Genomic DNA, 131198 nt, shown 5'->3' on the forward strand with positions numbered 1-131198 from the left:
ACAGAAACCATCATATACCAATAGTACATTGAAACAGAGAGCATGACATTCAGTAGTAGATGCTGCTTATGTATATGCCTTACAGCTCACCTAGAATCTCTGAGAGGGTGGGTGGGGGAAGAGGTCTTTGTTGGGTAAATCCCACAGCTGTCAGGGAACCTCTGATACTTTCTCCCCTCTCCGGTCATGTTGTGGTCAGTTTCTTCTGTCGTAGATGAGTGTCTCAGGGATGTGCATATGAGCCCATGCCTTTGGAATTTGGTCTTGGAAATCTTGAGATTTGGTTTCAGTTCTGTATTTGAAGCCTTCCTTTCTGACACTTCACTGGCCCTTTCCGTCCGTTGGATTGCTCCCTGTGGCCTTAGGATCATCTCTTCACTGCTGCCCTATGTCATCCTCTCCACCTCTGCCAGCACACAAGTGAAATCTGTCCAATGATTCCACAAAGAACAAAAGTGAAATGATGCCCAGGTGCCCCTAAAATTTGCGTGCAATTGCACACAATTTCTGAGGTGCAGAATATCTAACAGATGTGGTGTTCTTTCCTTCCTATACCGAAAACAGAACAAACATTGCATAGCTCTGCTGATGGTAACTCTGCACTGTTTACTTGTTAATTAAATGTTGTGTCTTTTCCCAAAAGAACCAAATAAATACCAAAAACAACCTTTTTGGGGGGGAAGGATTGAGGGGGTGAGAAAAGCAAATGGTGGGGAAGGGTTCCAAACTATTTTAGATTCCACCATTTCGATGGAAACATGAAATGCTGCTTTGAAATCCACAGACCTAAGGAGCTATGTTTACAAAGACAAATGCTTTTTACCTGATCAGGAAACTGGCTAATGGTGGGCATCCCAGGCTTAGTGAAGTTTTCCTCATTGCTAACAATCAAGTCAGGTAATGGGGGAGGGGGTGTGTCTTGAGGAGGAATGGAGGAAGAGGTTAACTTAATCTAGCCGTGTTTCTAAAATAGTTTCCCTTTCCTCTCTCCTTCCTTTAAATAAATAAGTAAGTGCAGAGTGGATAATCACTGATGTCCAAAACTGCTGGATTAGAAAAGGCAGCTTTCGTACTTTGCACATAAATAAGGTAACAGGAAGGTACAGCTAAAGCCCTCTTGCTGAAACACTGTCCCCCATGAGCAGACGTAATAATAAAAATAGTGGATGCGCGTATTGATGCTCTTTGCAAGTTACCTATGAGTGTTTTTTTTCTTATACTTGAAATAGCTTTCTTTATTAAAAACTATTTTAATTCTGGTTTCTTCCCCCAACCTCCCCCTCCCCCCGGATGGGCAGCAAAGAAAGCCGACAAGGGAGAATAGAGAGGAGGTGACACAATTCCTTTCATGCCCAGGTTTCATCTTAATTCCCATCCATACACCCTGGTGTTTGAATATCCTAGTGGTTTTCCATGGACACAGAAACTCAGCACTTCGAGGTGCTTTTGTATGGCAGGCTGCCCCCCTTCTCCTCCTCTTCTGTATTTTTATTTTACTTTTAGTATAGTGGTACTTAAAATCACTGGTTCACTTAAAAAACAATAAAATGTTTAAACTCTACTAATGTACAAATAAGCTGAAATGTTGCATTTTATGTGTATTTTTTGCCATAGCAGGTACTGTATTTCTCATGCTGGATTTCAAAAAAACAAACAAAAGGGTGATGTTTTATTGGAGTGTGACAAATTAAGAGTAATAAGGAATTAAGTCGTCGTCATTTCATTGAAACTGAGAGATGGTGTAATACATATATAAGTTTTCTGAAGGTTTTTTTGGGCTTTTAAACAGCTTTTTTGTTTTTATTTTATTTTATTTTTATGTTTTTTAAAGATATGATTGTATTATGTGCAACTCAGTTGCTTACATTATAACTACAAAATATTTTTGGGTTCCTGGAAAAAGAGACTAATAAATGTGTTTGGCTGCTAAGCATTTAATACTGTGGTATCTCGTTAAGTTATTCTGCCAACTGGCCATTCTGTCTTGTTGGGAGTGGGGGGCAGTTTTCTGTTCTCTACCTCCCTACCCCTACACAGGAGTTTACATCCCCCTGGCAAATCTACAGTTTATTTAGGAGAAAAAGGAAGCCTAATCTAGTTCCTCAGACTATAAAGGTCTCAGAACAGTCATGCAAACAAAATACAAAACTACGTATACTGTAGAAAAGATGTGCCTCTGAGTGACCAGCCCAGCCCAATGTGGGGTGCTTTCAGAGAAGCACAACAGCAGTTTCAGGGAGAAAACTAAAGACTCAGGACCAAATCATGTCTTTGCTCATGCAAATAGTCCCATTGAGTTCAGTGGGAATTACAAACAAAATTTGGCCCATGCAATAGAACCTCAGAGTTACAAACACCAGAGTTATGAACATATCTTTTGGAACTGGAAGTAGGCAATCGGGCAGCAGCCAAGATACACACACACACACACACACGCACAGCACAAATAGAGTCCTGTTAAATGTAAATTAACAGCAAAATAAAGGAAAATTTAAAAAAAAAAAAATTGACAAGGTAAGGAAACTGTCCTTGTTTCATTTAAATTAAGATAGTTAAAAGCAGCATTTTTCTTCTGCATAGCAAAGTTTCAAAGCTGTATTAAGTCCGTGTTCAGTTGTAACCTTTTGAAAGATCATACCATTTTATTTAGCGTTTCAAACATTTCAGAGTTACGAACAACCTCCATTTCCGAGATGCTCATGAGGTTCTACTGTAATTTATATTTCTTCTTTGAATGATTGCTCATGTGTATTCCACAATAGGTGTCGTGCTCGCCACGTGTACCGGTGCCGGAAGTTTTTCCCCTAGCAGTACCCGTAGGGGGGAGTGCCCCCCGCGACCCCTGAAGTGGTGCCTGCCTGGCACGGTATAACAGGAGCTGCACACTCCCCCCATCCTCAGTTCCTTCTTGCCGCCAGTGAAGGTGCGTCGGAACTGCTCTGCGCCAGCTTTGCTGCAGCTCGTCCCCAGAACTGTTGGTTTGTTCAGAATTAGTACCTGTAGTTAGTCAATGAGCCCGGGCCGGGCCATGCCCCGCACCCTGGAGTTTAAGTCGTGCGGCTCTTGCGGGCATTCTGTGCCAAGAAGTGACCCGCATGCAGACTGTGCTGCTTGGGATAAACCCATATCAGCGAAAGGTGCTAGATTTACAAGTCGTTTAAGCCTCGGACCAAAAGAAAAAGGGACATTAGGCTCCGGGCCATCCTGATGGAGTCAGTGCTGACCCCAACCCGGGCACGCCGCTCCGAACCGGTACCCGGCACTGTGCCGTCAGTACACGGCAACCCTCTGGTGCCATTGGCCAGTCAACACCACTCCCCGTCCACGAGGCACGCCAAGAGGGCAAGAAGACTCCCTCTTCTTAGCGGCACCGAGGGATGTCTGGGACAGAGGCTAGGCCCATGTCGGGCAGTCCTCGATCCCCACCGGGGCCCAGGCCTCCAACTCACGTAGGGCAGAATAGCCCGGCCCCTTCAGAACAGGCCTCTCCAGATGTTCGGATGCCATCCACGCCTGAAGCCCTCCAGGCGGCCGGGGACATTATGTCCACGCCGGTGCCCAGAGCACCGCCGATGTCAGTCCTGTGCTCCAGAGGCAAGCCGCTGCTGGGATCTCCACAGTCGCCTCCGGCCTGGTACCGGTCTCAGTCAAGGGAACGTTCCCAACGCCTATCACCGCCCAGCGATCACTCGGGGCGGAGTCCAGGTGGATCGCCCTTGACAGTAACCAGACTGTCTGACTTGGTTCCGTCCATCCGGGACTCGTGGCATCGCTCGTCCTCAAGGAGTGAATATTGGTGGGACCGCAGCAGGCATCGCCATCAGTCCTCGTCTCTGAGAGGGTACTTCAGTTAATCATGGCATGGTTGTCTCCGCCGTTCCCGCTTGGACTCCCACTCCAAGTCTCTGTCAAGACATCACAGCCCTAGGCATCAATCGCTGGTGTTTCGCCGTCGTGGGTCCGCCCATCGAGGCTGTTCGCGGAGCAGCTGTTACCGCCAGTACCGGTCCTCCATGTTGAGATCACGGTCCTGTGGCCATCGTAGATCCCTGCACTGCCGTTTCTCCCGGTCCAGAGACAGCAGCAGATATTACGCCAGCCCCGTCTCCATTCGTAGCCGTCCTTTGATGGGCCGGGCCAGGCCAGCCAACCCTAACAGCCAGCGCTGCCGGTGTCATAGCAGGTGCAGTGGCACTGAGCGTCGTGGCTGGCCCAATGGTACCGGTGGGCACCGTGGCCTCCGGCGCAGCCCCCAGTGGGAGCTCACTCTGTGGCTGGAGCTTCGGAGGCACCGTCGGCCTCTCTCTCCAGACCCTCGAGAAAGGGGACGGTGGGACGTGTGTCCTCGGCACTTGCCCAGAGTCCAACCAGGTGGTGGACCTTCCGGTACTGGCTGACACCCAGAGCATCACACCGGCCTCTTCGGCCCACCCCCCTCAATCCCGCAGGAGGACTTCAGGGCTCAACAAGAACTCTTAAAGAGTGTGGCAGCAAGCCTCCACCTCCAGGCAGAGGAGATGGAGGAGCCCTCAGACTCCCTGTTTAACGTGTTGTCCCCTTCGGCACCGGGTAAGGTGGTCTTGCCTCTCCATGAAGGGGTGGCTAAGATTTCAAATGTTGTGTGGCAACACTGGCCTTGTTGGCCCCCATCTCTGAAAAGGCTGAACGCAAGTACTTTGTACCCGCTAAGGGGCATGAGTACTTGTATACCCACCCAGAGCCCAACTCCCTGGGGGTCGAGTCAGTCAACCACAAGGAACGGCAGGGTCAGCCAGCCCTGACCCCAAAGAACACAGACTCAGAGACTGGACTCTTTCGGAAGGGAAGTTTATTCATCTTCGAGCTTCCAGCTACAAGTGGCAAACCATCAGGCTCTCCTGGGCCAGTATGAATTCAATTTGTGGGGCTCCCTGCCCAAGTTTGAGGACTCGTCCAGGAGTGCGATAGGAAGGAGTTCTAGGCACTAGTGGAGGAAGGGGCAGCTGCCGCTAGGGCGTCCCTGCAGGCAGCCTCGGATGTTGAGGACATGGCCGCATGATCAGTGGCCTCCGCGGCGTACATGAGACGGGCATCATAACTCCTGCTCTCTGGGCTGTCCAGCGAGGTGCAGTCTTCCATGCAGGATCTCCTGTTTGACGGGAAAGCTGTTTGCAGTGGAAACAGATACAAGGCTGCATGGCATGAAAGACTCCTGCATGACCCTCCAGACTCTGGGCCTCTATGTCCCGGCTCCAGCAAAACCTAAGGTCAAGCTGCAGCAGACTGCCGCCCAGACCGCCCTCCCGAAGTACAAGGCCATCCATAAGAAGCAGCAGGACTATAAGAGATGGCCTGCCCCGCAGCCTGGGTCCTCCAAAGCCAAGCAGGTTGGGAAAGGGCATTTTTGAAGGGATGCTCCGGGGCACCCCACCGGTCCTCATCAGGGATCCACCCCAATAAAGCTTCCCTTCTCCAACCGGTTGTGTGCTTTCCTCCTGGAATGGTTGCGACCAACCTCGGACCGATGGGTCCTCAACACCATCTCCGGGGCTATACCCTCCAGTTTACTTCCTCCCCGCCAAACCACTCCCCGTCCCCCTTGGGGTACCCCTCACACGAAGCTCTGCTCGTCTAGGAGCGATAGAGGCGGTGCCTGAGGAGTTCATGGGCAAGGGGTATTACTCCCATTATTTCCTTATCCTGGAGGCCAAAGGGGGGCTCAAGCCCATCTTGGACCTCTGACGTCTGAACCAGTATATGGTGAAGCTCAAGTTCTGCATGGTCTCCCTGGCCTCCATCATCCCCTCCCTGGATCCCGGGGACTGGTACGCTGCCCTCGATCTACAGGACGCATAATTCCACATCCACATATTTGAGGGGCACATCCTCTGTTTTGTGGTGGGACAGAATCATTACCAATTCACGGTCCTCCTGTTTGGTCTGTCCACTGCCCCGAGGGTGTTTACAAAATGCGTGTCGGTGGTAGCAGCCTACCTTACACGATGGGGGGTCCAGATATTTCCCTATCTGGACGATTGGCTTGTCAAGGGCACCTCCCGGTCACAGGTGAGGGATCATGTGGTGCTCCTCCTGTCCACATGCACTGCCTTGGGCCTGTTGGTAAACAACACCAAGTCCACATTAATCGTGGTCCAAGGCATAGAGTTTATTGGGGCGCTCCTGGACGCAGTGTCAGCCAGGGTCTCTATCCCACCAGACAGATTCGAGACCCTGAAATGTCTCATCGAGTCAGTCACAAGGTTCCCGGTGACAACAGCCAGGGTTTGCCTACAACTCTTGGGTCACATGTCAGCATGCACATACGTGGTCCATTACACCAGACTCAGGATGAGGTCCCTCCAGCTCTGGTTGGCCTCGAAGTTCTCCCAGGCCTTGGACCGGATGGACAAGGTCCTCACTGTGCCGGATTCTGTGATCACCTCCTTACGGTGGTGGTCCACCCCAAACAACATGCTCCAAGGGGTCCAGTTCAGGGACAGGGCCCCGTTGTTGGAGCTGGTGTCCGATGCGTCAGACCTGGGTTGGGGAACTTTTAGACCCAAGGTCCGTGGTCGGCTCAAGACCTGACCTTATATATAAATGTAAAGGAGCTCAGGGCGGTGCGGCTGGCGTGTATGGCCTTGTGCTCGCACCTGGAGGGCAAGGTAGTTGGGGTCCTCATGGACAACACAGCCTCATATTCTATTTCAACAAGCAAGGCGGGGCCTGATCCTCTGCCGCGAAGCTCTCGGGCTGTGGGACTTCTGTATAGCCCACAACATCCACCTGAAGGCCTTCCACCTACCGGGCGCCCAGAATGATAGGGCGGATCACTTGAGCAGGGACTTTTCCTCATAACACGAGTGGTCTCTCCACCCGGAAGTGGCCCACTGGCTCTTCCTAAGGTGGGGAACTCCCCAGGTGGACCGGTTCGCGACTTGGCAGAACTGGCAATGCCCCCGGTTCTGCTCCAGTGGGGGGCCTGGGGAGGGGCTCTATGTCCGATGCCTTTCTCCTGTCCTGATCAGGCCAGCTTCTCTACCCCTTTCCCTCATTCCCTCCAATCAGCAGGGTCCTGGAGAAGATAAAAGATAGACAAGGCCCGGGTCCTCCTGATTGCCCCGGCGTGGCCCAGGCAGCATTGGTACGGGACCCTCACGGGCCTGCTGGTAGTTCCGCCATGGCTGTTGCCGCTCTGCCCGGACCGGCTCTCTCAGGACCTGGCGGCTCTTCACCTCGGGGCATGGCTGCTCAGTGGTTAGGTGGAGAGGAAAGGACGTGCTCAGAGCAGGTTCAGTGCATCCTCCTCAAAAGTAGATGGCCCTCCACTTGCTGCACTTATTTGGCGAAGTGGTCCTGGTTTTCTTGGTGGGTGGTGGACCAGGGTGTCTCCCTGGTGACTGCCCCAATCCAGCTTATCCTTGATTACCTCCTCCACCTGAGGGCCCAGGCCTGGCGCCCTCGTCAGTCAAGGTGCACCTGGCAGCCATATTGGCCTTCCTTCCGCTGGTGCAAGGGCACACGGTATTTTCCCGTGCTATGGCTGGCTGGTTCCTTAAGGGTTTGGACCTTTTTTTTCTCCGTATTCTAGACCCCCCGGTCCCGCAGTGGGACCTAAACCTGGTGTTGGCTCATCTCATGGGGCCCCTGTTTGAACCACTGGTCATGTGCTCTTGGTCTCACCTCTCGTGGAAGGTGGCCTTCCTGGTTGCAATCACGTCGGCCAGGCGAGTCTCGGAGCTCAGGGCCCTGACCTCTGAGCCGCCGTACACGGTCTTTCATAAAGAGAAGGTCCAGCTCCGCCCACACCCCGCGTTCCTCCCAAAGGTGTTCTCCGACTACCACGTGGGTCAGGACATTTTTCTACGGGTCCTCTGCCCCAAGCCTCACATGTCCAGTGAGGAGTGCTGTCTCCACATGCTCAATGTGCGGCAGGTTCTGGCTTTCTACCTTGAGCGGACCAAGCCGTTCAGAAAGTCCTCGCAGCTGTTCATCGCCTCGGCTGAGCGTGTGAGGGACCAGCCGATTTCCACTCAGCGGCTCTCCAATTGAATCACTTTGTGCATCTGTTCCTGTTATGAGCTGGCGGGTGTCCCCCCGCCACCCATTGTGAGGGCACACTTGTCTTGGGCGCAGGCCTTGTCGGCTGCCTTCGTGGCCCACGTCCCCATCCAGGGCATTTGTAGGGCCACCACATGGTCTTCGGTTCACACATTCACCTCGCGCTATGCGATGGTCCCCCAAACCAGGGATTTCTCTGGGTTCGGCAGAGCTGTCCTCCGTCCTGGGAACTTGTGAACTCCTACCCACCTCCAGCAGATCTAGCTTGGAATCGCCTGTTGTGGAATACACATGAGCAATCACTCGAAGCAAAGACAGTTACCTCTTCCGTAACTGGTGTTCTTCGCGATGTGTCGCTCATGTCTGTTCCACACCCCGCCCTCCTTCCCCTCTGTCGGAGTTGTCTGGCAAGAAGGAACTTGGGGGGGGGGGGGGGGGAGCAGCTGCGTAGCCAGGTGGAGGTCACGGGGGGAGCGATCCAAAAGAAAGGCGCCACCTGCTGTGGTGCTTTTACTCCTCCAGGGGCTGGCCCTCGCTCGCCCTGGAGGTGCCGGCGGAGACCCGGAGCGCTGCCGGAGGAGGAAAAGCGCTGCAGCGGGTGGCGCCTTTCTTTTTTTGGATTGCTCCCTCCTGTTCCCTCAACAGGGGAAAATTTAAAAGGCGCCAAGACATTGACAAGGCGCCACTTGTGCTCAGGGGGGAAGCGGCTGCTCCCCCCCAGCTATGCCACTGGGGAGAGTGCAGCTCCCCATATACCTCGCCAGGCAGTATACCCCCCCACGGGTACTGCTAGGGGGAAAAACTTCCAGCACTGGTGCATGTGGTGAGCGTGCACACCTAGTGTGGAATAGACCTGAGCAGCACCTCTCGAAGAACGCCAGTGACGGAAAAGGTAGCTGTCTTTTTGCACTTTAAGCTGATAAAAATGGAATGTATGTTAAAAAAACAACCTGAGAGATTGTATAGAGATCCCTTTTGAAGGCCAATCCCTCTGTCTTGCTCTTTTGAAAGTGCTGCTGCATGTCAGCTTTCTGAGGCCTGTGTGTGTCTTTGCACCTTGCTTGCTGTCACAATACTAGGGTACATTGAGTTACTGCCGGGGGACTTCTGTGCCAACAAATTAAAAATTCTGGGCACAATATTTTAAAATTCAGCGTATTTTGTCAAAATAACACTATGTAATCACGCCAGTTTCAATTATGTTGGTAATTTATTACACAATACCTGTCAGTAAGTATGTAACAATACAGACACCAAATTTTCTCCCAGGAGTAGAGCATTAAAGAAACCGCTAAAGCAACCCAGTTCCTATTTCTCTGCCCCCTCCCCTACCCAGAGCCCAGCCCCAGGGCAATGCCCCCCCCATGAGCCCAGCCACTTGCAGCCTTCCCCCCCCCCCCCAGAGCCCAGCTGCGGGAGGGCCCCCAGAGTACAGCCACAGCCTCCCTGTCCCAGACACTCACACCCCTACCCCCAGAGTCAGTCACAGAGCACCCAGCCCAGACACTTGCACTCCCTCCCACACCAGAGCCCAGGGCTTCAGAGGGAAAAACAGCCTGATGCTGGCTCAGTGTGTGTGTGGAGTTTCCTGCACACCACCACCTTCCTTCAGGACATGCCAGGAACTACAGCTGCCCAGAACCCTTCAGCTTCATCTCCCTCCCATCCCCTAGCAGTGCCTTCTATTTGCTAGCTGGGCTCTTCCCGGTCTTCTGCAGCCCATTTCGGGGGGGAGGGGGAGGACAATTCTGCTCAGAACATTAATTTCTGCACAAATTCTGCATTGCACAATGGCACAGAATTCCCCCAGGAGTAATTCAGTGGAGGAGAGGGAAGAGGAGAATATGCTACCAGCAATTTAAAAGGAACAGGGAAAAGTGGGTAGAAGTATATGCACAATGACACCAAGCTGCTTTACTGAGTTTCTTCTATGGTATCCATTCTTTACTTTTGAGAACAGGGAGACTGCCAGTCCTTCTACTGTATTTTATGTGGTCTGCTGGGAAGAGAAGAACTCATTTGTTTTTAAATCAGGGCATCAGATATGCTGCCCCTCTACTCAGTCTGATACTGTCAAGGGTATTAAAGGAACATCAATTTAAACGTGACACTTCTGTATGAAAATTTGTAGTTGTCATTACAAATAACACCAAAGAATAATAGAGATTAGAAGGGAAGGAGGAGATTTTTCCTCATATTTTATGGGTTGTGCAGCATCTCTTGTGTAATCAGTTCAGTTTCCCCTGGCTTTTGGTATGTGTGTGGGGGGGTGTTTTTGGGCTAGATCAGTTACATATCAGTGGGGAGTGAAAAGCATTTTAGGTGATTTGTAAAACCACAAAAATTAGGAAGCTGCTTTTAAACTGTTTTTCAAAGAACTGATTGGATTTCTTGTGTCCCCTAGGGGGAATCTACCTGTTTAAAGTCTCCATAAAACTTAGTTTCTGGGAGGCAGATTTCTTCCATGAGCCTGTCTGCCAGGCTTCAGTACACTTCCCTTAGCTGTTGCTCTCGGATTTTTTAGACTGCTCCTAAGGGCAGGAATGATCTCATACTTTGGATGTAGACAGTGCCTAGTACAATGGGACCCAAATCTCAGTTAAGGCTTCAGGGTTGCTACCATAATACAAATATTTACATAACATGGGTAGGTCTCTCATCCTGGCAACAAACTGAGGGGCTTACACAAAGCACCTCACTGGCTGGTCAGCTTCTGGATATTGCAACCTCAGACTGTACCCTGGACATCTGCCATTGCTCCATGGACTCTTCTTGCTCCAATGCCATGACCACATCTGTTCCTAATAAAGACCTGCTGCCCAAGATCCTACAAACCCCAGCTGAGACCTCAGTTTATGCTCTCTAGGACTGCAGTAAGCCAGCAGGTCAGCCCCAGTGTTTGCTGCTTCTCATCAGTGTGATGCTGTGCTCCAGCACAGTGTGTTTGTCCTTACTTTGCAGCTGCAGGTTTCTAGATCCCCTCTGGGCTGAATTGCCAGTCCCTCCCGCTGGCATTTGGGGAGGGGAAGTTAAACTTATAAAAGTGGGAAGCCTAGTTGCATTTTCCCTCACCTTGAGTTCCCTTTTCCCACTGTGACAAATGTTCAAAATGTGCATTAAACAAATGTGCTATAACAGCTGTAGACTGTAGAGAAATTACTGTACTTATCTGAAGGTCAGGATTAATTCCCATGAGAAGTGATTTCATTTCCCAACTGCCATTTTGGAAAGGCTTGAGATTCAAATTCAAGCTGACTTGGGTTTTTAATACTTTTTAGAAATAGTGTTGTGAGTGCTCTCCTTGTCTGCAAGGCCCTTCCCACCTTTATGTCATCCATCTATGACAACAAAAATTAGAAGTGAAAAAAAATGTCTGCTGACCCAGTCGCTACGCTGACTAGTACAGTGCCCCTTCAGTCTCATTTTCTTTTCCTAAAGTTCTATACTCCTCCTCTTCTGCTAGTTCAGGCTCTCTCCTGTGCTGGAGGAGATCCATCTTCACTATGCCTGTTACTCTCGCACTCAAGGGAATCTCTCCATCCTGCTTAAAAACATAGCTCACAATCTACCCCTGTGTCACTGCTTCCTCTAACTAATAAATCAGTGGACAATCTAACTAGTAAATCAGTGGTCCCAAAAGATGTGTATTGCTGTTGATTTTTCATGCCTGTTTGCACATCCTCTCTCCCTGTGAGAATCCCATTGCTGTAACTGCTCTTGTATTGTGGAGAACTGTATGAAGACGTAACATTACATTGTAGTTTTATTCCATGGTGAGATTTCAAGTATTTGTCTCCATTTCTCACTTATTGATTTTATACTGTGTGACTCAAAGAGCAAAATAATTATTCCCAAGCAGCCATACAGAGTAGTATATCGTACAGTACACAGGGTTTTTTTTGCATAGAAGATACGAACTTTGTCTAGACTAGAGAATCATACCAAAATTTCTAGTTTAGTTCTACCAGTGTTAACATTGCTAGAAACCCATCTAGAGAGAAGCTGCTGTCAACTTTTTATAGTGTTATCTATAACTAAGCTTGGTAGGATTCAACTTAATTTGTTGTCAGGGATAAACATATGTTTCATTTAACACACATCAATAGCAGTTTGTGAGTACACCCTTCCTCTTGCAGCAATCCAGTGTCACCCAAATTTCTTCCAACCATGAAAAGGCAATAGATAAACAAAAAAAGCTGAAAACCTATAATTTCATGCAACTGATAAAACTGCTTTAAAAAAACAAAAATCAATACGGTTGCAATTACCCCCCCAAAAACCTTAGTAGATGTGTCTGTAACCTGGCTCAGAGCAGCTCTGATACTATAGGCTAGTGATTCTCAAACTTTTGTACTGGTTACCCCATTCACATAGCAAGCCTCTGCCTGTGACCCCTCCCTTATCAATTAAAAACACTTTTAAATAAATTTAACCCCATTATAAATGCTAGCAGCAAAGCGGGATTTGGGGTGGAGGCCGACAGCTTGTGATTCCCCCACATCATAACCTCATGACCCCCCGAGGGTTTGAGAACCCCTGCTTAGGCGGTTCAATACCCATGAATGCACTAAAGCTGAGTTATAAGAGCTGAATCCTTCAACTCACAGGGCTGGAGGGATGCATGTGAATGGCATTAAATGTTAAGATGTGATTGTTCGAGGTTGTCCACGTTAGCGTGCCTGGGCGTAAAGCGCCAGCTGGGGAAAGGGAGAACTGGTTCCCTGTCTAGTTTTCTAACATTGCTCCGGAAGCTCGAGGCCTTGGGCCATTTAGCTCAAGACGCATAAGCTGCAGCCACCCAGTGTGCACTGACTGGGTAAAGCGGAGGAACGGGCAGATCTAGCTCAGCAGCGAGGGGGTGCCCTGAAGCCCTCCGTGCTGAGCAGAGCAGCAGGGAGGAGGATGTGAGCGAGCAGTAATAGGAGACGAAGTGAGAGGACCTGGAAACTGGATTAACGCCGCCACTCCCCCCCCGCCCCCATGTAGACAAGCCGCAGCGGGGCCGGACCCCTCGGTGGTAGCTGCTCCCAGGCAGGCAGAGGAGCCGCTGCTGGGGGCGGGCAAAGCCCAGCAGGAGACTCCAGGGAAGGCTATAGGGAGCAGAGGCAGCCCACCTCGGAGCCGGTAGCGCGGCCTGTCTCCCCTCTCCGGCCGCGCACCTGGACCGACCCTCAGCCGGGCCGCCTGGTTCGTAAAATAGGACGCACCTCCCCTGGGTAGGGGGCGCGGCGCCGCGCCGCACTGACCTTCTGCCGTATTTCACGCTCGGAGGAGGACGAGGCTGTTTTACGACGCTCGCGCGGCCACGCTCTACCCTCCCCTCTCTTCCGTCCTGACCTCCTGCCGAATTCCACACTTGGGGGGCGGGGTGGGGGCTCTCGCGCGCTTCTGCGAGCCCGGCGTGCGGCCGGCGCGTGCGACTCCCGCGGAGGTGTCCTGCCGCTCGCGGGCCCCGGGGGAGTCGCGGCTGGGCCATGGCGGCGCCCGGCGCGGAGGAGGACCCGTTCGGCCGCTACCGCTCGCCGCTGGTGTCGCGCTACGCCAGCCCCGAGATGGGCTTCAACTTCAGCGAGCGGAAGAAGTTCGGCACGTGGCGGCGGCTCTGGCTCTACCTGGCCCAGGCGGAGAAGGTACCGGCGGGACCGAGCGCGGCCCCGGGACGTCTGCCCCGCGCGCGCTGTGGGGTGCGTGTGGCGGGGAGCCCACGGGCCCAGCCCCACTGCTGGGGGTGCAGACGCAGCCGCTAGGTCCGCCCCACTCTCCCCCCCCCCCGCCGGGGCGGGGTGCGCGTCCCTGTTTGACAGAGGGGGAAACTGAGGCACGCGGCGGTTCGGAGCCGGTCACGGGGGCCCCGTGGCGGAGCCGGCGCTGAGGACTGCTCGCCCCGGGCGCTGAGTGCGGGACCCTGCTGCCGGGAGCGGGGATCATGCGGCACGTGGAGGGCTCCTGGCCGGCCGCGCCCTTTAGCAGCAGCGCGGTTGGAGTTCCCTGACCGGAGGGCGAGGGAGGGGGAAAGCCCAGCCACTCTCCTAACCGGGATGGGAGGGGGTGTCCGCTTGTCCTATGCTTTGGAGCTGGGTTAGAAGCAAAGAGGGCAGAATCTCCTAATCTTGAGGGATGGGATTAAGAAAGAGGAAACTAGCCTGCGGACTGGGAGACTGACTCTCCCTGGGAGACGGGGATGCTAACGCTCTAGCTGATTTTGGCAAGAGTGGGAAATAGGATCCCAACCTGGGGAAACGAGACGGTACCACAAATTTCAGAGTAGCAGCCATGTTAGTCTGTATCCTCAAAAAGAAAAGGACTAGTGGCACATTAGAGACTAACAAATTTATTTGAGCATAAGCTTTTGTGAGCTACAGCTCACTTCATCGGGTGCATTCAGTGGAAAATACAGTGGGGAGATTTATATACATAGAGAACATGAAACAATGGGTGTTACCATACATACTGTAACAAGAGTGATCAGGTAAGGTGAGCTATTACTAGCAGGAGAGCGGGCGGGAGGGGGGCGGACCTTTTGTAGTGATAATCTAGGTGGGCTATTTCCAGCAGTTGACAAGAACATCTGAGGAACACTCAGGGAAGGGGGAGGAATAAACATGGGGAAATAGTTTTACTGTGTGTAATGACCCATCCACTCCCAGTCTTTATTCAAGCCTTAGTTAATTGTATCCAGTTTGCAAATTAATTCCAATTCAGCAGTCTCTTGTTGGAGTCTGTTTTTGAAGTTTTTTTTGTTGAAGAATTGCAACCTTTAGGTCTGTAATCAAGTGACCAGAGAGATTGAAGTGTTCTCCGACTGGTTTTTGAATGTTATAATTCTTGGCGTCTGATTTGTGTCCATTTATTCTTTTACGTAGAGACTGTCCAGTTTGGCCAATGTACATGGCAAAGGGGCATTGCTGGCACATGATGGCATATATCACATTGGTAGATGCACAGGTGAACAAGCCTCTGATAGCGTGGCTGATGTGATTAGACCCTATGATGATGTCCTTTGAATAGATATGTGGACACGGTTGGCAACGGGCTTTGTGGCAAGGATAGTTTCCTGGATTAGTGGTTCTGTTGTGTGGTGTGTGGTTGCTGGTGAGTATTTGCTTCAGGTTGCAGGGGCTGTCTGGAAGCAAGGACTGGCCTGTCTCCCAAGATCTGTGAGAGTGATGGGTCGTCCTTCAGGATAGGTTGTGGATCCTTGATGATGCATTGGAGAGGTTTTAGTTGGGGGCTGAAGGTGATGGCTAGTGGCATTCTGTAATTTTCTTTGTTGGGCCTGTCCTGTAGTAGGTAACTTCTGGGTACTCTTCTGGCTTTGTCAATCTGTTTCTTCGCTTCAGCAGGTGGGTATTGTAGTTGTAAGAATGCTTGATCTTGAGATCTTGTAGGTGTTTGTCTCTGTCTGAGGGGTTGGAGCAAATGCAGTTGTATCATAGAGCTTGGCTGTAGACAATGGATCGTGTGGTGTGGTCTGGATGAAAGCTGGAGACATGTAGGTAAGTTTAGCAGTCGGTAGGTTTCTGGTATAGGGTGGTGGTTATGTGACCGTCGCTTATTAGCACCGTAGTGTCCAGGAAGTGGATCTCTTGTGTGGACTGGTCCAGGCTGAGGTTGGTGGTGGGATGGAAATTGTTGAAATCATGGTGGAATTCCTCAAGGGCTTCTTTTCCATGGGTCCAGATGATGATGATGTCATCAATGTAGTGCAAGTAGAGTAGGGGCACCACAAAGGAGACCTTGGCTGACTGGGAAGGGTGCAGGGAGAGAAGCCAGATTCTGGTTTCCAGAGGTGGTTTTGTTCACCTTCACACAACTTTCCAGCTCGGTCTGGTTGTACACAAAACTAATGCAGGGAGCTAGTGACTGAAGTTCAAATCCTTCTATGTCATAATAAACTACAGAGGTATTGGCAAAAGTTAATGTGTACATTGCCCACCCAGATTAAAACCAAGATTGATCCTAACGCTCCACCATTCTTTTACTCTTCACTGTACGATTTGCTGCGAAGGTGATCTGCAAAGTGAGAAGGGGGAGAAATGGATTTGTGCCCTGATTAGCATCTTTATGCTGTATAAAGAAGGCCTGAAAGTTGTTTTTCTGCTGATATTTTTCATGAGAAATCTAGGCAAGGACAGTCTTTGAGAACCGAAGAGCTAGTGAACAATGACATCACTTGAGCAAGGGAGAAGAGATTTTTATTCAGACCATTTAATGTATTTTTAACATCTATTTAATTTTGATGACAAGCATTTTAGTTTAAAGGAAGCCTATTATCAAAGATGCAGCACCTTCACCCTAACAATTATTATGTTAGAGCTCACAATAAACATCCTTGCAACCTCTCAGGGGTTCTCCAGCAAAAGCAGGGAGACCTGATTATTTTTGATGATTCTAAACTAAGCAGAGAAAAACATAAGCAAAAAAACCCATCTTTCAGGCCAGCTATATACATAATTTTAAAAGGGCACAAGCCTAACTTCATATGTAGTTCTATGCAGGTCATCTGTACTGCAGCATAGTGTGTTTTTCAGAAAAGGGGTTTTTGACCAGGCTAACAAGCTGTAACTTTTTGTATTCCCTACACTCCTCCTGAACTCTCCGTGACTCTGTGAAGTTAGTTTCATAAAGCTACTATAAACAGTTCTTGAGGAAGGAAGAGTTTTATCTTCTGAGCCCTTCTTCCATTAGTGAGCTGCTTGCCTGCCAGGTGACTTGGCTGACCTGGAATATTCTAATAAATGTCCTCACGTTGGTGTAAATCTGTGCCATATGCAATCATTAAAGTGATCCTCAGCCTATGGCTCTTATGGAGCCCATATTTCTGGGATTATACTAATCTTGGGCAGAGTGAACAGAATGCTCATCCCAGGAGTGCTTGCCACATTGCCTGATACATACACAGTAGTACAGTGAAATTGAAAGAATAAACTGTTGATGCTAGGACCTCATCCTATGAGTCCAAGCACTTAGGACGTGGAAATTGAAGGAAGAGGAGACTTACTCCAGGCTTTTTCCTAGTAACCCTGAGGGGGAGTGGTTGGAAAAGACAGACTCTACTGAATGGATTTGCAGCGAGCCAAGACATTAAACAATCTAAAAATGTAGGACTGAAAGGGACTTCAGTAGGTCACCTATTCCAGCTCTCTGCACTGAGGCAGGACTAAGTATTATCTAGACCAGCGATTCTCAAACTTCATTGCACCATGCCCCCCCTTCTGACAAAAATTACTATGACCCCAGGATGGGGGTGTGACGGGTTGGATCAGAGAAACCCCTTGGGGCTGCCAACTGATGTGCCAAGACTACTTCTGCCCCTGCTTTCCCTGCCAGCTCGGGACTCCAGCACTCTGTCTTGCTGAGCCAGACGCGCCAGTCTGCTCCAACACAGACCCAGGGTGCCACAAAGCTGCAGACTTAACTGAAAGCAACTTAAGAAGTGTTCCTGTCTTTAACACTCAGATGCCCAACTCCCAATGGGGTCTAAATCCCAAATAAATCCATTTTACCCTGTATAAAGCTTATACAGAGTAAACTCATAAATTGTTCGCCCTCTAAGACTGATAGAGAGATGCACAGCTGTTTGCCCCCCCCCCCCCGGTATTAATACATACTCTGGCTTAATTAATAAGTAAAAAGTGATTTTATTAAATACAGAAAGTAGGATTTAAGTGGTTCCAAGTAGTAACAGACAGAACAAAGTGAATTACCAAGCAAAATAAAATAGAACACGCAAGTCTATGTCTAAGAAAACTGAATACAGATAAAAACCTCACCCTTAGAGGAATTCCAGTAAGCTTCCTTTTACAGACTAGTCTCCTTCTAGTCTGGGTCCAGCAATCACTCACACCCCCTATAGTTACTGTCCTTTGTTCCAGTTTCTTTCAGGTATCCTTGGGGGTGGAAAGACTCTCTCTTTAGCCAGCTGAAGACAAAATGGAGGGGTCTCCCACAGGCTTAAATAGACTTTCTCTTGTGGGTGGAGACCCCCTCCTCCCTCCCATGCAAAGTCCAGCTACAAGATGGAGTTTTGGAGTCACATGGGCAAGTCAAATGACCACTCATGACTCAGAACTTAAAGGTAGCAGCCATGGCTCACGTGCTAGCTTGAACATCCTCATGTAGACTTCTTATGTGGAATGGAGCCTCCCAAGATCGATTGATTGTAAGTGCTTCTTGATTGGGCACTTAATTTGTACATTCCTTTCTCAAGAAGCTGACCAAATGCTTTACTAAGGCTACTTAGAAATCAAGCAAGTACATAGCCAATATTCATAACTTCAAATACAACAATGACACATGCGTACAAATAGGATTAATAGATTCAGTAGATCATAACCTTTACAGATATGTTACATGACACATGTAGCATAAAACATATTCCAGTTATGTCATATATACATTCATAAGCCTATTTCCATAAAGCCTTATGGGGGCACCATCACAGGGGGACCGAAGCCCAAGCCCAAGCCCATCCTAGCCCTGACACACTGGTTGGGTGGGAGGGATGGACACAAAGCTGAAGCCCGAGGGTGTCTGTCCTGGGCAGGGAGCATGTAACCTTAGGCCCCCTTCCCAGGGCCGTGGGGCTCAGGCTTTGGCTTCGGCTCTAGGCACCACAAGTCTAACGCCAGCCTTGGCAACCCCATTTAAATGGGGGTCTTGATTCAGTTTGGGGTCCCGACTCACAGTTTGAGAACCCCTGATCTAGACCATCCCTGACAGGTATTTGTCTAATCAGTTCTTTAAAACCTTAAATGACTGAGATTCCACAATCTCCTTACATAATTTGTTCCAGTGCTCAGCTACCCTTACAATTAGGAAGTTTTTCCTAACGTCTAACCTACATCTCCCTTGCTTCAATTTAAGCCCATTACTTCTTGACCTGTCCTCAGTGGTTAAGGAGAACAATTTATCACCTTCCTTTATAACGACCTTTTACATACAGTGCTCTCTCGCTAGAGTGCACATCACTTTAGCGTGGATTCGCAGTGATGGATCCCAAATTTAAATATTTAAATTAAATTGGGATCCATGGTAACACGGTCCCCACGTTAACGCGGTACCGCTCATGGATCTCGAACCCCGCGTTCTAGCAAGGGTCCGGTGTACTTTAAGGCTGTTTTCATGTCCCACCCTCAGTCTTCTCTTCTCCAAACTATACAATTTTTTCAGTCTCCTCATGGGTTTCTAGACCTTTAACTATTTTTGTCCCTCTCCTCTGGACTTTCTCCAGTTTATTAATCGAGTGGAAGAATTACTTCTCGTGTCTTGCTTGCAACAATCCTGCTAATACATTCCAGAAGGATGTTTTCTTTTTTTGTAACAGTATTACATTGTTTGCTCATATTTAGTTTGTGATCCACTATAACCCCCAGATCCGTTTCTGCAGTATTCCTTCCTAGACAGTCATTTCCCAATTAGTATTTGTGCAATTGATTATTCTTGCCTAAGTATAGTCACTTTAAATTTGTCTTTATTGAATTTCATCCTATTTAATTCAGACCATTTCTCCAGTTTTTCAAGATCATTTTGAATTCTATTCCTGTCCTCCAAACTGCTTGCAATCCCTCCCGGTTTGGTATAATCTGCAGACTTTATAGTGTACACTTTATACCATTATCCAAATCCTTTATGAAGGTATTGAATAGAACTGGACCCAGGACAGATCCCTGTGGGACTCCACTCGATATGGCCTTCCAGCGTGATTGTGAACCTTTGATAACTATTCTCTGAGTAGAGTTTTCCAGTCACTTGTGCACTCACCATATAGTAAGGTTCACCCGTCTTATACCATCATTACTTAGCAAGCATGTTTGTATTGATACATGACAAACACACTGGAACACAAAATTTGCAGTGGAGTGTTAAGTCAACACTCAAACTCTGCAATTGGCTGGCTGTTTTGTTCACTGTTATGGTGGCTCTCCAGTTTTGCAGGGCAGAGGATCGTTGCACTAGAGCAGAGGTAGTCAATTACTTTTTGTCAGGGTCCGAATTTCTTGACCAAGGTATATCCAAGGTCCAGTCTCCAGAGAGAGCTTTTTTCATACTGCAATAACAATAATGACGATAATAACTAAATAAAAAAGATTTCATGGGCCATTCAAAAGTATCTGGTGGTTTGGATTGGCCCACAGTCCACCTATTCACTACCCCTGTACTAAAGTGTGAACAGGCAATGCACAGTCTCATTATCGTGTCCCCTTTCTGCTCCTGGGACCATGGCACTGCTTTGTTGCCTCATCACTCCTTGAGGAGAGGGTGCCTACATCAAAATATATATGCATTAAATGGACACCTTACTCTGAAGTGTCAGGTACTGGACATAGCCAAAGCTGAGATCCTAACGTCAACTGAATGAGCCAGTGGCTAGGGCCCTGTGAAATCTGCATTAATGCGAACATGGGCGGAATCAAAACAATAGCAGACTCCAGCGCGCTGTGTGTTTTTTAAAAATAAATAAAAATCTGGCATTATATAAAAAATAGATGCTTGGCACTAGAAAATGAAGCTTGATGAAACCTACTTGCACAAATTTTGTACCGTGTGGGAATTTTCAAAGACTCGTGTGTACACACAATGAGAATGCTTTTTCACCTTTCACCACCACTGTAGGTTAACTGACTGTTGCTTAGACACGTGGCCCGCTACTACTAGTGCGGTTCCTCCCCGTGGTTCAGTACACGATTTAGCATGTCTAAAAGGCATTCTACAACTGGAAAATGCTCATCCAAAAAGCTAAGAAACATTATGCTGACACCAAAGGAAAGAGCTAGTCAGTTTCCCTAATGACATCTATGAATCGGGCAGTATGATGTTCTGAAAATGCGGTCAACATACAATAGACTGGACCCGAAAAGATACCTGCAACGATCATCTAATGTCAAAAAACCATCTGAAGAATCGTGCCACATATGACTAGAGTCATTGAGATTCTCACTCTCTACAGAGAACAATTGCAGACAGTATGAAATCTGCAGATGCCAGAGGGGAGTTTGTTGAAGATTTTGTTGTGGTCTGTGCTGAGGCTGATATCTCATTGGAAAAAATGACGACTCTTCCATGTTTCCTCTTAAAACACTGCCGGAGGGATGGGGGAGTGGGAATTGTCTGAAAATGAAGCGGCACGTTGGCAGATTAACCTGCTGTGTGTTTATCAGGAGCACATGGTGGCATTGCTGGCCAAAATCCACAGGGAAAAGATTTCCTTGGTGATCGACGAGATGACAAATATCTGAGAGTGCAGTGTGCTAAATATAGTCATAGGTACACGTTTTTTATTTTATTTTACTATGATAGATACTTAAGTAGATGCTTTTTTATAATGTGTGTATTGACCTTTAGGAAAATCTTTTATATTTAGAAAAGACTAATCACTTCTGTGATTAAAAGTACAGATAATTTAAGAAAAAACGTTTACGATGGTATGACCCCTTATAATAGTCCTTAAAAAAAAAAAAAAGTACCACATTAGAATTTGAGCTATTCTATAAAAAATACTTATTTAATTTTATCAAGCACTTCATATTTAATATGCATTAGGAAATTAAATTCTGTATTGCAATGCACCTGTAATATTTATTTTAAAAAAATCTTTTTAACATTAAATGATACTATAATTTTGAGGCTGGATTTTTTTCCATTACTGAATTTTAAGTTTGTTTAATGAACTCCTCCACTAACAAACAGGTCGAAAAATTATGACCACAGAATGTTTTTTTTTTTTTTTCAGGTGTTGAATATCAGTACTATTTGACTGATGTTATAATCATGGAGAGCTGCAACACTTCACATTCTCACAGGCTGTTCTGGTGTCAATGATTAGGAACCAGTTCACCACACTAATGTTTGGGCAGTTGTAACTGACAATGCAGCATACTGCATCAAAGCATACAGAGAAGCACTGAAATGTGTCATGCCCAACAGTATACATGTGACATGTCTGTGTCAGATAGATAATCAGTCTGATAAGTGAGATGTGGCTGCATTGTCACTTCTTTAGCGATGTGGCATCTTTCATTACTTGGATGAAATCTGCCTTCTTCAAAAAGTCATCCAGAAAATGAAGATGGGTTGCTTTTCTTAAGTCCAAAGATGATGTGCACACCACGAAGGTCCCCCTGAAGCAGTACATACAAGATGAAATAGCTGGTTTCAAGCAGTAAAATATCATGCAGATCACACTGAGCTCTACAAGGACATTTTTGAAAAAAGAGAAGTCATTAGCACAGGCTGTGACAAACCTTTTGGCATTACTTAGCAGTCAGGAGAAATCAGACGTGCTGACACTTAAGACAGCTTTCATATCTGAAGCTTTCCCCAAACTGATAACACCCCTGACCATCTTTGATGGTACCCACTGCCCTACAGCTGTTTCAGCTTTCAATATTATGGAAGACATGGGGTCTTACTTGCTTTCTGGAACAGCCAAAACTTGGGGGTTTGGTGAAAAAACTGAAAGACTCTTGGATGACTTCTCCATAAGAGAGAAGAGAAATACCCTGGACAATATGGATGAAACCTGTCAGCTTGCTTTTACCAAATTCCAAACACTGAGATGTCCGTCCAGCAAAAGACATGTATTGACAGGCAGATTCCAGCCACGCAACACAACATTGATCAGTACAGCAAGCTACCACCTTTTGCCCACTCCTCATCAGAACTGTATGAACCAGTGGCTTGTGTTTCTGTGCAACACTCAGAATGAGCCCATCCCAGATCCACTGGATCTCTGTGCCTTCATACCCTTCCAGTAAGCACAAGTGCCTAGAGTAGCAGAGGTTGCCCTACCTTAGATCTTCCTCCCTGTCAGGTCTCTAGACACAGCTAGAAGCTATAGTAAATATAAAAATCTACTTACAGACAAGAGGGAATCACTTTCTGAGGAAAACACTAAAAGGATAACCATAATGTACCACAGTGGAGATGTCTGCTGGAGATGGCAAAAATGTTATTTAAGTTTGTCAATTTATAATGCTACTCACCAATAAACAGTTGACTGTGAAATTATTTAATCCAATTTGAAATTAATTTAAGCATTCTTTCAGAATATAGGAGCTTGAAAGTAGCAAGTTTAAGTTAGAATGGCAGCAATGACTGCTGCAAGGATGGATTATTTTATGTTTAGTGCATTATTGTTGTTTTTTAATCAAATGTGATTTTAGTTAAATTGACACTGTTACAGGCTCTTACTTCTGTGTACTTCTTGTGTTACTGTACAGCAATGTCAGTGGTCATATGACTGCTACTTTAAAAAGTGATTTAAAGTGTTACTTTTACTGTGTAGTGTATATCTGCAGGATGTTTTGTTTAAATTGTAGGAGTTTTTTTTGTAAAATCCATTTTCCCCATTGCAATCTAATACTGAAAATTTCTATGCATTTATAATAAAGCTACTTAATAATGTAGCAAACAATTTTGATTAAAAACATAAAGATGAAATTTTTTTAATGGAAAAAAATGAAATCCAAAAATAATAAATCCCAAAATCCACAATAATAAAATGGATTTCATAGGCCCCAAGTGGTCTCATCCAGTATTGTAGGTGTCGTACTAGATTATATGGGCAGTTATATGATGTGGTGTTACTATATGAGCCTTGAGTTCATGCATGGATTTCTGCACTTGAGGACAGAACAAACCACAAACTTTTAGAGGAGTTGATAATATTTGACACTTTATGTTCAAAGCATAGTGGAAGCATGAATCCCCACATCACCTCTGTGCAGTAGATAATTAATTATCACCATTTTTACTGCTGGAGAATGAAGTGAATTATATGACTTGCCCAGGACCAGAAAGCAAGTCAATGATAGAGCCAGGATGACATCTCAGGACTCCCAAACCTTGTGCTTATGGGTTTCCCTGTCTTCCTTTCTCTCTGCCAGCTCTCCCTTTTTCTTCTGCCCTCTCAAAATAGAATTTTGTTTCCAGTGAGTAGGAGTTGTCCTGTGATATCTTGAGCACTCTGGCCCCACTGGGAGGAGGGAGACTGTTATTTTTATACATGTGTTCACATTCCTGAGGAGTTACAGCCTTATGTTGTCAGTCCTGGACTGGGAGTCAGCCACACTCAGCACTTGTTGGCTCGGTCATTGGTAAGTCGCAGACTGTTAGACATAATCACAAGCAATTTCCTCTGTTCTCCATCATGGGAGATGTGCAGTATTTCTAGTTAGGTACCTGTAACAGGAGACAACTGATGGGGAAGTGAAGTGTGGGAAATGCACATCTTTAAGAACACAGGACTGTTCAGAAAGCTCCAAGCAAGGACTTACTTTCCCCACCAGCAGACTACCACTGGGAATGTTAAAATGCCAATAATGATCCCGGGGACCCAGCCTACCCTTTGCTAACATGGCTCATGAAACCATATACCAGCCACCTCGACAGCACCTAGGAGCACTTCAGCTTCAGGCTCAGCAGCTGCAGAATGACAGTTGAATGTGCCTTTAGTCGTTTGAAGGGTCGCAGGCATTGTCTACTTACAAGATTAGACCTCAGTGGGGGAAAAAAAAATCCCAATGCTTATAGCTTCCACCTGTGTGCTGCATAATATCTATGAAGCAAAGGGGGAAAAGTTTACCCCAGGGTGGAGGTGGAGTGAATGGCTATCTGCTGAATTTGAACAGCCAGATACAAGGGCTATAAGAAGAGCTCAGCATGGAGCTGTGTGGCTCAGGGAGGCTTTGAAAGACCATTTTAATGGGGGCCAAGGTAGTGTGTGTTGCTCTACCTGACCTTGCTGTTTTGCAGCCCAGTATGAATCTTGTAGTGAGTTCTGTATGTATAAGAATATAACATTGCCAATACACATATTAATATTGTCTGAGAATGATGGTGTGGGTTCTGTGACAAAATGAAGTAATAGGAAATTGGTGGGTGTCAGACATGTTCTGCACCAGCCAGCATATTTTGTGAACTCAAAAAGTTGATTTATGTTCCAGAAAACAGAATTTTATTCTGCAACATGAACCAGGGGGAAAAAAATTAGAACTTTGTGTTCCCTTAATTTATTAAGTTCTATAACTTATGAACAGTCAGGTACACATACACCAACCGTGTCTTTCACAGTTTGGTGTATGTGCAGCTGTGATTGTCTTTAAATTGCCGCAGATTGGATTGGTAGGGGGTAGTGCAGGTTCCCTGATGCCATGTGGAATGTTGAGGGGTGGTGTAAGGAAGTCCCAACATTGAGTTGTCTATGGGTTGCAGATGGAGGTGAGCCTGGGATTCTTAGACCTGCAGGTCTACCAGAGTCTGCAGCATTTGTTTGCTGCCTGGGAAGCCCCATTATGTCCCGATACATCTTCCTTTCCTTGTCCTGCTTGGACTCCTGGGCCTTCCTCCTCTCCACTCTTTCCTTCTCCATGCGGTCGTCCTCCAGGCCTTGGTCTCGTTCTCTGATGCAGCACAGACTTGCAGCATCTTCTGGAACATGTCATCCTGAGTCCTCTTCTTTTTCCTCCTTATCTGGCTTAGATGTTCTGTACGTGTGGAGGGGAAGACTCTGGCTTTGTCTACACTACCTCGCTTTTAGCGACACGGTTGTGCTGCCACAGCCATGCTGCTAAAAGCCGCACAGTGTAGCTGCTGTTTGTCGGCAGGAGAAAGCTCTCCTGGCAACAAAAAAACTTCCATTCTCCATAAGCGGCAGCGGCTTTGTCGCTCTCCTGCCAACAAAGCGCTGTTAACGCTGGCACTTTTCATTGGTAAAACTTTTGTCGTTTGGGGAGATGTTGTTTTTTGACACCCCTGAACGATAAAAGTTTTGTCGACGAAGTTCCAGTGTAAACAAAACCTCTGAAGGCCACAATACCAGTAGCTGCAGACACAACACACGGGGTACCATTTTCAGTGTATTCACAACGGAAATCAAACTGTAGGATACTGAACTCACTCCCCTTGATCCGCACAAGGTGTAAGCACTGCATTCTCACTCCTCCTTGGGATTGATACAGCCCTGCGCCAGTCACAGCACCAGCCATGGTGAGTATGGCTCTCAGGAGGGATGGGGTGGGCTTGTATAGGGCAATGGAACTGAATACTAGCACCGTTTTCCACCGCCAGTAGTGATTTTAGCTGATATCTCACTCCTGAGGATAACAGAGGCAGCTGCTGCTGGTGTGTGTGGCACCTGGGCCTATATGCTGGTAGCCTGTGTACTGCAATCTTGACTCTACGCTGGTTGGAGAGGTGGTGTTAAGTTGGCATAGTGGAGCAGTTACACTGGTGGGAGTAAAATTTTAAGTATAGGCACAGGCACAGCTAGGTCGGTGTTTGTGGGTGTGCAACAGGAGTGTTTCACGTAGCACTGCCCTTATCTTGAGTGCTTTTGTTTTTTTTTTTGGTAGCAATTGCAACTGTTTCCTGAGGTTCGTTTCTCTCCTCTCTGTGGGACTGTCTCTGCTCTCATGTCGTGACTGGCTTTTCCATGTGGGTCAGATGTTTATGAGCACAGGAGTCTGGATGGATGACTCTTTCCAATAACTATTTCTGGAGATGAGACTTGAATAGCAGTATTCCTTCCCTAGTAGAGTAAAATACACCAGTGTAATTACCTGCTTATTACATCATATTGCTTACAGAATTATCTGTGTGCTATGATGCAGAGTTATGGCCATGTAGCCATATGTCTTGGCGACAGCACTGTGGGGCCAAGTAACTCTCTTGTTGGGTCTGGATAGTCAAGGTGCTATTGCCCTTCCTGAAGCATATTGTTTTTAGTTCCATTTTGGTAGTAATTAGCTAATGGGTTCTCCAGGAAATCCCTCTGCCTCACCGGCTCTCCCCTCTGGGTTCAATAATACTAGATCCCCATATCTCAAAACACTTCAGACAGCTGGATTCCTCCTCCTGGAAAGAAAACCGCTTTTAAAATGCTGCGTACCATTGGAGCTTTCTGACTAGTTAGGGGTTTCTGACATTCATATTTGTTAAATGCAAAAAAATTACATTAATCTTGAGATCTTCAATTAACAAGTCAGTTGATTCAAAAATTAAGGCTTCTGCATCTGAGTTACATCTGCTAGGTTGCAAATAAGGTACTATGTGTAACAAGATAGAAAGTTAAGAGCATAATCTGTTATGTCAAATATTTCACAATCCATGGGAAATGGCTCAAAAGTGCATTGCAAGCTTGAGTCCTCTAGGTTACACCCCAGGGTTGAGAAACAACAAATATTTAACAAAATCAGGAGTTCTAGAAACCAAGCAGGACTGAATGAAAAAACATCTTTCATAGATTTAGGCCAGAAGGGACCTTCATGTTAATCTAATTTGACCTCCTGCACACTGCAGGCCACAGAACCTCACGCACCCACTCCTGTAGTAGACTCAGAACATCTAGTTAATTTACTGAAGTCCTTAAATCATGATTCAAAGACTTCAAGTTACAGAGAATCCACCAGTTACATTAGTTTAAACCTGCAAGTGATCTGTGTCCCATGATGCAGAGGAAGGCAGTTAGGTTTTTTGCCCCCACTGATCCCTGTGGAAGCCTGTCCCAGAAGTTCACTCCTCTGATGGTTAGAAATTTTCATCTAATTTCAAGCCTAAACTTGTTGATGGCCAGTTTTATATCCATTTGTTCTTGTGTCAACATTGGCACTTAACTTAAATAACTCCTTTCCCTCCCTGGTATTTATCCCTCTGATGTATTTAGAGAGAGCAACTATATCGCCCCTCAGCCTTCTTTTGGTTAGGCTAAACAAGTCAAGGTCTTTGACTCTCATCTCATAAGGTAGATTTTCAATTTCTCTGATCATCCTAGTAACTCTTCTCTGTACCTGTTCCAGTTTGAATTCATCTTTCTTAAACACAGGAGACCAGAATTGCACACAGTATTCCAGATGATGTCTCAGTTCTTTGTATAATGGTACTAACACTTCCCTGTCTCTACTGGAAATATTTTGCCTGATGTATCCTAGGACTGCATTAGCCTTTTACACGGCCACATTGCACTGGTGGCTCATAGTCATCCTGTGATCAACCAGTACACCCAGGTCTTTCTCCTCCTCTGTCGCTTCCAATTGATAAGTGCCCAGTTTATAGCAAAAATTCTTGTTAGTCTCAAGTGCCATGATCTTGTACTTTCCCCTGTTAAATTTCATCCCATTTCTATTACTCCAGTATTCAAGGTCATCCAGATCTTCTTGTATGATATTCTGGTCATCCTCCATATTGGCAAGTTCTCCGAACTTTGTGTCATCTGCAAATTTTATTAGCACACACCCATTTTTTGTGCCAAGGTTATTATAAAAATGTTAAATAAGATTGTTCCCAAGACCAATCCCTGAAGAGCTCCACTCCAGCCTGACAGTTCACCTTTCAGTATGACCCGTTATAATTCCCTATTTAGCTAGTTCCTTATCCATCTTTCAATTCTCATATTAATCCCCATCTTCTCCAGTTTAACTAATAATTTCCCAGGTGAAAATTTACTGAAATCCAGGTAGATTAAAACTATTGCATTTCCTTTGTCGAAAAAAAAATCCGTTATCTTCTTGGTGATCAGGTTGGTCTGGCATGATCTACCTTTTGAAAAACCATGTTGTATTTTATCCCAATTGCCATTTAGGCTATGTCCTTAGCTACTTTCTCTTCCAAAATTTGTTCTGAAACCTTGCATACAATTGAGGCCAAACTAACAGGCCAGTAGTTTCCTGGTCATATTTTCCCCCTTTCTTAAAACTAGGTACTGTATTAGGTACTGCAGTCACAGGGTCCGACTCCCAAGTTTACAGATTCATTAAAAATTCTTGCTATTGGGTTTGTAATTTTGTGTGCCAGTTTCTTAAATATTCTTGGATGGCGATTATCTGGGCCCCCCAGTATAGTTCCATGAAACTGTTTGAGTTTGACTTCCACCTCAGATGTGGCAATTTCTACTTCCATGTCCTCATTTCCATTAGTCACCCTGCTACTACTCCTAAACTCCTCATTACCCTTATTAAAAACTGAGGCAAAATATTTGTGTTGGGCCATGCCCAGATTATCTTTAATCTCCACCCCATCCTCAGTGTTTAGCCAATCCCACTTCTTTTTTGTTTTTCTTTTTTTTTATATGGCTATAGAACCTTTTACTCTAAGTTTAATTTCCTTTGCAAGGTCCAACTCTGCTTGGCTTTTGGTAGTTCTCACTTTTTCTCTATGCTTTCTGACCTCCAGCAGGTATCTTTCCCTGCTGATCCATCCCGTCTTCCATTCTTTGTAGGCTTCTGCTTTCTCCTAATAACCTGTTTGAGATCCAGCTTAGGTTGCATCCCTTCCTTATGAATTTTTTTCCCTTTTTTGGGTGCAGGCTTCAGACAGTTTCTGAAACTTTGACTTAAGGAAATAACTAGGAATTACTTTCCTTCTCTGCTGCTGCCCTGCCACAGATCCATTTCTGTCCTGTCCCAGCTGTCCCACTGCAGTCCGTTCTTTCCTCTCAGTCCTTCACCAGGAGCAGAGCTTGATGCATCCTCAGGCAGAGCACTATCCACTACCAGCAACTCCTTCTAACACTCAGACTTCTCTGTTTAGTGCCTCCATGCAAACCAGCTGTGAGTTCTTGCTGTGATTCAGGGTTTTGCTGCCCCAAAGAGTTGTGGGATTTGGATGAGTCCCAAACTGTGGATGGATTTTGGGTCCCAGATAGGAAAGGTTGAAAATCACTGAACTAAAAATACAGTGTATGAGCAGTGGGGCTGAGTTATTGTTGGTCTCAAATCCTTATCTTTTGATTATCCTGAGATGTGTTTAATCCAGCACTGAAGTTGAGAATTCAGTGTATTTTGTTGCATTAATTCTCTCACTAAAAGGAAAGAGCTGCAGGACAGTGCCAGCAGGTGCCATTTTGCATAAAAATGGAAGTACTGTTAAATTAGGAGAACCTATGTTCTTAACCTTGATAACTTGCACAATTCCATGTTTGAGATTTGTACAAAAGAATAATTGTGTAGACCAGACAATAAGGAATATAGCAAAATACCATCTGCCAGCTCAGACTGTGGGACATGCACTTTTGCACAATTGAAACATACAGTTATATATGCGCATGTGCAAACACCTAGCTTTAAATCTTTTAACTTTAAAGGAATGATATCAACTTGCCAGCTAGTTAGTTTTGTGGATTCCTGCTAACTCTTGTGGTGTATTATATTTTCCCCATTTTAATTTTCCCCTGTTGCTGTATGAAAGATGCACACAAACAGAATGGGAATCCAACTGCCTAATTATACATCTTTAAACTATAGTATTCTAAGGTATTACTTGTAAAACATAGTAGGTAAAATAACTTTTCAAACAAGTGTAATTTTTTAAAAGTAGCTGTCCCTCTAAAATGACTTTGATTTTTTCGAGCACAGCCTAATGGCTGTTCCGCATGGAATACTAACAGTCTGCCAAGTCTGAAATCTGCTACTCCAGTTTTATGTAAATTAAGTGTGTGTGGGGGGGGGGCCTGGGGAAGTGTAGCAATATTTTTTTCAAGTAGAAAATGTGTCCTATTTTCCTCACTTGCCTAAGACAAGTGACTGAACTGATTTACCCCAACTTCCGAGACATTTTAGTTTTGAGCTAAGATGAGGTCTATGAAGGAAAACATTTCAGAAAGTTACAAGCAACATGAAATAGAGGGCTTGGTACTTAAATAAAGCAAAGGTTCCCAAACTGTGGACAACTGATGGTCTGCAGAGTTTTTCTGGCAGGTTCACAAGGTGATGCTTCTCCTTTCCAGCCACTAAACTGCGTTAAGAGAAGCTATGATACATTACTTTCCTGAAAGTGCTTTTCCATGACAGCAATTGCTGCTATTGTCACAAGGATGTTATGTAATTGTAGCTCGGAGGGGAATGGTGACCAAGGGATGCTAATAAATAGGCTATCCTACTGAAAAAGTTTGAGAATCTCTGAACTAAATCATTTGCTACCACCGTCCTATTATGTGGCCTTTTACTCACAAGAATATCTAATTGACAATCCAAGAGGAGTTATATGGGGATAAAGTGTGTATTGCTTCTGTCTCCATCTGGTTTGGGCTCTTTCTGTCAGAGGGAGATAGCTTTTTTGTTTTAGCTTTTTTTCCCCCCTTCAGTCACTGGGACTGCCTATCACAGATGAGCAAATCCAAGAGATGGAAGCAAACCTGGATAACATAGACTTCAAGATGGCTGCTGAGGAGGAGAAGAGGTTGCGTCATGATGTGATGGCTCACGTGCACACCTTTGCCCACTGTTGTCCAAAAGCTGCTGCTATCATTCATCTTGGAGCCACTTCCTGCTACGTGGGCGATAACACGGTAAAACAATATTCTGAGTTTGTTCTCTAGAGAGCTGCACTGAACCCACCAAATGCTGCTCGCTTGACAGTTTAAAATCAACTTACTTTTAAAAATAAAATCTCCAAATAGAATTTTTTGAAAATTTTGTTTAATTTTACTTCTGGAGCTAATTCCCCCTGTTCCAATCTCACTGGAGACTATTTTAGTCAGTGCTAGCTGGAGTTCTAGTTCTCCTAAACACACCGACAGCTGCAGAGCAATGCTGTACTCTTTTGGCATGAAGCAAGATCTATCCTCAAACAACAGCACTTGTGTGTCATCTGTTGCTTTAAACTAGGGAAACTCACCATCATGTGAGTTGTGCAAAGAAAAAAAGTCTGCATGACCTGTTGGTCATGCCAGTTGGTCACCAGTTCACAGATTTGAGAAATCAAGGCCACTTTTGACATATTCAGATCATGAGCTTTCAATTGTTGTATGGAAAATCTGGATTGTTTCAGTAGTAGAAGTTATTCAGGGTCAATAGAATGGGTAAGAATTTTATATAAAACCCCCCCACATAATGTCCTGCTCTTCAGCATTTGCTTCTGTGAAGGGTTTGGGGGTGGCCTGTACAAAGTTAATACAAAATAGTAAAGAAGGACTTGTGGCACCTTAGAGACTAACAAATTTATATGAGCATAAGCTTTCGCGAGCCACAGCTCACTTCATGGGATGCATTCAGCAATGAAGTGAGCTGTAGCTCACGAAAGTTTATGCTCAAATAAATTAGTTAGTCTCTAAGGTGCCACAAGTCCTCCTTTTCTTTTTGTGGATACAGACTAACACGGCTGCTACTCTGAAACCATACAAAATAGTGTTATTCCCCAGCATGTTGCTGTCTTCCCCGACCCCTCCCAAACTCATCACAACCACTGTTGTTCCTTTTGTTCAATGAGACTTGGTAGTGCAGTTTTGCTCTTCTCCTGTGGCAGTCCTGCATTTTGCCTGGATTTTAGCAGCTTGGCAGCTGCTTTTCCCATGCCATTTGGGCTCAGTTATATTTGATTGCGCCAGAGAAGGGAAAAGGAAAGCTCTACTGGACTAGCCAGCCTTTTTGAAGTGAAGTCTTGAAACAGCCCTGTAGATCTGTGGCAAGTAGTGCCTGCATTTCCATATGGGGCTGTTAGGATTTAGTCTCATTCCCTTGGGGCACTAGGAATTCTACAAAAGCATGATTTCCACCCAAGAGGGTTGAAACAGGATTCATGTTGCTCTACAGGTCCCCTTCTGGCTGATAGAGAAGCAATGACATTGATGGACCCTGACAAATATCCAGTCCTCCTTGGCTTAAAGAAGGTCCCTCTTTTACAGTGTTTTGATTCAGGAAAGTGTGAGTTTTAGGATGAGAAATGGAGAGGCTCTTTCTTGGAGATTCCTTGGGAGGGAAGAGCAGTTTAATTATCCATGGCAGCTGTGTATTCAGAGAGGCCAGAACCTGCCTCTCCCTCCCACAAACGAGAAAGGGGAGTGAGAAGGTTGCTCTCAAGCAGAGCTGAACTGAACTTTCTTTACTCGTTCCTTCCAGGACCTGATTGTTCTCCGCGATGGGTTCAACCTGCTGCTGCCCAAGGTGAGAGAGAGGTGGTGTGTGCAGCATCCAGCGGGTGGACACAGCTGATGGCCTCTGGGTGAATGATGTTTATCCTAGTTGGTCTCTGGGTGGGTGCTGGTGAGGTGGAGTTCCTCTGGGACTTGGACACCCAGGAAAAAGTGGCTGACTACTGTGGAGTGGGTGAGCAGTCCTTAGCTCCATGTGATCTCTTGCCTCTCCCCAGCCTCCCCCAAGGCCTCTTGATTCCTGAGGGGTTGTATGGAAGTGGGAGGGTCTGTTGAGCCGGAAGTGGCTTCATTTTACTTGTCCCAGTCCTGAAAAGAGAGAACTAAATGGTTAACCACTCACCCAGCAGGTGCTGGTGGAGGTGGTAAACAAACTAGACTGGCCATTGTTACAATCTGGTGTAACCATTCCTGTGTGTCTAAGTTTTACAGAGAGCAAAACTTGTGCATACAACCTCAAGTGACACATAAACATGAAGCTTCATAGTGGCTGTAGAAATTGATCTGTTAAGTTGTTCTATGCTTTTTAATCCGTTCCCCACCCCTTAAGCTCCCATGCTCCCCTTAAGCATGTGTCAGCGCTGTGGCAAGACAGTTCAAGGTTCACTTGTAACTTCTCTCTACATTGCAATTCCTTTTCTGACTCTCTGCCTGTTTTCTCCCATCCCCCACTCTCATCAGCTCGCCATGGTGATTAGCCGGCTGGCTGATTTTGCTGAGCAGTATGCTGCCTTACCTACCCTGGGTTTCACTCACTACCAGTAAGTAGCCCAAGAACTTTTCCTTTAATTTCATAGTCTACTCCTTAGATGGAGGGTGCTGCTGCTGCCGGTTCTCACATTTCTCCCTCCTTCCACCCCCCTCCCCCCCCCCCCCCCCCGGATCAGTTGAGCTCTCTACCCTGTGTCTCAAGATCCAGCAGCACTGAGTTTGAAAAAAGCGATAGAATGCTTGTCTCCTTTTACACTAGGAACTGAACCGCAGCTGTCTGCAGCGGCTCCCTTTGAACCTGTGCTAAAAACAATGTAACCGCTAATGTAAATGGTAACAAAACCACTGTTACAGAAAGCATGGTTGGGACTTGCGCTTGGATGCCAAGTTCCTGTGACACTTCCTGTCTATACTGTCACTTAATCTGTTTTCAGTTCAAAACAGCAGTTCAGAAAAACCTATTGCTAGCAGCTGTTTGATTCCTTAACGTAGAGAGGACTTCATATGAATGAGGCTTGCTTCTGCAGATTGAACATGGTTCAATCATGTTATAACTACAAGACCTGTCAATTCTCATGTTTCAAGGCAGGGTGGATAAAAATCAATGCTTTTTTTAAAAAAAAAAGTTTTAAAAATTTGTTTAAATTATTTTTCTTTTTAATATAAAATATTTAATATAAATGTGTTTAGGCTTAAATTTATTATAGTCTCTTAAAACATTTAAATAAATATGCTGAATCCATGACCCTCTATCAAAAACTTTGAGTTAAAGACTGCTTCTCTATATAAAGAAAGAATCTGGGGGGGGGGGGAAGGAATTTAACTTTTGAGGTTAATAAATATGGCACAGTAGGTCATGTACTGTATTAAGGGCTTGATCCTGTGGGGGATCCAGGGGCTGTGCTACTGAGTGAAGAGACTTGACAAAGTTATCACAGGCATTGGGCCCAGCCTCTGACTCCAGGAAACACCATCATGTATCTCATCAGGCTTATCCACTGAACCCATCTGGGTGGTTTCAAGCTCCTACTTTATAGCTTCTCCACACCTGAGCTTTGGCTCAATTCTCAAATTATGAATATTTATACTCCAACCACCAGCTCATGGAAAAACACTGATCTGCCTAATAACTACCAGCCCTTGCTTCTGGATGGTTCTGGGCACTTCAGGTAAATGGCCTTGCTCTGTCGACTTGCATGTGCACATGGACAGATACAAACAGAAATCCATTAACTTCTCAACTGCCTCCCTCTCTGTCTCTAAACAAATAAAATACTGCAGTGCAACAGGCACATAGGTTATGTTACCAGAAGTCTTGGATTGTTAGTTCTTTTGTTTTTCTGGGGTAGGAGTAGGGTAAGTGAGATATGTAACGAGAGAAGGAGCAGAGTATGCAACCAGAAAGGCGCAACACTTGTCAAAGTAGGACACTGGGAAGAAGGGGCAACATTTTTCAGTGTAGCTTCTAGTGTTGATTTTAACACCTAGGAACTGGAGGGGGAAAAACTGCCATGGCTGCAAGTTCTAAAAAAGAACCTGTTCGGGAATATATTTCAAGAAATTCCTGTACCTTTGGGTAAAAAAGTAACTCATGGCAACTGTGAATGGTGCAAGAGAGATGCAAGGCCTAGTTGCCAGAATGAAACAACATTATGAAAATTGCTCCTCAGAAGACAGTGACTTTGAAGATGATGTGCTTGAACAATCTGGATCAGCTGGTTAGTAAACTTATTTTTGCACCATTTTTATGGGCTGCCTTCCATGTCTCACTATGCTAATAATGATAACTTAGATTATTGTCATAAATTTGTGTTTTTGGTGGATTACTTATGAATTTCAAAATGTTTGTTCAAAATATGATTGGTATGTTAGTTTGTTGTGGGAGTGTTTGTCAATTAAATTTTTATTATTACTACTGGACTTTAGAAATGATTTTTATTGTTCCGTAATCAAATATCCTAGGTGAAGATTTCCTCTTTAAAAGTAAAGTTTTCTTCATTTATGAATTTTAACATTTAAAATATGTTTTTTTTCCCAAGTTGTTTGGTATGTTGCTAGAGATAAGGGTTTAAATAGATTAAGATTTGTATAATTGAGTAATTGTTTGCCCTATAAAACTGAGTTTAGAATAAATACCATTTAAACGGTGGTACAGACAGCTGCAGTAGGAGAAAAATCTTTCATTTACAATCTTTTTAAAGCAGTGCTGTTAGTAATAACGAGTGAGTGAGGGTGACTTTTTTACCTTTTGTTTCAGGGTCCCTGCTTAGACATAAGGAGTTGTGAATGTCCATCATCTGCAATGTCCATAATTTCAGTGTCATCTGCTGTTACCACCAACAGTGCTGCAACTAAACATACTTCAGACAGTAAATTAACTGCATCAAAACATGCTTTCTTCATCATAATCCAGTTAAGAAAGGCATGAATTTGCAATCAGGACCAGCAAATTCAAGGAAGACTCCATAAATGAAAAGATTGCACAGTTCTTCCTTTCATGTTGTTCAGAACAAATATTTCATTGACATGGTTCAATCATTACAAATATGGTACACTCCATCTAGCAGAGCAGACATTGCTGAAAGGTGATTGTGAGAAGGACATTGAACAGTGTGCAAAAAACATTGATGGGGAAATTAGTTAATCTGAGTCCTGATGCATGGAACAGTGTACACGGTGCTCCAGTAATATGTGCTTATCTGACAACAGAGATAGGGTTCTCTCTTACAGAAACAATTGATACAGCAGGAAATGCTCATGCAGCAAATACTTAAAAGTAGCAGTAAAAGCTATAACAAACTGTGAACAAAAATTCAAGTGTCAAGTATGTAGCGTTGTCACAGGCAATGAGGCAAATGTAGCAAAGATGAGAAGAAATCTAGAAGATAGTGATGGGAACCTGAAACTTATGACACATGGGTGTGCCATGCTCATTTGATGCATCTTTTAGCTAAAGAGTTGCATACAACTTCAAGAATAAAGGAAAAAGTAAAGTTGCAAAATGCTTCCATAACAACCACTTTGCTCCAGCTTCTCTGAAGAGAATAGAAGCATTTAAACTAATTCTCCCTCAAGATGTATGATGGAAGTCAGTGATTGACTGTTTTGAGCTGTTTATTTAGAACTAGCCTATTCTGAAGATAATTTTGTGAAGAAAATTGAGACAAAATAGATGGAACTCTCACAGCCAAAGTATTCAACATCGGACTAAAAGGAAATGTAGAAGATTTGATAAATATACTGAAACCTATTTTCATAGCCTTGGACAAACTACAGAAAGATTGCTGCTGAATTGCTAATGCTGTTAAAATTTGGAAAGAACTTTGAGATATCAAAGAAAGAAATACCCAACACCAAAATTAAATTTTAGGCAGTAAATCGGATGGATCAAGCATTTACTCCACCTCATTTTCTTGCCAGTATTCTCAACTGAAAGTACCAGGTAGATGCCAGGCTGCTGAAGAAGATGCTGCTATGACATGAGCATTGAATAATCACCCATCAATCTTGCCAACCGTAATAAATTTCAGGGCTGGAAGTGAACCATTCAAGCAGTACACGTTTTATGATGCTTTAAAGAAAGTTACACCATTGAACTGGTGGAAGTCACTAGCTAAGCACCTGGAACCAGAGTTCGTTGAAGCGCTAAATGAGCTTTTGACATCAGTAGCCTCTTTTGCAGGCACAGAGAGAATATGTTCTTCCTTTGGACTAATTCATTCAAAGTTGAAATTGATTGGGAGTTGAAAAAGCAGAAAAAATTGTCTCTTCCAGTCTAGGAATAAAAATGAGGAGGGAGGGCATAAAATTTACTAGTTTTAAAAGTTTGAAGGAAAGCCTAAGTAACTTAGTAGACTGTTATCTCATTTTCAAGAGACTTAGACTGTGTCTGCACTACAAAGATAAGTCAACCTATGTTAGGTCAACTTAAAACCCCCGCATTAATTACTGCAGTGGCTGATGGCCACACTATCCTCCTTGGATCTGTGGTGCGCGCCTTCACCAGGAGCGCTTCCACCGACCTAAGAGGAGCAGTGTAGGGATCTGAGAGCCTGGTCTAGAGATCTGAGAGCCTGGTCTCAGCTCCACTGGGAGCCTGGCTGCCCCACAGGCTCCCGGCAGGCTGCCGCCTCCCCGTTTCTCACCAGGAGTGGGAGGGAAGCCACTGGGGACTTCTCAACCTGTTCCCTGCTGGGAGCAGGAGGGAAGCCGCCTCAGGCTCCGCCGTGATATTGACAAGAATGACAGCTAACAGCCAATCTAAGGAACGCAGACACTGCATTGCCTTAACTACACCGACGTAAGCCCTGCACCTCTAGTTGAGGTGGTTTTATTATGTCAGCATAGCAGGGGAGTTACATTGGCAGGAGGAGCATTTCGGTGTGTACACCTCTACGGTTTTGTCAACAAAAGCTGACTTCTCTCAACAAAACTTGTGTACTATAGACAAGGCCTAAGGCGAGTAGTAATTTAAGCTCCAGTCACTTTCACTTAGGTATATTTGAAAACTTTCCCAGGTTAACTTGAAATACTCAGCTTAATTCACTGGCTACAATTAATCCCTCTATTCCTTTAGTACATCATTTGGTTGTAAATGTGAAACGTGTTTTGATAAGAGAAGTTTATATATCCAAAACATTTAAGGTTTTATTTAATTAAATTTTATATGCTGTTTAATTAAACCAGTTACCATCCTAATGCAGCTTGACACAAATCATGAGCAAAAAGTTAAGCATCTAGTACAGAGGTGGGCAAACTACGGCCAGCGGGACCCTCCTGCCCAGGCCCTAAGCTCCTGGCCCGGGAGGCTAGTCCCCAGCCCCTTCCCTGCTATTCCCTCTCCCCCGCAGCCTCAGCGCACCACGCCACCGGCGCAATGCTCTGGGCAGTGCAGTTGCAGAGCCGTGGCCTGACCCGGTGCTCTGGGTGGCACGGATGTAGCGTGTCTGGGTGGCACGGATGTAGCCACCGGTGCTCCAGACAGCGCGGTAAGGGGGTGGGGGGGCTGGATAAGAGGGCAGGGGAGTTTGGGGGTTGCAGTCAGGGTCGGGGGTGTGGATAGGAGACGGGGCGGTCAGAGGGCAGGGGTCTTGGGGGGGGGGGGGCAATCAGGAATGAGAGGGGAGGGTTGGTGGGAGGTCCAGAGGTGGTTAGGGAGTAGTGGATGGGGCAGGAGTCCAGGTGGAACAGTCAGGGGGCGAGAAGCAGGGGGGTCAGAGAGGAGGCAGGGGCTGGGCCACACCTGGCTGTTTGGGGAGACACCGCCTCCCCTAACCGGCCCTCCATACAATTTTGGAAACCCGATGTGGCCCTCCGGCCAAAAAGTTTGCCCACGCCTGATCTAGTAAATAAGCAATATATCACTTACTATTTTCTAACATACTAAAAATTTATAATAAGAATCTGAAAATATTTGTTTTGCTTAAACAAACATATAAATATGTTTGCTTAAATAAACATATATAGTTATAGTGTCCCCTCCTAGGTAGCAAAAGGATGTACTGAACATGGTGTAAAGGCTCTATTTAGTTGTAAATCATGTTTTAAAGGCTATATCAAGCAATGAGAATGCACCTTTCTTTAGAAAATAACTGAAGTACAAATGGAAAAGTTGATTAAAGTTGATAATTTAAATTGAAGCTTTCTACTTGGTGACTTAAATTGCTGATTTAAATCAATTCACCCTGTTCTAGGGCATAAGCAGATTACTATCCGGAAATATTTCTCCCATGTTATAAGATTGACACAAATCATGAGCAAAAAGTTAAGCATCTAGTACAGAGGTGGGCAAACTACGGGCCGCAGGACCCAGCCCCAGATAAAACATTCTGTATCATGGAAGGCTTATGCCTTTTCTGTGGTACATCTGGCATTGGCTACTGTCAGGGGATTGGATTGTTCTAAAATGGCAGTTTCTCTCTGTTGCTCTAGAGAATATGGTTCATTCAAGAAGAATCAAGACCTGGACAAGAATGTTGCTGAAAATGTGGGTTAATCTGCTGCTGCCAGGGATGGCAGTTGTTTACTCTCAGGACTTTACACTATGGACCTTGATTTAAATCTTATTTTTCCACTAGTGGATGTGGTGTGGGACAGCAGAGACGGGGAAGGTTAGGACACTTCGTACCAAGATCTAATGTCCTTATTGCATAGGATATCACTCCTGAAGAAGAGTGAAGAAAGCATCAATCCAAGTGCGACCCTAAGAGCCCCTTTATACTAACTGGCAAAGGGCACCCTCAACACACTGTGGTCAGAATATTTAGCCAGTTTCTTTAAGGTATCATATAAAAATTGGTGACACACTGGTCATGAATATAATTGTGCAATGTAATACGGTTTATGTATAGAGCTATGTGTGTATGCTGGAAATAAGTTCTTGAAATATGTTTTGGAAGCAGTGAATAAACAAATCTGCCTTCGACAAAGGAATGTGGATCTGCCTGGCTTGATTACAGGCAGATGACAATGCAAGTACATTTACATATAAGGTAAACAAAGCAATCAAGCTAACAAGTGGTGGCAGACACAGCCTGGTGAGCACAATGAGGGACACATGAAAGTCTGAACCCCCAGGGAGGTTTCTTGGCTCTTCAGGCTACGACAGTAGACTTTGGGAAATACAAGGAGAGCAAAAAGACATTCTATTTATCCATCACATAAGGAACAAAGGGGATAGCAGTCTCTGATTCTGTTAACTTTGGATCCTTCTGCCAAAAGGGCTGGAGATGCTGGTAGCTTGATGTAAGTGAGAAAGCTGTTTAGACAAAGATTATAGCTTGCTAAAATTGAGTCTTGGACACTGAAAAGCATGTTTTGTTTGTAACCATTTCCTTGTTTTTTCTACTTAGTATCACTTAAATCTCTGTTCTTTTTATTAATAAACTTATTAGTTTTACTATAAGCTATCTCAGTGCTTTCATATTAAGGTAAAGAGTGTCTTTGGTGAGTATTGGTGTATGTATGTCATCGCTGTCCTTGAACATCAGAACTAGGAAAGGGCTAGTGTGACATCATCCCCCTCTCCTGCCAACCCCCCAGTCTCTTGTATTTGCTCAGCTTAAGTTGTGTGTGTATTATTGATATCAAGCATAGCCCTGGGAATAGTTACTGAACCATTGCCACAGATCCAGCAGGGGGAGCACTCAATTTTTTTTTTTAAATCTTCTGGAAATTGTCACAGGAAATGGAGAATTCACTGGATAGGTGGACTTAAGTATACACCACCATCAGTACAACAATATTTAAAAGTAGATCAAATTTCTGTCCAAGTAACTCCTTGTGAATGGAAGACAGAATCATGGAACTGAGAAGATTTTTGGGAGGGCTGGGGAGGAAACCTATTAAGTTACATCTTGTCTGCCTTCTTGCTCAGCTAATGCAAGATTTCTCCATCCAGTTTATTCTCCATACTACTGCCCTGGTTAGTTTTAAATGTCACAAGCAATGGCGTTTCAGTAATTTCCAAAGAGTGATCTAATACGCCTTGCAGTTAGGCAATGTCTCCTGATAATCATCCTGAATTTTCTCTTGGGTCAGTTGAATTCAATTAATCCAATTCATACCCTCTTGTGCATACAGTGAACCATTCTTCTTCCTTGCTGTCTGCCCCCTTCAAATTCCTGTTGGCTGTGATCATATTCTTAGTTGTCACTTAGGCAAGATGTACATTTTTAGTTTATTTTTCTAACAACTCTTTATTACATTTTTAAAATATCCACACACAGAAAAACATACAAACTATAAAGAACTTCTCATAATATATTAACCATTTGCTACCTAACCTTTAACCATTACCTGAAATATTTAATTATATATAATCTGAACAGTTAAATTATAAATCATTTGTATTGCACAATTTACGAAAACAATTTTGATTATAAAAATCCAACTAGTTATAGTAAAATTATTAAAATAAGGTAAAGAATAGAAGCAACATTCAGAAGAAGGGGATAGAGATGGTGAGGAGGGGGAACTCAGAGCAGGGCCCATGCAGTTAATAGGATCATTCAGATACTAACAGGAAAGCATTCCATATCTGAGAATTTTTTCAGTATACAATTCTTCCCGTAGTTGCCAAGCTTATTATGTCTGTGCTCTAGTCTTCAGTTGTCGGCTGCTTTTTGATTTCCATTTTTATAGTACGTTTAGCTTGTAACACAATTCTATTTAATAGGAAAAAAAGAAGTCTGCAGTTAAGTTCTGCCCAAAACATACAGGGATAGGAGCATTCCCAGAGCATATGGGTTAAGTTAGCATCTGCTGAATTACAGTGCCAACATTTGTCTGATTTAGTGGCACCTGTTTTGAACAGTGAGAGGTGTCCAGTGTTGTCTCCATTTTCTGCTGGATTAATCTTAAGTGGAGGTTCAAAGAGCAGGTCGGAGCACTGACTAAAATGTGTTTCCATTAGCAGAGAATAATTGGTCTAGTTCCTCCTTCTATTTCTTTTTTAGGGAATCCATGTTTAATTCAAATTTGCTGGCCAAGTATGTATATATAGTGTTGCCGTAGGTCTTGGCAATCTGGATAATATTTGGAGAAATGAAAGCAGTTCAGGTGGGTCAGGGTAGCTCAGGCATTGGGGCGAAACAGGTGGGAGACAGCATGTTTGAGTTGGCTATACTGCCGCCACTTCTTAGTCTCTAGACCAAACCTTCCTTTTAATATTGTAAAATGGAGGAAAGTATTATTTTCAATAAATTGATGGTCAAAATCCCTTTTCAAATCCATCTGGCCAAATGATGGGGTTGCGTTTTATACAGTTTCAAGTTACTTCAGATAGAGGCCTTGGTATATAGAAGGTGGCGTGGGGGGAGAGTCTTTAAATTTCAAAGTGGTACGCCAAGTATTTCTGGCTGCCACAACAGTTGGTAATTGCTCTTTAGGGAATCTGTGGTAATCTGAGTGCAGCGCATTGGAATGGGTAAAGGATCAACCAATTCTGCCTCCAGCTGGAGTCTGGGGCTGTACAGCACAAAGAACACACCACTGTGCTGCTTGGCTAAAAATTGCCTTACCGTAAACGGTGAAGTTGGGAGATCTAAACCAACCTGTATTGACAGAGGGCTTCTATCTTTGGAAGGATGTTTTGTTACAAGCACCCACAAGAAAGACCTGAACGTGTTGTCAATTTCAGTAAAATAAAAGGAATATGTGGGAAGGGGGGAATTCAGAATAAAAAGTATCCTGGGAAGTATCATTCCTCCACCCCCACCCCTGAAGGGAGAGGGGTAGTGCCTTCCATCTGTTTGAAACGTTTGCTGACTGCATGGTTAATGGGGCTAGGTTAACCTTGACTATGTTTTTAATTTCCTTAGAGAACAAGATGCCACGCCATCTGAGGTTTGTCTGTTGCCATCTAAATGTCCCTATAGGAGAGCTACTTCCAGCTAGATCTAACGAGATCTTCATTCCTTCTGACTTACCCTAGTTAATCCTGTAGCCAGTGAATTTACTGAAGCTATCTATCGTTTGTAATATTTGGAATAGATTGACCTGGGTTTTTAATAAATAGGATGTTGTCTGCATATAGAAGGATTTTTGTCACCAGAGTTCCTGATTTGATTCCTTGAATACCTTGTTTCAGAGTAGCAGTGGTGTTAGTCTGTATCCGCAAAAAGAAAAGGAGTACTTGTGGCACCTTAGAGACTAACCAATTTATTTGAGCGTAAGCTTTTGTGAGCTACAGCTCACTTCATCGGATGCGTGCAGTGGAAAATAGTGGGGAGATTTATATACATAGAGAACATGAAACAATGGGTGTTACTATGCACACTGTAACAAGAATGATCAGGTAAGGTGCGCTATTACCAGCAGGAGAGCCGGGGGGGGGGGGCGGGGACCTTTTGTAGTGATAATCAAGGTGGGCCATTTCCAGCAGTTGATAAGAACGTGTGAGGAACGGGGGGGGGGGGGGGGGGAGGGAGAGGGAGAATAAACATGGGGAAATAGTTTTACTTTGTGTAATGACCCATCCACTCCCAGTCTTTATTCAAGCCTTAGTTAATTGTATCCAGTTTGCAAATTAATTCCAATTCAGCAGTCTCTCGTTGGAGTTTTTTTGTTCAAGAATTGCCACTTTTTAGGTCTGTAATCAAGTGACCAAAGAGATTGAACTGTTCTCCAACTGGTTTTTGAATGTTATAATTCTTGACGTCTGATTTGTGTCCATTTATTCTTTTACGTAGAGACTGTCCAGTCTGGCCAATGTACATGGCAGAGGGGCATTGCTGGCACATGATGGCATATATCACATTGGTAGATGTGCAGGTGAACGAACCTCTGATAGTGTGGCTGATGTGATTAGGCCCTATGATGGTGTCTCCTGAATGGATATGTGGACACGGTTGGCAACGGGCTTTGTGGCAAGGATAGTTTCCTGGATTAGTGGTTCTGTTGTGTGGTGTGTGGTTGCTGGTGAGTATTTGCTTCAGGTTGCGGGGGCTGTCTGGAAGCAAGGACTGGCCTGTCTCCCAAGATCTGTGAGAGTGATGGGTCGTCCTTCAGGATAGGTTGTGGATCCTTGATGATGCATTGGAGAGGTTTTAGTTGGGGGCTGAAGGTGATGGCTAGTGGCATTCTGTAATTTTCTTTGTTGGGCCTGTCCTGTAGTAGGTAACTTCTGGGTACTCTTCTGGCTTTGTCAATCTGTTTCTTCGCTTCAGCAGGTGGGTATTGTAGTTGTAAGAATGCTTGATCTTGAGATCTTGTAGGTGTTTGTCTCTGTCTGAGGGGTTGGAGCAAATGCAGTTGTATCATAGAGCTTGGCTGTAGACAATGGATCGTGTGGTGTGGTCTGGATGAAAGCTGGAGGCACGTAGATAGGCATAGCGGTCGGTAGGTTTCCGGTATAGGGTGGTGGTTGTGACCATCACTTATTAGCACTGTAGTGTCCAAGAAGTGGATCTCTTGTGTGGACTAGTCCAGGCTGAGGTTGATGGTGGGATGGAAATTGTTGAAATCATGGTGGAATTCCTCAAGGGCTTCTTTTCCATGGGTCCAGATGATGAAGATGTCATCAGTGTAGCGCAAGTGGAGTAGGGGCATTAGGGGACGAGAGCTGAGGAAGCGTTGTTCTAAGCCAGCCATAAAAATGTTGGCATACTGTGGGGCCATGCGGGTACCCATAGCAGTGCCGCTGATTTGATTTGAATACCTTGGTGTTCCCTAATTAGTACTGCAAGTGGTTCTAATGCCAGATTGAATGGGAGTGGGGAGAGGGAGCATCCATGTCTACTTCCCTAAAACCGATCCAAGGTGGGAAATATTACGCTGTTTCTTAGGGTACGAGAGTTGGGATTGAAACATAACAGCTCTATGAAATAAAGGGTTTCCCCAAGTCAAATGTATACAGGATAAGAAACAGATATTGTTAGTTCATTCTGTCACAGGCTTTCTCTGCATTGGGTGAAGTGATTGCATGGGAATTTGTAGCATGTTGATGGAATGCCATAACATTAATCAACTGATGTGTTATCTGAACCATGCCTTCTTTAACAAATCCCCCCTGATTTGAGGTGAACCCTATCCGTTGTTACTTTTTCAAGCCTCTTAGGCAATATTTTTGAAAGTATTTTTATATCCGTATTGATTAAAGAGATGAATCTATAGCTGTTACACTTTTGCGCTTCCTTACCCGGTTTAATTAGTACAGTATTTAGTGCTTACCTCATAGTAGGAGGTAATGTACATCTTTGTAAATGTAGAACAGCTTAGGGACCAGAATTTCTTTGAGACTTTGATCGAATTCTATCAGTAGGCCATCAGGGCTCAGGGTCTTGCCGAGACCCATTTCTTTCCTGGCCTTGATTATTTCCTCTGATTGCAAGGAGAGGCCAGCCTGCCCAGCTGCTCTTCTGAGATTTGTGGGAGGTTAAGAGTTTTAACAAAATTATTCAGTTCTTCTGGGTCAGGTGGAATTTCAAAAATTGATGACTGATTGTGATTAGCAATAACCTGCCCTTGTTCTGATTTGATTGATACTATTCGGGACTTTAACCTCTCACTTTTAATCTGTATGTAAGAATTTTCCCTGCTCTCTCCCCCGACTCTCGGTATGTTTGAGTCTAAAATGAGCAAATTTGGCTCGTGCTGAAGTCAGTCTATTTACTTTATACTAGGGCTGCCAAGTGATTTAAAAAATTAATCGTGATTAATTGCACTGTTCAACAATAGAATATCACTTATTTAAATATTTTTGGATGTTTTCTACATTTTCAAATATTGATTTGAATTACAACACAGAATACAAAGTGTACAGTGCTCACTTTATTTATTTTTGATTACAAATATTTGCACTGTAAAAAACAAGAAATACTATTTTTCAGTTCACCTAATACAAGTACTGTAGTGCAGTCTATTTATCATAAAAGTTGAACTTTCAAATGTAGAATTATGTACAAAAAATAACTGCATTCAAAAATAAAACAATGTCAAACTTTATTGCCCACAATCCACTCAGTCCTATTGCTTGTTCAGCCATAGGCTCAGACAAAAAGTTTGTTCACAATGTCACCTGCAAGTGAGAACAGGTGTTCACATGGCACTGTTGCAGCTGGCATCACGAGATATTTACATGCCAGCTGCGCTAAAGATTCACATGTCCATTCATTTTTCATCCACCATTCCAAAGGACATGCATCCATGCTGCTGATAATCCAAAGCAGTGTACACCAACACGTGTTCATTTTCATCATCTGAGTCAGATGCCACCAGCAGAAGGTTGATTTTCTTTTTTGGTGGTTTGGGTTCTGTAGTTTAGCATATCTGGCACGTAAATACCTTGCAATGCCAAATACTTTGCAATGCTGGTTACAAAAGTGCCATGCGAATGCCTGTTCTCACTTTCTGGTGACATTGTAAATAAGAAACGGGCAGCATTATCTCTCGTAAATGTAAACAAACTTGTTTGTCTTAGCGATTAGCTGAACAAGTAGGACTGAGTGGACTTGTAGACTCTTAAGTTTTGCATTGTTTTGGTTTTTTTAGTACAATTTTATGTAACAAAAAATCTACATTTGTAAGTTGCATTTTCTAGCTAAAGAGGTTGCACTACAGTACTTATGAGGTAAATTGAAAAATACTATTTCTTTTATCATTTTTACAGTGCAAATATTTGTAATAAAAAATAATATAAAGTGAGCAGTGTACACTTCGTATTCTGTGTTGTAACTGAAATCCGTATATTTGAAAATGTAGAAAAATATCCAAAAATATTTAATAAATTTCAATTGGTAGTCTATTGTTTAACAGTGCGATTAAAACTGTAATTAATCTCTATTCTTTTTTTGAGTTAATCTCATGAGTTAACGGGGATTAATTGACAACCCTACTTTTAAGTTAACACTGGTATATGGAGTGGGAAAGGCCATGTTGTCTCCTTTTAAGAAAATTTTGTTTGTCTTCTTTAAAATGAACTGCAGTCATCCCTCTCAGGCAGAGGCGTTCTTTTTAGAAACTTTTTTTTATCTCTTTAATTATTTTTTGACCCACACATGCTCCCTGCTCCATTCCTTGTGGCCTTACCACTCAGTACTTTCAAGGCCTCTCTTTTACTTGCTAGTTATTTCTTTAACCAAACTTAAGCCAACTTTAAGTCTCTAATTTTATATTTGCTCTACAGAGGCGTAGTTGGCACATTCTAAATCCATAGCTGTAAGTCATTCAGTTAATTCCAGGAGCCAATCCTGGCTAGCTCTCTTCCTACCTACTGAGTAGGAAATTATCCTGCCCCTAATAAAAACTTAGTGTATCCCTTAGGGTGGATCAGGATCACTCTGGTGTGTCACTTGTTTTGAAGAACAACAAAATTTCTTCAGTGACAAACATTTTCAGAACTATATCTTTCAAAAGAAAAAGTACAGTCTCCTTCTGCAAGTCCAGTTTGTGTTGGGAAGGGAAGATTGTAGTAACGCTGGTGCATGATCAGAGGTCATGATAGACTTGATTTCATTATTAAGCAGTGAGTACATCAGAATCATAGAAATTATTAAGAAATCTATGTGTGAATATGTGGAATGTGGGGAGAAAAAAAAAGCAAAATCTTTCATTGTGGTGGTCTGCAACCAACATACATCTTTTAACCCCAGTTCTTCCATATAATCTTCTGTAATGTTTCTAGCATGTGATTGTATATGTTGGGGCCGGCCTCATTTATCTAAAAAAAGTGTCAGACAGCTCATTAAAATCTCCTGCTATGATGATTGGTTCTAGTGGGATATTAATTTTGGAAAAAACTTGTTTAAAAACATTTGGATCATCTTTATTTGATCTATATACATAATCATACAATAATTAGGGTATATAGAGTCAGAGATCATAGCCTTCACCACCAAAAAATCTACCTTCCTTATCTTTATTTACATCTAGAATTTGTAAATTGAGTCTTTTGTGAAACGCTATTGCTGGACCTTTGACTGTGGAGGAGAAATTGTTAAACATCCATTCTCTCCTAAATTTCTCTGCCTCCAAGCCATTAAGGTGGGTTTTCTATAGGAAGATAATATCTGCTTTTACTGTTTTTGGATTAGTGATAATTCTTTTTCTTTTTAATGGGTGATTGACCCTTTTGATGTTCTAAGAAACACAAAATATAATATTAGCCCTAAAGAGTGCTTTTAGGTCAAATATCTCTCTATCAGGTGCCTGAATAGTGTCATTGCTTGGGCCATTGTTAATTCCAGATCTAGGAAAGTTATATCTAAGTTCCCCCTCACCACACCGGGGACATGAAAGGGAATGGAAAGGGGACAGAGTAAGACAGATCAGTGAAGCTAAAAGATTGATCATTTCTTTTTCTCAGTTTTTCTAAGTTTTCCAAAACTACATAATAAAAAATACATAACTTAGGTCCTGTTTCAGTTTGAATAAGTCCAGGAGGACTTACGAACATGTGCCTTGTCACTCTCCTAACACACCCCACCCACCCCCCCAAAAAAAAAACCACTCAGGGTGTAACCAGATTCTTTCTAACTTTTTAAAGAATAAATAGTTTCATCTCAGGGGAGGGCATGGTTTCTGAAGGAAGATTAGCATCTAAACTGAAGAACAAGTCTATAGTAGTTTAAATAATCATATTCTGGCATAACTGAATTATCTGTAGATGAGTTCATAAGCAGAACAGTTCTTAAACTTTTCCCACTAGAGCTTTGTCCACGTTGGATTATAGTGTGAATGCCATTGCTCAATAGTTAATTACATCAGCAATGTAAATCAGCATAACATATATTTCAACTCATTTTCCAAAAATAAAAACTAAAGAAAAGAACCTGAACTAATATTACTGAAAAAAACTGACACTCATACTAACACATTATCAGTAATGTGGTAAATCGTACCCAGCAATAATAACTATTCTTGGATAGGTTTCAGAGTAGCAGCCTTGTTAGTCTGTATCCGCAAAAAGAAAAGGAGCTTATGCTCAAATAAATTTGTTAGTCTCTAATGTGCCACAAGTCCTCCTTTTCTTTCTTCTTGGATAGCATTTTAGAAGATCACATTTCTTTACAGTTGGGGAATTGAAAAGATTCATCCTTAAACTGAAATCTTCATTACATTGTTTAGATCTGGAATCCTGTAGGTTTAGGGGAAATGGATTGAATATTTCCAGATTTACTATAAACCTGAAATATAGAAAATTAAATGGGGATGAAGGAAAGTAAAATTGTTGATGCAAGGGGGGGTTGAAAAAGGTTCCAGGGGGAGGGAAGGTGCCTCTAATAGAAAACAAAATCACACTTCTCTGTTGAGCCTTGCCAATCCATGCATGTAAAGAGTCCCCACATCGGGTGAAGCTGTTTACTTGGAGTCAGGGTCTCAAAGGTGGGTGTACCCCAGTACATTGGAATCATCAGGGACAGGGAGGTAGGGTAGATGCAGGCAAAACAGGTGTGGCTCTATTGTAGCACTCCAACTTCCCAGCAGCAGCAGCTGGAACCCGTACCTGCTTTCCGAGTCCAGCTGGAGCGCCAGCAGGGGCATAATTCAGTTAAAGATGAGATCCTAGTCCCCACCATCTTGCTCCCCAGCTGTCTCCCTCTGCTGGTGAAACGAGGGAACTTCAAAGAAATGACACCTGGGAAGGAGGAGATAAAATGGTGGATTTGCCCTGTACAGTTTGTTGTTAGATTGAGAACTGAATTCTCTCACTGCAGTGACTGATCTGCTAATGTTGTTTTAATGCATCCTGGCTGTATTTTCTATGGCGTGGATAGATCTATTGAATGTAGTCCTCTCTTTCCACCACGTCCTTAGTGTAATCAAGGAACATCATCAGCCTATGTCCCTTTCATGTTAGGTTTTTCAGTTCAGAGGCTTTTTTAAGAATGAGTTCCTTAATATTGCATGTTTAAAATCTTACAATTCTGGCCTGGGGCTTTGCATTTGGAGAGGGTTTGGATGCAAAGGAGAGGTGGGCTCTCAGTATCTAAGTTCTGATCAAGAGAGAGGAGAGAAAAGCACTGGCCACATGGTGGGTAAAAATTCCACATGCCTCCCTTTTCCAGCCCTTGTGGGAAACCTACAATTCTCAGATTTTCTCCATGATCTTCCCTTGAGATAATTAACCTTACATGTAGTGCTTTAATAGTTTTTTCCTCTTCCTTTAGGTTATATTCATAGTACTGACTGTGTCTTCTAGCAAGGAGATTCTAGCTTCCTCTAGTCCCCAAGGAGATTCTAGCTTCCTCTGGTCCTCAAACCATTGAGCTAGTCCCTCCCCTGGGGGGGAGGGATAGCTCAATGGTTTGAGCATTGGCCTGCTAAACCCAGGGTTGTGAGTTCAATCCTTGAGGGGGCCATTTAGGGATCTGGGGCAAAAGTCAGGGATTGGTCCTGCTTTAAGCACAGGGTTAGACTAGATGACCTTCTGAGGTCCCTTCCAACCCTGATATTCTATGATTCTATGAAATATTAAAAAATCATATAACCCTCCCCACACCTCAAAAATTGAGAGACTGGTTTAAAAATCATGACAGTCTTTGGGAGGGGGAGGGATAGCTCAGTGGTTTGAGCATTGGCCTGCTAAACCCAGGGTTGAGTGTTCAATCCTTGAGGGGGCCATTTAGTGATCTGGGGCAAAAATTGGGGATTGGTCCTGCTTTGAGCAGGGGGTTGGACTAGATGACCACCTGAGGTCCCTTCCAACCCTGATATTCTATGATTCTATGATTCTAATGCCAAGCCTTGCAGATTAGCTTGATGTGTGCTAGTAATGTATTTGATCTCCCTTATATCTTCAGATAGGTTTCTTAAAATAATCTGTTCACTCAATTTGTTTTAGCTAGTCCATAATTTAATCTCCTGTCAGAGGGGTGGCCTCTCCCTGGTCAGCCATTTTGGCTGCAAGAGGACTGTTTGACCGCTTCTGCTTTCTAGGATGTTGTAGGAAGTCTGGAGATGGACCAGGATCCATAATGGTATTAAATTTAAAGAGTTGTGGAATAAGATCTGATGAATATTTGATTTAAAGAAGCTATTCGCTCAATGCTGGTTGTGTATTTCAGGAGGTGGGGAAAGGAGCTGCAAAACTATGCCACCACCATCCCTCAGTGGCTCCCAGATGTCCGTATATTTAGCTTTTAAATCTCTTTTCCATAACCTGGCCTTTCAGTTCCTTCGTTACTGTCTCTTATCTCAGACCCTTCAGATTTGAAAGGAAGGAGTCATGATGGTTCTTGTTACACTGGTATCTGAGTGCCTCCCTTCCTAGCGAGGCTGTGCAAAGACTGTGTGCAGGTGGTGACACAATGACAATCTGCCTTGGTTACACTCAGGCCTGCACAGCTAACCACAGTGGGGAAACGCTGCTGCCTGTGGATCCAGGACCTGTGCATGGACCTGCGGAACCTGGAGCGGGCTCGAGACGACTTGCGATTTCGTGGTGTAAAAGGCACCACTGGCACCCAAGCCAGCTTCTTGCAACTGTTTGAGGGAGATCATGATAAAGTGAGTCATCAATCCAGTGGTCAAAATTCCCAGTAAGCGGGTTGAGAAGATCGACCCTAGACCCTCTCCTCCCCCACAAAGTCAAATAAGCATGGACACAGTGGGTCACTATGAAGGTTCATTGGCAGAGCTCTCGGAGAGCAGAATTGTAATGGTGGGGGTGCTTCAGGACAGGGTTGAGGTGTGCTGGCAGAGCTCGTAGTGGTTCAGAAGGGAGGGGGAGTTGAAGCCTTTGCATTTTTGTCCTCTGTCAGTATCCCTTAAACCCTGCATGTTTGACGCTTCAATCACTACTTTCTGAGGTTCCTGTCTGTTTTTTCTCCTGAGGTGGAGGAGCTGGACAGACTGGTGACTGTGAAGGCAGGATTTAAGCGGTATGTGAAAAGCTTGCTTACCTTGAACTCTAAAATATGCCAAGGAGAATTAATAGCCTGACACCTTCTCCCACTGTCCACAGCAACACAGGTTCTTCTATCCAGCTAACTAACTTCCACTCTGTTGGGCTTACATTTAGAGAGCACTTTCACCTGGTTCTGTTCCTTTCCAACCCACACTCCACAATGTAGCTCTGCGAAGGAAACTCCACCTCCCAGCTAGGTCTCTGTTTCTACTTCTCTCCCTTACACGTTTTTCACCCTGTCAAAGTATGGGCTCCTGTTCTTCCTCCCCTGTCGCTACACGCCTGCATGCCAGCCCAAGGAGCACAGCAGCATGAATCAAGTGTCCCATCAAATGTGACTGAGAAGCCAGGAAGTCAAGTGAAGTATTGCAGGTCAAGCCACACATTGGTGTTAGCCAGGCAGAGCTCTGCAGCATTTGTGCCCGTACAGCGCGCATTCTCACTCAGTTCTATTTTAATAGTGCTTGTGTCCAGAGGGCTTTATCTTTGGTTTTTGTTTCCAGAGCTTATCTCGTCACAGGGCAGACCTACAGCCGCAAAGTGGATGTTGAAGTCCTATCTGTGCTAGCCAGTCTAGCGGCATCCATACACAAGGTGAGGTCCTTGTGTCCAAACTCAGTATGGAAGGGAAACATTGTCAATCTAAGGGGGTTGGGGAGGGAGATCCTGATGCAGAACACTTTCCACAGGAAACATGAGTTGGAGTTCAGTGCTTAAATGTTCTCTGCTCTACCAGACTATTTCTTCAGTAGAAGTTTTGTCTCAGATATCAGAGCACCAGGAGAATCCCATACCTGTTTTCTTATTTGAGAGTGGTGCAAAGGGCATGTGCCATAAATATAAAGGGAAGAGTAAGCACCTTTCTGTATACGGTGCTATAAAATCCCTCCTGGCCAGAGGCAAAACCCTTTCACCTGTAAAGGGTTAAGAAGCTAAGATAACCTCGCTGGCACCTGACCCAAAATGACCAATGAGGGGACAAGATACTTTCAAATCTGGAGGGGGGGGGACGGACAAAGGGTTCGTCTGTCTGGATGATGCTTTTGCTGGGAACAGATCAGGAATGCAGCCTCACAACTCCTATTAAGTTAGTAAGTAATCTAGCTAGAAATGCATTAGATTTCCTTTTGTTTAATGGCTGGTAAAATAAGCTGTGCTGGATGGAATGTATATTCCTGTTTTTGTGTCTTTTTGTAACTTAAGGTTTTGCGTAGAGGGATTCTCTATGTGTTGAATCTGATTATCCTGTAAGGTATTTTACCATCCTGATTTTACAGAGGTGATTCATTTACCTTTTCTTTAATTAAAATTCTTCTTTTAAGAACCTGATTGATTTTCTCATTGTTCTTAAGATCCAAGGGTTTGGGTCTGTGTTCACCTGTACCAATTGGTGAGGATTATCATCAAGCCTTCCCCAGGAAAGGGGTTTGGGGGGGATATTTTGGGGGAAGATGTTTCCAAGTGGGCTCTTTCCCTGTTCTGTGTTTAAAACGCTTGGTGGTGGCAGCATACAGTTTCAGGACAAGGCAAAGTTTGTACCTTGGGGAAGTTTTTAACCTAAGCTGATAGGAATAAGTTTAGGGGGTCTTTCATGCAGGTCCCCACATCTGTACCCTAGAGTTCAGAGTGGGGAAGGAACTTTGACAGCAAGTAAAATGAATTCACTTAGAAAGACTCTAAGGGGGGAGATCCCAAGCAAGATAGCAATCAAATTTGTGTTAAGGCTAATCCAGTTAGAATAAATGCCCTCCCTAATGGAACATGTTTTAAAATCTCACCATTTCCTCCCTCAGTACGTTCCTCCCATTGAATTGCTTCTCTCGCGGAGATACGTCCTTGTGGGATTTTTCCTCTTTGATTATCCCCACACTCTCCCTTGCCTGCACTTCTGACTTGTGGTAGTTTATCCTGTCTTATTTAGACTGTATGTTCTCTGGTCAGTGAACATTTCAGTGTTTAAGCACAATGTAGACTTAAATTATGTATCAATGTTTACTAATTTATCTTCTCTCCCTTGACTGTTACGGAGTCCTGTCATATCTCAGTAGGACAAACATCCCTTCCTTCTTCCCGATTCTTTTGACTTGAGCTCTTTAAGTATAAATTAGGAAGTTTCAGAAAAATTGCAACCCCTATGGAAATTGGCCTCTGTCTTCTCTGAGGTGCTACCCTGTCAGGAAACCAGATTGCAGCTTTCTGGTTGTCTAATGTGGATATTGATGTGATTAATTTGTAATATTGATTGAACCTTAATTTTTTCATAAGAAGTCTAAAGCCTTAATTTTGGAGTTGCTCGCTTTTTGAAGGGAATTATTTTCTCTCCCCCAAGCTACTCCATGGACATAAACACAGTGTCCTCAGACACACTACCTAATACTGGTGAGAACAGCTTTGTTCATTTGCTCTTGTTGCTTTTTTTTAGATCTGTACTGACATCCGCCTTCTGGCCAACCTCAAGGAGATAGAGGAACCTTTCGAGACAGACCAGATTGGTAAGAGTGGCAGATATTGGTTCGTAATACATGTTCCAGTTAGCTTATCTTTTCGTTCGTCTTGGTGATCTCCTCACCAGCGCCTTCATCCCAGCAACAATAGTGATGTCACTGGCATAAATTGCTTTTAATTAAAAAGTTAATTTTTTTTAATCTGTCTGTGCCTGTCTAACAATTTATTAACAAGCAAAATCCAATGTTATGCCCAAATAAGTCAAAGTGCAGAAATAATAATGCCCTTGCTCCCCACCCCAGCACAGATGAGGGCCTGATTCTGAGAGGAGCGGAGCACTCTCCACTCCCATTAAAGTTAATTGGCTCAGTATTGCTGTCATTTGTATATTAACAAACTTGGAAGAGTAAAACCAGGCTGGAGCCTTGTACTGAAATCAGTCCCTGATGTAGCTGTGATGTATACAGAGAAGGGGCAAGAACTCCAGAGCTGTGAAGCTGGAACTGAGAAGGCCCAGCCACCCAAGTTGATGTTCTAGGATGAGTCAGCATTTTCGGTCCTCACCCACGTCAGTTACCTCAGCCATACTAGAGCGACAGGCTTTTTAAATATTGACAGGTCGTTTTTTAAATATTGAATCCTCAGACTTTCAGTCACTGTCGCTGCAGGTTGCTGACTGTCATGGGTAGGCCATTGAGCAGAGATGCAAAATACAGCACACTAAAGTAGCTCATCCTCATTTATTTCTTTTATATTGATAAAGTAATCTTCCAGGGTTAGGAGTTAAGGCCCCCACTTTTTCCTCTGCAAGTACAGATACAGTTCTGGTTCGGGGGAGGTGGTTTCGAAAAGACCTGCATAGTATGATGCAGTGTTGGTCCCAGAGTATTAAAAAGACAAGGTGGGGGAGGCAATATCTTTTATTGGGCCAACTTCTGCTGGTAAGAGAGACAAGCTTTTGAGCTTGAAGAGATCCGTACAAGCTCAAAAGCTTGTCTGTTTCACCACAGAAATTGGTCCAATAAAAGATATTACCTCTCCCACCTTGTGGCTCTGCATAGTATGAATCAGACTGAAAAGTGAACGATGGATTTTTTTTTCTCTCTCTCTTGGGAAGGCCAGTATCTTTGATCTCTCCTCTTCTGTGTGTTTTGTCTCCTGCTCTCTTTTTACCATCCCCTCTCCCCATATTTTTCTTGCCTGCAGGTTCCAGCGCCATGCCTTACAAGAGGAATCCAATGCGTTCAGAGCGCTGCTGCAGCCTGGCTCGCCACCTGATGACTCTGGTCCTGAATCCACTCCATACAGCCTCCGTGCAGTGGTTTGAGCGCACCTTGGATGACAGCGCGAACAGGTCCATCCACGTGCTCCACAGCTGGCCAGGGGGAGGGTAGTGAGCAGAGAAATCCTAGTTATTGATGAAATAAATGAAGAGGCTGGCTTTAGAGGCTTAAAACTGGTTTGGGGTAAATGTTCTCCTCTCGCTCAATGCAGTGCTTAGAAAGGGCTTGTAGGGAACAATACACTGACATATTTAGAATATAGTATTTTTAATCTACACCCCTCAATTCTGAACCTCATGCTGGCAGACACCGCTTTATGACAAGCAACATCATTGGAGGACATTGGGAGCCCAGCAACAGAGGCTGTAAACTGACTTCTCTCTTTGAGTAAGGCAATAATCAATGTTTTACACAGTAAAGATCCTCTGAAAAGGAGAACAGCAGTACCTGGGAATGGTGCAGTAGCCATGGGTAATGGTAACACACTGCTCTTCTTGTCCTGGCCTGTCCCAACAGCAGGTGCTGTAGGTTGCTCCTAGCTTCCCCAGTTCTGGCCTGTCCCAGCAGGAAGTGCCTATAAAGAATAGTTCTGGCTGTTGGGTGGGGGAGTTACCATCTAGAGAGACATGTGCAGGTGCTAGGGGTTGAGTTAAGCTGCCTCATTCTTTTTTGCTAACCCAGACACCCCGGTTACATTTGTTTCACAGGCGTGTGTGTCTGGCTGAGGCTTTCCTCACAGCTGACATCATACTGAGCACGCTGCAGAATATCTCCGAAGGACTTGTGGTGTACCCCAAGGTAAAGTAACAGAACTTATGTGCAGTCCTGCATCCCCGTTAGCACTGCGAGCCTGCAGAAGAAGCCATCCCACTCAGAGCATTGAATTCTTATCTGCTGGCTCAGTGATTATTCCTAAGGACTGCCGAGCCAAGCTGTCCAGTTTCTCACAATGGCACTTTTCTTTGCTCTACAAAAATCAGAGGGCTCTTGAAGAAATTAAAATGCAACAAACTTAAAACAGATCAAAGAAAATACTGTTTTCTGAGGTACACGACTAACTTGTGGAACTTGCTGCCACAGGATATGGTTGAACGAGCTCTCTTACTAAGATTCAAGAAAGTGTAGGCAATTACATGAATGTGACTCACACCTGCAGTAACATTAGCTAGGATGAAATTTCAACATTTCAGTCTTATTATGTTTATTTCTAGATTGGGTCTGGAAAAGGTGGCTTTTGTTTTGTTTTTCCCCGTTGTACAATTTGGGGCATCATGGGGCAGGAGTATGGCAGGAAATACCTGATCGGATCTACTGATTGTCCACTCCAGTGTGGTAGTGTCTGTTTCTTTTCATTTTTTTAGGTGATTGAGAGGCGGATCCGACAGGAGCTGCCCTTCATGGCCACAGAGAATATCATCATGGCCATGGTGAAAGCAGGGGGTAATCGCCAGGTATGTACCCAGTTAGGAGGGTCTGATGCTCACTACCAGGCGTCATACTCTTGAGGAATGGGGGTATATAAAAAATTCGGAATTATTTTCCCTCTCTCCGTTGGCAACTCCTTGGTCTACCAGAGCTGTTAATCTTATGATTATGTTGCAGGGCCAGTCTTCTCCCAGTCATTTGGGAAGGGAGCAGCTTGGGGGAATTCTTATTCATTGTTAGAAGCTCTGTGGGGGGGATATCTATCCACCTATGATGTAGCGAGCTGTCCATTATTTATTACATTAGATTATGACAGCAGACTGTAATTCTTAATTGTTTGTTGCAAAGGCACCTAGTTCAGGATGGACGATTGTTTCTGGAACAAGTATGACAAATTGAATACCTTTTGTAAACGAAAACGCTGTGGGAAATTACTGCTATAATGAAGATGCTAAATAAGGCTGTACTGAATGCCCATCCAGGTGGCACCTCACTAGATACCTGCCCCACAAAATCAATATAGTGCTTTTTTCATTACTCTTTACGATCCTTCAGCCAGCTTTTAATCTAGGAGACAGGCTTCATATCGGATCCATTTGATTTGAGTCTCTGTCTCACAGCAAGTGTTACTGAATATTCTATACAATCCAAACACCATGACTGTATGTTCCCATCATCACTAGCTTTGTAGTTCAGTCTAAATCAGGTAATCAGCTTGCTTGGCAGGATTCATTCTTAATAAATTCATGCTGCTTATATTTCCACTTGCCTCTAGACAGTAATTTCCCCCTAAATATTAGTTTCACCGTTTTATTATTGACAGAAATTAGACTTGCAGGTTGGTAATAGTGAGTGGGATTTTCAGGTTGTTTAAGTGAGTTAGGAGCTTTCAATTGGACTTGTGTTCCTAACCCACTTAGACATTCCTGAACACTTCTCCCCTCCAGTTTGGCTTGGGCCAGTGTACTTGCTTTTTGTAACTTACTTAATTCCCTTAAGGGGCTGTTTAATTGCAGTGTAGATGTCTGGGCTCTGGCTGGAACCCAGGCTCTGAGACCCTCTCTCCTGGCAGGGTCCTAGAACCCAGTTGAAGTCCAAAATCTATGCTGCAATTAGACAGCCCCGCAAGCCCGAGTCAGCTGACATGGGCCAGCCCTGGGTTTTTAATTGCAGTGTAGACATACACTGGAGCTAACTTTATTCTTATTAGTGAGCCTACTTTCTCTCGAGTACTATTTAGCTATAGCTAGACACAGTTATAATAAAATCTCCTGTTGTTCCCATTAAATCCTTTGACTAACTTCAACTTGTTCTGCTTTTGTGCTCTCTTTAATCCAAGTGATCTCCCACAGATCCTACCAGGGGTGATCTTCTCTTTCCAAGCTAGGAGATGGGGACTCATTTGCCTATATGGTGCTGGCACCATCACCGTCACCTCTGGACCCCATATAGAGTGCTCTCTAGATCTGCAATGGGGAACTGAGCGGTGCACTGGAGGAGCAAGCGGGCCATTGGCACTATGGGGGTGGGAAGGGCATTAGTCAAAAATAATCATCTTAGGGTTCTGGGAAAGCACAGCTGGTGGTGTCTGTTGACATGGCTCCACTGGAGCTACATGGGTGGGGATGAGGGCCAGTGTGGAGGTACAGGGTCTTTGTGCAGACACCCGTGCCTGGCATTGGTTTTCCTAGGTTTGGAGACTGGCTGGCACAGCCTTTTCCATTCAGGGGCATTTCTTTAAGGGAATCCTTATGGATGTTACCTCCCCCAGTGCCCCATCCTGTAGTATTTTCCTTGGAGGGGATATTTTGGGCCCCTTTTTTTTTTTCCAAATAAACCTTAACTCACTTTGGGTAACTATGTTCTCCCTGCTTGCTAAGCTGGACAGTTTTCTTCTCTTCCTTTCCAAACTTGTGAATGTTTTGTGCTGTTAAACTTCTGGAATGTACCCTGCACCTCAGGGGCAATTAGTGGTGGATAAGGAATTCCTGCTTGCCCAGTTTATAGAATGCTTTGGTAACAGTCATCATGATTTTCCAGCAACAGACCATAGATGGGTTAGAATTACTAAAAGTATCCCACAGTGTGTCCCTAAGGAAGGGCTTGAGGGAGTGGAAAGAGTTCACCATCTTATTTTGTGGGTGTAGTATAATTAAACAAGGAATGTATTTATAATTCAGACCCTTCACCTCAGGGGGAAAAGTTTAAAGGATGCACTGTGCAGCACATGTGTGCGCACACTGTGCTGTGGTGAAGCAGTGATTGGCCTTAAATAGCTATGATACAAACTTTAGCTGTTTCATTCCTATGCTATGGAATAAAACAGCCTATGACCAACCTCTACCCTCCATGCACCAGTGAGTCAGCTGGCTTGAGGTGTGCTGTGAGTAACATGATGATGGCTCTTTCCCCTAGGATTGCCATGAGAAGATACGCATTCTTTCCCAGCAGGCAGCTGCTGTTGTGAAACAGGAAGGGGGGGATAATGACCTCATTGCTCGGATCCGTGCTGACCCCTACTTCAGCCCCATCCAGGGACAACTGGAGAGCCTCTTGGAGCCTACCTCCTTCACTGGACGTGCTTCCCAGCAGGTGAGGTTGCAGGAAGCAGCTTAAGGTGTTATGGGGCGTCATGCCATAAATTATCCAAACCATGTCCCTTTATGTGTCTGAGACAATCCACTTTCTGTATCTCTGCCACTTCCTCTACAGGACTGGATCTCTGCCCATTCTTCTAAAGGAAGGAGGGGTTACCACTTTCTAAGCCACATAAGGCATCCCTTCCCTTTTCTGTCCATCTCAGTTCCCTTCTATCTCCCCCATAGTCTTCGATCTTTGATTTGCTGGGTGATTGGGTCTGTGAGACTGAGACCTTGGGGCCACAAGCTGGAGCTGAATGAAGCACAGAGAAGAACCCATTTGTTTTTCTAACCTTCCCTTCCTCTTTCCCCTTGAGCAGGTGGCGAGGTTCCTGAAGGAGGAAGCTTGCCCAATGCTGATCCCATACCAAAGCAAGATGGGTGTGAAAATGGAACTGGCACTTTAGGCTGGGCTTGTGGATGTATAGGGGTGTGAGTGATATTAAAAACCTTAATAAACCAAATCTATTTACTGTGTCTATACTTGTGGGTGTCTGTACCCTGGGTGTGACATAGCCACCCCAGGGCTCACACTCACGCTTCCCAGATATGTGGTGGCACTGCTTATTCTGGGTCTGCTGTATAGCCAGCCACCCTCTCCTTTGTGTTGGGGTTGCTGGGAGGAGGCTGGCATAATGCCCACGTTTGTTCTGGTTTTGCAATGACCAAACTAGAGTGACAACTCCATCACACACATTCTCCTCTCTTCTTGTGGTATGTTTCAAGCGGATTAAGTAGGCAGCACTAGGGACTCGGTTGCATCTACAAATTTATCATCAGTTGAAGGGCATGGGCAAAGGGAAACCAGCTTTCTTGTCTCATTTGTCTGCTGTTAATCTGTTGTCCACAGTGGTGCCAAGGTATTGGTGGGAGCTGTTTCCTTGGAAGTGACTGTGGGAGGACTATGATTTTGATTTCATCGCTTAACACCTGCTTTGGCTAGATGATTAGGAGTAGTGAAGGGAGACAGCCTGGGCCTGATTACTTTTCATCATAGTGGTGGTCCTCGACAATACCTGTGACACAATCCAGCCATAACATGTCTGTGCTGTACCAGAATCTCCGGCTGTAGTGTACAATAATCATACGTAAAAGATGTGGAGTGGGGTACCAACCAAGGTGACCCTTACGTCCAGGCCCAGTGGCTGTTGGCTTTAAGGATGAGCAGTGCTGCTCAGAATCACTGGTTATAGGTAGGAGCTGTTGAAATGCAACCAAAAGAACATACAAGGATACAAAAATCATTTGTCTACCAAGAACGTGTTCCCTTATGGTGAGGAAAGAGAGGGTAGGGACTCTCACAGATGCAAAAGAATTTCGGGGAGTTGCTAGTTTTTTCTGAGTCTGTATGTTTTTCTGTTTGTAACGTGTTTTTTATAGACCAAACTCTCCTTGACTTCAGAAAAGCTGTCTGATCCTCCACCAATTTCTGAAACATCATTCTTCGAGTGCTGTCTCTGTGGGTGCTCCACTCTCGGTGTCGGTGCGTCCCGGCACCGTTGATCGGAGACTTTCTGTAGCAGTGCCTGGTCGGGATACAGGCGCTCAGTTGTATCTCCCATCTCGTTCGAATCTTCCTGAGTGCCTGCAACCCGCATCCCCCTCAGTTCCTTCTCAACCGCTCCCGGCTGAAGATGGGACTTGGGGCAGTGCTGCTACTTTTCCCTGGTCTCTGTAGGAAAAAAGTATCAAAGAATATAGAAATAATTATTAGTTACATCCCAGTTTCCCATCCTTTAGTGTAGTTACATAGTTAGTTACTTAGTTTAAAAAAAAATAAAAAAAACTTTTCGCTTCAGGCTTGTCTCCTGCTGAGATACTCTCCCCTGCCATTTCTAGTTCACAATGCCAAGGGCTTCAGGATTCAAAAAGTGTTTCCTGTCAAGACTCCATGCCACAGTCTGATGGGCACTCACATTGTGTGAAGTGCCTCAGGGAAACCCACATTCCCGCAAAGTGCCTCCACCGTACAAGCCTCAAGTCAAAGGCTCGGCGCGACAGAGACCTGCGACTTAAAATGCGTCTGATGGAAAAATCTCTGCAGCCGCTTTCGGAGATGGGGAAAGTTAAATCCGCTCCTACACGCTCCCCGGCCAGATCCGAACCAGTGGGGAGAGTTGCTTCACCCTCTTTGGAGCAGAGGCAAGAGGCACAGCAGTCTCATGGGAGAGACTCCGACAAGGGTAAAGGGTCTCCTGCGAGATCCTTACCCTCTGTGCTGACAGCACCACAGGCAGGCATCTCAGCCCTTTCTAAAGCCTCAGCTGCGGCTCCCACAGACTGCAGAAGCAGGAACCAGACTTCCCGTACCGGGAAGGTCTCCGCGGCACCGAGTGTCTCAGCGCTAAAAATAGCCGCGGTGCCGACTGCACGCTCTGCCCTGGTGCCGGGAAGAATGTCAGCACCAAGCCTGCCTCCTGCCCCAGCAGCGGACCCCCTGCAGAGCACCTCCAACAGACCCGCGGCACCGCTGACACCTCCTCTTTCAGTTGCTAATGCGCTAGAGCACAGTCCAGGCTCAGCGCAGCCCAGGGAGCAGGAGCAGCAGTTCCTCACTGAATGTGACCTATCAGTGCCACCTGAGCTTAACTCTCCACTCCTGGATACACAGGGCTCATGCTTCGAACAGCCGCACTCACCACCTGAACTGGCTACCTTCATTGACAGCGAACCCGATCTACAGCAGCAGGCGGAGTTCTCCCCACCTGCCTCTCCTTCTCCACCGGACCCTCAGCCACCAGCCTCAGTTTCCCTACTTTGCCCTCCCGTGGACGGCACCTGGGTTCTCCTACCCTATGCCTTGGTCCCAGTGGTACCCTTGGCCACATCCTCCTACCACTCATCCTCAGACCTCTTCCACGAAACCACTACCTGCTTCTGTGCCTCGATCTCTGGCTCCGTCCACTTCTACAGTACCTGAACCCCCTCCTGAGAATGTGAGCTACGAACCATATCCTGACTCACTGACCCCTAATTCTCCACCTGCTCCAGACGGAGCCCTCCTCCCCGCCTCCCCCCCCCCCCCCGCCGCCTCCACAGAACGTGGATGACTGTAAACAATTTCAAGAGCTTTTCAAGAGGGTGGCATTCAGTCAAGACATCCCTCTAGAAGAGGTTCAGGAGACACAACACACACTCCTCAGAATCCTTCAACCCTCTGCACCCTCAAAGATCGCGCTCCCTACAAATGAAGCACTCCTGGAACCAGATGACGCTCTCTGGCAAACTCCAGCTTCTTTATTACCTACCTGCAGAAAGGCTGAACGTAAATACTGTTTCTGCTAAGGATGATGACTTCCTATTTTCTCACCCACAACCAAACTCTCTCATCATGGATGCAGTCTCACAAAGGACAAAACAGCCACAATATCGGCCCACCCCGCAAGACAAGGACTGTAAATGCCTTGACGTCTTGGGACTCAAGGTTTACACGTCCTCCACTCTACAATTCAGGATTGCAAACTACTCTGCACTCCTTGCCAGCTACGACTTTGATAACTACAATAAACTTTTTGAATTTGCCTCCTACATTCCAGAGGATAGGCGAGCGGACTTTAAATCAATTCTGAGCGAGGGCCAATTGATTTCCAGAACGGCCCTACAAGCCTCTTCAGACACGTACTACTGCTGCAGCCCGTACTACTGCAACTGCTGTGGTTATGCGCAGATCTTCATGGCTTTCTGCATCTGGCATCCCTAAAGATCTGCAGACCAAAGTGGAGGACCTCCCCTTTGATAAAAACAAGCTGTTTTCCAAAAAAAACCCCGATGAACTACTTCACACTATGAAAGATTCTAGAGCGACACTGCGTTCACCCATCTCTTCCCAGGAGATGATGTTACCAACCTTACCAAAGACCGTGCGCACAACATTATTATCGGCCTCAATCCAAACCATATGACATAAATAGGAATCGCTCTAGACACCCCTAAGCGCAGACAAAATCAAGCTCAAGCAACCACCTCCCACCAATCCGGGAATAAAAAACAATTTTGAAACATTGGTCGAGGGTCTGCACGACCACCCCTTGTTTGCACAGCCTACTTGCCCATTTGGCCACCGCCTCCAGAGTTTCCAACATACCTGGCAGCGTATTACACAGGATCTCTGGGTCCTCGAAATAGTAGTCCGGTTACTCTATCCCATTCATATCCTATCCTCCTACCCTTCCCCATCCCTCTTCAGGGACCCCTCCCACGAGCACCTACTTCGCGTAGAAGTGGCTCACCTTCTCCAGCTAGGCGCAGTGGAACCTGTGCCGATGCAACAACGAGGGAAAGGATTCTACTCCCATTACTTCCTGACCCAGAAAAGGACCGGGGGATGGAGGCCTATACTAGATCTACGCCGACTGAACAAATTCGTGAGGAAACAAAAATTCAAGATGGTCACAATGGGCACATTAATTGCTGCACTGGATCAAGGGGACTGGTTCACAGCCCTCGACCTACAGGACTCTTATTTTCATATATCAATTCGTCCGGCTCACAGATGCTTCCTACGATTCACAATCGGTCATGACTTTTTCAATACAGAGTTCTTCCTTTTGGTCTCTCCACAGCACTGAGAGTCTTTTCCAAAACTCTAGCCATGGTCGTGGCTCACCTCCACAAACATGGGATCGCGCTTTCCCCCTACTTGGATGATTGCCTCGTCAAAGGCAACTCCTATGGTGAGACACTTCAAGCTACCTGTTTCGCCATCTCCCTCTTTCACAGCCTTGTCCTCCAAATAAACATCCAAAAATCCACCCTGACACCTACACAACATATCGAGTTCATTGGAGCTCATCTCAACTCGATCCAGAGCAGAGCCTCGCTCCCATATCACAGATTCCTCGCTATCACGCAGCTCGTACGCATGCTCTCTAGTCGTCCCAGGACACAGGCAAGAATCTGTCTACAGCTCCTTGGTCACATGGCAGCCACCACCTTCGTGTCTTCAGGGCTGGCTCAATTCCAATTTCAAACCGAACAGACACACCTTAGGGACGCTGCTAACTCCTCCTCCCAATGTTCCAGCTTCCGTACACTGGTGGACAAGACCAGAAAACCTCTGCATGGGAGTTTCCTTCCAGCAACAATCCCCAACACTCATGCTCACCACGGACGCTAATCGGTTGGGGAGTGCATCTAGGGGGACACAGGGCACAAGGCCAGTGGTCCGCATCAGAGACGCACCTACACATAAATCTCTTATTGCTCAGAGCAGTGAGGCGAGCATGCCTTCACTTTCTTCCCCTCATAAAGAACAAATCTGTCTGGGTCTTAACAGACAACATAGCATGTATGTACTACATCAACAGACAAGGGGGAGCCCGATCACGTGCCCTTTGCGTGGAAGGCATCCGACTATGGAATTGGTGCATACAACATCAAATACAAATCATCGCTTCCTTCCTACCAGGCTGCCACAATGCTACTGCCGACGCACTCAGCAGACACTTCTCAACAGAACATGAATGGGAACTGCATCCCGCAATTCTTCAACAGCTCGTCTTCCTCTGGGGCACCCCGTCAATAGACCTGTTTGCCACACCCCAGAATCGAAAATGTCGGCTGTTTTGCTCCAGAGCGGGACTTGGGACTGCATCCCTAGGAGACACGTTTCTCATCCCCTAGAACAACTCTCTCCTCTACGCCTTCCCACCAATCCCTCTGCTACACAGCGTTCTTCGGAAGATAGTAGATGACAAGGCCTGGGTCATCCTTATTGCCCCAGCTTGGCCGAGACAGATGTGGTATCCTTACCTACTCTGCATGTCCTTCCGTCATCCACGGGCTCTCCCCAACAGGCCAGATCTCCTTTCCCAGGACAACGGGCGGATTCTTCACTCCACAGCTCCAAAAGCTCCACCTGACAGCCTGGTTCCTTCATGGTTCCAAACCTATGAACTAGCCTGTTCCGAGCAAGTCCGATACGTCGTCCTGCACAGTAGAAAAGACTCCACTCGTAAAACTTACCTGCAGAAGTGGAAGCGTTTCGCCCTCTGGTGCTCACGTAATCACTTAACACCCAATACGGTGACCCTCTCTAACATTCTAGACTACCTCCTGAGACTAAAACAGGGTGGACTTTCGCTCAGCTCCATCAAAGTACACCTGGTGACGCTTACCACCTTCCACGACCTGTTAAATAGTTATTCACTCTTTACCCACCCCACCATAAAATGATTTCTCACAGTCCTGCAAAATCTCTACCCTGAAGTTTACCCAATGGCAGCTACATGGAATCTTAACCTCGTTCTTCACACTCTCATGAAACATCCATTTGAGCCTTTGGCTACCTCCTCTCTTCTCCATATGTCCATGAAGGTAGCTTTCTGAGTTGCAATAATATCAGCAAGGAGAGTAGGTGAAATAAGCACCCTGATGGCCCATCCTCCATATACAATCTTCTCCAAAGACAGTCACTCTGAGACTACATCCTAAATTTCTCCCTAAGGTGGTATTCACCTTCCACCTTAACCAACTGATATACTTGCCTACTTTTTATCCCAAACCTCACAAGACTCCATGCCAGGCATCCCTGCATACTCTCAATGTCAGGCGAGCAATCGCCTTTTACTTAGACAGGACTAAGCCATTTCGTAAATCTCCACGACTTTGTTTCCATCACCGAAAGATCGCAAGGTACGGCTATCTCTAAACAACATCTGTCCAAGTGGATCTTTGACTGCATCAGATCCTCTTACCGTATTCAAAATATTCAACCTCCCGAAGGCATTAGCACTCGTTCCACTTGAGCTATGTCAACATCTGTTGCCTTCCTACATAACGTACCCATTTCTGACATCTGTAGAGCAGCTACGTGGTCATCTGAACACACGTTTGCCAAACACTATGCTATCACGCAAGATACCACGGCAGACGCCATAGTAGGCCATACAGTACTCACTGCCGCATCTCCAAAGTCCCACCGACCATAGTGGGTACTGCTACACATTCACCTAGAGTGGAGCACCCACAGGGACAGCACTCGAAGAAGAAGGGGAAGTTACTCACCTTGTAGTAACTGAAGTTCTTTGAGATGTGTGTCCCTGTGGGTGCTCCACTCCCCACCCTCTTCCCCTCTACTTTGGAGTACTAGTATAATCACTCCACGGTAGAGAAGGAACTGAGGGGGGTGCGGGACGCAAGGGCTCAGGAAGATTCCAACGAGATGGGAGATATCAACTGAGCGCCTGCATCCCAACCAGGCACTGCTACCGAAAATCTCCGATCAACGGCGCCAGGATGCACCGACACCTAGAGTGGAGCACCTACAGGGGGACACCTCTCGAACTTCAGTTACTGCAAGGTAACTTCCCCTTCTGCAGCCCTATCCTTTCTCTACCACTTCATTCCTAGTCTTATGTTTCAGCACAGGGAAAGGCTCCCCTTTTTTCTCTGATATATGCAGTCCCAGAGAAGATGTGATCAGGAGAGCTCAGGTTTTTTTTGTTTTTATTTGGGAATCTGATTTTGTCCTGGCAGTCTCATGTGAGAGGTGGAGGCACGGCTGTTTTAAGAAACTACCTGTTCTGGAGTTCACTGTGATTTAAAGGACTTTCTAGACTTCCCAACATAACATCTAGTGTTTAATGAGATACTGCTATATTATGCATTCTGGGAAATTGGAAATCTCAGGCCATGACCCCATCACTCCTGCAATTACTTTGCCCCTGGGCTGACAGATTCAGAATCTCTCTAACAATTGTGATTTTTGTGGTGTTATATATTTTTCCAGCTCCTACTATATTAAACATTAATTGTCCATTTCTTTAGAAGAAGTTTAATTTGAACATCCGTAACTTTCAGACTGTTTATTCAAATGGATGCCTAAGAGCATTTGTAGATTTGGAGTTTTCAAATGTATTTCCTTCCAGAGATGAGGGGCAGAGTGTTAGTGGAAAGAATCCCTCAGAGGGAAAAGGAAGAGACAGCACACAGATTTGTCCTCATCTGGAAACTAGATTTGATGCCAGTTGGGGAAACCCAGCTGTGGGATGTTTGAATAGGTCTCAGATTAAATCCTGTTGTGTTGTATTTTTTCTGGAAAACATACAAGGAACAAAGCCATCCTCCTTGGAAGCTTTGTATGGTACACAAAAATCTTTTTTTCTGGGTCTCATCTGGGGCTTCTACTTGAGTCTATTACAGGGTTTAGAAGAACTTGGTTCAAGATTTTTCTCCATTACCCAAGTAAATTAACACAGTCCTCTGCATTATGTGGCTCTGCTATACCTGTCTGGGAATTCTGCCCCTTGGCCATTGTAGCAGTAGGTCCAATACAGTGCTGCAGAAGCAGCTCTTCCAACAGCTTATAAAATGAATTATATTTTGGAGGGTTTTATCCTGTTACATCTTGATAATCTACATTCAATAGATATCCTAACCTAAGCAGGTATGGGTCTGATCCAGGGGTGGGCTAACCTTTTTTGGCCCGAGGGCCACATCAGGATGCAAAACTGTATGGCGGGCCGGTTAGGGAAGGCTGGGCCCCCAAACAGCCTGGCCCCTGCGCCCTATCCACCCCCACCCACTGACTGCCCCCTTCAGAACCTCCGACCCATCCAACCCCCCCTGCTCCCTGTCCCCCTGACTGCCCCGACCCCTATCCACATCCCCTTCCCCTGACAGGCCCCCCGGGACTCCCACGCCCTATCCAACCCCCCCCCGACCGCTCTGCCCCATCTAACTGCTCCCTGTCCTCTGATTGCCCCCCGGAACCCCCTACCCAACCCTGCTTGCTGCTGCGCATGCCACCATTGCCGCCTCCCTTACCACGCCGCTCAAGGAGCTCGCAGCCCCGCTGCCTGGACGGAGCCAGCTGCACTGCCCGCACAGCGGTGTAACTGCGGGGCAGGGGGGACAGTGCGAGAGGGGGCGGGGACTAGCCTCCCCAGCCAGGAGCTCAAGGGCCGGGCAGGATGGTCCCGCAGGTTGGATGTGGTCCGCAGGCCATAGTTTGCCCACCTCTGGTCTGATCACTATATGTAACAAAAATAATCACAGAAATGAAAGGTAGAAAAGACTTATTAGCTCAACTCATCTGATACAAATGATGGATTATTCATTCTTCCCTGACTGTTGGTTTGTCGAGTCTAACTTTATCCTGAGCAATGAGGCTTTTAGTACTTTGAGAGACTACTCAGCCTATATTTTTCTTTTCTTAATTTCATCCTATTGCTATTAGGATTAAACTAAACAAAAGAACTGATATTACCATAGTAATGTGTGTAAATGCACATTACTACACTAAGGAAAATCTGTTGACACTCTGCTCTTTCAAACAAAAAATTGACATTGTAGAAATGCAAAACTTCACACCCTTAATTCTGCCTTCCTATCCTTGCCCATTTACCTTTTAAAATTAAGCCACTTTATGCCTATGCACCATGGGCTTGGCAGGGGAGAGGGGCATGAGGCTTATATAGTGAATACCAGATTGTCCAATACAGTACTAGAAATGTACCACCTATCCATTGTGTAGTTGACTTTGACATAACTACAGGCTGTCCTCTAATTCACCTCTGCTTGCCTGAACCCACCATCTCCCCTCTTACACTTTATATTCATGTGCAAGGCTAGTCTGACACATGACCAGCTTTCCAGTATAGTTCATTTATGTCAGATATTGGAAACTTATCTTTTAGTGTTTTTCAGTAGTCAGATTCCTTGCAGCTGCATAACTTGAAAACACTCTATACTGTTGTGATTCACCTAGGTAGACTATATTTAAATAATGATGGACCTAAATATAAGATGGCCAGTTAGTCATCTGAAGTCTCTGTGAATGGACAAAATCTACCTTATTTAAGAGGTCTCAGTTCCATAGTCCACGCAATAAGGGGGTAAAAGTCAATATATTTGTGGTTTAGGATACCTCCCTGTGATACTTAACAAAATCGTATATTTTCTGGATGAAGTATAAAGCCAGGGACCCGACATCTTGTAGAGAGACAATGCTGTGCATATGGGACTGGGTACCAGGAACTCGTGTGTTTTAATCCTGGTTCTTCCACTTCCTGTGTGACCCTATCCAGGTCTTATCAGCAGTGTTCCTCAGTTTATCCACCTGTAAAAACTGGGCTAATATGTATCTTGCAGGTGGTATGAGACTTAATTAGTATTTCTGCAGTGCTTGCAAAATGTAAAGTGCTAAGTTGTGTTATAGGGGCCATTAAAGGAGTCATGGCACTTTTTACAATAGCTAAGAGTAGGAATGGAGGGGACATATTAGCCGCAATTTCCAATGTGGGTAAGTTACATACTGCAGACCTAAAACTGGGGCTAGTGTTCAGTTTCACATTGTTTGGTACTGTTGTGTAGAGGAGATGAAGGTTGCTTTTCAATAGTGGGTAAAGTGACTAGTATGTATCAAACACAGATTTAAAGAGAAAAAGAGTACTTGTGGTACCTTAGAGACTAACAAATTTATTTGAACATAAGCTTCCGTGAGCTACAGCTCACTTCATCGGATGCATTCAGTGGAAAATACAGTGGGGAGATTTATATACACAGAGAACATGAAACAATGGGTGTTACCCTACACATTGTAACAAGAGTGATCAGGTGAGGTGAGCTATTACCAGCAGGAGAGCTGGGGGTAAAAAACCTTTTGTAGTGATAATCAAGGTGGGCCATTTCCAGCAGTTGACAAGAACGTGTGAGGAACGGGGGGGGGGGAAGAAACATGGGGAAATAGTTTTACTTTGTGTAATGACAGAGAGTGGATGTGCTTTCTCAGTGCATTCTGTTCATTCTCTCTCTGATCTTTATAGCTGACTCCATTCACTTGCTGGCTGGAGTGTGACTATAGTAGAGAGCGATTTACCTCCCCTCACCATGCTATGGAGCACTGACCCCCTGAAAATGGCCACCATTGACTCCTGAAAAGGAGTGTGTGTTCCTGCAACTGTGTTGCTCTCTGGCTCCTCTCTACCTTCTTGTCCTTCACTCCATTATCACCCTCTCTTTATCCGTTGGTCCACCCCTTTGTAACGCTGTCTTTGCTTGCATATATATATAATTAATTTGTTGAGGGTAGCTACAGGGGGACTGACAGCGTTTTTTCCAAGAGTTATCTCTTAGCTATGCAGCAGAGAAACAGAACTACCACAATGTGCCTAATTATTGTCAAGCAAAGGGGAGAGGGAACCACCTGTTTTCTAAAACATCTTGTTTTTCAGTGGGTGAAGATTCAGTATGGGGTTTTTACATTCACATACCTGAGTGACCTAGGTCGGCAAGGGGGGAAATCAAGGCCCTAGTTTCAGTCATGGTGGGCTAGGGTACCCTGCCTTTAGGGTCTGGGGAGACGGGGTGCGGGCACGTCTGCCGAAGGGGACTCTGCCGCTGTAGGGACATGCTCTGCAGCCTCGCGCGTGCCGGCGGTGGGGGAAGCGCGGGAGCTGTGACGGGCAGCCTGCCCGAGACAGGCCTAGGGCGCCAGGCTGCGCGCTGGTGGGGGGGAAGAGCTCCGCCGCGCGGCCCTCTAAGACTACATTCCCCATAATGCCCCACGGCGCCGCTTGGGTGCCGCGCATGCGCAGCGCTGGGGGAGCGAGTCGGTGGTGCTGACGGCGATTGAACCGGTCGGTCTCTGGCAGCGGCGGCTGCAGCAGGGAGGGGGCTGAGGCGGCGGCGGCGGACTGGGGGGCGCCCCCCTCCCGGCCGGGGGGAGCGGCACGCGGAGCAGGTGAGCCGGGGGCAGCCAGCTGGCGGGGGGTCGGGGGCAGGCGGGCTGGGGCGCGGGGGCGAACGCGTGCAGCGGGACGGACCCGGCCGGCCGAGCCGGGGCGGCTGGCAGGCGAGGGACCGGCGGCGGCGGCGGCGGCCGGGGGGCGGGGCGGGGCTGGAGCCCGAGAACGGCTCGCGGCCAGGGTAGGGCGTGGGCACAGAGGGACCGGGCAGAGCCCTGGGCTCTGTCAGCAGCGGCCGCGCATGACGGGCTGAGACCAGCGCGGCTGGCCGGGCAGCCACGGGCCGGGCGGGGGCGCCTGGCTGAGAACGGCCCGACGCGCAGAAAGCGGCTTTCCCGGGGGTGGGTCAGGGGAAGAGGGAGCAGATGGGCCCCACAGCCTCGATGAGGAGCGCTCTGGGCACGGGGCACGTAATCTCTCCCTGCCGGCACTCTGCTGCCCCGCATCTTGAGGGGGAGCGTAGTTTGTCCGCTGACGCCTGCAACCCTGCGGGCTGGGCAGTGGGCGGAAATACCCTCTCACCTGGGACCCCTCCACAGCGGTGGTTTATTCGCAGAGACCTGTGTGCGCGTCTGTTGGCTCAGATGGGCACCCTTCACATACAGGGGTGTTTTCCTTTTGTACACACCCACATTCCACTTCTGTATGCTTCCTCCAGATTTCCACGGTGGTTTGCAGTTTAGAGAATTGGGCCTGGAAGGTACGAATCCTGCCAAATAGGAAACCAAATGGGTCTGTTAGAATACAGCTGCCTTGCCAGGAGCTGAAATGTTAACAAAATATCTTCCTCCTCCTGTATTTCTGGATGACCAAAACCATACTTATAATTTTTATCAGCAAAAGGAGGGCTGGACCCTGGTCTGTGGTAGGGTAGGCTTCTGTCCTGCCTCTGTATTCATATCTGGGGTGACCAAACAGCAAGTGTGAAAAACTGAGATGGGGATGGGGGGTAATAGGAGCCAATATAAGAGAGAGACCCAAAAATTGGGACTGTCCCAATAAAATCGGGACATCTGGCCACCCTATTCATATCCCTTCCCTCACCACTGAGGTGACTTAAGGGTGATCTCTCCTCTACAGCCCCTAGGAAGATTCCATTTCACTTGATCTGGTGACTCAGGGGCTGCACCGCAACTTTCTGACTCATTTTATACAAGGATTCATGACTGGATTTAATTAGGTTTTAGGGGCATCATCTCCTGCCTTCTTTCTGTCCATCTTTTTTTTATTCCTTTGATCTTTTCTTGCCCTTTCTCTCTGCCCTTGTCCCTCTTCTATTTTACTTTATTCAGACTTGCCTAGAGGCTGCTCATGAATTACAGGTATGCTATTGCTTTCCCTTCGTTGTCGCCAATCCCCAGTGGCCAACTTCTTCGCCTTTTTGCCACTAATCAGATCTTGCCTGCCTTTTATTTCCCCTTGTTCTCAGTTTCTGTTCAGATATGCTGAGAGGAGAGACTGACTTCTGTTCTGTCTGGTGTTGTAAAGTTGGGGGGTGAGGGAAGAGGAACAGCTATAAGATGACCAGCAACATGACAATAGCCTCCAGGTTTGGGGCATGAGTGGGTGTAATGCAAACCCTCTGAATTTCAGAATACATCAAAATCAGAGTGAAAGCAGGGAACTTGTGTAATTCCTCATACAAGAATATGTAAATGCAGAAGAGGGAACAATAATCATGGTGAATGGGGCTTAATTTCTTTGCAAGGAGCATTTCTGGGACCTAAAACTATCAGAATTGGCGTAAAGAGATGTTAAGGTCACATGAGGAAAACTGGAAAAATTCTTCTCCTGTGTTTATATTTCTCTCATTCTAGTTCTTTAAGAATGTTTTGAATTTAAGCAGGCATTTCCTTGCTGTAGATTTCAACAGCCACATCCCTACTTATTTTTATGTGATGTCATAGCACCCTGCTCTGTGACATCACAATCCTCCTCAGTGCATCTTGTTGCAATATCTGGAGGGGGGAATAAAGCAGTAAGTGTGTTTCAAGAAGCCAAGCATCTGTTAGTGCTAAAGAACAAGAGAAAATACAAGGTACTGTTGGAAGTGGAAACAGGCATTGCAGGGTGTATAGGCTAGATCTTAGAATCACTTGGGGCACCTACCAGCCCAGAAGAAGCAATGGTACACAGTCCTTCAGTACAGATCATAACACTGCTTTTTGCTGGATAATCTGGATTCCAGAACAGTCTTGGGGCTGCCACAGACACTAGAGGGATGTGTTAGAAAGAACAGGCTTCTGCATTTATTTCATTATATATTACCTGTAGTGCCCCCAGTGTGCTCAGCACTTTCCAAACAGAAAAGAAGGCTTGATTCTTGCCCCAAAGAACTCACAATCTAAGGACATAAAAGAGAGATAGTAGGGGGAAGGGGCACAACACGCAGAGTGGTCAGGGTGGTGATTGGCCATATCTTACTAAGTTTACATTAACCCCTTTTAAAAATAACAATATATAAATTATTGCCAGTTGGCATCAGATCTGAGGGTGTGTTTCTGTAGTGTTAGAAGATGTCATTCATGGAGATATCAGAGAGGGAATCGCTTGAGGACTCCACACTCTGGACTGTATCTTCTGCAAATGAATGAAGGGCTTTCATCTCCAAGACTGTTAATCTGGCACTTCTCACCAAAAACTGGGAAGGAAAAAAATTGAGATTCAGAAAGCATTAGAGATTTCTTTGAATGACGAGAAGACCTCTGCAGTGATAGAGCCAAAGTAACAGTTACAAGCGGTAGATCCTCAAGCTTCCCTGCAGCTGTAAATCACTTGTTAGGGTCAAGAATATGGTACGGTATTGCTCAGTTGTTCAGGTGCATTATGGAGACTTTACACTCTCCTTGGAAGCATCGAGAATTAGCCATTTCAGACAGGATAGCTGACAAGATGGACAAGTGGTCTGATCAAATGCAGCAAGCCCTGTGTTCCTGAATGCAGGTGTTAGTTTCACAACTCCAGCATTCTGTGCTTCACATTAGCAACTATTTCTGTTTAAACACCCACCTTCCTGTTGCCATAAAACAAGAGAATCCTCCCTTCGTGCCTTCCATCAGAACTGCTAAAAACAAGGCAGGATCATCTCATGCAAAGTAACCTCCAGGGACCCTCCTGATGAGGGGAGATGCATATTCCTCAGCTCTCCACATCAGTACTGTTGACAACACCAGGCCGGAGAGGAAGGGAGTGTTGGTTCCACCATGTGTATGTTTGTTTCTGATGAAGTGGTATGTCTGCTCATTCTAAATGGAAACACAACAATTGATGTTGGTAATGCAGCAATCTGGCTATTTAGAGAGTAGGATTTGCTAACAATACCCCTAGGAAAGGTGAAAATAGACTTGACTTCTGAGACTTACAAACAAAGGAGATACCACATTGGGGCAGACCATAAGTATAATTGGTCTGGTACATCACTTCCTACAACAGCGCTACTGGGTCAGTCAGTCCCAAGTCTTCCCCTTGGCAGTGTCTAGTTCCTGATGCTTGAGAAATGAGTGGAGAAAACAATGACAATGTAGCAGGCCAAGTGTACAAAGTTGTAGTAGGGAAAAAGAAATCCTTCCTCATTCCCACAGGCATGAAATATGATCACTTTTACATCGTTCTTATCTCATACCACTATAGTTGTTAATGGTCCTAATATAGTCCAGCTTCTTTGAGAACATGCATATAAAGTTACTAGTATATAATAGTTTGCAGGTTCTGGGCCTAAGTAGTTTAACATGTGGCATGTGTTATAAAGGAGCATTTCTAGCAGATCCTGGACAGTGGTCTGGGTGGGAGTAGCCTTACAGTGCGGGATGTCATGTTTTTAGATTTTAAAGAAAAGCAGAGTTCTGAAAGGAGTCATCTGACTGTGGCCCTGAATACAGCTCTTAAATTGCAGCTCCGCTCAGCAGAGTGATGTTCAACAGATCTGCTGCCTGGGTTTGTTCAGAGTCACCTCTGATGAATCTAGTCCTGCCTTTTGCTCTTGTTAGCCCTGCAGAGCCAACAAAGCTATGAGAGAGTGAACTGGAATCTGTTCTTCCTTGTGCATTGTCAACAGACTTACAGGTCCAGTCAGTTAAACCTGTGCAAACCCATCAGAGGCCTTGGAAGGTACTAGTGTCACTAAGGCTGTAATTTTACTTGCAGGGCTTTTTATTACTGGTGATGTTGGGTGAGCAAAATAAAACCCAGCTTGACTCTGGTGTCTCAGGGTGAGTTTGCAGGGCTGGCAGAAAAAAAAATCTTGTAAACTGAGCACACTGGCTGTCACTGAATAGGTTCCAAAATCAGCATGGAACTGTGGGGCTGAAGACAGTCTACTGGGGTCAGAGCTGCTGAACCAGGGCTGCCAGGCCCACAGACACTCAAGGTGTGTGACCTGCATGCTGGTAGGCTGGTGGTGTGCGGTCCCACAGCCCCACTCCACCAACCGTAGTTACTACTTGCAGGGTAACCCCAACACAGTCCTGAATTTTCCCAAAACTGTGTGCTCTGCAATGTCCAGCCCTCTTTTGGACAGTACAGAGAAGTAATATGGCTTGTTTGTTCCTCTAAAGACACAAAACACTTCACAGCTTATTAACTTAACTGGCAGGAAATACACCCTTCCCTTTAAACACAGAGCTGGGTAGATTTATGGTAAAAATTACATACATTTACTTTATATATATATATGATTAAACATGTATAAGGAATGAAGATAGAAAGAGTTACAAGTGAAACAAAACAAGATACATTTCTAAAAGTCTAAAACATAATCTAGCTAGCTACAGGCTTTGTTCATGATGGTTTCTCTCATCAGTCATTCTTCTACCCAGCCATGGCTGACTTTCCCTCAGTCAGGACCTTCCACAGAAGTACAAGGTGCTGGTTTCCTTTGTCTCCTTAAGTGAAAGATCTTTGTCTAAGTACGTTTCTCATCTATATTCAATTCCAGAGACTTCAGCCCCCCTTTTTTGAAGGACCCATTTTTCTCAGCTTGCAAGAGGTCTGTCTAGTGATGGATGCCAAAGATGGCTTCCGTCTTTGCTTATATCTCCCAAAATCCATTGGTCTTGCTGTTCTTCCCCTCCTGTGGGCTTCCCATCCCCCTGTCTTTATAGACCAATAAACCTTTGAAATTGATTGTTTAAAAAGTAAAACCCAGACCAAGCTTCTCTCTCCTCTGGGTGTAGACACCATGTTGTCTTCTCCCGCACTTGTTAGTATGGTTTGCCTCCACCCCTTGTTAGTTTGATGGATCTGTTTGCTGCTTGTATTTAAATTGAGGTAAACACACATTCCTTTGCTTAAGATAGACCCAAATCCCCCTGACATATTTGGTTTATACACACCTTAGTTATAATTCTAGCATATATTCATAACTCTTAATACCCATTGTGTGCATACATCGCGGAAAAATATTAATGATCAATGTGTTGTTAGTTTTCAAATGATACCTCACAAGGCATATTTTGTGCAATTATTATTGCGGTCATGTGTAGGGTGTGACTACAGTGGTGCTTAGTGTCACAGGGAGCTGTTAGGGTTAATTAACTGTAGAGTGCTTTGGATATGAAAAGTTATACCTAAATGCAACTATTACAGTTATGCTTAATTGGCTGAAAAAACTCTGACTTTGCCGAAATTGGGTATAACGTCGCCAGGGAGGAGAGGTTTGGTGACTCCTTAACCTATAGTTATAAAACACTTGGTTACATTTTTGCAGTAGCATTTAATGAGGAAGGCCTTTGAAACCTTCAGCCTTGTTCTTCAAGATGCGCTAGACACACATGGGAATCTGGGCATAATTGTACCCCACTTGCTGACATATCCCTAAAGTGATCACTGTCTACATTTGGAGTGAAGGATGTTTCAACATATAATAGAAATTAAAGATGGAAAAGGCTTCGCTAGGCCATATTTTGTCCATCTTCTCCACACACCCATACATACCCCTTCCAATGTTAAACCATAGATATTTGTGGGTGCTTTGCCTATTCCAATTCTTCTTTGTATGAAGACCACTGTGCGTGCTTCTCTTTCCTCCCACCAAAGGTCCTCTCTCCAACCCAATGAAAAGAAGAGCAGCGTGGGACATTCAAGAGGGAAAAGCACGTCCACTTGGCTAAGGTAAGTGGTCTCGGCAAAATGGTGGACTATGTTTAGTTCTTTTCCAGAACAGTACAGTAAAATCTTAACACTCAGTTTTTTTATATAGGGTTGGGTACCAGCTATCCTCAGGAATTTATCAGCTGTTCTCTGCTTCTCCAAGGGCTTGAAGGTTGAGGGGTCAGCACTGGTATCCCAGGGAGTCTGCAAATCGCTGGTCTGAGGTTTCCTTTCACAGACCTGTCATTGTGATGAATGTGGGTGGGCTTTGCAGTCTCCAGGTTTAGAGTGTGATAAATGATTTAGGCAGATGCTAGAGCCTCTCATGATTCTAGCTGGCCAGCATGTCTCTCTTGCACAGAGTCATTTGTCTGCTTTGGAGCCCGGTAGATAAAATACCACTCCTTTTTTTGTATTTTAAAACGAATGTTAAAGCGCAGTTCTGCTCTGAAAAATGACTCCATTTTGGCATCCTGGACTTCCATGTTCATTGTATCTCAATGGCTCCATAATCAGATGTGCACAGTGTATAATTTTTTTTATTTTTAATTTTTCTGTGCCAGCCCTACTATGTCAAACTGTGATCTGAAAGTCAAGCTGGATTCTTCCTGGCTTATTATCACCAGGCAACAAGATTCTGTCCTCTCATACGTTATCTTCAAAGTGAATCAGAAGTTTGAATGTGGCCTTGCAATTGGAAAATTAATTAATCATTCTGTTGCTTTTGCATGAGCCAGGATGGGCTGAGTGATGAGTCTGCAGGGCTCATAAAACCTTTATTTTTCTTGCTGTTATAATGAGACAACTGCTGCACATAGGGAGCAGATCTGCTGCCTAAGAAGATGGCATTTTAAATTAATTACATTTCTGACCATAATTACACTTTCAAAGAGGTGCATAAAAGCCTCTTGCAAACTTCTATAGTAGACTCAAGCTGGGAGGAGACAGGGAGTTCCAGTTTGCCTTTCTTTGGTTGTTAATTCTAGATTTTGAGTCATTCTACCAACTGTAGAGCTCTGGATTTGTGTGATAGGAGGCACTGCAGGAGACAAAGGAGAGGTCTTGTCTTCTCTCCCCTTTCCTCCTGCCGCAAACATACAATCAATCTTCTTCATTCACAATGATTTCAGTGGGGACCACTGATTGGGGACCACTTAAGTACTGAGTGTTCTCCCTACACTCTAGATCCTGGCAGGCCACCATCCCTGTGTGCCCACTTACCAACATAGCTCTGTCATGAAACCCCAATTTTGACCTGGCACACCTCCTGCTATTCCAGTCCAAGGATCCCTTCGGAGCAGTGACTACCCGATCATCAGCAGACTTTTATGAGGTCTGATGTGATTTAAACTCCTTTAACTGTTGCTCTAAATCACGTGGTCACTAGAGATAAAGTCAGAGGGTTAATTCACTGTCATTGCATCATTCCTGTCCTTATACTGTGTATTTACAGCAACCCAAAACACTGCTAGGCTAGTAGGTTATAAACCTTGCAGAGACGTTTCCTGGAATGAGTCAGGTCTACAAGTGTAATAGAAACTGTTTAATCTGGATGTGATAAGGGAAGAGATCCACGTGGAATTGTGCATAGGTGTAAAAACTTAACTGGGTGTCACTCTGCTAGGGTAGGGCAGCACCCTGCATTGTCTGTTATAGGCCCTTCCTGGATCTTGTGTTTCCTTTCTCTCAGGTGCATGTTCTGCCTTCTTCAATTGCTAGTTTAATTATGGTTGGGAGGAAGACTCCGGTTTCACAGGCACTCACAGCAAATATTGACTTGAAGAGCAAATGGCACTTGCAGATCCAGGATATGCTGCCACCTGACCTGAGTGGGAAGGGGAGATGCAAGGGTGAGGGTGGGACTTGCTGTAGCGGATTTGATTTGGTGAATCCTGATTCAAATTCTAAAGCAAAAACTTTTTGTGAGGGCTGGAGGAGATGGACTAGAACAAATACAGATTTTTCATCTCTTGTTTCTGTGACTGGGAGGTTCAATCTGGATATTTGAAGTTGACACTGTCAACATGCAGTTTTAAAATACGTACTGAGAGAGCTTTCCGGTGCCACATCTGTCTCCAAGTCCCCGGGCCAATGTTTGTGTCTTTACAGTCTATCCTTCCTCTTTTCTAAAATGTTTCTTTCTGTCCTGTTGCTGTATGACAGACTCAGAAAGAACAGGGGAAACAGGGAACTAAGTATATGCAAAGTGCTGTCAAATGTACAAATTAAGCGGGGGGGGGGGGGCATTTTTCCCTTGCTCACTTCTTATAGTCATAGTAGATATTACTCTTAACACTAGTGGGTAAAAAAATAATTCCAGTGAGAAGTATAACTTCTCAGCTGATTGTGTCACTTTAACAATTTCCATTGATTGCTCTTTTTTGTATTGTTACTGAAAACTTAGGTTTATTGGTTTTTGTCTTGCTGAAGACTTGTTGGGAAACTTGCTAGATGGGATGCTGTTTTGTTACTCCTTTCTAAATGGATTCTTATTGTTCTCATTGTTTTATTTATATATATAAATCAATCAATCAATTGAGGAAGGGCACTCCTGGGTGGAAGTTTCTCTTCTTGTGCTAAAGACCCTGGGTAGCCAGTACTGGAAAGGAGCTCATATCTGACTCCACCAGTCTGCTTCACATCCAACGCTGAACTGCTGTCATGTGAGGGTTAACTGGAGATCAAATGGCAAAGGGGGCTGACCAGGTAAAACAAACACACAATAGGACACTGTTATCTGGGTGTTTGCTTAAAGCCAGATAATTGAAAGCTGTTTCCTATTGCAGCTGTGAGAGAGAAAGCAGGAATATTAACAGCTGGCTCAGCAGTGTGAAGGGGAAGTTCAAGTGAATTTGCATCTGTCTTTTCCACACCTCCATTTTTAAAGGAAAACTGCACTATTTTAAAAAAAAAAAAGTAACTGTATACAGTAAAAGCTGTGTTATCCAGCACTTTACCACCAGAAAGCTATAGAAACCGGCATTTCTGATCTCTGCCAATACAAATCTTCAATCTAGTAACTGGGACCAATGCCAAAGCGAACCGGAATCGATGCTGAAGCTATTCGGGACCCAAGTATTTCCGAGAGCAGTCGGACTAGGCTCGAGTTAGCCGAGAAAAGCCGACTGCTGTTGTTTCTGTTTGTATCGCCATTGTGATCGGTCGGTTTATTACTCTGTGCATTGTCCTGTGTTTATCGTAAAATATCAACACCACCCTACCATCATGGCATCCAAAATACCAGCGAAAAGCAAAGGAAAGAAGCGTAAGAGAGTTGTGTTGACATTAAAACAGAAAATAGATATTTGTACACGTCTTGAAAAGGGTGAGAATAGGAATGTTTTGATGCAAGAGTACAATGTTGGCTCGTCCACAATATACGACATCAAGGCTCAGAAAGGACAACTGCTCAAATTTTTTGCTAGTTGTGAGTCAAATAAAGCTGTTGAACAACGCCGTACTCTGCATACGCCTAAATTGGAGCAGCTAGACAGTGTTTTATATGAATGGTTTTTATTGAAACGGTCAGAGGGTGCCTCTATATCTGGCCCAATGCTCATTGAAAAGGCAAAAGATTTTTATAAGCAAATGCAATTGACTGAGCCCTGTGCATTTTCTGATGGATGGCTTTCATGTTTTAAACTTCGTCACGGCATTAGAAAGCTAGATGTATCCGGCGAACAAAAATCGGCTGACCATGAAGCTGCAGAAAAATATTGTGAATTTTTTAGAAATTTAATTGCTGAACATGATCTATCCCCTGAACAAATTTATAATGCTGATGAAACTTGCCTGTTTTGGCGATGCTTGCCAAATTCTACCGTAGCAGGAGCAAGTGACTCTAGAGCTGCTGGTTTTAAGCAGAATAAAGACAGACTAACTGTTCTTACGTGTGCTAATGCTGCAGGCTTGCATAAAATAAAACTTTTGGTGATTGGGAAATATAGTCATCCTAGAGCTTTCAAAGGTGTTGCACATTTACCTGTTGTTTACAAAGCACAAGGTAATTCATGGATGAACAAAGAAATTTTTTAAGATTGGTTTCATCATGTTTTTGTAGCTGCAGTGAAAGAACATTTTAGAAAAATAAGCTTACCTGAAGATAGCAAAGCTATTCTATTGCTAGACAATTGTAGAGCTCACCCTCATGAAACAGAATTAGTGTCTGGTAATATTTTTACCATCTTCCTGCCTGCCAGTGTTGCTTCATTGATTCAACCTATGGACCAGGGTATCATCCAGAATATGAAATGTTATTACAGAAGAGATTTCCTGAAAAAGTTGATCAATCATGAAGGCACTATACAGGACTTTCAATCTCTTTATAATATAAAAGATGCAGTTTTTAATGTTGCTTGTGCTTGGAATTCTGTTAAAAGTGAAACATTAAGGAGAGCTTGGATAAAATTGTGGCCTAGTGTTATGTTTGCAGAAGTGTCTTCTGATGAAGATGAATTTGAAGGCTTTAAAGTAAGAGTTAGAAAAAATACATTAGCACAAATTCTTGAAATGGTGAAGGATACTCCTCCTTCACACCCCATCAACAAACTTCATGAAAGTGAGCTAGAAGAGTGGGTTGAAGCTGACAAGGAGGTTGAAGTGACACACACTGTTACTGATACGGAAATAATAGAGAATGTTTTGAAAACTGAAAAGTCAAAGGACACTGATAAAGACAGTGAAGAAGAAGATTTTAGTGAAGAGGACAAAATAACTTGGGGAAAGGCTGCTTCAGCTTTTGATACAATAATTAAATTTGCAGAAAGGCAACCATGTTATACTGCCCAGGAGGTTATGCAATTGCACATTCTGCACTCTACTTTTATGCAAAAGAGGCAGAAGACCTGTAAGCAAGCTGATATAAGGGAATTAGGCAAAAAAACAGCTTCCAGGGTGTGTCATAGGGTCAGTACAGATTCAGCCCAATCTCCTACACCTTCTACATCTACAATGATGATTGATGTTGATAATGATGACCCTGAGGAACTGCAAGATCCTGAAGTGCCTTCTGAATCGTCAAAGAAAGATTAAATTATGTTCAGTATTGTTTTAGTTGAAGTGTTGTTTTTAGTGATCTGGGTGTACGCCATGCGCTGCCCATAGTGATATGTAGTGTCATCAGATAACCTACTATATAGAAAACTTTACCTGTATACACCTAAGTGCTTCAAGAAACCAACCACTCTGCCATGCAGTATTACTACTGGATTGGTGAGTACCTGTATACTATTTTATACTTTATTCATTTTATTGTATTCTAATTCTTTGAAAATTGGTATTCCATTGGTAAGTATGGTCAACTCTTAGTTGACCAGAATTTTTGACTAACCGGCACCCACATTCTCCCAACATGCCAGATGATAAAGCTTTTACTGTATATCCTTGTAAAGTGCATGGTTACACGCTTGACAAGTGTACTGTAGCTGGAACACTGCAGTCAGCTCTAGCTGAGGATGTTTGTTTCCAGTTACAACTTTGTTTGTCTCTCACATAACTGTCCATATTTTCAGTTGGCAAGTTGGAATTTTCTCCACCCAGAGATGACTTGTGTGTGCGTGTGGAAGTTTGAACAGAAGGGGTTCAATTGTTTTCAAGTGGCTCAGGGGTAACAGTCAAGGTCTGGACACCCCAAGAGGAGAATAGGGGGTTAAATCTCCTCCCAAAATAATCAGTTGAATAAACAGATTGTATACAATGTCATTATGCTGTAAAATATGTTGAGTAAGGTCTTTTGTGAAAGCTTGTAATGTTCTGAACATGAACGTCATTATGATACACACACACACACACACACACACGCAGACTGTGGCTATGAATGTATGTATTTGTGTATATATAAAACTGCTCTCATAATTTGTGTTGCAACATTCAGCTCTATCTGTCAGTGGGGCATCAGGCAGGGAAGGGGCTGCCTCCCCAGCCAGACAAGACTAGCTCCAAGCACTTAGAATTGTACAACCCAGGAAAAGACAAATGATGAACCATTAAAGTTAATGGGAAAACATTGAAACAACCTGAAACTGAAAAGAAAACACCAGTCTTGGAAAACTAGGGATATGTTTACACAGCCAACGTTAAAGCGCTGCCTCAGCAGTGCTTTAATGCGGCTGTGTAGTCGCACTTTACAGCGCTGAAACTTGCATCGCTCAGAGGTGTGTTTTTTCACATCCCTAGGCGAAGAAAGTTTCAACTCTAAGTGGTAGTGTAGACAAGGCCTAAGAAACGAGGGTGTTTTTCCCACTTCGCATATTTATAGTGACTAAAGAAGAAAAGAAACCTGAAAACTTCTTAAAAAGTGAAGGGGTTTGAAGTGAGTGACAGTCACTTGACAGGTATTGGCCATGAAATCCTGGATCCTCTCTGGGATGGGGTACGCTGGGAAACAGTTGAGGCAACAGGTAAATTGTATTAGGAAAGGTATTTTTATCTAATTCAAAAGTATAAATCCTGAAGATGCATCTTTGTTTGTTTTCAGTGTAACTTGTGTATGTTTGGTCTCCCGCACTAATTCCATTTCTTGAATGTGATATTCCTATTAAATACACCTTTTGTTTGTTTTTTGCCTCAAGCACGTCTCTGGTGTGCAAACTGTGTGGAGAGTATATGCCAAAGCAAGCTGCCAGCTGGGGATTAGTTTCACACTTTTGGGGGTAATGAACCAGCGGGGAAAAGTCCCAAGTGTCTGGTAGTTAAGAACTCAGGGTGGCTGGATTTGGGGAGACGCAGGACTGGAAGTGCTGTTGGTGTCACCCTGCACGGTGTAACTAGGCTGGTGGAAGCCAGGGTGAGACTTTGAGTACCGCTACGTGGCAAAATATTCCCGCATCAGTGAGTCTCAGAGCCCAGGTCAACTGATTTGTGCTCTCGCTGTGGGACTCACAGTAGCAGTGTAGGTGTTCCCTCTGGGCTGGAGCCCCAGCTCTGAGAACCACCCCTCTTCCCAGGTTTCAGAGCCCAGGCTCCAACCCAAGCAAGATTGTGAGCCCTGCAGTGTGAGCCCTGCAAGTCAGTTGACCCGGGCACTGAGACTCGCTGCTACAGGTGTGGGGGTATTAGGGTATTTTTGTAATGTAGATGTATGTTTTGTGCTTGTGGGCAAGCTACTGGTGTCAGGGCTCTGAACCAAAACTGGGCAGCATAAAGGCACACAAGGTTACAGGGCAGGCTGTGACAGAACACTACTGGTGTGGATGTTCCCCAAAACATCACAGGGGACTTCCATATCATTTAATGATATCTGTCGATGATATTGCCGTACATTGTGTTTTTTTGTGTTGGCCTTTTGGTGCTAGTAGCTGTAGCACCAAAATGTTTAGATACTGGAAGTTGACATTTTGCATGGAAATTGTCCTCAAATGGGACTGTGAGTGTTAGGTAAAAACTGGGTTTGATTTGAGAGAGTTCTGAGGGTTTGAAAGCTTGCACGTCCATGGATATAATTTCTTAGTGCTCCTTGCCCATGTTGTAGCTGTGGGAAGAGTGTATTTTCCGAATTGCATGGCTAACTTAGCTGCAATAGTGAATGTGTGCATTGAACAAGCTCTGCAAGAGCTCTTGCTTTGTTCACTACCCGTTATGTATAGAAATTATTTTATGGGCCTGGTGTACAGATCAGTGGTGTCACTACAAGGGGAAATGTGTATTTGGGGTAATAGAAAAAATTGTATGGGGCAGATTTTCAGACATGTTAATCACCTACAGTTCCCACTGGCTGCAGTTAGAATTGTGGGTGTTCAGCACTACTGGCAGTCAAGCCTATATGAAAAATAGCATGCAATCATGTAAGGACTATCAGAACACAGACTCTTAGGGGGCAGAGTTAAGGTTATATAGACAATACCCTAATTTTGGGATGCTGACCTTGCAGCCATAACATTTTCTCTTTTTTTTTTAAAGGTAGTTCATCGCTTCACTTTTCCTGTAACTGGAATTTTCCAGTAAGATCCTCTGTATTTTCAATATCCCATTACTTCTCTCTAAAATGCACGGGGCTCCACAGTGCTCAAATAGTATAATCCTCTTGCTCTTGGAAATGGGGACCCTCATCCTCTGGTATCTTCACCGGCTTCTTAACAGTCTGTCTCACGACTCATCCACTGTCACTCTAACTGGTTTCTGGTTCATCGTCTGTCCCCTTCCTTGGCTTTCTGTCCATCTCTTAAATCCATTTAAAATTGCACCTCCTGGTTTTGTATCAGCAGGAAGTTCCTTGGGGGAGGGGAGTACAGACTGTCTCCTTGGAAGAGGGGAGGGCTGCTTTGGCCTGACATCGGTCAGTCAAGGGAGTGGCATTGTGGTATGGGGCCACAGGGAATGTGTAGAGCAGGTATTCTTGGCCTTTCTCCTCCACCATGTACCCACTCCCCACTGAGCCCTTGATGTGCCCCAGAATCCTTTGCCCCAGTTTCCTGTGACGTTTTACTGGAGGTGGGGCAGGGAGTGAACTGAATTCGTGTTTTAATCTCTAAAGCACCTTCGTGCTATGAATGTTTTTTCATAATACTACTACTACTAGGATTCATTGAGATCAGGCAAATAGTTTAAGGGTGCCCCTAGCAGCTACTCAAGATGGATCAGATGAGCAGCTGTGCTTAGGGAGTGGAATTGTCCTCCCAAGACAACTGCTGGACCCCCCTTTGAGATCAGCTGGTGTGGAGAAATCTTTGCCCCACAGAGGTGGGGAGTCAGAGGGCTATTGTGGTATGGCTTTGGCACTTTCACGGTGAGACGCTTGGATCCTTGGAACCTTGGACAGTTTCCAATTCACTGGTTCCCTGTGCAGCAGCTGATGGCACCTTCCTGCTTTCCTGACATGATTTATCCACCTCCACTCTGGCCGCTCACGCCCCTGGTTCTGACATGCCAGCAGCAGGGCTCTCTCTCTCTCTCAGGCAGGTCCCAGATGGCTGCTTTCAGGCAGGTTTCCATAGCAACTGAAGGCAGGAAAAACCTGCCCACCAAGTTCAGTGCCTTACTATCCGGCCCATATCTAGGGAGGGGTGCAGGCAGGAGGAGCGGGTGTGGTGATCAGGCAATTGGTGGGGAGAGAGGACACTGTTAGAAAGGGCTGTTTGTGACCGAGTGGGCAAGGAAAGGTACTGTGTTCCTCTGTGACTGCACTGTGATGAGGAAGGAACCCTCATCACCCTCAGCAGCAGGCCTCTCCCTCCTCCCTTCATTCCCTAGCAGGCTGGATAATTAACTTGGCTTCAGTTCACTTTCTCCTCCACAGCTGTGCCCAACTCACTGGGCTGGCCCCTCGTTAACATGCAGCTGACGGGCTGGGTGCACTGGTTGAGCTGTGCAGAGTCTGAGACAGAGAACAGCAACATTGTAAAATGCTCCCCACTCAGGTGCTGGTCAGTGATTCAGAGTGAATGTAACGTAAACCACAATGAAATACCAGGGAGTCTAAAGAAACCTAAAGGGACTCAGAAAAACAAGTAGGGCGAGGAGCCAAATTCCACACTGACCTAACCCCCCTGCAACTCTAATTGGCTTCAGTGAAGCTGCATGAGCAAAGGGTAAGGTGAACATACATCCCGTTTTGACCGGGATAGGTCCCCCCCTTTTTTTTAAAGCCCTGTCCTGGCCGTCCTGATTTTTTTTTCCCCCAAAGTGGGCATTTGTCCCGTTTGCTCTTGCTGACTTGATCAGTTGGCAAGAGCAAACAGGACAAGTGCCCACTTTTGGGGAAGAAGTGGGATGCGGTGCAGAAGGGGTGACTACAGAGATGCCAGCCCCCGCAGGGGAAGGCCGGAGGACAGTGTTCCAGCACATGAGCCCCTGCAGGGTTCCAGTGACCAGGCAACAGCCTTGCATGGGGGGAGGGGGAGAAGTGCAGGGTTCCAGCGATGGGGAACAGCATGGGGCAGGGGGCCCTTGGGCAAGCAGCTAGGGCATCCCGTTTTCTCTTTGGGAAATATGGTCACCTTAGCAAAGGGTAGGATGTGGCCCAAGCGCCCTACATCCTGGGCCCAATCACCTAAGACATGGTGGTAGCAACCTTAAAAAGGCAGTGTCAAAATGCAGGTGCCAGTCAGAATGGGGCACGAGGGGGGAAGAAATAGCCCCTATGGAAAGCTCCTAACCAAACCTATCTACGAGGTTCAGATGCAGCTAAAGCTCACAAGTAAAATGAGTTTGGAGGTTCTAAGCTCAGTTTTTGGTGGTGGCTTATTCACATTGCATAGTTACTGCATAGTTTTCCTTTTAGCCGCTCACGAAAGACCCAGCACTGAAAGAGGAAGAGGGATGCAAAGCGGAACTCAGGGGAATTAACAGAACTACATGTGGGAAGCAGTTGAGAACAGCATAGACAGGTGCTGTGCATAAGTTCCAAACAAGTTCTGCCCCTGAGGGAGAAGTTTATAGGTTTTTCTCACTACAGGTGGTGGAAATAACCAATATAGGTAGGGTTCAGTAGGTGAAGTTCTGCTGCTAAATTCGATTCTCAGCTACTCACTGGTCATGCCATCTGATCCTATTTAGACAGCTGTTCAGAGAAGGAAGGAAGGAACATTGTCATATATGTTCTCAAACAGCTGCTTTCCACTCTGTAGCAGTGGCCTACACGCTGCCCAGCTAGGGATCCTGGACCGCTGTAGTTCCAGTGATGTCATCACTTGCCATTGGAGTTCAGCAGGTGCTGAAGCCATGAGTCTTAATGGACCAAGTCTGTGTTTGGGAGTCTGGTATAACCTGGGATGCTTTAAAACAATTTAAAGTCCCAAATCTAGATTTTAGTGGGCTTTTATTAAAAAAAAGTTTCACAAAACCTGACAACAAATGGCATGATTTTTTTTTACATTCAATGTAACAAGTCTATTTCTGGATAGAAATCTTTCCTGCAGTCCTGGCAAACCATCTACAAACCGGCACATGCTAGAGAGCTGAGAAATGAAGCCAAATAGTCTGGCTTCACTGTCTGAGCTGAATCACCTGTAATAGATGAGACCATCTTCCAGCCAATCAGGATTGTTCCCTATAGTGTGTTCTCCTGTGCAGGGCCCAGTTCATCTTAGGCCATGTCCACACTGTAAAATTTTGCTGACCCAAGTTACTTTGGCATACAGCCGCTGGAATTAGTATATCGCTTGTGCACATGCATACTTGGCTCCATGTATCAGTGCTGCTTGTGTACACCAGGAGAGGTTGTGTCCATGCACATTGCGATGCATCAGAGATGGGTATCCCAGCATGCATCCTGCCACCATTCAGCACGCTGTCTTTTGGGTAGTTTTGGAAGATGGGGCAGAAATAAGTTGCGCAGGGGTGACTGGGAGCAAGGGGTCAATTTCCCATAATGTGGTGATCTCCATCCCATAATAGCTCTGTCCTATAATTTTCGCACGTATTTTAAATTTCCCACGAACCCGCACAAGACTTGTCACTGTCCACCATCTTTGACAGAAGCATGGAGCCTGCACATCTCTGCACTATTGTCATGAGCATCGCACGCACAAGAGACACAAGCCTCTGGTATTTGCAGAGCCAGCAAAAGAACTGTGGGAAACATTAGGATTTCCTCATGGTCAGTTTGCTGTGGGACATAGCGAGAACCAGTGTGGTGGCATTCATAGAGCAGCTGCTTCTGAACCTAAGAAACAAGCCGTGACTGGGGGGATTTCTTTGTAACGCAGGTTTGGGATGAGCAGTGCCTGCAGAGCTTTTGGATGCACAAGGCCACGTTTCTGGATCTATGTGCCAAGCTCACTCCAGCCCTCCATCACAGGAGTATGAAACGGAGACCTGCACTGACCATGGAGAAGCAAGTGGCGATCATGCTGTGGAAACTTGCAATGCTAGATTACTACGAGTCAGTGGGAAGTAATTTTGGAGTGGGAAAATCCACTGTGAGGGCTGTTGTCACGCAATGTGTAACGCTATTAATCGTCTCCTGCTACGCAGGGCTGTGACTCTCAGCTATGTGCAGGACATAGTGTATGGCTTTGCAGCTATGCGGTTCCTGAACTATGGTGGAACAGTAGATGGCATGGACATCCCTATTTTGGTCCCAGAGCACCTTGCTGCAGAGTACATAGATAGAAAGGGCTACTTTTCCATGGTTATGCAAGTGCTGGTGGATTACCGAGGATGCTTCACTGACATCAGTGTTGGCTGGTCAGGGAAGGTGCATGATGCTTGCATCTTTAAGAACACAAGACCATTCTGAAAGCCTTCTTTCCCGACTGGCAGATTCCCATTGGTGATGTTGAAATGCCAGTAGTGGTCCTGTGGGATCCAGCCTACACCTTACTCCTCTGGCTTCTAAAGCCATATGCTGGCCACCTTGACAGTATCAAGGAAACATTCAGCTACTAGCTAGCAGGTGGAAAATGACAGTTGAATGTGCTTTTGGTAGATTGAAAGGGCACTGGCACTGTTTACTTATCAGATTGGATTTTAGTGCAAAAAGTATCCTGATAATTATAGCTGCCTCTTGTCTTTATGAAGCCAAGTGGGAAAAGTAGCCACAGGGGGTGGAGCGGCTCTCTGCCAAGTTTGAACAGCCACATACGAGGGCTATCCGAAAAGCTCAAAAAGGAGCTGTACGGGTTGGGGAGGCTTTGAAAAGAGCACTTTAGCAGTGAGCCACAATAATGTGCTGTGGTGTGTTGTGTTCAGCCTGACATTCCAGATTGGGGGCCTTTTATGGATTGTGTGGTTACTCCTGTGGGAATTCTGCACCAAAAAATTCTGGCCACACTATTTTAAAATTCTGCATATTTTATTTGTCAAAATAACACAAATATAATCATTCCAATTTCAATTGTTTTGGTAATTTATTTCAAAACACCTGTCGGCAAGTATGTCAACAATACAGACAACAGCAAACAAGATTCCCCCCAGGAGTAGAGTTAAAGAAACCTCTATAACAACCAAGTTCCAGCTGGGGAGTGCTTAAGGGGCTGTATGGGCCGCCAGAGCTCAGACACCTGCACTACCATCCCCCCAGAGCCCAGCTGCGGGGCATCCCCTGGCCCACAGAGCCAAGGCACGGGGCACCCCCAGCCCAGACACCAGCACCCACAGAGCCTTTACTCCCCCCCGCCAACTTCTTTACTGTCCTGCCGGGGGACATGGTGTGCTGTGGCCCTGTCCTACCTCACCCTTTGCCAGAGCTGGCTGGGTCTCCTAGGCCCTCTCCCATCCCCAGGAGAAGGAGGATCAAAGAGCGTGCAGCCTCCAGCCCTGCCAGGCTGAGCACTTCACTCACTGTGAGTGGCAGCCAGAAATTCCTGCGCCTTTCTCCTATCTGCTCTTTCCTTCTCCATGCAGTCTGCCATATTCACCCTGCAGGCTGTCTGTTCAAGATCTGATGCAGGATCTTGCAGAACATGTCCTCCCACATCGTCTCTTTTTTCTCTTCCTTATCAGGGTCAGTCTTTCCGCTGCTGTGACGGTGTACCCCTCAAGGGCGCAACGGCTGCAGTGACAGATAAAACACACTGGTATCATTCTTGGTATTGTGGGTACGGAAAGTGAAACCTAAGATTCAGAACTTCCCCCTTTCCTTGCTCCCCTAAAATGTTAAACAAGACATGCTTATTGACACTTCTGCTTTGGAGTGATGGTGTCTGGTGCCCCCCTCAGTCAATCCATGGTGAGTATGACCTGCTGGGGTGAGGGAAACAATGAGGGAATTGCTTGCTTGCATGAAACTGAGTATAGGGCACTGGCACCATTTTCCACAGATAGTGGTGATATTAGCTGATGTCTCACTCATGAGGGTAACAAAGGCAGAGAGATCACAGCTGCTGCCGGCAACCTGAAGTTGCCCTGGCCTGTATGCTGTTAACCTGTGTACTGCAGTGGTGCCCGCCGAAGTTATCACAGACAAGTGTGGGAAAGTGTCGTACCATGCAGGAAGAAATAAAGTTGTCATCCCTAGAAATCTTTGGGAGAGGATTTGCAGTGTATGTGCATGGAAGCTTCATTGCGATCTCTCAGAGGATTCGAGGGACATTCCCTGTGTACATAAACATACTGCTCCACATGGTCCCCCACCGCCTAACTCTAGAGGGGAATGAAAAGCAGATAGCAACACTTCCACTCTTTGTTGCACCACTACCTCATGTACTGTGAGTAAATTAATGAAAAGTTGATGGCCATGTCCTGCTAAGTTGGGGTTGCCATCACTATAATGGGAAATTTATTTACACACTTACCCGAGGTTCCCTCCCCTGCATCGAGCTCGACTGGAGAGATTAGCTGTACTGCGGTGAAGTCAAAAACAGGTCCTGAACTCTCGGTCGCCTGTCCCCCATACTCCTCCTCCTCTTCTTTGCCCATCTCCTCCTCCTTGCTGTTCACGATAGGGGCTTGTTACTCAGGCTCTTCAGAGGTATCCACTGTGGTATGATGGGTGGCAGTGGGGGTCTCTGCTAAATATGGCATGCAGCTCTTTGTAAAAGCATCAGGTCTGGGGCTCAGCACCAGATTGACTGTTGGCTTTCCTGGCTTTCTGGTATGCCTGCTGGTCCCTGTCGTACACCTTCTCCTGCATTCCCTGAGCAATCTGCTCATATATGTCAGTGTTTCTTCGTCTGGATCGGAGCTGTGCCTGCACAGCCTCTTCTCCCCTGGCTCAGGAAATCCAGTATTCCTGACTACTCAGATAGGAGTGCATCTGGAGCGTGTAGCTGGCATGAGCAGTTGCACTCAACAGTGGAGAGCTGCTGGGTGTGCTCACCAAGCTAGGCAATTAGGAAAAGTCTTTTCAAAAATTTGCATGGCTTTAAGTGGGGGCCAGGGACCTTCCAGTCAATGTAACCTCTGGGCAGTGGAGCTAACAATTGTGACCAGAGCGGTCAGCACTGGGAATTGTGGACAGCTGCGGGAGGACTGTTAGGGTTGACATAAGTAATGTGGTGTCTTACACTTGTGCTGCGTTGACCTCTGCTCTGAGAGCTGGTCTTACTGTGTTGGCATAACAGAGCACTTAGATAGGTGGGAGACAAATTTAAGTGTAGAAACATGCATGATTAGGTCAACAGAAAGCAGCTTACATTGACCTAACTTTGTAGTGTAGACCAGGCTCAGACTGTGTTGAGTGGTGAGACTCCCACTGCATCCCTTGGGGAGACTAATCCATAGCTTAATAGACCTCACTCTTATGAAATGTTTCTCTCTCTTATTACTCCTAGTTATGTCCCCTTGTACCATTCAGAACAATTCCTCTACAGCCTCAAGGTTTACACCCATTTTATTGTGCAAGATATTCTAAAGCTTTCCCTGTAATTCCTGGTGTACAGTTAGCAGCGTTCCCTCCAGTCTTGAATCATGCTCTGAATTCCTTCCAGGTCATGTTTTCCTAGTGCCCACCACTGAATGCAGGATCCTGAGTGTGATGTAAAAGTAAACAAACAGCTTCTGTGGTGAGAGGCAACTTGATTTTTGACTTTCTTTTCCCTTTAAATCTGACATGATTTTAGTATCACAAGAATGGTGTAAAGAGATCATTTTACCCTTGCGCATATCCCTTTGTTACTCAGGTCAGAAAGGAATTTCCCTCAGGCCATGTGGGTAGGTCTTGGGTTGAGGGGATTTCATCTTGTGGAAAATTGGTAGGGGGCTGTTCATTAGGAGCAACTGGGACACAGTTGACCCCAGGTGTTGAATGAATACTCTCCTGATCACTTCTGTCTTATCTACCTTTATTTTTTTTTTCTTGAGCAGAGCAGTGACCTGAGACTTTTTGAAGGGCAGCACGCCTAGAGATACACGTCGCCCTCCATCACGCACACTCCTCCAGCACCATGTCAGGTAAGTAGAGGATGCCAGGCCTTGGGGCATATTTTCCTGCCTATGTCTGAGGGCGGGACCAGCAACAATAAAGCTCTATTGAAAGAGCCTGTTTGTTCTTTTCACATAAACTGCTGCTGGTAAGCTACTGTATCAAGGAACCATTTCCCCTTCGAGTGATGGTCCCCATTGTATTCCATTGTGGGTTTATGCATGCAGCTGGAGTCAGAGAATCTGAAAGTAGTGTCTGTTAGTGCGTGAATGCGCCCTGGCTAACCTCATGCCTCCGACCAACGGGATAAAGAGTGTGGCAGACCAACCACATCTCCTGTTCCTTCTCACCGCCACATGGTCTGGGTCAGAACCTCCCTGCGTTCATAGCTTTGGCGTCAGCCTACAAAATATGATTTAGATCTAGCATTGTTAATAGCTTTTAGCAGCTTATACAGTTTTATAATTTAGTATTTTTATAGATGTTAGTGTTAGACTCTTTTCAAGGGGGAAACGTCCACCTCCCTGTAGCCCTTATGGGTAGTGGACTACGCCCAAGACTCTGGCCTTCAAACTCTGCGCGTCCTGCCTGCGATCCTTCTCAGTCAGGAGTGACCACCAGCACTGCCTGTACTGCCTTGGGGAAGCTCACATTGCACTGAGTTGCAGTATCTGCTGGTCATTCTTCAGTCATATCTGAGAAAGGTGGGAACTTCATCTTTGGAAATACCTCATAGAGAAGACCATGCGTCCTCAATCAAAATGCTGCAAAGTCCAAATCTAGTAGAAGTTTGTCAGGGATCAAAGAAACACTGTCATAAGCATTGAGAGTAAGTCTCCTTCTAAATCCACTTCAGAGAAGTCGGATGTGGCTCGGAGCAAGCCCATCAGCTTGGCCTAAGGGAACTTAGTATGTCCTAAGTCCCAGATGCATGACAAAAAAGCCCACAAACATTGGGCTACATCAGTACTGGCCCGCGATCAGTCAGTACCGTCATCCTGGGCACCTCCCAAGCCCCAGGATCTGCTGGCACTGACAAAGACTGATCATCGCCAACTTCACCTATCCATGGCACCATCTTCCTCAAAAGTAAAACAATCTCCTCTGGCTCCAGGAGCTCAGACAGATAGAACCCTTTTACACTGGGGAGAACTGAATCCCTTGCTGCTCCACAGGATGTTTTTGCTCTCCCAGATCCAGAATCCCTTACTCCAGTGGGTCCCTCTATCTCAAGAGAAATAACACAAGGAGATGTGACCACTCCATACTCGGGATACAACTCCCCTCCAGCAGCACTGATTGTATCACCACTGGAAACAGAATTGGCCACCTCTTCCTCGGGAGACTCCAAACAACGTGATGAACCTTTGTTCCTCCATCCTACATATCCTCTGCTGCCCAAAAGACTTATACCAGTTTGGGACCAATCTCCACCTCATCTGACTCAGAGCTGCTAATATCCCATGCCATGAGGGCCTCCATAACCCCCATCAACACCTTCTACGGGCCATATTGGGGGTCTTGGGACCAGTACCCCTGCAGAGTTGGTCCAATATGCTAGGGGAGTCACCCCTTGCCTCCCCTCAAAGAGGACACTCAGATCTGCCCCTGGATCCTACAGAGGAGGAGGAGCAATACACTCCAGATCTGGTCATTCAGCTGGAATTAGTAAGACTGCCTTCTTCATCTCCAGACGAAGCAGTGAACACTGTGTCTCCTTCTCCCCATAGTGACCTCAAACAGTTCCAGGACCTTCTTTGCAGATTTGCGACAGAATTACACATTCCTCTTGAAGAAGTCCAGGACTCCCACCACAAACTCCTAGACGTCCTCCACTCATCCGGATCCAACAGAACAGCACAACCTGTTAATGAAGCCATACTGGAGCCAGCTAAGATGGTTTGGTACATACCTGCCACGTGTGCTCCCATCCCAAAGAGGTCAGAGAAGTGTTATTACGTGCCAGCCAAAGGGACAGAATTTTTGTTTTCTCACCCCACTGCCAACTCACTGGTCATCAGGCTGCTTCTGAAAGGGCTGAACCGCAACACTGCTTGTCTACTCCTGCAGATAAAGAGGACAAGCGTCTGGACCTGTTGGGGAGAGAGTTCTTTTCATCATCTAGTCTCCAGTTCAGGCTAGCCAATTACCAAGCACTAATGGCGAAGTACAACTTCCTGAACTACTCCAGGCTTGCAGAGTTTACTGACAGTTGTCCACAACAGGACAGAGCTCATTCTAGGCTCTGATAGATGAAGGCAAACTGATAGCCAAGACCGATCTCCAGTCCACAGTTGATACAGCTGACATCTCTGCTAGAGCTATGGCCTACCGCCATTGTTCTGCATAGGGAGCCATGGATCCATGCATCAGGATACCCTAGGGTGGTCCAGAATAATGTCAAGGACCATCCCTTTGATGAATCGCAGCTCGTCTGATGAAAGACCGACGAGTCCCTCCATACCTTGAAGAACTTTAGAGTTACCCTTCACTCCATGGGCATATACATGCTTGCCCCTAACAGGAAGTTTCACTGCCAGTCATCTAGACCTAGGCCTATGGCTCAACAGTTTTTCCACCAGGGGCCCTATGAACCACCACACAAGAGGCAGAGGATTCAAAAGACCTGCTTCCCCCCACCCTCTGCACCCTATCTTCGCCTCCAGCTAAACATTATTTTTGATGGAAGCTCGAGAGCTGTGAACCACTAAGCCCAATACCTTCCAGCCCCCTCCTCCCCATCATTTGGGGGTCATCTAGCACTCTCTTTCAACACGTGGAGTGCAATAACTGACAAGTGGGTGCTGAACAAATCCTCCACTCCGGCTATACAATAGAGTTTACATCCCTGCCTCTCCAAAGCACCCCCATCCCTACCCTCCTTCAGGGACCACTCTCACAAGAGTATTCTCAAACAAGATGTGGACTCCCTATTGGAGCAAGGAGCAATAGAGCATGTCCCTCCTCAACACCAAGGGAGCAAGTTTTATTTGACTTCCTGGTACCTAAAAAGAAGGGCGACTGGAGACCACTCCTCAGTATCCGCCGTCTCAACCACTTAATTCACAAATTCAGGTTTTGCATGGTCACGTTGGCATCTATACTCCCATCTTTATAAAAGGACATTGTTTATGGCTCTCAGCATGAAGGACACCTACTTTCATTTAGACATTCACCCTGCTCACAGACTCTTCAGATTCATAGGGGCTCTGACCATTTTCAATAGAGTGCTCCCTTTTGGCATAGCAACTGCCCCCAGAGTCTTTACCGAAGTATTCTCAGCAGTGACAGCTCATGTCAGATATCTCGGTCTCATTGTCTTCCCCCACCTCAATGACTGGCTCATTATCGCTAAGTCAGGCCAGGAGGCGTGTGTTCATCAACTTCTATTATGCTGCACCCCTTCTCCTCACTGAGGGTCAGTGTAAATGCCAAAAAATGTGTTTTTACCCCTATACAATTTCTGTACTTCCTTGGGGCCACCTTGATTTCTGTCACTGCAAGAGTGTACTTGCCCAAGGGCAGGTTCTAGACCATGAACAATATTATAGCCCAGGTACCAGTCAAGACATGTCTGCCTCTTAGGTCATATGGCCTCATGCACTTACGTTACCTCGTTCGCAGGATTCCACCTTCGCTGCCTTCAGACATGGCTGCAGTTGGTATACTCGCCAAACCGCCTTCCCATGAACTTAATGGTAACTCTTCCCGCCAAGGTGCCATCTTCCCTTCTATGGTGGACAAATCCTCACCAGGTATCCGTGCACATCCTCTTTCTGCCTTCCTCACCGGACAGGACCATTATTACAGATGCATCCCTATTAGGTTGGGGAGTCTACATTAACATGCACAGCACAAGGTACCTGGACATTTCGCAAGTCCAGGATGCACATCAATATCCTGGAATTGTGAGCAGTCCTTTCTTCCATTCATCCACACTCATCGTGTCCTTATAATATCAGACAACCTTACGACTTTCTCCTACATCAACAAGCAGGGAGGAGCAAGATCCATCCCCTTGTGTGCAGAAGGGGTCAGCCTATGGAACTGATGTGTCAATAATCAAATCATCCTATCAGCAGCCCACCTTCCAGAGAAACAAAATGTGCTTACAGACTCCTTCAGCAGACATTTTGCAGTCGACCACAAGTGGGAGCTCCACGACTCAGTACCGCACAATATTTTCACTCTATGGGTATCCTCAACCAGGGATCTGTTCGCCTCTCAAACAAACGGGAAATGCATCACGTATTGCTCCAGAAGAGCCTTAGGTCACCACTCCCAGTGCGACGCTCTACTTCTTTCTTGGTCGGACCAATTGAACTATGCCTTCCCTCCGCTACTGTTCTGCCACGAATTTTATGCAAAGTCCGGCAAGACAGGGCACAGATTATCCTGGTCACTCCCTACTGGCCCAGACAGTTTTAGTTTCCCAACCTCCTATGCAAGTCATACCAAGTACCAATCATCCTCCCAATGTTTTCATAGCCCGTGACCCAGTGGAGAACGGTAAGATCGAGCAGCCTGACCAGTGTCTGCTTCACCTGACCACTTGGTATTTGGATGGGCATCATCCTTAGAACGTTCATGTTCCCCAGCTGTACAAGACATGCTTTCTAACAGTAGGAAGGACTCTACTAGAAGATGTTACTTAGCTACATGGAGGCGCTTTTCTTCTTGAGCACATCAGAAGCACAGAAATCTGCAAAAACTGCAGATATTCCTCTCATCTTAGTCTATATCCTTTCTCTAAAGATACCAGGCCTGTCCATTACCTCCTTGCGAGTCCATTTGGCAGTGGTCAGTGCATTTTGTCCACCTTCTCAGGGCTATTTTGTCTTCGCACACCCACTGACCACCAGGTTCTGGAAAGGCCTAATCAGAACATTCCCGCCTATTCAGAATCCTACTCCTCACTGGGACATGAACCTTGTTCTCTCAGCTCTTACAGGGCCACCCTTTGAACCTTTAGCTTCTTGCTGCATGTCTCTCCATGAAGGTTGCATTCCTTGTCGCCATCACCTCAGTCAAAAGCATTGGCTAGCTTGGAACAATGATGGCGGATACTCCGTACACTGTATTCCGTAAGGATAAGGTTTCGTTGCGTTTACACTTAAATTCTCCCCCAAAAGTAATTTCAAAATTTCATCTAAACCAGTGGATTCACTTAACTGTGTTCTGTCCGAAACTGCATGCTTCCTCAGAAAAACAGAGACTCCACTCCCTCAGTGCTTGGCAGGGCTTGGATGTTAACCTGAAAAGAACAAAACCAATCAAGATGCTCCTAAGGCTATTGGTTGCTATAGCAGAAAGCATGAGGGGACACTGCATCTGCACGCAGAGAATCTCTGAATTGATGTCTGGCTGCATTCTACTCTGTTATCTATTGAACTTTCCTCTCTTGCCTGGGTAAGAGCTCATTCCACAAGAGCACAAGCAACAGCTATGGCATCACTTCAGGAGGTACCCCTCCTTGGCATCCATAAGTAGCCACTTGGGGCTCTGTTCACACATTTGTGAGACATTATGCCCTGGTGCAGGACTCCTCTGCCGATGCTTCCTTTGGGACGGCGATCCTTTGCTCAGCCCTACCGTCTACCTCCTCACACCCTCTTCCTATTTAAGTACTGCTTGTCACCCACAATGGAAAACAATAGGGATCATCACTCAAAGAATAAGGGGAAGTTACTTACCTGTAACTGGAGGGTCTTTCAGATGTGTGGTCCCTACCTGTATTCCACAACCTGTCCTCCTTCCCCTCTGCGTCGGATCTTCTCTGATTTGCGCTAGAGAAGAAACTGGGCAGATGATCAGTCTGCCCCACGCTTTAGCCCATCGGTCTGGCGCATGCGCAGACCAGTGGACACTGCTTTCAAGTTCTATGGCTCCGAGCGCATGGTGTGCATACGTGAACCCACAGTGGAATGCAGATAGGGACCGTGCACCTCAAAGAACCTCCAGTTAGAGGTCAGTAATCAGATAAATTAATTTATTTTAATGTGCTGCTTTGGTTGGGAGACCAACTGTAAAAATGCCTCTTCCTTCCCTCAAGATGATCCTGCCCATGTTCAATTGGTATTAATCCAGTTCTCCCCACCACACCACGTGGAGCCCTGCAGAAGCTGCCCCAGCCATGGGACATAGAGGGAGAGAGGCTGAGATCTGTTCTGCTTCATGCATCATCATCACCACTTTGCTCAGCTCTGTTCCTATCCAGGATCTTTCCCTCATGGTGGATTTGATGTTGTATGAATACAAAAAGAAGAAAAAACTTTTTTCAGAGATGTGTACCGGAAGTTCTCTCCCGCTTTGCTCCAACTATCAGCTGATCAGCCTGGGGTGGGAAGGAGGCTGAGGGGTGGTGAAGCCTTGTACGTCTGAGCCTTTCAGTCCAAGCCTTAGTAAACTATGGCCATGTCTACACTAAAGGTGTGACAGTGGCACACCTACACAGCTGTAGTGTAAGCTCTTTCCACAGTGACTGAAGGGTTTTTTTTGTTGTGGTAAGTAATCATAGAAGATTAGGGTTGGAAGAGACCTCAGGAGGTCATCTAGTCCAACCCTCTGCTCAAAGCAGGGCCAATCCCAACTAAATCATCCCAGCCAGGGCTTTGTCAAGCTGGGCCTTAAAAACCACTAAGGATGAAGTTTTCACCACCTCCCTAGGTAACCCATTCCAGTGCTTCACCACCCTCCTAGTGAAATAGTTTTTCCTGATATCAAACCTAGATCTCCTCGACTGCAACTTGAGACCATTGCTCCTTGTTCTGTCGTCTGCCACCCCTGAGAACAGCCTAGCTCCATCTGCTTTGGAACCCCCCGTTCAGGTAGTTGAAGGCTGCTATCAAATCCCCCCTCACTCTTCTCTTCTGCATACTAAATATGCCCAGTTCCCTCAGCCTCTCCTCATAAGTCATGTATCCTAGCCACCTAATCGTTTTCATTGCCCTCCACTGGACTCTCTCCAGTTTGTCCACATTCTTTCTGTAGTGGGGGGGGCCAAAAGTGGACGCAATACTCCAGGTGTGGCCTCACCAGTACCGAAAAGAGGGGAATAATCACTTCCCTGGATCTACTAATGCAGCCCAATATGCCGTTAGCCTTCTTGGCAACAAGGGCACACCGTTGACTCATACCCAGGTTCTTGTCCACTGTAATCCCCTTGTCCTTTTCTGCAGAACTGCCACTTAGCCAGTTGGTCTCCAGCCTGTAGCAGTGCATGGGATTCTTCCATCCTAAGTGCAGGACTCTGTACTTGTCCTTGTTGAACCTCATCAGATTTCTTTTTGCCCAGTCTTCCAATTTGTCTAGGTCACTCTGGACCCTATCCCTACCCTCCAATGTATCTCTTTTCCCCCCAGCTTAGTGTCATCTTCAAAAATCCACCTCTCTGAGTGGAAGTAGCTAGATCAACAGAAGAATTCTTCCGTTTTTTTAGGTGTGTCAGCATAGACACAGCACTCCGAGGGTGTGCATTCTGAGTGCCATAGCTATGTTGACTTAACTTTTAGGTGTAGACCAGGGCTGTATCTCCTTCCAGAGGGACAGTCTCGGATTCTCTCACCCCACATTCACAATCCTTCCCCATCTCCCTTTTACTCCCCTCACAACAGTTCCTTCTGTTCCATCCATCTGTGGTGGAGGTGCTGCTGGACGACTGCAGCAGAGCAAACCACGTGCCCAGAGCTGTGATGCTCCCAACTGAACAGAGCAGGGGTTGAGTCTGATTAGTGAACATGGCTCCTTTTTCTTTTAAATGAGGAGCTATGGAATGGGACTAAATCTGGCTTTAGGTTTTTTGTTTTTACTGTAACTGCAGTTTCAGCCACCGCTGGTTGAACTCCCACTACAAGCTCTGAGAGGAGGGTAGATTTATCCCGACCCCTCAGTTCTACTGGAGCTGCCTCCTCTTGGAGGAGACAGATTTGGGGTCTATGTAGATACCATCAGCTCACAAGTTAAACTGGTCTGGATGGCAAAGCTCCAGGAAACTCCAATTGCGGTGGGAATTGGACTGGTGACTCAGCAGGTGGTAGTTGTTGCTCCATGAAGATTGAACGAATGCTCCAATGTGGCACATGGGGATGGTGTTTAGTTATGTTTCAGATGAGCCCTAAAATCACAATGAGACGTGTTCATTTCACTTCCCTGAATACTCTCTCCATTATCCCTAGGGTACCTGATTTTGCCCTTGTGCACCTTTACTTAGTCATTAAAATTTCTGAAATGCTGGTATAAAAAGTTTGCCTCATGTTCCATCCTAGATATGCTTCCTTTTAGTGGGAGTGACACTTACTACTTTGAGTTCCCGAGGGATGAAAGAGGCTACAGGAAACATAAGCTGATCCTGTTTGCTTTCTTGGGCAATGGTCGCACAGTTACTAAGGTGATGAGAGCTGTATAAATACCTAGGTGCCATTGTAGCCACCTGACATCTCACTGAATTTGTCGGCTGTCAGTGTTAGGTGTTAGTTAATATCTGCTAAGCTGCTCCTTGTTCTTAATTATTGTGTGTGTTGATCCCTTTGTATTTAGGAAACTACACCCCCTCTTCTGGGGGCCCCTTCTCGGCTCTCACCCCCAGCATCTGGCCACAGGAGATCCTGGCAAAGTACACCCAGGTACAGAGGGGAGGGGAGAACACAGTTAATGTCTGGTTTTTTCTCTTCACTGGTAGAGTAATAAATGTGAAGTGTTGCTGCTGGTTTACTGGACTCTTAATGCTGCAGGGAAGGTGCAGACTTTCTCTTTCCCCCCAAAACTGTTCTAAGCAATGAGCTGACATTTAAATTCTGTGTTTGAAGCTGCAAACAGCTGGGTGTTGCTGGTTAAACTAAGTTTTGGGTAGTGAGCGCAGCCTCTGCTGAACAGAGCCAAGGGGACACCCAAAGCCTGAAGAAACCTCTGTGGATCGTTTCCCTGCTCTTTTGCAACTCTCGCACAATTGTAAAAGTGGTGGCATTTTACGATACAGAGAAGGCTCTTTTTAACCATCCACCAGTCAGTCATGGGTTCCACAGCCCTGTGTGGACTAATGCATTGTCGGAAAAGCTAAACCAGAGCATGTCACTGTGGGGGGAGTTAAGGGATGAGTGTAGAGCTTTGTAACCTGCCAGTAATGTTTGTTAAAGGCAAGTGAGTCATGGAGCCTAGTGGGATGGGCTTCTGAGCCTGTTTCTCAGAGACTCGTGCAGTGAAAGAGCATGTATATCTGTGGGGCTACCTGTGTGCCTTGGGGGGAGCACACATTGGGAGCTTTGTTAGGGGTACACTGACTGACTGGTGCCAGTCTGTGCTGTGGGGGGATGCAAGAGTGGCAGTGTTAGGAGTGCACATGTGAGCAGTTAGGAGTCGGTTGGGTTAGGCTTTGTCTACACATGGGATTAGCCCTGATTTCAGCCTCCAGCATAGCTGCACCTGTGCCAACCCCTGGAGCATGGGTTCCCAAACTGTGGTACGCATACCCCTGGGGGTACATGCAACATCTCTGGGGGTACGTGGGAGAAATTGTGTAATGGTGGATTTTATTTATGAATTCTTTTATTTATTGCATTTTCAAAATAGACTACTCAGATGAAGCTTTAAAACTGTGAGGGAATTTTTTATATGCAATACGGTAGTTAATTTACTTCAAGATGTACCCATGAGAACACAGACACATTGACATACAGAGCCCTCACCTCCAATCACCGTACAGCGTGCGTTCAGTTGCCCAGCAAGTGTCCAGTCTAACTGAACTCAGAACTTAGGGAGGTGTTTTGGTTGTATACGTCACACTATAACTATAGCTGTATGTAACAGTGAAATATGGACAGATGGCTAAGGACAGGTAGTGTTAAGAAGAACACACAAAGTATCAGTGATGAGAAGGGTAGGGACACGCAAGCAGCTGGTAGATCTGGAAGCAGACACACAATAAGAAAAGTTTGGGAACCTCTGCTCTAGAATAAGCAAGGAAAGCTGGTATTTGTGCTGTGGAGCTGAAAAAACCTCTGACTGAAACCAGGACAGGCTCCACCAGCTTAGCCTGCCTACCCCGACGGTTTGCACTGGTACAGTTGCACTGGTGGCTGGAATGTAGACAGGGTCTTGGAGGGGCAGTGGCCAGGGGTGCATACACAGGATAATAAAGGGCTAACTATGTGTTAGAGGAGCACCTATGGGGGGGCTGTGTTAGGGTGCATTCCCAGGAGTTCCCATACACGTGGGGATTGTCTCAGAGTAGTGAGCCAGATCCACTGCCTCTCCCAAGCAGATGGTATGGCTCCTTTCCATAATGAGAAGCCAGGGGAGAGTGATGTGGGTGGGGAATCAAGGCAGAATCTATTGAAGAGAAGCCAATGCCCTTTCCTCACTGTGTAGTGGGGCTAGGCTAACATATTTTGCCTGTTGAACAGGGCACTGTGGTTCAGGACGGGGATGAAGGTCTTAGTGTGCATCCCAGGAGCTGGGAGTGCTCCTCCCTTACTGGGGCCCAGGCAGTGACGCAGTCTGGCACTCTAAGCAGGTGCCCCACCTAGTGGCCGAATGATGGAAATCAGTGCTATCTCTACTTTCTATCTCTCACGCCCCCAGAAAGAAGAGTTGGTGGAGCAGCCAGAATTCCGGTATGATGAATTCGGCTTCCGAGTGGATAAGGAAGGTAAGGCTGCCCCCACACCCTTTCTGGGACCATTTTATCCCCATGGCACCTCATGTGATAGGATCTCCCTTCCGCTGTCTGTGATGTCTTCAGTTCCCAGCACTATCCTGACTTCAGGTTTTTTTTAGGGGTGTGCTTTACAAGTGCTGGCCCTCTTGGAAAGTGATGTCTAAAATGCTGGAGCGCTGGCCCAGCACAGTCTGTGACCCCAGTATAACTTTGCCATCATGAGGCAGGGAAAGTGTGTTTCACTGGTACATTGTTGCTGCAGGAGGGGGAGGTACAGCTGTTGCAATTCACTGAGCAATATGTGCTGTGGTAAGTAGCACTACAGCTTTTCAACCGTGCAATGCAGAGCACTTACAGTGAAACCCAATGACCTTTCAGACCTTCTATCAAAGCACCTCTGGTTTCCATCCCAAGGTGGGCAACTGTGATAGGTTATTCTACCCATCCAGGTGATGCGAAATCCCCCGGCAGCTTCGCCAAGGGTGCCTGAGTAGGGACAGGTTTCAGAGTAGCAGCTGTGTTAGTCTGTATTAGCAAAAAGAAAAGGAGTACTTGTGGCACCTTAGAGACTAACCAATTTATTTGAGCATAAGCTTTCCTGAGCTACAGCTCACTTCATCAGATGCATAAAGTGGAAAACTTTATGCATCTGATGAAGTGAGCTGTAGCTCACGAAAGCTCATGCTCAAATAAATTGGTTAGTCTCTAAGGTGCCACAAGTACTCCTTTTCTTTTTGAGTAGGGACAGAACCAGCAACCCGCTTTAGCTGTACACCTTGCAGGAACGGAGGACCAATCAGAAAGGGGTTAAAATGGCTGGAGAACCCATGCAGTTGGGCATTAATTATGGAGACAGCTGCCATGGCTAAAGAGAAGGAAAAGAAAAGGAGTGGCTGGCAATGGGAAGATTCCTGGTCGCCATCTGAGGAGATGTCACATTGCATTGCTGTACCCTGGAAAGGGGAAAACTAATTTGAACAAGATTAGCCCCCTGGAAAGGGCAGGAGGAGGCTGTGTTTTCTATGTCAGTGGTTCTCAACCTTTCCAGACTACTGTGCCCCTTTCAGGAGTCAGATTTGTCTTGTGTACCCCAAGTTTCACCTCACTTAAAAATTACTTGCTTACAAAATCAAACATAAAAATACAAAGGTATCACAGTCACACTAGTACTGACAAATTGCTGACTTTCTCATTTTTACCATATAATTATAAAATAAATCAACTGGAATATAAATATTGTACTCACATTTCAGTATATAGTATACAGAGCAATATAAACAAGTCGTATGAAATTTTTGTTTGTACTGACTTCACTGGTGCCTGTTATGTAGCCTGTTGTAAAACTAGGCAAATATCTAGATAAGTTGATATACCCCTTGGAAAACCTCTACGTACCTCCAGGGGTATGTGTAGCTCTGGTTGAGAACCACTGCTCTACGTGCACACGCATGCTCTGACTGCCACACTGAGCACTGCGGGAGGCACCCCAGGGACAGTGACACAGGTAGAGGTGTATGGCAAAGGGAGTGCCTGTTCCTCTACAGCATATTATAGATTCATGGATATAAATGCCATTCTGGTCATCTACCACCTCCTGCATAGCACAGGCCACAGAACCGCACCCCTGCAATTCCTGCTTCAAGCTCCTATCCTGTGGCTGAGCCAGAACATATATTTTAGAAAGCCAGTCTTGAGTGAAGAATGCCAATAACAGTGAATCCCCGACTTCCCTTATTAAGTTTCTTCAATGGTTAATTAACCTCACTGTTAAAATTTTGCACCTTATTTCTAGCCTGAACTTATCTAGCTTCAGCTTCCAGCCATTGCATCTCGCTATGCCTTTGTCTATTAGATTAAAGAGCCTTATTAAATACAAAGTTACAAAATCCAGTGGGACAGCCGCTGCCAGGCTCTCATTTAACTTTGATGACCCGGTGTTTGGCTGGCTCACGTTTTGAATAGGCACATATGAGTCCCAGCCTTCTCTATCTTGGGGTTTCAGTGTGGTTTGCTTGTGACTACACAAGCGGTGCTGGGTGGCGAGTGCAGTTTGAATCCAGGCTGTCACTGCTGTGATGCAGGGCACATGCATCTGAATCCCCAGCACCGCCACCAGTGCACAGGCTCAGATATTTTTCTCTGGCTTTTTCAACTACAGAAGACAGATCTCTCCATTTCTGTCTGTCACTGGTCCCCGCCTAGTCCCTTTCTTTCTTGTCTGTTTCTTTGCCTTCTCTGCCTTCCCCTGTCTCCTGATGCAGATGGCACTGAGCCGAACTCCAGCAAGCTGCTAGGGATTCTGCTGACGGAGGAGCCACAGCAGAGGCTGAAGTGGCAGGCCCACCTGGAATTCACGCACAACCATGACGTGGGGGACCTCACCTGGGACAAAATCGAGGTCACGCTGCCGGGTTCGGACAAGCTGCGCTCACTGGTACTGGCTGGCATACCACACAGCATGAGGCCTCAGGTGAGGCGCTGGGACACAGTCATGAGAAGGGGAAGCAGGGAGTATGAAATGAGAGACCAGTTCCTGTTGGTTTCACTTCTCAGTTTGTTGTGGTTGCGTCTTGACCGCTCTTCACCCTTTCTTTTCATGTCCCCAATTCTCCAGCTGTGGATGCGTCTCTCTGGGGCCCTGCAGAAGAAGAGGAATTCGGAGATGTCCTACCGAGACATTGTGAAAAACAGCTCCAATGATGAAACTATCTCTGCCAAACAGGTCGGGAGCCTGCCTGATGCCCACGCTCCAGTGCTTGGGGTGGAAACATGGGTGATCTGTTGCACTGGGGGGATGAGGAGTTTGCTTAATGCCTGCAGGGACAGATGAGGGGGGAGGAGAGGTTGGACTATGCTACTCGTTAATTTTTCTCGTCCTTTATTAGGAAGGTAGTTTGAGGGGCTCAATTCGCCTTCCCAAAAGGGGAGGGGAAAAGATTTAGTCAGCACCCACACTGTCCTCAGGCTGTGATGGTTTCTGTGTACATGGAGCAGACAGCTCTGCTGTGAATATATGTATGTGAATCATGCCTAGGTACAAACACTGACCAAGATACTAAAGAGTAGGGCCCTACTACTACAAATTCATCGCTATGAAAAACGCGTCAGGGACCGTGAAATCCGGTCTTTTTTGTGCTTTTACCCTATACTATACATATTTCACATGGGAGACCAGCGTTTCTCAAGTTGGGGATCCTGACCCAAAAGGGAGTTGCAGGATGGTCACAAAGTTATTTTAGGGGGGTTGTGATATTGCCCCTCTTACTTAGTAATAAGATATCTTACTTCTGCACTGCCTAGAGAGCTGGGCAGCCGGAGCGCAGCGGCTGTAGGACGGGCATCCAGCTCTGAAGGCAGCACTGCCATCAGCAGCAGCGCAGAAGTAATGGTAGCAATACCGCAACCCCCCTACAATAACTTTGAGACCCCCACCCCCAACTCCTTTTTGGGTCAGGATCCCTATAATTACAACACCCTGAAATTTCAGGTTTAAATATCTGAAATCATGAAATTTATGATTTTTAAAATCCTATGACTGTGAAATGGACAAAATGGACCATGAAGTTGGTAGGGCCCTACGAAGGAGGGAAGGGAACCTTGGGACTGAAATACCACCAGCAGGTGCATGCCCTATTCAAGTGGCAGCAGCTGTCTCCCAGGCTTTTGTCTTTCCTCCTGAACCCTGAGGGCTCAAGGTGCTAGCAAGGCTGGGACAGGGAATTTCCTCCCTTCCCTCCCCTCCCCTCTTTTCTGTAATAATGTTATGGCCAAACTCTATCTCTGCCCCAAACTCGCCAAGCTCCTGGGTTAACAAACCAAAATCATCTGACAGAGGGAGGGACTGAACAGTTCAGGGGATTTGGCCTGTGATATGGAGCCTTGATGCTCACAATCGCCAACTGCAGTCAAGCCCAGCCCTTGCCGTCTGATCGTGGTTTGGTGGCCTGCCTGAAATGGGCAGGGTGGGGTGTCTTCACTCCAGATCCCGGTGGATAAATGTCCACTTTGCAAACCCCAGCAGCACAGACTGTACTAATTGGCCACCTTGCTGCCATTCTCAGGGGTGACACCAAGAACCGAATGGGTCAAGGAGTATGAAGTCCCCTCTCGTCCCTCAGGTCAGTCCCTCCGAGGCAGAGTTTAGGTACCTTGGCGAGTGTGTCTGAGAAGTTGCTCTGTCCCTGGCTAAGCTGTCCTGGGGGTAAACAGAGGCCTTCAGGTTCCAGATGGTGCCAGTCCAGTACCTTGCACTGGCACCAAATATATTTTAAAAGGGTGTGGGGAAGGCAAGGGAGTGTGTGGCCAGGGCAGGGCATCAGGGAGGCCAAGGGAGCAGGAGGCTGTTAAGCAGATTACACGTTCTGAGTCTGAAGCAATTGTTTGTGACGGGTGCTTGCCAGATCGAGAAGGACCTGCTCCGCACCATGCCCAGCAACGCCTGCTTCTCCAACATGAACAGCATCGGGGTGCCACGACTGCGCAGGATACTCCGGGGACTAGCCTGGCTTTACCCAGAGATCGGATACTGCCAAGGCACCGGCATGGTAATTTCACTTGCCCCTGCTTTGTGTTACTTCATTAGGGATCATTCTTTCCGCAGTAGGTGAGTCAGAGCAGCTGATTTCAGCCAGCTTCAGTGCAGCTGGGCACCATGCGAACCAAATTAGGTCAGGGGAACAGACCAAATGGAGCCATTTCTCGGGGCAGGAGAAACGGAAGGAGTAATTTTGCACACGGACGAAACTAACCTGTTTGTGGAGGGAGAGTGATATTGTTTGTTTGATTGACATGAGACTTGGCTGATGTGACTGAAATAGCAAAGAATCTCTTCGGGTGGAGTGTGAAAGAAATTCCACCAATGGGAGAAAGCAAAGCAAAGCTTCTGGGTGTGGAAATGAGGGATGTTTCCATCTCCTAAACTCTAGACTTTGTCCATGTTCCACTCCACCTAAGCACCAGTGAATGTCCCATTTAGTGCAGGCTTGGAATGAACATCTCTGTTTCCCCTTCTCACTAGGTGGCGGCTTCCCTGCTGCTCTTCTTGGAGGAGGAAGATGCCTTCTGGATGATGTGCGCCATCATCGAGGACCTGGTACCTGCCTCCTACTTCAGCACCACGCTGATGGGAGTGCAAACCGACCAGCGTGTCCTACGCCACCTCATCGTGCAGTACCTGCCACGGCTGGACAAGCTCCTGCAAGAGCATGACATTGGTAAAGGGGCCCCTAAGGCCAGTGAATCTTTCGACCCAGGGTGCTGCTTTCAGCCTGCAGGCATGACCCAGGCTCATGCGTATGTACGTGCATGCGTGTGTGTGCAGATAAGCGAGCCCTATGTACTGCACAGCACCTTAAACTGAAATGATATGGTAGGAACCCCACAATTGTGAGGCTACTCCCACAATACCCCTCTCCAGCTGAATACACTCAGTAAAGTATCCCTTGGTTCACGTGGCAGTGATGAAGTCAGTGTATTCCTGTTACTCCATACTCTGTTTGATATGCTGCAGGGCTTGACAATGCAGAGCTGCAGCATTGTGGTTGTTTTGGGGAGAAGCTGTAGGTTTCAGGGTTGGACTCAACTTACCGGAGGGCTTTTCTCACCCAGGGATGCCTGGGAGTCTTGTGTTTGGGGTTTTTTGACAACCAGGAGGTCATGGAGGCTTTGGCATTGGGACAGGGGGAGATGCATCTCTCCCTCTCTCCTGTTTGGGGGACACAGGGAATGGAGAGTGACAAACTTTTGAGGAGGGGGAGTTTTGAATTCCTGGTGTGTGGCTGTATGTACGTGCGCACAATGTCCCATGTGGTTTTGGATGGTCTGATTGAGTCTTGTTTAAAGGGGGCACTGTCCTATCTTAGGTCCCAAGAAGATGACCTTATTCCTATGACTGTTTTATTTTACTAAACACAATGCATGTGAGCCTCTCCCCACCCCGCCCCCCGGAGCTGTTCATGCTCTGACTGATGTCAACAGAGTTGTTCTCCTTTATCGTCACGGTAGCTGGAGAATCCCCTGGGAATGAGGAGTAGTTGAGGGTGTCCCTTTTGGGCTGGGAGGGCGGTTCTGTGCTGGCTCTCTTCCTCTGTGGTCACCTGATCACCTGTGTCACATTCCCTTTCTGTCTCTTCATACACAGAGCTGTCCCTGATCACCCTGCACTGGTTCCTCACATGCTTCGCTAGCGTTGTGCATATCAAACTGCTGCTGCGCATCTGGGACCTCTTCTTCTACCAGGGTTCGCTAGTGCTCTTCCAGGTCACCTTGGGCATGCTCAGTATGAAGGTAACAACCACCTCCTGTGCCCTGATTTCTAGCAGCCTGGCTTTCTCTTCAGGAAGGAGGAAGAAAGAAGATTCTAGGGGTGGGGACCTCCTGTACCTGCTGGTTGTATATGGTTCAGGAGTTTACTTTGCAGGGGAGCGAGAGCCGCCATCTTGATTTCCTCAGAATCTGGGGATGTGAAGAGTGACCTGGCAGAAGGTCAGTCAGCAATCCATTGTTTGAGATTTGGGAGACTCAGTCAAGAAGATGGCTTCCCATTCCTGCTCTTTTTCCCCTCACCTCCACTTCCCATGTCTCACCATCACCCTCCCTCATTTGCTACTCCCCTCCGATTCCTGAGCCGAGAGTAACACAGTCTGGAGACTTGTCCTGCCCTCCCTGGCTCTGGAGAGCTCTTTGTTTTTTACTACCTGTGGATGGGATGTAAAACCAAGGTGCTGACCATTTGGGGATGATAAAAGATCCTTTGGTGCTGTTCGCACAAGTCCGAGGGTGTGAGCCCTGTTGTCCTGGCCACATTTAATTTGGGTGATTACATTTGGCCACCCTAAACTTTCTCCCATTCAGAATTCAGGGGAAGTTATCCTGTGACTCACTTGTGTAGTATTGCTGGTGCAGGATGGCGATTGTGCAGCACCCTGAGGTGGCTGCATTTCCGTGGTGGATGAAGTGATTTCTGGATATGTCTCTGGTATAATGTGCTGTGGGATTCTTTGGTATGAAAGCGCTAGAGCAGTGTGAGATGCTGCTGCTATCTCCTGACCAAGCAGCTTGGACTTTTTCTTACTGAAACTTTAAAGAAGAAATCTAGTTGCTCCTGAGGTAAATTTTGTGCCTAGACTGCATTCTGAGGTGTAAGCAGGGCTTTTAGCAGTCCTAGTGAGTGTCACTGACATGCTCAGCATATTATGTATGTGTGGGTTCTCCCCATTCCCGCAGGAAGATGAGCTAATCCAGTCGGAGAATTCTGCCTCCATCTTCAACACTCTCTCGGACATCCCGTCTCAGATCGAGGACGCGGAGGTGCTGCTGCGGGAGGCCATGCGCGTCGCTGGCTCACTGACAGACATGGCGGTGGAGACCCAGCGCTGCAAGCACTTGGCTTACCTCATCGCTGACCAAGGGCAGCTACTCAACCCCAGCGCCGCTGTCAATAATCTATCCAAGGTGGATGCACAGAGCCCTGCCCATCTGGGCTGTTAGGGACTGCAGATCCCCTTCATGACACTGCCTTCTGAGCTAGCTGGTCATTCACCCTTATAACACTCTGTTAGCATGAGGCCACCCTGCCTTAGCAGGCTTTGGCTCCATGATAAACTTCCCTTCTCTCAGCTCCCCGGTGAGGGGGAGTGAGTGCTAGGACTGTGATGGGAGTTGACCACATGTACTGTTCTCACTACCGGGAGACCATGCTGTCAGACCTCCCACACCCACCACAGCCACCAGACCTCCCACACCTGCCACAGCCAGCCCACACGCGAGGGATCTCGGCAGCCAGCTAAGCGCTAAACACTGCCTTTCACTCTCTTCATGGAATGAATTAATTTTGTGTTGCAGTAGATCCATAGGTCATCTCCTGTTCTCCCCCTCACCAGCCAGTGCTTGGCTGTTCTTGTGCTTTGTCCAGTCCTGTTCTGAGTGCCCCTGATGGTGCTCATCCACCCCCAGTTTAATCCACAGCCTGATAGACCCCACTGTCAAAAATCATTCCTGCTGGTCCTCTTGCTCAGAGTGGTTTGGTTACTGCCCATTCTGTCTGGGACCACTCCAAACAGTTCCCCTCTCTCCTTGCGGTGTATACCCCTCAGAGATTTGCTGACAGTCACTGTGTCCTCTTGCCCTACTCTAGCCCCTTTATGCCAATCTATATATGTTTAGTTCTTCTAATGTATCTTCACGAGTCCTCTCTGTCTCACTCTTCCCCCCCCGTCAGATTGTGCGGCGCAGGACCCAGCACAGGAAATCTGGCATTACCTCGTTGCTTTTCGGTGAGGACAAGTGTGTTCCTTGCATGTTGTGATGGTGCTGTCAGGATGGAGGGTGAAAGAATAGTCTGGAGGCAGAGGAATGGTTGGGCATGGGGAAATGGAGTGGGTGAACATTCCTTGAGCAACAAGAGAAAGTAAAGCAAGGGAAGAGATTGAATGAGAAGGAGAGAAGGGAGTTTGAACTTGCTGAGTTTGCACTCCCCAAAACTGAGGGAAGAAGCAGACTTTTCCTGATAGCCACAGGAAGTAGCGTGCTTTGCTCTTTAGCCCTTAACCTTCTTGCTGCAGGTCCAGCCACCCCCAAAATATGAAGCCATTTAGGACAGGAATGTCCAAAGTCCCTCTTTTACTCCTGGGGGAATTCTGCACCACTGCGCATGTGCAAAATTTATGTCCCCTGCAGATTTCTTTGCTTCCCCACAGAAAAATGACTTTTTAATTTTTTGGCACAGAATGCCCTCAGGAGTATCCTTTGGAGACTTAAAATGCAACCCATGACTGTCCATAGCTCCTACCCTCATCCGTGGTCTCTACTCTGAACACTTTCACATTTTAATTTTCATTGCGGGTGAGCTCACCCAACATGTAACATCGAGAAAACCACTGGCACAAGCAAAGAGTAGCATTATGCATGCATTTAAAAATACATACCTTATGGCGTAGCAAAAGCTGACTTCCCGCATAAGAAATAGATCCTCCAGAAAGTGCCATATCTTATCCCAGGGCAGATTTTTGGGTGGGGGGAAGCTTGGTAAAAATTAGGAATGGTGTTTTTAGGGCCAAAACATTTCCCCCTGTCATTAATTTCTTGAAAGTTTTCCTGACTTTTCTCCTGGCTTATCATGGCCTGGTTGTGAAACTCTGAACTCATGTGGTGTTGGCCTTGCTGCGGAAAGTGCCTTCAGTATTTTCTGTCAGATTAATGGGGAACTACAAGCTTATATACTATTGCATTTAAAAAAAAAAATACAGTGAAGGCTGTTAGGTTTGCAAAGTCAAGCACTCACTGGTTAGGAAATGGCAGAATGAATGTTACCTGTGCAACTTAAATCTGGCCCCCTTGTGCATATGCATTATGATACAGTCTTGAATTACAGGATCACGTACAATTATCACAGGACCCTGCCTTATTCAGAGCACGGATTTCACAGAATTATTCATGTAGCTGAAGTTGCATAACTTAGATCAATCCCCTGACCGACCCCCCGCCCCCCCCCGCAGTGTAGACCAGGGCCAAGAGTCTCAAGTCAGGCACCCAGAAAAGGAGGAACACACAGTTAGTGCAAAGTATTGTTTAAGGGTAGGATACACAAAGGCACCTAGGTCCCAGTTCAAGCTCTACTGCAATCCACAAAACTCCTACCAAACTCCATGGGCGCCCAAACTCAGGCATTGTTTACATTTTCAGAGTAAAAGTTCCCTTGGTGCCTAAGTTCCTTTCTCTGAGCGTGTGTGCTGCTGCCTCCCGCTAGGCATCCGGACACATATCCTGTGCCTCAGCCCCAGAGCGATTCACAAACCAGGGGGGATAGGCATTCCGGCACTTCAGTCGTGTGCAGGGCCCAATCCAGTAGGCGTGCTCAGAGGCTACCTACCAGATCAGGTCCCATTCAAAATAAAGGAGGAGCCTGGTGATGGTGGTGCCAGTGGTTAGAGCACTCGCCTGGGAGGTGGGAGACCCAGGTCCAGTTGCCCCCCTCTCTGCCAGAGGGGGAGAGAGGATTTGAACAGGTGCCTCCTACTTCTCGGGAGAGCCCTTTAACCACTGAGCTAAGGGACATTCTGATGTAGGCTCCCTCCATCTCTCCTGCTGAAGCTCTTCTGGTTTGGAAAACTAATGAAAGAGTGGCTGGAGCAGGGAGCCTGGCCCCTCAGTCTCCCATCTCCCAGGTGGGTGCCCTGATCACTGGACTCTCCCTCTCTCTCTCAAGGCTGTTTAAGTATTTATGCATCACTCCTCCTCCTCAGGGGCAGGGTTTAGCACCCACCTTTCTTGTTGGCATCACCCATTGCCTAGCTTGGGTGGCTTCCCACCGCACGTGCTGGTTTGTGTGGATCGCATTCTTCAGTGCCTGTCTGTCTCCATTGATGGTATCGGCAGCCCAGGTGCTTGGCTTGGTGGGTCACAGTGCTGTTCCTGTGATTTTTTTTCTAGCACGTAAAGTTAGGCGCCGTGATGCTTAGCATCGTAATGCCTATGGCCCTTCGTGGATCCCACCCTAAATGACTTGCCCAGCATCACATAGGAACTCTGCGGTACAGGCAAGGAGAGAATCCAGTTCCCCAGAGCAGCATTTAAACTGCCTAAACCACAAGCCTTTTCTTGCAGTTCCCCACCTCATTCACTACACACTTTTCAACAACCTCAACAAATGAGGCAGGGAACCTACAGATAACAGCCTCCTTTCACTACACAACCCTGATTAATTTCCTGAGCACTGTGTCCATTCAGTGCACTGAATGGAGCAGAGGTCTTGTGGAAATAAGAGTAGTGATCATGAGATTAAAGGCTGAATCATGGTGCATATGCACAAGGGGGCCAAATTAAGATTGCACAGGAAACCTTAATTCTGGCATTTCCTATCTTGAGTGCTTGATTTTACAAACTTAACTTTCTTTTAATGTAATTTTTTTGTACGTAATTTTCTATGTTTTTTTTAAAAAAGCAAACTGAAAAACCAGAAATTTTATCTCTTGAAACCATATTGGCACCCACATGGTTCTTCAGCAGGGTTAGAATCTTTTGATCCACCAGACAGACCACTGTCACTTGAGCTGACAATACCTTATAGCAGTAGTAGGCTGTTATCCTCTGAGTGGAGCAGACTAAAGGTGGATGAGGTGCATATTTTGCCAGTGGGTTTCACAGCCGTTTTCTGACAGCAGAGAAATGTTGAGACTCAGGACTCCTGGATTCTATTCCAGGTTCTAGGATGAGTGTAATCTAGTGGTTACAGACCCTTCTGCCGCAGTCATGGTTCCCTTCCCCCACACCCAGTTCCTAGTACCAGTCTCATCACCCACAAGTCCAGCTCCTCTCTCCTTTGCGCTCCAGTCAGGCTGCACCCTTCTCCTTGCTGCCTGGTTGCCACCAGGGAGAGCATTGAGAGCACAGGACAGACAGGCTCCCTGCTTTTGGTTCCTGTGCTTAGTGCCACGGTGGCATCCCAGTGATAGGAGCATGCTCAGTGAAGAGAGATTCTTTGGAGAATTTAGCTATCAAATTCTAACACGTCTCAGCTGAGCATGTGTGAACTGAGACTTTCAGAGAACAAATTTGAGCAGATTTTCATGAGGACGGCAAGAGACTCATCCCTGGCACCAGGACAACACCCAGCCAAATTTCAAATCCCTGCTCCAGAGCAGGGAGGTGCCTCAGCTTCTCGACAAAATGGTGGTATGAGGGTTTTTTTTAACATGGACAAAATGTATTTTCCCATGTCTTGTTCTCAGAAATGGTTACACCATTTTTGCTGAAATTTCGCCAAAAAAATCAACCTGAGGTAGACCCACGGCATGGAAAATTTCAGCCTGATTGAACAGTTAAAGTTTAGCAAAGTTATAGGCAACTGAAAACAAGGTTGTGTGACACTCCCATTATAGGACCCTACTATAGGTCCTGCTACCTGCACTGCCTATAATATAGGGCCTTTGGTGGGGTGTGTATATGCCTCACGTTAAGGCAGGCAGGGAAATGATTAACGAGAGCTCATTTAGGGCCTGCTCCTGCTCCCTTGGAGTCAGTGGGAGTATTAACAGTGACTTGGATGGAAGCAGGGCCAGATCCTTCATGCAGGGGGATAAGGCAGTGGGAGGGCCCTGAGGGGCAGAGGAAGTGCGCACACTCCCCATCTTTTCCCTGCCCAGGAAGTGCACAGGCAGAGAGGGGGAGATGAGCAACTGGCTGTCTTCAGATGGGGTCAGACAGCTTACGAGCGTCTGTGTCAGCTGAGAACTGTTGTTTTCTCATGGCTCCTACTGGCCTCCCCTTTATTGGCATGGGGAGAAGGAGGCTGAATCCAGCCCCAGTCCTGGTCCCCTGTGTATTTGGCATAGAGGTGCCTGGGCCTTAGGGTGACAGGATGCATTATTTTGTTTCTCTCCCTCCCCTCATATCACCCCCTTTTCCTGTTAGCCATGAGCGGGGCCCAGATGTTCAGTGGGGCCAGAGCAATGGTTACACTCTGACCAGAGGGAGCAGTCGTAATTGTCTCTGCTCAGGCTGAGGGAGGGGACAGCCACCTTTTTTCCCAGCATGGGATTGGGGGTTTCCTTTCTCTTCACTCCCGTGTGTCCCGCATTCCCAGGTGAGGACGATTTAGAGGCACTGAAGGCCAAGAACATCAAGCAGACGGAGCTGGTGGCTGACCTTCGTGAGGCGATCCTGCAGGTGGCACGGCACTTCCAGTGCGTGGATCCAAAGAACTGCAGCATTGTGAGTGGGGGCGCACTGCACAAGGCTAAACCTGGGTCCCTCGTGCTGCAGGGCCAAGGCTGGGTCCCCCTACCCCTAGCCCTGGAGGAGCTGCCGGACTGCAGGGAGATCCACCATGAGCAGGATCTGTGTGTTGCACGTTGCCTGTCCCAGGTGGAGGGAAGGGAGCCATGCTTGATCCTGGAGCTAGCAGAGCTAATCTATCCACCGGGGGTGGGGAGCAGAGAGCGGTACTGAACACGGGGGAGCACCCCAGTATCTCTAGTAACCTTCTTACTGCTCCTCTGTGCTTCTCTTCTGCACAAACTCAGGACCTGACTCCGGATTACACCATGGAGAGCCACCAGCGGGACCATGAAAACTATGTGGCATGTTCCCAGCACCGTCGGCGCCGAGCCAAGGCACTGCTGGACTTCGAGCGCCATGACGATGACGAGTTAGGCTTCCGCAAGAACGACATCATCACAGTACGAGGGCTGGGTGGGGGCAGAATCCCGCGGCGTGATACACCCTCTCTGCCCCCTTTCAGAGAGGGCGTGTTACAGGCACCCACCTCGAGCCACCACATGGGGCAAGTGTTTCGTCCCCCTTATAGCCTCGTCCCTGGGGAGTCGGGCTGAGGTGTCCCTCCCAGCGCCCTGTGCTGGGTTGCTGGTTATGAAGTCTGTGGTTGGGGGTTCTGGCTGATCCAGGCGGGACACAGAATTCCTTTGGGAACGCTTGCCACCTCCTGCTGGAACTGGTTAGTGGGTCACCCTGGCTATCAGAAAGCCCCCACGCCCCCAGAGTGAAAGGCAGATAAGATTTGAACTCAGATCACAGTTAACTCAGTGCTCTGTGCCACCAGGGCACTGGGCCAGCCCAGCCTCATCTAAGGGCACCCAATAGTATGGAAACCTTGGCACCACCTCTTTACATCCCAGGGTGGGCGCGAGAGGGAGGAAAGGGAAACCCGCTGCCCATCAAAGAGCAAGAAGCTACTGCTCTGAATAGCCATCACATGTGGGGTGTATTGTGTTGGCAGCATTGTCCTGCACCCGCATGGCGAGTAGAACTAGCCTTTTACCCCCAAGTAGTGTGGGGCCAACAGAACCACCACTGGGGAAGAAAAAGGGAGGAGGGTGTTGGCACAATGGCTGATCATCATTTAACTCCTCTTCTCCCACCCTCAGGAACTCCTGCCTCTTGCCCAGGGTGCCTGCATAACCCATGCTAACCCAGAGCGGCCCTTTATCCCCATCGAGTGGCTGAACCACGTAAAGAGACTGCTACAGCCGCTGAGCTAGTGGACTTGGTCCTGTAGCTCCGATGGGAGAGGCTTATGCTTTTAGATTCAGGGGTCCCAGGTTCAGTCCCCACAAAGAACCTGACTACGTGTTTTGTTACTCCTGTCTCTGGTGTCTGGGAAGCACCTATCTCTAGTGATGATTGGTGACTTGAATTTCAGTCAGTCAGTCCCCCTGTCTACCTCTGATGGTTGAGAAGAAAGTGATTCCTTACCCACGTGCACACGCTCACTCTCTTTGAGGTGATACTGTTTCCATGGCAATGCATCTCCGCTGTCCTGGGTGGGATGTGTGGAGAGAGAGAGCCTGACGCCAGCCCTGTTTTGCCTCCTTGCTCCCGTTCCATGGCCCTTGTGAGTCAGTGTTTGTCTCACTCTCAAATTGCCATCTCTTCTCTTTGTTCTTTCAGATCATATCCCAAAAGGACGAGCACTGTTGGGTGGGGGAACTGAATGGACTGAGAGGTGAGAACAGACAAGGCTGGTGGGGGAGGGGAGGCTGAGGGAAAGCTGTGGAGAGGGGGAGAGGAGGAGTGCAATTGCTAATGTTACAGAGACGCTGCTGCCCTCAACAATGGCTCTGGCATCTGTACCCGCCCTGTTTCAGGGAGCCGTGTGGGTTTGCCTTTCATTTGAGTTTCTGCCCTTATAGCCAAAGGCTCAGCTGAGCCCCATTGGGGAGCTGCCTGGGAATGCACATCCCATCCCTGTGCATGGCTAGGAGGAGAGAGGGGTGTGGAGGTGGGGTGGGGCCGCAGCTCCTTGCTAGGCGTGCTCATTATTCCCAGAAGATGCAGCAGCTGAGGTGCACATTCACAGTCAGGGTGAGGATGGGTAGGGGGCTGCTCTGGAGCATGGGAGCTAGCGCTGTCTGCGGTGCTTGTAGGGAGAATGCCCTTCGATGACATTAGGCTTGCAGCTGTTTGGATTTCCTGACATACACTGAGAGGCTCCAATGCTGCTTGTTTTCTTCCCCAGGCTGGGCCCACGGGGACACACCTCTTCTCCTCCCTCCCCCAGGAACTGCAGCCAGTCTGGGTTTTCATTCATGTCCATGTGAGGGTTTCCCGATGTCTCAGGCTCACCCTTTGTCTCCTCTTTGTAGGTTGGTTTCCTGCAAAATTTGTGGAGGTCTTGGATGAACGGAGCAAAGAGGTAAAAATTCCTGTATTTTGTAGGTCACCTTGCAAAACCCCACTGTCCTTCTTACCAAAACCCATGCGTGTCTTCCCTGCTGCCATCACTCCTTCTGGCTATCCGTGTTTATATGCCACTTTTCCTCTGCCCCACTGGCAGGGCATAGCGTAATAGTGTGGCCAGATGGTGATAGTTTCCTTGGGCATTTGCCGAATGTTTGCCCACAGGATGGTCAGAGATGGAGATTCACAGGGTGGGATGGGAGGGAGTCTTGTGCAGTGACTGAGGTCCCTACAACCACAGTCTGGCTCAAGGAGAGCCCAAGAAGTGACATCCTGCAAATGTTGCAAAATATGAATCTTTCTGTAGCCCCACCCACCCCAGAATCTGTGCTTCACAGCTGTGAATGAATGAGACACACACACCCTGTGATGGCCCTGTGAGATTGGGAAGTCTCTTATCCTTCCCCATTACAGATCATAGAATAGAATATCAGGGTTGGAAGGGACCTCAGGAGGTCATCTAGCTCAACCACCTGCTCAAAGCAGGACCAATCCCCAACTAAATCATCCCAGCCAGGGCTTTGTCAAGCCTGACCTTGAAAACCTCTAAGGAAGGAGATTCCACCACCTCCCTAAGTAACCCATTCCACTGCTTTACCACCCTCCAAGTGAAAAAGTTTTTCCTAACATCCAATCTAGACCTCCCTCACTGCAACTTGAGACCATTACTTCTTGTTCTGTCATCTGCTACCACTGAAAACAGTATAGATCCATCCTCTTTGGAACCCCCTTTCAGGTAGTTGAAAGCAGCTATCAAATCCCCCCTCATTCTTCTCTTCTGCAGACTAAACACTCCCAGTTCCCTCAGCCTCTCTTCATAAGTCATGTGCTCCAGCCCCTTAATCATTTTTGTTGCCCTCCACTGGACTCTTTAATTTTTAGTCTGGGAGCTGACCTTGTTCATGAAGACAGAGGCAAAAGAAGCATTGAGTACATTAGCTTTTTTCACATCCTCTGTCACTAGGTTGCCTCCCTCATTCAGTAAGGGGCCCACACTTTCCTTGACTTTCTTCTTGTTGCTAACATACCTGAAGAAACCCTTCTTGTTACTCTTAACATCTCTTGCTAGCTGCAACTCAGATAGGAGTCTGAGGCACAGAGTGATGAATTGACTTGCCAAAGGTCACAGAGACAGTCTGTGCAGAGCCAGGAATAAGTCCCACATCTTCTGACCCAGAGTCCTGGGTGTTAACCTCAAGAGCATCCTTTCAGGGGCCTTGCGGATGTCTAGCTTTCCACAGTTCAAAGTCCCTGCCTGGAGAAAGATGTATGGGCTGCATCGGGCCCTGAGTGTGGCCGGGGAAGCAAGTAGCTCTGTGAATGAGACACCCTCAGCTGTGGTCAGTGAGAGCATGGGGAGGGGGACCTCTCAAGAGCTAAGTCTCGATGGAACCAGCCCTGCTCCTCACAGACCTGCTAGTCCGGACATCAGTACATCCCAGCAAAGCAAGTTCTGTGCTCAGGCACCAGCTTCCAGTCCCTGGGGCTGTCGGCTCTGAGTGGGGTAGGGGAGTGTTTAGAGTGGGTGACGAAAGGAGATAAAGGAGTCTGGGTGGGAGGGCCTGTCTGGAGAAGAGGTATGGCTCTGTGTCCCCACCCCACACCTCTCTGCTCTGGGGGGCTGTCTCCATCTCCAAGAGGCTAAGAGCTAACTCCTTTCATTCCTCAGTACTCCGTTGCTGGCGACGACTCGGTCACAGAGGGGGTGACAGACTTGGTTCGAGGGACGCTCTGTCCAGCGCTGAAGTCTATTTTTGAGCATGGGTTAAAGAAGCCATCCCTGCTGGGGGGGCCCTGCCACCCCTGGCTGTTTATCGAAGAGGTGAGAGTAGCACTCGGGGACAGGGGATGTAGGGATAGTGGGGCTCTGGTCCAGCAAGACCACAGGAACACAGCCTTCACTCGGCTTTCTTCCCTGCTGGGCACTTTGAGGTCTGTCCTGCCTCCGCTGCGGGTGGGGTGCTCCTGCTGGAGGTTCTGTATGTGAGGGCGGGGGTGCTATCAACAGCCTGTAGGTCTGACTGCATCCTCTTCCCATCAGGCCGCCGGACGGGAGGTGGAACGAGACTTCGACTCAGTGTACTCCCGCCTCGTGCTCTGTAAGACTTACAGGTGAGGCTGCTCTAGTCATACTGACAGGCTCGCATCCTCTTGCCCCAAGTCCTCCTTGTCAAGCCTGCACTCCTCTCTCCCACCTGGAAAGGTCGTGCTTTTCTTCTGGGCTGTGACATGTTCCTTCTTCCGAATGGGCAGGGCCCTGCATTGCCCCGCCTGGGACTGCAAGTGGAGCCATACTGACACAGACTGCACATGGGGCCGACAGGTTGTTCTTGTCTCTAAAAACCCCCAGTTCCCATGTGGTATGGCTGTGGCTGCCTCTCGGCCCCTAGCAGTAGCGAGCATCGGGACCCACAGCCCCAGTCTCCTGGTGGCAGTAGCTGAGCTGTGTGTTTCTCCGAGCAGCATGGCTCCCATCTCTGGGGTGCGCTCCTGCCGAGCCGTGTCTTGAAGTCGGCAGATGACTCTGTGGGGTAACGTGGGTCTCTGCTTTGATTTTATAGACTGGATGAAGATGGAAAAGTTCTGACTCCAGAAGAGCTGCTTTACCGGGTGAGTACCTTGCCCTGCCTGCACAGGGGCCAGACTGGGGTTGCCAGTTTTGGCTGGATGTATTCTTGGAGAGTTCATCACATGACATAATCTTTAATTAAAGATTAACCTTTAATTCCTGGAGACTCCAGGCCAATCCTGGAGGGTAACCAACCAGACCCACCTCTGCACCTCCCCTGGTCTGTGCAGCCCGTTCAATTGCTCTGAGCTTCTCCCAGCAGGTGGCGCTGTAGGGAAGGCTACAGGAGCTGTGGTCCTGGTGATGCCTACAGGAAGTGGTAAACAGAGCTCTGGTGAAGTGAGCTGTAGCTCACGAAAGCTTATGCTCAAATAAATTGGTTAGTCTCTAAGGTGCCACAAGTCCTCCTTTTCTTTGAGCTCTGGGATGGCACTGAGCGAAGGGGAACTGCAGGGAGAGCGTGCACTAGGCTGTGTAGCTGTAGCGGCTCTCCATGTGGGAGCCCCCTGGGGAACGTAGTAACTACCTCCTCCCCGCCCGGCAGGCAGTGCAGTCCGTGAACATGACGCACGACGCTGCGCACGCTCAGATGGACGTGAAGCTTCGCTCCCTCATCTGTGTTGGACTCAAGTGAGTTATTCAGCCCATTTCCTTGAGCGTTGCTTCGGTGATGAGCTTGGGGCAGGCTGGGAGATGGGAGTGAGTAGAAGGCGGGACAGTGAGGTGAGGGGCTGAGGCCAGGTTGGGGTGGGCAGGGGATCTGGGGAACAGGCAGGAGGTTGCAGGGGGTTTGGAACAAGCTGGGAATCAGTAGTAATTTTAGTCTCCTCCCCCACACAGCTTGTGTCACCAAGCTCTGTCCTCCCCCAAGTGGCCACTAGGGATGTAAATATTGGTTGAAAAAGTTAACCAGTTAAATGATTAAAATTATATCGTTTAATGGTTAACCGTTAACTGATGTTGGTCCGGCAGCACGGCCACAGGGGCTGGGGTCTCACCGGCCTGGTGTGGCCGGCGCCACTCCAGCCTGCCCGGCACAGCACGGGGGTTAACGGTTAAGTTCTGGTTAATGGTAAGCCTAATGCTTACCAGTTAATGGTTTAATCTTTTACATCCCTAGTGGCCACCCGCACTGCGAGGGAGCAGAGCACTGACCAGAAGCCAGTGCCTTATTTTCAGGTACACTCAACCCAGACTCTCCCATGAGGGAGCAATTCCCTGGTGTCCTCCCTGTTCCTGTAGGGGAAGAGAATGATGAGTTGCGGTCAGGGGCTGGATTGGGAACTGTGTGTCCCAGAGGGAGGGGCCACCCAGTCCTCTGATAACGGCCCTGGCTCCTAGTGACTCTTCCCCCTCCCTTCGTGCAGTGAGCAGGTCCTGCACCTGTGGCTGGAGGTGCTGTGCTCAAGCCTGCAGACAGTGGAGAAATGGTTCCATCCCTGGTCCTTCCTGCGCAGTCCCGGCTGGGTACAGATCAAGTGTGAGCTCAGGTGAGTATGGCCCTGCGTGCTGCAGCGCCCTCCTGGCCTTTGTTGACCCCTTGCTATTGAGCATTCAGCTGGCTATCATGCTGCAGTGAGCAGGTGGTCTGCCGTTTGTGTAACCTGCCACAATACCATTCGTGTCACACTCACGTCCTCACACAGCTCTGCCAGCAGAGCTGCACCCCACTCCTGGGGATTTCCTCCCAAATGCCCCAGAGCAGCAGCTGCTGTTTACACTGTGTTTGGCTGAATGGGACTCTCTCTCACTTTCTGACTAAGAGCAGGGCCTGGTGAGGGTGTGTGTGGGAAGCAGCATCTACACACAGGTGGCTGCTGCTCTCAGGCCTCTAGCTGCTTTGCACTGAGCCTGCTGTAATGGAGCAACCCGCAAAACCCCTCCCTGCTTGAAGGACCCATGCTCCCCGGAATCTAGCACCTAGTGGGGGCTGTCCAGTGTGAATCCGGCAGGGAGGAGGAGCTGCTGACAGTGCCTGAACTGGGACTGGTAGCGAGATGATTTGTTCCCCAAAGGCTCAGCCAGGAAGGGTGACTGGCTGCAGGCTCAGCAACTGGAGGCCTAGATGAGGGTCAGCCATCAAGCCAGCCAGAGGACAAGACCCAGCTTAAATGGCGAGATGGTGAGGGAACTTGGCTTCAACCTAGTGGCAGAGCTGAAGCAAACTGAATGGCTTCTCTCCATCCCCATCCACACCTGCCCTGCTGGGGGAGCAGCAGGTGGGCTTGGGCTTCCCCACCCCCAGCACTCCTGTCCCCTCCAGCACTGCCTGTGGGGAGGGGAAATGAACCAGTTCCTGGGAGCTCTGCTGCTGGCTCAAGAACCAGCTCCAGGCCAAGCCTGTGTCATTGACACACGTTCCATCACTGCCTCTGCCTCTACCTCCCTTCTTCCCGCTGGAAATGGCTTGTGCCCTTTCACCAGCCTGTTACTTCCATCCCCCTTCACCGGGGCTGGAGTGTGACAGGTTCCCATCCCAGGAGCTGGCAGCCGGCCTGGAGCAGCTATGGTGTTCCCATTGCTGCAGCTCAGGATCCCCCATTCTCCTGGGGATGTTCTTGAAGCAGGGAGAAGGTTTTCCATTGAAAAGGCAGCAGTTGTCTGCATGTAGCTGCTTCTTTGCTCCTGATACCCCACACCCCAACCCTGCTCACCGTCAGGACACGAGAGCAGGTTCCATTGGAAACTCCAACCATGCAACAAAACGGCCTGGCTGAAGGGACAGTGTATGGCAAGCACTTTCAAGCCCTGACTGGGGCTCAGCTGGCCAAGTGCCGAGAGGCCATGTGTGAACAAGGAGAGCCACCAATGGGTGAGGCTGAGACTAAGCCTGCTGGGGCATGGGTGGAATGTACTGTGGGGAGCTGAAGCCCAGGATCGAATGGGGGCAGCTCTCTGTTGCCACGTAATGAAGGATTTGCCATGAACACCTTTATCGGCCCCCTGGGTTCGGTACTGACCGGGGGAGGGGGCCCTGAGGAGCTGTTGAGGAATGAGCAAACACCTGCGAAACTCTAGTCCCAGCGCTGTCGCTGCTGGGCCTTGGCCAGCTCACTGAGCTCAATTTCTCCATCGGGACCAGGGGAGGAGGCTCAGTGCTCTCCATCCTCCCCTCGCTGGGCAGACATTAGCTCTCTGCAGAAGGGTTTGAGGATCAGCTCCCACGCTTCTGTTTGACATTGGGGCGAGCTCAGCTGCTTCTGTTTCTCCCAACGGGAGTGTGTGTGTGTGTGTGGTGAGAACCCCGGCCCTGGGGGGGTGAGGGCAAGGCCCAAAGAAGGTATTCCAGTACTTGAGGGTTCCCCTCTGCCCCTGCTCTCGGTCCACTTACTGCTTGGAGTGGCAACGCTGAGCGGGGGTTCCCGCTTCCTGTCCCAGAGAGGTGGGGAGAAGCAGCTGTAGAAGCCCCCAGGGTGTATTGGGTTGGTCTGGACCTACTACACCCTCCTCCTCCTGTAACATATAGTCCTCTGCTGGGTGGTGCCGGCTGGGCCCCAGAGCAGTGGATGATGTTGTTAACTTCCCATTAAGATGCATGGGGCAGTTCACACCTCTCTGAACTGTTGTTTCAGGCTGCCTGCAGACCCAGGCAGACATCTCTGCATCAGTTGCAATTAGGTCATGTTTTCAAGCTTTTTTCCACAGCCTGAGGGCTAGAAACAGGTCTCTTTTTTGCTAATAAAAGCTGCGAGTCTGCTACAGATGCATGGCATGGCTGGTTTTGTAAGGGCATAACCATTGCCTTGTATTGCAGGGTCCTCTCCAGATTTGCATTCAGTCTCTCTCAGGACTGGGAACTTCCTATAAAGAGAGAGGTGAGTGACCAGGCTGAGAGTGGGCCTGGACGCCCCCCCTTGCCCCAGAAGTAGCCTGCCCTCCCCATTTCCTTGCACGTTAAACAGGCCCCAGGCTGCAGACAGCACTTTATTCAAGGGGACTTGACCCAAATTGACACTGAACTTGATGTCTGGTCGTCTCCCTGCCTTGTGAGCCAAGGAACAGTCCCTTCCTGGTGGAGCAGCCTCCGCCTGGGTCTGGCAGAGCCAGGGCGAGGCCCCTCAGCTGCGCAGGATTCTGCAATATGGTAGGTTTTGGATCTCCTGAGAATCACCGACACCATCCTGGGTGTTTGAAAAGAGGATCAGCTTCTGCCCCCCTGGTGGGGTTAGTGGGGGTGGAGCAAATTGCAGGCTCTTCCCACACCGGTTCTTATTCATACCCCAAGGAGCGTGGCTTCGCTGCTTGCTTTGTCCTCTCTTGGCTAGGAGGGTGAGCACTGGACCCCTGGAGAACAAGGTTCTGACTCATTCAGTTGCACCAGCAGCAAAGGGCCAGGGGCAGGTGGTCTCCCTGAGCACCCGTTCCCTGTTCCCTCCATACCCCAACTAGACTGCAGGGTTGAGATGGTGGGCTTGGAGGGAGAGAGAGCAAGCGGTGGGGAGCAGCAGCTGCCTACAGAAGTCACTTCCCTTCTCCCCCACCTGCACGTAGAGTCTGATGACACCTGCATATGGCTGCTTAGTGACTCTTGGCCCTTTCCTGTCCTCCTACAGGAGAAGGAGAAGAAGCCACTGAAGGAAGGAGTGCAGGACATGCTGGTGAAGCACCATCTCTTCAGCTGGGACATAGATGGCTGACCCAATCCACTGTGGACCTTCTAGACTGCCACATGCAACACACACTCTCCTCCCGCCCTCACCCTTGACTGCTCTCAGCCCAGCTGAAGCAACAGCCTCTCCAGCTTGGCGGGCACTGCACCTGAGGCAATGGGTGGGTGGAGGGCTGTGTGTGGTTAGTCTTCTGAAGGCATGGTGTGGTCTTGCAGGCAGAATCCTTCCCCCAGCCTGTGCAGTGCACCCTGCACCAGCTGCCCAGCTCCCATTCCCATGTGTTCCCTTGCCCCCAGCTGTAAGCACTGCTCGGGGAGGGGAGGACACTCCACTGGCCAGATCTCTAGCTTCCCTTTTGCTGGTCCTCTGGGAGAGGGTTCTTATCTGCCTCATGACCCCCTCTCCCTCCTATCCTAGGGGTTAGTGAGCAGATCTTTGTGTCTGTACAACATTTCCAAGTGCCACTGTAGCTCAGAACGTGAGGGCAGCAGCTGAAGAGGCAGCTTCTCCTGGCTGCTTGATAACGACGGGGTCTGTTGCAGCTGGGGGGGAAGGGGGGGAGCTGTGTGTTTCTCACCAGCCTGTGGCAGGAAAAGGGGGAGAGGCAGCAGAACCAGTGGCTGACCTCTGCTTCCCTGTCACTTGTGCGTTGGGAGCCTCCCTCTGTGAAAGATTTTTTGTCTTGTTGCCCTAGTACTGACAGGGACAGATTGGGGTGCTGACAAGATGTGCCTAGGGGAGCAGCCAATTACCAGCTACAACTGCCTTAGGGGATGGGGCCTTTTCTCAAAAGTGTGGAGGGAAGCCCCAGTTCTCCCCTAGCCTGAGGGAGTATCATGCTGTCAGTTTAGCCTCTAGCTGTGTTGTTTTAAATTTAACCAAAAAGCTGTAAATGATCTCTAGACGTATCTGTATATTTTGGCATCATCTTAGCTCAGGAAATGGGTTCAGGCCTGAGCTGGCTCAGGGAGACTAACTCAGCCCCTGCCCTGTGGGAAGAGGCTGAGGATTGTAAGCTAGGAGTGGAGCATCACTACTTCTGTAGGGTAGCTCTGTTCCATGGAGTCTGTGACTTTATCAATGAAAGCACTTGTTTGTGAGCACAAACTATTCATGAAATAACACTAGATTCTTACTTTCCTTTAGCCTTTGGGATTGTAAATAAAGTGCATCTTGGGAGAGCTTTGGTGGTTTTCTCCAGCAGGGGCTGGCAGGTGAGCCTTTTGCTTTGCTTTTGCAGGTCTTTGTGGGGTTTAAGATGGATGCCTGCCCTCTGTGCTCCTGGAGGGAAAGAGGAGTGGCTTTAAAGGAGCAGTGAATTAGTCTTATCTCACTCAGTGACCCTGAAATCATCTCATCTCTCTTTTGTCCCTGTCTCCAGCTGAAATGGGTCTTAATCCTTTATGGCTTGGTTTGGAATTTAGCAAATTGGACAAGGCTGCACTGTGCAGTGGTAGCAAACAAGAGCAGTGTGATTTACAGGCACACCGAATTGTATCCCCACCCCTGAAGGGAAAGGTGCCCCTCTGTGTTGCAGAACAGAATATTCAGCTGTGGGTACTGCATTAGCACCAATTCTACAGTGCAACAGTAGGGCCAGGAAAGACTAGGTAAACCCTGGCTTGCTGACTAAAGCAGGTACCAGAACTAGTGAGAGCATAGGGGGATGGAATATTCAGGACACCTCTAATGGTGATGTTTGTCAACAATAGTTTTAAACTGTACAAATAAAAATCACATCCCTGGTACTTATCAGTGTAAAAAGACACAGCAGGAAAAGCTGTTCTGAACTTTTTCATCTGTCAAAAAACAAAGGGGGGAGAGTGTTCTTCGCAAGGCAACCACATGTCTCAGTGCAGGGGAGTGGGGAAGAGAGACTGTCTCAAAACGGAGTCCAGGGCTGAACACAGTTAAGAAGTAAGGTGCCCTTTATACTTCCAGGAGGGAAGCAAAGAAAACAGGAGAGCCTCACTTGACAGCTCTTTAGGAATTGTGTACTCCTGTGTCCTAAACATGACCAATGGAAGCCTCAAGAAGGTTGGAGACAAATGGGAGGGTATGGATGAGCACAGGGCATGCCAGCCTGTTTCTACTCTACCAGGACTGGATCCACTTGCAGGATACCTGCTCCTTGGGGGGTGCTCCACTGTAGGATGTGCACACACCCTACACTCTTACCAGAGACTAAACCGTGTTGCAGTACCACACCTCGCACTCCAAGTGGGGACACACAGGGTGGTGTAAACCCACTGCTGCTCCAATTCCTTCTCTACTATAACACCTGGAAGACGAGCAGGAGGTAGAACACCCTGAGGCATAAAACATCTTGAAGACCTCACATTACTGTACAGCTAGGTAGCCTCTCTCTGACCTGAAGAATCTTCTACACTGGAGCCTCCCTAAGCAGTAGGTCAACACAGAGGCGGGTGGTGAGGTGAATTGAAGACAGGTTGGAGGACTGTCACCCAAGGTCATGTCAGCTGTGGATGCAGGGCTGATGGTGTAATGTTTGACAAATGTGTGAACCAAGGAGCAGGTTGCAGCCCTGCAGGTTTCTGAGATGGCGATGTCCTTAAAGAAGGTTAGAGCAGTGGACTGAGCCTTCACTTGCTGAGGGGGATATTTCACAGCAGGTCAAGCTACAATCAAACCCTCTTGGACAGGCTGAGTTGAAAGCAGCTGTCCCCTCATCCTTTTGGCCAAGGATAGAGTCTTAATCCTGGCAGGGTAGATGGCAAGGGCCCTACTTACATCTAATGTTTGGAGACTAGCTTCCTCCCTCAAGGTAGTGGCTGAGGATAAAATACCGGTAAATGGCTGTCTTGGGTGGTGTGAAATTCCAACAAGTCTTTAGGGAGGAATCAAGGATGGGGGCGCAGCATGACCTTGTCACGCTAGGACGTAGTGGATGGTGGATCTGCCATGAGACCCCCTGAGTTCTCATATTCTTCTGGCTGAGGTGATGGCTATCAGAAGTAAGTCTCAAGGATGAGAAAGCAGGGACTTCGCAACTGCTGGTAAACCACTGAAGTATCTATGTGAGGAGAGATGTACTAGAACCACAGCCATTCTGCACATGAGGACCAAGATCTTGTTCCCTCTCATCAGTTTACATAATACAGAGCTGCACTGTTGTCCACTGTTACCCTGACAGGGGGGCCCTTTCTATCAAGTGCTAACATGAGTAGTGTGCGTCCCTTAGTTCCAGGATGTTGATTTGGAGCGATCTCTTTTGTGAGGACCATTTTCCCTGTGCTGTAGCACCCCACCCAAAAGAGGCATCCAGTGTGAAGATTTTTGAGGGTGGCAGACTTGAGAATGGGGTTTCCACCTAAGAGAGACTAGTACTCATGGAAGCACAGTGATTTGTTTGGAAAGACTGGGGTATACATAATCCTTAGCAAGGCTTGACCATCTGAGATGCCGCCTTGCATCTGGCATAATGAATGTGGAGGCTGACATGGCCTAGGAGTTGTTTGTAGGTAGGCCCTTGCACTTGGTTGGGGGCTGAGTGGTTTCTGAGGCTTCAAGAGGCTGTTGATTTTGGTGCTCTTGAGGTGGTCATCTTGGTTCTAGATGCATCTGCTAGAGGTGTCAGATAGCACCAAGGAAGGTGCTGCTTGGTTGAAGAAGTCTCTGGCAGGAGAAAGTGGTTTTCTTCTTTTAGAGGCCTTCAGCTCTGAAACTGAGTCTAGACGTCACCGGTATGGCCTGAGAGGTTGAGGCTAGAAATCAGGCCCTGCTGGGGCTGAGGAGTGTTCTTGGGGGACCTGCCCTTAAACCTCCATGCAGACTTTGCACTTGGATGGGACGTGAGATTTTTCTGAGGCACTACAGACAGCTACAGATCCTATCACTATAAGGAAAAGACCTGTGGCAGCTCTGACAGGGCTGGAACCTCAGCATCTTAAGTATAATCTGGGTAAGTGCCATAGACCACAAAGGCTGAAGGGGCAAGAATTTCAGAGTCCCTCCCCACCCAAAGTTGTGCAACAACTTGGGGGGGAAAAACCCAAAACTAATAGGCCAGGAAGCAGCTGTCACTGCAGTTGCTCTAGCTTGAGCTGTAGGCAGTTAAGAATTGGAGTGGTGATGGGTCCATATCTCCCTATGTCCTTTCAGCTGGGAGCAGAAGACCCTGCACTTCACAGACACTCACCCACTGACACAGTTATTTACAATCTCTGGTCAAGAGTGTAGGGTGCATACATGTCGTAAAGCAGAGCACACATCAGGGCCCATACTAAATAACTGGATCTCCCACTTCCCTCTACATTGAACCAAGGGGAAGACATTTTACTAGTCTTGGAGAAAAGGAAGTGGGTTAAAATCTGTCCTCACTGGCGGGGAAGAAAGGACAAAGAGAAACTTGCTGTTTATGTGCAGGCGGTTAGTTCCCCGCCGTGTATGGAAATGTCCCTGCCGGTGCCTCTCATCATTTCTGCCCAATCACCAAGAACAAAATTCAACAGCATTTGAAAATGAGTCTGAGCATGCTGGGAAGGGGAAGCTGCTTGTAGGCACAAATAATGCACCTCCTCCTCGCTTCCCATACCTCCATTTCAAAGACAAAAGATGAAGGGATCTCAGCCTGTGAGGGCAGAGATGTCCCTGTATCTCTCCCTTCACCACTGCCTACAAGACAGAGCTTTTGATCATGTTTTTTCTTTATTTTTTAATAAAATGGATTTTTTCCAAATATTTGTAACTGAAAAAATAATTCAATGTAAGGATCCATTCTCTCTCCTCTTAACTCTTGTCTTTTTCCAGTTGAGTGTTCATGCTGGAGCCTATTGTCTCAGACTGTGCTGATCAGCCCTTGCTGGTGCTGCATAGCGGAAGGGAGAGTGCACGCAACTCAAATACACAAGTAGTGGTTACAGCAGAAAGATTCAGGGTTACATTCAAGGTA

At 46.7% G+C, this 131198-nt stretch overlaps 2 protein-coding genes across 5 annotated transcripts; both read left to right on the top strand.

Annotated features, from left to right (window-relative positions):
- The first annotated feature begins 13438 nt into the window (after positions 1 to 13438).
- ADSL (adenylosuccinate lyase) lies at positions 13439 to 60223 on the top strand. Its single transcript, XM_074941646.1, has 13 exons — positions 13439 to 13670; positions 31118 to 31321; positions 32871 to 32915; positions 33584 to 33663; positions 51388 to 51559; positions 51887 to 51933; positions 52463 to 52553; positions 54382 to 54451; positions 55611 to 55758; positions 56395 to 56485; positions 57049 to 57138; positions 59528 to 59704; positions 60072 to 60223. The coding sequence occupies exons 1-13, from the start codon at positions 13515 to 13517 to the stop codon at positions 60156 to 60158; spliced, it is 1458 nt and encodes a 485-aa protein (XP_074797747.1). The 5' UTR covers positions 13439 to 13514; the 3' UTR covers positions 60159 to 60223.
- An 11069-nt stretch (positions 60224 to 71292) lies between these two features.
- SGSM3 (small G protein signaling modulator 3) lies at positions 71293 to 130956 on the top strand. Of its 4 annotated transcripts, none has more exons than XM_074941664.1 (23): positions 71293 to 71434; positions 77472 to 77546; positions 93207 to 93293; positions 101800 to 101885; positions 103840 to 103906; positions 106177 to 106385; positions 106530 to 106637; positions 108316 to 108459; positions 108933 to 109128; positions 110055 to 110200; positions 111140 to 111367; positions 112134 to 112188; positions 116496 to 116623; positions 116935 to 117090; positions 118319 to 118373; positions 119014 to 119063; positions 120777 to 120929; positions 121149 to 121219; positions 121669 to 121717; positions 122221 to 122306; positions 123044 to 123166; positions 125431 to 125491; positions 126230 to 130956. In XM_074941664.1, the coding sequence occupies exons 3-23, from the start codon at positions 93287 to 93289 to the stop codon at positions 126311 to 126313; spliced, it is 2262 nt and encodes a 753-aa protein (XP_074797765.1). In that variant the 5' UTR covers positions 71293 to 71434; positions 77472 to 77546; positions 93207 to 93286; the 3' UTR covers positions 126314 to 130956. The 4 variants fall into 4 exon arrangements, with proteins under 4 accessions (XP_074797765.1, XP_074797768.1, XP_074797767.1 ...); XM_074941666.1 differs by lacking the exons at positions 71293 to 71434; positions 77472 to 77546 and adding exons at positions 82420 to 82736; positions 90906 to 91131; XM_074941667.1 differs by lacking the exon at positions 77472 to 77546.
- The last annotated feature ends 242 nt before the right edge of the window (positions 130957 to 131198 follow it).

The sequence above is a fragment of the Natator depressus genome, chromosome 1 (assembly GCF_965152275.1).
Source record: "Natator depressus isolate rNatDep1 chromosome 1, rNatDep2.hap1, whole genome shotgun sequence".
Classification (NCBI taxonomy): Eukaryota; Metazoa; Chordata; order Testudines; family Cheloniidae; genus Natator; species Natator depressus.

Bases quoted from the DNA above. Each gene is read 5' to 3' on its own strand.
- ADSL (XM_074941646.1), top strand. From the start codon at position 13,515: ATGGCGGCGCCCGGCGCGGAGGAGGACCCGTTCGGCCGCTACCGCTCG. The intron at 13,671-31,117 runs GTACCGGCGGGA...TCCCCCCTTCAG, and splicing joins ACCTGGCCCAGGCGGAGAAG to TCACTGGGACTGCCTATCAC. The intron at 51,560-51,886 runs GTGAGTCATCAA...TTTTCTCCTGAG, and splicing joins TTGAGGGAGATCATGATAAA to GTGGAGGAGCTGGACAGACT.
- SGSM3 (XM_074941664.1), top strand. The intron at 116,624-116,934 runs GTGAGTGGGGGC...GCACAAACTCAG, and splicing joins ATCCAAAGAACTGCAGCATT to GACCTGACTCCGGATTACAC. The intron at 125,492-126,229 runs GTGAGTGACCAG...GTCCTCCTACAG, and splicing joins AACTTCCTATAAAGAGAGAG to GAGAAGGAGAAGAAGCCACT.